Raw genomic sequence first — 103,950 nt, 5'->3', positions numbered from 1 at the left:
GACTAAATCATAGCTTAGGTTTGACACGTCTTGCCCTGAGGATTTCATGAACCTGCACCCTCTTTTTTGTTGCTCTCCTCCTCCTCAGCAGAGAGAATGCCAGGGCTTTCCTCTGACAGTGTCAGAAAATGGGAAAGTTGGACGCAACTGCAGCCCACTAGAAACTTAAAGTCTGTTAAAGTTCAGACTGGTACTGTTCCAGACTGGCTGAGTGTTTTTTAACCGTGTGCAGCTGCAGAGGCGTCAGCTCTGGCACGCACCATTACAGCTGTCAAACCAGACATGTATGTGCCATGTGTTGGCTGCATCTATCTGCTGTCACAGTCCTGTCTTTCTTCATTAGTTTTGCCTCAATACATCTCCATAAAACTGATTTGACTCTGTATAGCTGGACTAGAAGTTTACTCAGACTGTGTTGATCTTGACAAACTGTATTCTACCAGTGTGGATCAGAGAGATTTATTTGTTTTTGAAGGTTAGAATACAAAGAAATTTTGCCTTGTGGCTTTCAGCAGGGTCATCAAGAAACACATTGCAGACATATTCTACCATTGTTTACACATAGCACAAAATGTAAGGTAATGTGTGTTTGGTAGACTTATTCTTTGTTGTAATGATGCTTCTGCGCAATAAATCTTATACCGTTGGAAAGCCTGTTTGTTTCTATCTCAAATGGTGCTACATTTGTAAGGAACATGCCTGTGTGGGATGAGCAGCAGATCTGAGTATGTGGGTTGCACCCATGAAAAATCTCTTCTGCCAGTGCCAAACAGCTTATTCTGCCATTCACTCTTGATCGGAGGTTTTGGATGATTGAAGTCTGAAGACAAATTGGCAAATTAACAATTTTTTCATCATTGCGGCTGTGTATGGAAGAACCACAGGCAGCCACAACAGCCTGGTCACACATCGCTCTGGGATGGCATCCCATTCTTCAACCAGCATTTCCTGCAAGTTAGCCAATATGGTTGTGTTGGCCACTCTGGCCATGTCCAAGCTGATCCCACAGCTGTTCAGTGGGGTTGAGGTCAGGACTTCTGGCAGGCCATTCCATCCTCTCCACTCCTAAAATCTGGGGATACTGATAAACCAAGGGAGGCAGGAGTCATCTTGGAGGATAGAACTCGGCCCCAGACTGTTAAGATATAGGACTGTCACTGGTAGCAGAATCTCATCTCGATATCTCACTGCACTGAGATTGCCTCCAATAATGACAAGCCTCATTTTCCAGTGAGGGAGAGTTCACCCCACACCATCACACTGCCTCCTCCCAAAAGGTGTTTCTTTATCGCTGCAGCGATTGGAATGGCATCTTCTCCACACTTTGACCATATATGATCCAGATATCATTGGCAGAATCTGGGCTCCTCACTGAACATAGACCAATTAGACACCTGACTGTCAGCACCCAGGGGTAACAGCTCAAAACAAGTCTCAATTTTTAATAGGCACAACCCACATACTCAGCTCTGCTGCTCATCCCACAAACGCATGTTCCTTATGAATGTGGCACCATTTGAAAGGGAAATAAACAGGCAATCCAATGGTACTCTATAACAGTGGTTCTCAACCTTGGGGGTTGCGAGACACTAAGAGGGGGTCTCCAGATTCCCTAAAAAGACTAAGAATATTTTTCAAATTCCACTGTTGCCACTTTACACCAATTATGCCAAATTTTAACCAGTTTTCATCATTTTTTACACAAATTTTAACACATTTTTACCATTTAACACCTATCTTTGCCATTTTAAACTCTTTTCACCACTTTTTTCTGCCTGTTTTTGCCACTTTTAAACCAATTCTTGCCACATAAGCCTAATGTTGCCTCAGTTGACCCATTATTGCCACTATTAACCCCATTTCACCACTTCTGACTATCTGATATGCCCATTTTTGCCAGTTTGACCAATTTCTGCCAATATCTGCCTATTTTTTCTTTCTCAGTTAGCACTATTTTGCCAGTTTATATTAATTTTTCTCACCATTTTACCAGATTTTCACCCATTTTTTCCAATTTAAAGCCTTTTCAGACACTTTTTAATTCCCTTTTACCACAATTTATGCCCATCTGTAGCCTATTTTTGCCTTTTCAGCCATTTTTTGCCATTCTTATATATTTTTTGCCACTTTTAACCCATTTCTGCTACATTTAAGATCCAGTTTCACCACCTTTTCCATTCTTTTTTGCCATCATTAACCCATTTTTTTCAAATTTTAACCCATTTTAATTCGTTTTTTTTTGTAACAAAATAGATTTACATTTTTAAGAAGGCTATATACTACACAAATGATATAGAAAGAGACTTGTTTTCTTAATAATAGTTTTTTTTTCAGGTTAAATATAAAATATGGATATCACAGCTTAACTTTACAATGATTTTACCATGGTTTTGTTGACCTCCATGGGCCCCCAGCTTGGCTAGGCCCCAGAAAGCTCTCCCTTTTATACCCCTTTATAGACAACCCCTGCTCTAAGATGCTAGTATATTACCAAAGGTTTATGCAAGTTGCAGAGCTAACTTCTGCTTAAACTTTGAATTGATGTTTGTTTCATGCTGAAGTTTCAGTTTTAAATAGCAGTGGCAACATGTCAGGTCAGGTCATTCTGATCTCTTTGTGTTTTCTTCGACAGATGTATTTATATCTAATTAACCAGAGGATAATATCCAGGCAACTGTGACTGTACTGACTCTATATATGGCCAAAGGATAAAGGATGATGTCTGAACTGAAATTTATCCCCGTATTGCCTTGATATTAACAGCTCAGCTTTCTTCTGAGTGCCTTGCCTGCAGACATTCCTGTCTCTCCCGTACATCTAGAGAAACCATCACACTGCTCTTTCCCCCTCTCAGCCTCACTTTGTCATGGCAATTATTCGTAAGACTACCATCAGATCACGAGGGAGCTGAAAATCTGTCGAACTGTGACAACTTACATGACAAATTCTCTCACACTAGCGCCTCGATCGATCACTCCATGAAGCAAATGTGAGTCTGAGTCGGCGAGTGAGACAAATGCAACACGTAGAATGCAGCGAGTTTGTCCTTATTGAGCGGCTGTTGAGTTGATATTTACAGAGCTCTGCTGTGTGAAACAGTTCATTAGTGTGATCGATCCCAAAGCAAACACTTCTCTGTCTTGATGTTTAATAAGCTGCTTTAGTGTGAAGCTGCTTTTATTGATATTCCTCTGCATTTCCTGGGTTTTATTTATCTTTCACATCCAGGGCTGTTCTCACTCAGATGAATCTTTCATTGATTTCAACCCTCCAAATTTCCTTTTTCTGAAAAGATCAAGAGAGGTGTGCTTTTAAAAAGTTTGTCTATTTAAAACCTTTATGACTTTAGAGGTCATGTAAACTCAGTATTGCCTATATAAAGCACGTCTTATAGGATCTACAGTTCATCTGTCTGTTCATTCATATGAATTCAGATTGGTTGGAAATAGTACACTTTTAGAATCTTACATGACTTCCTGAACAAATTATTGGTGGAAAAATAATCTGTAGATGGAAGTTTTGGCTCTCATCCAACTGTAGAGATATTTGCACCAACAACAGCCACCTGTCTGTGCTCCAACAGACTATTTTTCCTATTTCTGATTGCAAGAAGAGTTAATCTCCACCCTCCTATCACTGCTCACCTGAGCACATCAGCATTAGACACACAGTTTTGCCAGCGATATCCAAAAATGTGCTGAAGACAAGATTATAGTAAGACTGAGAGGACCAAGGACCGAAAGACTGACTTTCGTCTACATGCTGCTGAGTGGCTGTTGCCATGCACAAATCCAAATCTGTGCTTGTTCTCAGCCTTGCAGTCAGCTGATCGATAGCTGACTGCTGACTGGTAGCATCCAAGGCGTCCCCAAATGCCTGGATCTTTGTTTTGGCCCAGGACACGTGCATTCCCAACACTTCAGCCTCCTTAATCAGCCCATTTATACCCATAGTTGTCTCTTTAAAACACACACACTCTTGCCACTTTAAATCCAGTTTTACCAACTTTCAAATCCCATTTAACCACCTTGTCTTCCCATTTTTGCCACTTTGTCAAGTTGCATGCCACTTTGTATGCCAAATTCTGCCACATTTTGCCATATTTTGTCATTTTTAGCAATTTTTGTCACTTTTTACCCCTTTTTACCACTTCCAATGCCCATGTTTGCCTCTTAAACCCCTTTTGACTTTTTTTGTTCCATTTGTAAGCCATTCTCTCCATTTTATTTGCCTGTATAATTGATTTTCTAAACTTTGTACACCGATTTTCACCAGTTTTTACCTCATTTTATAACTTATGATCCACTTTTCCATTTTTAACCCACTCTCATCTCTTTGTACACCCATTTTTTGCCACTTTTTACCCTTTTTTGCTAATTTTCTGCCCATTTCCCCTTATTTAAGCCCTTTTTACCACTTTGTACAACCATCCTTTGTCTCTATAGACACATTTTGCCACATTTAAACACATCTTGCCACTTTTTAAACCCTTTTCTGCCTAAATATGATACTTTTCATCTCTTTTCACCACTTTGTATGCAAATTTTGGCCAGTTTTTTAAATCAATTTTTGCCACTTTTAAATCATTTTTTTGGCCAATTTTTCCATCAATTTCTCAACCTTTAACCCTTTATTACCAGTTTGTACACTCATTGTTGCCTCTATAAACGCATTTTGCCACTTTTTTTCTTTCTTTCTTTTTTAATTTTTTTTTCTAATGTTTTAATCCAGTTTAACCCCCTTTCTTGCCCACTTTTACCACTTTTTTGGCCTGCATATGCCACTTTAACTCCTTTCAAACCACTATGTTGGCTGTCTTTTTATTTTCCCATATTTCATCCATTTTGCATCCCTTAACGCGTTTTTGTCACTTCTGGCCCATTTTTGCCACTTGTTGCCCATTTTTAACCACTACTGAAATCTTTTCCCCAACTCTTTAACCCTTTTGCCACTTTTTAATCCATTTTTTTTTTTTTTTTGTTGCCATTTTTCTATCCATTTCCTCATATTACCACCTTATCTCTTCTTCATACTCTCATGGTTGCCTCTATAAACACATTTTGCCACTTTCAACCCATTTTTGCCAATATGTCAATATGTCAATTTTTGCCACTTTTTAAAATCATTTTTGGCCATTTTTTCTACCCATTTCCCTACTTTTACCCCCTTATCTCCACTTTATACGCCCATGGTTGCCTTTATAAACACATTTTGCCAATGTTATAATCCAATGTAACCATCTTTCTTGCCCACTCTTGCCACCTGAAGGCCATTTGCCGCTTTTTACCCCATTTCTGCCATGTTGTTTGCCCACATATGATGCTATTATTCCTTCTTCACCATATGGTTGCAAATTTTTGCCATTTTTCATCCATTTTTGCATCTTTTAACCCATTTTTGCCACTTTTCTTCCCACTTTTCCTTTTTGTCACAAACATTTAACTCTTTTCCTTTGCAGGTGACTTAGTTTCTAAATGGTTTAGTTAAATGTGGCCATCACATTGTTAATAATTACTGGAGAAAGGTAATTCTGTTTTTAGAAAAGTGGTTTACATTTTGAAAAAGGCATACATACATTCAAAAATATTTGTTGCTTTGGCAAGTGCTGTTATTGTTCAGGAAAAAATGAAAAATGGCCATCATAGCTCCACTATGGACCGTGATTTTACTGACCTCCATGGGCCCTAGAAGGCTCTCCCCTTTAACCCCCCTTTTTGGGCAAACTTGTGCTTATTTAAGAAAATATAGCTTCTTAAAACCAAAGTTAATTGTATCATCAGTCAGTACACTCCAGGTTTACTTTAATAATATAGGGTTTTAATGATGTGTTGTGGACATGCAGTATGAATTTTCTTTATGATACAAATGAATATATGTACTAAATATTTCCATCTATGTCAACATTTATTTTTTTACACAGATGAAAAAGCAACACCTTATTACCAGCTTTCACTGTTTCCTGTTAGCAGCAGACCTGCATATTTCAGCTTCAACAGCCGTTTTCCTAATTTTTCATCATGATTGGCCCACAGGCCCCAGCGACTTACTACAGCCTCACAGAGCAGCTCCTCATAAAGCCCTGATCAATTACTCAGAGCAGAACCTGATTTCAGTCTCATTTCCTTTCCTCATTCTTCACAGCTTCACAATGACTGTAGATGAAGGGAGCGCCATCTGTGCACCTTTTACCCCAGCAGAAAGAGAAAAAAGAACGCTGTGTGTCATTGAGGCACTTGTTTCTCTGGAAATCTTCTCGCCACTGAAATCAATTTGCTTTCATCAGGACTAATGACACTTAGTTAGGGCTCCAATTTCCAAGTAGGCCATTCAGGGAGCTGTTTACTGTGGATGGAGGAACTTGGTGAAAACACTTCAGAATCCATATGCTTGATAGACTTCAGGAAAGGATCACACCCAGTGTCTGATTAGTATGATAGTTGTGTACCTTAATTTTGCACATGGCCCTTTTTACTTTCTCTTTTATGCAACAGTGATATTTCAATTTTCCCCCAGCTATAGTAAAAAAGTTTGATTTAACCAACTATGTTGATTAACAAAGATGTAAAACCCCTAAAACAAAGTGTAAATGTGCAGGAATAATGATGTATTTCCACTCTCTTGTCTCATCTCCATACTACTCACTACTTAAGATTTCTCAGTTGGGATTGCTTCTTCTTTGCTAAAACCTCTGATGGGGCTCCAAGTGAGCAGAGCTGACGCTCTAATGTGACCTCGCAATCTCAGTGGGGTTGGGGTTGAGGTCAGGGCTCTGTGGGGCCAGTCAAGTTCTTCCTGTTGTTCCTAAACGCTTCAACTTTCCAACAATATCACTTACAGTTGACTGTGGAATATCCAGGGATGAAATTTCGTAAGATAATTTGGCTAAATCAAATTTACGTACATTATTTTGTAGTGCTGGACCACACCATTTGGACATTTTTAAGAGAGGGGCCCCCCAGAATTGTATTTTACTCTATTTGATACAAATTTCAGTCTGTTGACCGATTCATTTAATTATTTTTAATACAATAATGACACTATTTATTAAGAAAAATTAAATAAAAACACACTTTTGATTGTAGGCATATGGAAGCCCATTTCCGCCACTTAAAAAAGAAGAATGTGGAAGTAAGGAAATAAAAAAAAGAAATCCAAAGTCATGATTGCAAGATTAAAATTTAAAATGATGAGATAAAAAATCCTAATTAAAAGATACAAAGTCAAAATTATGAGATAAAAAGTCATTTAGGCAGTTATAACTTTTTAATGTCATAATTTTGACTTTTTAACTCATTATCTTGACTTTTTATCTCATTATAACTTTTCCCCTCTGATTCTGACTTATCATTTCATAATTATGACTTTTGATCTCATAATCATGACTTTTTTTATCTTATAATTATGACCTTTTATTTCATAATTATGACTTAGAAGATTTTTTTCAAGAATGGCTGTGCTTTCACATTTTTTTGCTTTTTATTTGACCCAAATGGGCTTCCATACAGGCGTCTCAAGGGCCCCTCCCTGCTGTGGGACCGGGGAATCAGTACCCTTTTTCCCGCCTGTGCTACGCCCATGCATAGTAGTGTCTCATTTGCAACAGAAACATGGAATGCCTAACGCGAGCAAACATCCGTACTACAGTTTAAACAGTGGCCCTGATTACTGGTGACTGTTAGAAACAGGGCGTGTCTATTGGTGTAGTCTGAGAAGCATGTGTGGACACTTGAATGAAAACTAAGGGAGAATCTATCAATCCTTTGCATGTTTTAAAATCACTGCCTGTGTAAGAAGAAAGGCCTCTTTCACTCTCCTGATGTTTAGCACAGAAACAGCCGACCCACGATGCACCAAGACAAATAAAATCAGCTCTACTTTCACTCGTTGCATCTCGGGGTTGGTAACCACTCTATTGTCATTTTCAAGGTCTGGACCCACAGTTCACGAGGACCTTAGCAGGAGAGGGGCTGTGGCCAATTGATGTTCAATCTGACGCAACTCAGACGCTACAGCACCCTGGTTGTGTCTGTCCTCCACGCACACTTTGATCCAGGAGTTCAAAGTTAAGACATACATGTCTTTTGTGAAGGAAAAAAGCTGTTCCACCTCATATCAACAAAGCCACTGCAGGGCGGCTGTTTCTTGTCTCGCATGGTCAACTACATCAGTCGTTTTTGGTAGCCTCAAACGCCTCGATACAGTGTTATCTGCATTAGTGTGGAGCACAGAAACCAAAGGCCACCTGGTAGAGACAGCAACCTCGTCGTGAGCTCTATTTTTATAACTTTAAGGTGTCAGTGTGAAAGACGGGAAAAGAGAAAGGAGAAACACACCCCAGAAAAAAGGTGACCACCTGGATTTAACTAAGCAAATAGGTAAGAGCCTCCCATTGGATAATTACTGCATGGATGATTATGTTTCAGCTGGCAACAAGTTATTTAACCCTAACCATGTCAGAAGACACATCTTGTGGTCATGGAAAAGATGTTAAGCTGTTTCAGAAGGGTCAAATTATTGCCGTACATCAAGCAAAGAAAACATCTGAGGCCAGCCACACACTGCAGGATTTTAAGCTTGATTTGGGGCATATCCTGAGATGAACCTCGTCCCGAACGGCCGTTTGCCTGAATAATCCTCGTGTGTGGTGTCAACACGATTGTTTTACTGCTCCAAATTGTGTCGAAGCCTCCAAAATCCTGAATTGTAACTATCAAACATTTGATATTTACGATTCCAGGTCGTAGTGCCTCTGACGCAGTACCCACAACAACCAATGAGAGCGAGGAGACGGGGTAGTGTCACAGATGGATCATACGTTATTTCACCTCTCACAACCATAAACACGGCTTTAACTTAATTCCAGTCTGGATTTCATCCTGAGTCTTTCCCATGTTTTATGATTTTGCTCACCTGTAACACATGCCAGGGCAGCCTGACAGACAGACCTCTGTGATTGTTTGTTTTTTTCTGAAGTCACGTGATGACCGAGGTCGCTGGCAGGTCAGCAGGTGTGTGGTTTCCAGTGATCTGACAGTCTAGCGTGTGTGTTCAGAGGATTAAAGATGAAAAATCATTTGAAATTGTCCTCATATCTGTGGTCTCCCACAGTTTTAAAATCATTTCAGATTTAAAAATCGTGTGTGTGGCCAGCCTAAGGAGATTTCTGAAACCACTGAAATTAGGTTGAGAACCAACCGACGCATTATTAGAAACTGGAAGGATAGTAGGGAACCATCATCTTTTAGGAAGAAATGTGGTTGGAAAAATATTTTGAATGATCGTAATCTGCCATCATTAAATGTTTGGTGAGATCAAACCGTAAAATAATAACAGTAGAACTCAGTTGAACTGACGGCTATGTTTAATAGTGGAAGTAAGAGCATTTCCACCCGCACAGTGTGAAGGGAACTAAAGAGATTGGGACTCAGCAACTGTATAGCCTTAAGAAAACCACTTATCAGTGAGGCTAATTGGAAAAAAGGCTTCAGTCTGCTAGGGAGCATAAAGATTTGACTCTGGAGCAATGGAAGAAGGTCATGTGGTCTGATGAATCCAGATTCACTCTGTTCCAGATTGATGGATGCATCAGGTTAAAGAAGAGATGCAGATGAAGTGATGCGCTCATCATGCGTAGTGCCTACTGTACAAGCCTGTGGGGGCAGTGCAATGATCTGTGGTTGGTCAGGTCTAGGTTCAGCAACGTTAAATGCCCTCAGAATGAGGTCAGCTGACTTCCTGAATGTACTGAATGACTAGGTTATTTCATCAATGGATTTTTTTGTCTTTCCTGATTGCCAAAAAGCACTATTTTGGTCTCATCAGACCAAAGAACTCCCACATGCTTTTTTGGTGACAACAGTTGTTTGATGCTTTGTGTGTTCTTTTGTCTTCATGGTGTAATGGTAGCCAGGAATACTGATTAACCAGTGACTGGACCTTCCAGACACAAGTGTATTTATATTAGAGTCACTTTAGACACATTCACTGCACTAAGGTGATCCTCATTTCACTATTAGGAGACTACTAGCACCAGTTAGCTGGGCCTCTGTTAAATTAGGTAAGTCATTTTAACGGAGGTGAGGTTTTATGCTCTCACCTATTTTACATTACATATTTTCATTTAATTTACATTACTCTGTAGAAATCTGTTTTCATATCCTTGACATTACAGTTTTTTTGGTCATAAAGCCAAATTATGTAGACCACGATTGATTTATAAAATCGATTCAAACATCCAAAAGGATATGTTTATCTACACTGTATGTAGCTTTTTTGAGAATATGTCAACTACATCCACTCTTTGTTTTCTGGTGTTTTGTTATCTTTGGGCTTCTTTTAATAGTTGCATCATCCAAGATCATGTATTTCTTTCATCTCTGAGATGTAAGGGCTGATTTCCTCTGACAGCCTCTGTGATATTATATCATACTGACTGTTGTAAAAAAACAATGTACTTTTTAGTGCAATACCACGGCTGCGTTATTGAATCTCCTGTCTTGTATTGCTGTGAATTTCTCTTGTTTTCCACACTCTTTCCCATATTTATGTCATCTTTATCTAATGGGCTTTTATTCTTACTTTAAAGGAGTTTTCTGTTTTTCCAGGTCATGCAGCAGACCTGTTACTCTAAGACAGAGGTTCTCAACCTTTTCAGCCTGCGACCCTCAAAATAAAGGCGCCGGAGACCGGGGACCCCCACTGTCCCTGAAGGTGGTTGGACACAGCCATGTACATTCAAAAATAGCGGTGTGCAGACAAGACTGTCCATAAGGGGGGATAAAGGGGGAGGTTTCTAGGACCCAGCCAAACTGGGGGCCCATGGAGATCAGCAAAACCATGGTCCATTGTAAAGTTAAGCTGAGATAACCATGTTTTATATTTGACCTGAATAATAACCACTCTTATTAAAGCAACAAATGTCTTCATTCATTTAGCCTGCTTTAGATGAAAAAATCTGTTGTTAAATACTTAATTAAAATGGGTTAAAAATGGCTAAAATTGGTTGATAATGGCAAAAACGGTGAAAGGTGGAGAAATTGGATTTCTAAAAACATAAATGGGTTAAAAGTGGCTAAAATTAGATAAAAGTGGCAAAAATTCACAAACAAGTGTGTTAGAGTGGAAAAAAAGGGCAGAAAAAGTGGTAAAAGGGGTTTGAGAAGTGGCTGAAATGGCTTTAAATACCCCCCAAAATGATGGAAAAATGATGGAATGGGATGAAAACTGGATATAAACTGGCCAAAAAATGGGTTAACTGTGGTTAGAATGGGCAAAAAGAGATGTAAAAAGGAGTTGATAGAGGCACTAATGGGATGACGGATGTAAAAGTAGGCAGAAAGTGGCAAAAATTGGTGTAGAAGTGGCAAAAACAGGAAGGAAAAATTGATGGAAAGGGTTTAAAATAGACAAAAATGGGTTAGGTAAAAATAGGTAAAAAATTGGTGTAAAGTGGGAACAGTGTAATTAAAAAATGTTCTTAGTTTTTTAAGGCATCTGGAGACCCCCTCTCCCTGTCTCGTGACCCCCAATGGGGTCCCGACCCCAAGGTTGAGAACCACTGCTCTAAGATCTGTAAAACTGGCTATTTCTATATCCCAGTCTTAATGTATAACTGCTGCCAGAGGGCAGACAATTTACAACACATGGAGGAAACTGCCAAGTTTTATGTTTCTCCACAGCAAATATTTAAGAGCTCTTGTGTTGGCTCCACAGAACGATGAAAAAGCTTTCAGAAAGAGTAGAAAATGCACCATTTCTGTAGGCTCTGTCACATATTCTTGATATTTTTTCTAACTTTACATTTCTATCCTTCTGTAAAAGAAAGGCAGAAGCCTTTTAAAAGAACATTTTGAAGGAAACTAGGTTGTAGTACTTTCTTCCCCGTCCTTTCCTCAGCTCAAGGGGGCTTTGATTCCCCCGAGCGGAGCAGAGATGGTGTTCCCTCCACAACACTTGAAACCACTGAGCCCACCAGGACGCCTGCTGTAAACCAGTAATAACCGAGCGAGATAAGGAGCAGTCAGCCAGATCAATAGTTGAGCACATCCCGGGCTAATCAAAGCCTTCACCCCACAGGAGAGACTGAAACAGAATATGTTTGTCTCTCTGGGTAAACCAGGTGTCAGAAAGGCTGGATTATGAAAGCAGCTGCAACCAAACCCTTTTGTCACTGCGTAGGCAGGAAAAAGCTACCAGAGAAGATGTTTTTAAAAGCAGTATGATCAATTTATGTTGGTCTTTTGATATAGTAGAGATGCATCAAAAATAAAAAGGAGCAACATGAATCAAACATTTTGGAGGACGCATTCACTTATTTTCATGTCTGGGAACATTTGGCAGAAAATTCCTCCTGAACTACTGCAGGTAATCCAGTTGCTTTGCAAATCTTTTATTTGGATTTTTAGACTTTCACAAACGTTCAGTAAAAGGAAATAATAGATGAGAGGGTAGAAATATGTTTGCTCCTCTTCTTCATATACACCATCTTCCTCCTCATGTTACTCCCCTTGCCATCCCTCACAGGAACACTTAGAGCCATTTCTTTCCCTGCCACCCACCTCTTCTGCACGTCTTCTGTTCCAAGTGTTAAATCTGCATTGAGACTGGTGTACTGAATATTTTATATCATTTCCTACCTTACGTTGTTGGTGTGGGGGAGGGGGAAAGCAATAGCAGCTAATCTGATAAGGTCTATCAACTGTGTAAAGTTAGGTTAGGATTAGGGTCGTTTCCCAAATAATTAGGGTTTGGGCTGTTAGGGTTGTTGGGGGAGTTACAGTTATTTTCCACAAATTTTTGGTTAAGCCCCAAAACACATTTTTGTTGAAAAAACAAACAAACAAACAAATGATGGTAAAAACATAGAGTTGGAGGAGTTAGGGATATTTTCTTTATACTTAGGGTTTGGAATTAGGCTTTGGGATTAGGGCTCTTTCACGAATTATAGAGGTTTAGGAATTGGTCCCTTAGGATAAGGGTTATCTTCAGAAAGTAGAATCAAGGCTAGAGTTGGAGGAGATAGGGTTCTTTTCCAAACACATAGGGATAGGGATTAGGGTTTTGGGATAAAGGCTGTTTCACAAATCAACAGGGTTTAGGGATTTGGCTCTTGGAGTTAGAGTTGTTGTCAAATAGTTAGAATCAAGGCTAGGGTTAGGGGAGTTAGGGATATTTTCTTTATACTTAGGTTTAGGGATAAGGGTTTCAGGATTAGGGCTGTTTCATGAATTATAGAGGTTTAGGAATTGGTCCCTTAGGGTAAGGGTTATCTTCAGAAAGTAGAATCAACGCTAGGGTTAGAGGAGTTAGGGTTATTTTCTAAACATATAGGGATTAGGGTTTAGGGTTTTGGAATACGGGCTGCTTTACAAAGAAAAAGGGTTTTGGGCTTTGGTTCTTGGAGTTAGAGTTGTTGTCAAATAGCTAGAATCAAGGCTAGAGTTAGGGGAGTTAGGGTTATTTTCTAAACAAATAGGGATAGGGATTAGGGTTTCAGGATTAGCGTTGTTTCACGAATAATAAGGGTTTAGGAATTTGTCCCTTAGGGTAAGGGTTATCTTCAAAAAATTAGAATCAGTGCTAGAGTTGGAGGAGATAGGGTTATGATCCAAATATTTAGGGTTAGGGATTATGGTGGTTTCATGAATATTGAGGGTTCAGGAATGGATAGTTGGAGTTAAAAGTTTTTGTCAAAAAATTAGAATCAAGGCAGGGTTAGGGTAGTTAGAGTTATTTTCCACACATGCAGCTTTAAGGTTTTGGGATTAGGGCTGTTTCAAAAATAAAAGGGTTTAGGAATTGTACTCTTGGAGTTCAAGTTGTTGTCAAAAAATAGAATCAAGGCTAGGGTTAAGGGTTGTGATTCTGGGTAAATTATTAAGATTCGGGCTTTGAGGTTGACAACTAGCAAATTTTCCTTCCTGGAAAAAAAAGGTCTATGGTTTAGGCTGGTGGGTGTGTTTACATTATTTTTATTACAATAAAAGGACAAGGATATAGTTGGACAGGAAATTGTTACTTTCAAAGTTACTAGGATTAAGGATCAAAGTTTTAGGATAAGGGCTCTTTACCAACTTATTTGGGTTTGGGCTGTTTGTGTTGTTGCCAAAAGTAGATTAAGTCATTTTTTTTAAACAAATAATAAGAATCAGAGGTTAGGGGTTTAGGGTTAGGGTTAATTAGGGTTAGACTGCTAGAGTTAGTATTGTTATCAGAAATAGATCAAATCAAGGCAAGAGTAGGGGGAGTTAGGTTTTCCCCCTGAAAAATATTAGGGTTAGGGATTTAGGATAGGGGCTGTTTCCCAAATAATAAGGGTTTAGGGATTGGTAGAATTAAGGCCAGAATTGGGGAGTTAGGGTTATTTTTCAAATATTTAGTGTTCAGGTAAGGGGGTTTTAGGATAAGGGTTGCTTTGGGTTATGGTTTAAATGATCAGGGTTTAGGTCCTTGAGGTTAGGATTGTTAAAAAATAATAACGATCAAAGCGCGAGTTGGGGAGTTGGGGTAATTTCCCAAATACTTAGGGTTAGAGGATAAGGCTAGGTAGGATTAGGGTTGTTTCCCAAATCATGAGCGTTTATGGTTTAGGCTGTTTGGGTTGGAGTTGTCAGATTTTTGGAGTTAAAGCTGGAATTTGGGGCGGGTTCAGCTATTTTCTAATTAAATAAAAGGGGTGGGGGATGTCATGGGAAAGAATCAGCCATTTACAATCATAAACAAAAAGGTTTTATCAAAGTGCTAAAATAGTTGGTCCACGAGGCAGCATAATTAGACATTCAGCATATCAGAAAATCTCAACCTTGAGAGGAAATGTTTGACAGAATGTCATCTTATGTTTGACACAACAAGCAGAACTGGGCATAGTCTGCTTAGAAATGCAGCTGGTTCACTCTGGAACTGGCATGGCTGTTTGAGCAGCATTAGAGAGCTGGGTCTATGTCTGACAATGACGTTAACAAGGGCTGGGCTCAAAACACACTTATGTGCTGGATCAGGCTAGAGATCATACTGACATTCTGGATCTGTAGTTTCTAAATTAACCTAATGGGACAGAGAAACATGTGAAAAGCATTCATACTCTGCTGAAAACGAGTACACATCAATATGATAAATACAATAAATAAACTACTGTGACCTTATTTTGGCAGGGTGGGTTTGTTTTGAATGAATGGTAGGGGAAACAGTGTAATGAGCACTAGGACAAACTGGCATCACGAGGCAGGAGACGGGGATTACATACACAGACAATCAGGGATAACGAGGCACAGGTGTGAGTAATCGGGGCAGGGCTGACACAGAAGGTGGGAAACATGAGGAGCAGGGACCTCATTACATTACTGTACACATCTTTGCATCCTCGCTCCTCCACTGACCCGGAAATAGTTCATCTGCCATGATGAAGGATTTTTCTAGTCATATGGAGGAGGCAAGGATGGAGGAGAGAGGAGGCTTTTGGAGGAATCACCAGTGTTTCCTCCATGGAAGTGTTTAGACCAAAGACGCGACGTGATTGGTTTAGTGGTTGCTCTGATAGCAGCCTCCAGCTTGACTGTATTGTTGGATTTTTTCCCCAGAGATTCTCTAGGGCAGGGGAGTCAAACTCAATCACAGCAGGGGCCAGATTCTGGATTTAGGTCTAACCTGAGAGCCTAACAGGATCAACATTTAACCATAACAGTCAACCTTATTTTCACCAGTAATGAAATTCAATAGAATATGTAAAAACAGCACTGATGATAAATCATTTGGTGATTCAGAAAAGTGAGCATGAAGTGCAAAAATCAGGGAAGTGCAGTCATACATGTGGACTTTTATGTGATTATGCAGCAATTCAAAGTCCGGTTCATTGTTCTTGTATTGATGGTTATGGTTACTGTTATTGTCCATGGAGGGGGGGTGGCAGAGAGGGGAGGGGGGCAGTGTTCAGCAGCCTCACGGCCGTAGGATACAGGCAGTAGATCAGTCTGGCTGTTCTTGCCTGTATGGACCTGTACCTTCTCCCTGAGGGCAGCAGGTGGAACAGATGATGAGCAGGGTGGTGCCGGTCACGCAGGATGTTGTGCACTCTCCTCCGACAGCGGGTGGTGTAGATGGTGCTGATCTCTGGGAGAGTTGTCCCAATGGTTTTCCCTGCTGCTTTTACCACCCGCTGGAGCGCCTACTGATGGGCCTTAGTGCAGCTGGAGAACCACACTAAAGAAACCATAGGTCAGAACACTGCTGATGGCACAGCTGTAAAAGTTCATCATCATCATCCTCAGTTTCCTCAGGTGCTGTTGGGCCTTCCCCACAGCTGTGGCAGTGTGGGTGCCCCAGAACAGGTCCTCGGTCACAGTAACCCCCAAGAACTTGAAGTTTGTCACCCTCTTTACCACCTCAGTGCCGATAGAGAGAGGTCTGTGGGTGTTATGTCCTTTTTTGTCCACAATGATCTCCTTGGTCTTCTTGATGTTCAGGACCAGGTTATTGCTGTGACACCATGACGCCAGATGTTGTACCTCATTCCTATAGTCCATCTCATTGTTGCTGGTGATGAGTCCGAGCACTGTGGTGTCGTCTGTGAATTTGACAGTGAGATTGGAGGAGGAAGAAGCAGAGCAGTCATGTGTGAACAGAGTGTAGAGCAGGGGGCTCAGCGCACATCCCTGGGGGGCCCCGGTGTTGATGGAAAGAGTAGAGGAGGTGAGCTTGTCCGCTCTAACACTCTGTGGTCCGGTCAAAATATGAGATCAAATTTTAAAACATGACTTTAAAAGTCAAAATTTTTGACTTAAAATTTTAAATTGTGAGTCTGATAGGTCAAAATATGGGATGACAACTGTTCAACTCATGCACAACACTGCGCTCATCAAAGTCCCTTCTCCCTCACTCGCCAATCAAAATCAAGAGAAACCGATCCGACTCGTCTTATTTCAAGGGCAAAGCTTTCCAGTTTACAGCTGCTGACTGTGTCAGGAAGGGTGTCAATAATTGTCCTCTGGAAATTTGCCAAGTCAGCGGTCTCCCCGTGATTGTGGTTGTGTGAACTGAACCAGAGAGAGAAAGCTCAGGAAACTTTTGCAAATTGGACTTTTCCACAATATTCTTTTATTTTGAGATTGCAGATTTTTGTGAGATGTAAGTTGTAATCATCAAGATTAAAACAAAACGGACAGGATAATTTAATCTCAAAGAACTGTGGCCTCACTAAGAAAAAGTTTATTGATATGTAAAATAAAGAACGCTGCATGGAAGCATTTTGGATCTAAAGGATTGTAAATGCAGTCAAGTCCCCAAAGTGTTAATTTTAGTGTCATAAAACCCCAAAAATCTGAAGTTTCGGGCTTTTTTAGCTCAAACTTTGAAAGTATTGCCATGAAAAATTACAGGGCAGATTGTTTTCCTGTGCTTGAACAAGCAGAATACTGACAGAGGAAATAACGGTTAGAAAGTGACTGAAGATTCACTGGAGTGCAGTAAGTTATCCTCCATCAGCAAAAGAAGAGTGTCAAACATCCATTCTGTTAATTAGAAGTCTGAATGAGCCATTAGCACATAATTGAGGCCATGAATAGAGGTTTAATGAATGGAAAATTGTCAGTCATTACCACACCCTAATCAGTCATTTATTCCATAATAAGACGCAGCTCTTGATTGTGCAGTGCATCAGGAAATATGGCGGGCTTGGCTGACGGAGGCATGACAAACTCTGACTGATCAAATCTGCATATTCAGGTTGTTAACAGTACAACACTAAAAGCATGTCCCTGATTGTTTCCTCGACTTTTTAATATAGCGAGGTGTATATCTGGGAGCAACCACAGACTCACACTGTTTACCAGCAACCAGCTTTACTGGAGCAACTGGAGGTTAATTGCAAAGCTCAGGGGCACCTTACTGGTAGGTGCTGAGGTAGTGGGGGCCATTACTCATTCTGCACTGAGGCTCCCCCACAAGGTGTAGAGATTAAAATGAGCAGATTTCATCACAGAGGGGTGCCAAGCTAACCTTTAGGCTGCATTCAGGCTGATTAACTGAAATCAGCCGTGTCAGAGAAATACTCCTGATATCACACCTACATGCTAATAATCCACCAGTCAGCTGAAGCACCGTGTAATGAGAGAGCTGTGTCAGCTATCAGACGTTGCAATGAAATTATAACTGTTTGTATTTTAAAAACTTCTTTGTTTAGAATGCAGAGGAAACCGAAAAGCAAAGCTGGCTGCCTGTTTGGGATGTGGAGAATCAAATGCTCCAGCATGATGAGCTGACAGACTAACTTTAACCTCCTGAGACCCTTTTTTAAGGGCGCCTTGTGACATTTGGACTTTCCTTCAACACAAGTCCTGTCATCGGAATTTAAAAGATAATTTCCATTAAAGTTGAAGATATTTGCTTGGTTTGTTCGTAGAACTCCCTTTTAAATATTCAGGAATTTTCTTGAAAATTTTTGAGAACATATTTGTTTATTTGGAGAGTGCTTTAAAATTTGTAGGTTCTATCGTGGGAAATTAGGGAATGTGTTTGAGCACTTTGGTTGGAAATTCAAGTAGGAAATTTCATTTGAAATTCCAGTAATTTTTTTTATCCAAATCTGAGGGAATCTGTTTAAATGTTTTTTTTTTTTTAATTTGGGGAGGATATGTTTGGAAATGTTCCATTATTTTCCAGGGTATTTTGGGGGGAATTTATTTGTAAATTTTGGGGAATTTGATAAGAAATTTTTGGCAATTTCTTTCCAGATTTTTCTGTAGTTTCCAGTTCTTCGGGAATTTGTTTGTAAATTTTCCATTTTTCCTACAGATTCGGGGGGGAATTTTTTGTAATTTTGGGGGGAATTTGTTTGGAGGTATTTCCTTTGAAATTTTCCTGAATTTCATTAAATTCATGAAGGAATTTATTTGGATTTTTGGGGGAATATGTTTTGAAATTTTCCATCATTTTCGACAGAATTCTTGGAAAGGTATTTGTAGTTTTTTTGAAAATTTGATTGGAAAATTTGGTAGGGAATTCTTTTTTGGAAATATTTCTGAATTTATCGAATTCTTAGGGATCTGTTTTTTTTAAATTTTGGAAGAATATGTTTGGAAATTTTCCATAGAATTTCTGGGGAATTTATTTGTAAATATTTGGAAAATGTGATTTGAAATTTTTGTGGTTAAAAACTTTATGGAATTTTTGGCATATAACTATTGTTATATGTTAGAGAGAGTTCTAGACGGCCCTTCTTAGAAAAAAAGTGAATAATTTAGAATTATCTGTAGGAAGGATGGTTAAAGTTTTAGAATACCTGAGTAAAATAAGGCAAAATCCCCTCTAATTATTTTTTTCTTTTCTATCTTACTCCAATGAGATCAAATAGTGTCTATTAGTGAAATTTAACTAAATAAAAGTCCTGATGAATACAGGTTGTTAAGCAATGTCTCCATCAGTAAAACACCAGAAAAGATATGGACTGAAAAAAAGAGTTTCACAGTAAAATGCTTTTTTAGATAATCATCAGAAATTCTTTGTTATTTTCTCCATCTGTTATTGGAGCAGCGGCGGCTCTCAGTTGTTTTTTATGATGACCTACTCTGTATAATCAAGCTTAAGGACACCCACACAAATGTCATTTACTGCTCCTCTAACCACATAAAGTACAGCACACCTGACTTTGTTCTAGTCCCGCTCAGTTCCCGTCTGCTTCAAAGGCATCGTTAGATTAAAGAGAGCCCGGATACCTGGCTTTTTCATCTGCAGCACCACCACGCTCAGCTGTAGGAATCTGAATGAGACAGATCTAGATGAGAAGGATGTTTGAGGAGGAGGCACGACATATGAAGACGACATATTCTTACTAATGTTCACAGCTGCATCCTGCTGTGAGGATTGATTTAGACTGGAGGGTGAAGTTTCCTACAAACATGAACACTAACACTAATTACTCCGTGAACAAAATCCCCCATGTCTCTCATTGAGTTTCTGCACCTTCACTCTTTAGCTCTATTTTTAATATCAAAATCAATGCATGCTACCTGGACTGAACTCTTCAGTCATAAACAGATGCTCTCTTTTTACCTCAGGTGGTTTTGTTTTGCTCTTTGAAGTTTAGATTTTCTTCATACGCTCCATCTCAGATGGTATTTAAAAGTCGTATCCTTTAAAATATTTATTGATATTTTCTAAATTTCCTTGCACAAACATGCTAGATAGCCTAGCATAAAGTCCAGAAATAACCATTCAGAGTTTTTTAAAAATCGTTTCATTTACAACCCAGATTCCATAATAGTTGGGACGCTGTGTATTATTCACAATACAATAAAATCATCTTATCAGATGTTGAAACTAAGGCATATCACCATTTCATGAGAAATATTAGTTCATTTTGATTTTGGTGGCAGCAACACACCTCAAAAGAGAAAGGACAGAGTGACAAAATCCTGGGAAAGTAAGTGGTACTAATGAAAAACAGATGGAGGAGTGTTTTACAACTAATTAGGTACACAGGCAACAGATCTGAGCAGAGGTTCACCAGTAAACTAACAAACTGCTGCTTAAAAAGGCAGAAAAAATTTGCATAAATCTTCCTCATTGTGAAATTGCAAAGACTATGAATAACCCACCATCTACAGTACATAATATCATTCAAAGATTCAGAGAATCTGGAAAATCTTTAAATACAAAGGAACAAGGCTTGAGGTCAATACTGGATGCTTGTGATCTTCCCTCAGGTGTCACTGCATTAAAAACAGTCATGATTCTGTAGTGGAAATCACTGCGTGGGCTCAGGAAATAATTGTCTGTCAAAACTGAGTCGTTTTTAGGTTGTTATAAGTCCCAGTTAAAATTTTAAAACCAAACACAAAATATGCAAAAGTGTAAAACAACCCAATTGAAACCCAATAGATTGAAAGAGACCGGAACCCCCCCACCCCATAAATAAGTCAGCTTTTTCCCAAACAACTCCACAAAAAGCTTTTAAGGCTCCTTTTTTCAGTTTATTGATTTTGGTTGTTCAAATCCTCCCTTGACTTCAGTTCAGTCTAAAAAAACTAAAGAAAAAAGTTCATTCAGTTAGTTCATGCAATTAGTTAGAAAAAAATACCAAAACTGATTTATTGGCGATCACAGAGCTCACACCAGTCAGTCAAACAAACTAGTCGTCTGTCAGCCAGTCAGCAGCAGCAGCAGTGTTAATTTCATCCACTAAAACTATGACTAAAAATGTTCGTCAACAGCTTTTTTTCCATGACAAAAACTAGACCAAGACTAACAGAAATATATCTATGATGACTAAAACTGACAAAAACTAAGTTTATTTTTCATCAAGATGACTGAAATTAAACTAAAATGTAATTTAGTTTTCGTCGGACATTCAAAATCCACTGTGGGTAAATCTGTCAAAAAAAACAATGCATCTGTATCTATTCTTCCTCTCAGCTGTAGAGAGCAGCGACCCCAGGTTTATCAGAGTGCAGAGAACACACTACCATGACTTGGTACCAGATTTAGGCAAGAAAATAAATGCTTGGATTAAAACGTTAAGACAAAGATGTGAGGACTTTTTATGGACCAAAATTAGACTAAAATGTTTTGAGTTTTTACTAAAACTAGACTAAAACTAAAAAGGACAGAAATGACTAAAATGTGACTAAAACTAAAAGACATTTCATCTAATGACTAAAACTAAGACTAAAATTATAAAATAGCTGCCAAAATTAACACTGTGCAGCAGGCAGCATCCCATCCAGACACTAGCTGGGTTTCCATTACGGTTTTTCACAAAATAAAAGCCATATTTCTTAAATTCCAATTAAGTACAATTGCTCTTTGAATGCGTTTCCATTGAAGGGAGTTTTGGGCGTAGGCCTTGCGATTCTTGTAAAATCTCATCTCACGTGAATCCGCTGCAGGGAAGCTTGACGCTCAAAACCTGTTGAGTGTTGGTACGGTTTTGGTTACATCTACGGTGGTTGCCTTGATAATTTTGAACAAAAGATGAAGGTAACGGATGATAGTTCAGAGGTAAAGTCCGCATGTATGGCAAAAGCCACGTATAAGGGTACAAGTATGATGTTAAGAAAAATCTCATCTCTTCTTCTGTCTTGTACCATGCCATGTTGTCTTGGAGTGACAGATCATGTGACACCGCACGTCACATCCCGTGACTTGTAAATGCGGAAAAAGTGTTTCCATTACACGCCTGAAAAACCTCCTCATGAAAGCGTAAAGACTTTTTAGCGATATTTTAGGGTTTTTTTTTTTCGAAATTCAGGTGTTTCTGTTACCAGTTTTGTATTGTGCTATTTCGATTTTGCACATTTCCAAGTGTAATGAAAACCCAGCTAATGTCTTTCTCAGTGACGGCCTTGAGTATTTCAGCAAGCTTTACAGTAGAAGAGTCCCGGTGCTGAACTGGCCTCCCAGCAGTCCAGACCCTTTCACCGAAAGAAAACATTCAGCACATTATAAAATGACAAGGAAACCCAGGGCTGTTGAATCCTGGGAGAGCATTCCTCTTCCATGTCTCCTGCAGGATGCTCCACAATGGTTTGTAGGCCCCGTCCCTACTTTTTTGAGAATTTGCTGCCGTCAGATTCAAAATGAGCTAATATTTTTCATGAAATGTTTCAATGAATGTTTGAACATCTGATATGGTTTTTATGTTCTGTTGTAAATAAGGATTTTTAAAAAATCACTACATTGTGGTTTTGTTTTCATATTTACACGTTTTGTTCAGTAATGTGAGTAAATATAATTCATTATTTTCCACCCCTGTTTTCATGTGATGATGAGTACATTTTATTGATTTGGAAATCCAGGTTTATTTGAATGCAAGACCTGCAAAAGAAGCCCGTGTAACAGATCAATATTCAAATACATTCAGTTATCTTTCTAATGCACATTTTTATTAATGATTCATAATTCTGCTCTGTGTGTGGGGAATTATCCTCCGTTCCTGCATCGTTTCCATCACATGGATGTAACTGGATGGATATTATACATCCACCCCCATGTGCACAGGCACATTGTCAGTCAAGTCGTCCCAGTATGAATACATGAATAGTGTCAGCTGTGTAAATGACTGTAGCATTCAAATGCTTTATGACTTATGGAAGTGTGAATATGGAGATCTGAAAGCTACAGAAATCAAGATTTTCCAGGTGCAGCAATCACTGCCGTTCCAATAATCCTCCCATGTGTTCAATTAGCAGTCATTACTATATAATCACTGACAAATAGGCTGCCTGTTTTTAGAGTTTCGGGGCTTGCACAGCAAGTTGGCAGCACTTTTTAGGATTTTTCTTGCGGTTTCAGATCAACAGCCAGCCCGCCTCCTCTCATCCTCCGCTGTTTGTGTGTTTGTGTGTCAGGCAGCAGATCAAATGTGTTGTTCTCTGCAGGAAACAAGATATTCTCTTCAAAAAGGGTACATTTTTAGTTTAGAGCAGGGGGGATGCTAGTGTGTTGCTGTGGTGCTGCTCAAACTGAACATGTAAACAGCTGGCCCCAGCATGCATAATGCATGGTGGAGGAGATAGAGACGTCCCTCGCTGCGAATTGAGACGCATTCAGACTGAATCAGAAAAAACTTTGGAGCACTGTTTTTGACTCTAAACAGGGGGTGAAGATGACAGAATTATTGTGAAGCTTAGATTGAATTTGAGCAGTAAATTCTTGTTTTTTAAAAAAAGGTAACCAGGAGGTCACAGAAATACTAATGCTGTATTTGCATTTACAAAAAACAAAAAACAAAAAAACAAAAAACAGCTGTGGAGAATTATAATGAGACCTTTTTTTCTTGTATTTTCTTAAACTCTCATGCTTTCAGAATTTCATGACCCTTTTGGAGACAAATTTAAAGGAAATCTAAAAAAAGTGTGGGGTGTTTTCTAAAAATCTTTCACTTTAAACCCAGTTGTAAAACCAGAAGTCATCAGGATGCATTCTTAAGGCTGGAGTGACCACACCTTAAAACCTCCAAACAGGGACACCTCAAATAACTGCTTAGTCTTGCGTACCCATGCTATAATGGGACTTTTCACCACCATGGAAAGTGTCTCAGCCAATGTTTCGCTGAGATCAACCATATCTTAAAGAAATGTAAACATAGGATTGAATAATTTATTAAATTCTACCATTTCCAGCCTATACCCACGATTGGTGTTTGCTAGTTTTAATACAGCTGAATCAGGAAGTGCTTTTCCATCATGCTCAGTACACCAGCCCTGCCATGTTAAAGTCTCTGTAAAGTGATTTAAAAATTCTCTGTTTAGAGTTTGTTGTATGGAAGGCAACTGTGTTATGAACCACCAGACCAAATTTCATCTAAAAATTTGTAAAAATTAAGCCTCAAAATCATGAAAAATGAGGCAGTAAAATCTGCTCCAGGACGGTGTGGGCGTGTCTGTTGAATGAGCTGAAGCCACGCCCACTCAGGAGAAATACCATCCTCTCAACTTAAAAAAAAATGCCTCTGATCAGAGATCAGCTGCCTTGCTGTGCCAGAGCTGAGAGACAGAAGTTGGGGATTAAATTGACTGTTTTCTGGCACAAATCTTTCCGTTATGACACTTTTAATGACCCATAGACCACTGTGGGTGATAGACTTGGGAAATATAACTCACAATGATCAAAAACACTAACCTGACACTCCAGATGTATTTGTTTCACAAATCCATCTGGTAAACCTCCCATAGACAGCATTTGGGAAAGGACGGAGCCTTTGAAAAGAAACTTGGAGGGTGATTGGATGAACGTTCTGTCTGTCACACCTTTACGGGCCAATCAGAGCAACAAAACACATGACGTAGCCGCTACCGAGGAGTAAACTCCATAGAGAACTGCATAATGCGAACCATGGCGACTGTAGACATGTCAGTACCTGACTTTTGTGGTTTTTGAAAAGAAAAAATTCAACGATGTTCTTTGTTCTTCTTTTGATGAAGAAATGTCAACAAGTTCTGATGAAACTGACACTTTAGCAGCATCCACGCTAATCTCCTCGGCCACAATCATACTGGCCTCTTGTCGCTGCTTGCTTACATCACGACTCTGCCCCTCGACGCTGATTGGTCCTGTCATTTTCTAACTGGGCCCAAACTGATCAGATGGGAGCTTTGCAAGCTGGATTCGCCAGTAAGAAACACAGAAACGGGCAAATCCATTTGCTTTGCAAGGTTACAAAAACACAGCATATAGCAGGCTGTTAACCCTTACATACTGTTCGGGTCAAATTTGACCCGTTTTGACATTTGACAGCAGTAAAAATACCCTTAACGTCATTCTTTTAGCCTGAAATTTGATGACTTTTCCTGAAGTGACCCAAAATACATATAAATAAAAGTATTTTATTATTTCATATTTTTGTATAGGTGCTACACATTTTTGCACACTGAGGCTGTTACGGGTCAAATTTGACCCGTATGTATTCAAATGAATTTTAGATCTACCAGTGTGGTCAAATAAAGGAAAATTGTGGTTTTACAGAATCTTGAAACTGTGAGAATGTACATGTCATGTTTGTGTGCATTTTATATATGGAAGAGGTGACAGAGTTCAAGGGGGCCTCACCACTGTCACGAGAACTGTGTTCCCAAAACATTTGCCCAGGTTCCCACAGAGACAGACACCTGCTGGTCTTTGAAGGGGCAGGGGGAATCCCAAATATTGAAATAGTAAAGAAAAGTAACAGTAATAGAATAGTAACAACATAGGAGTGATCATATATGGTGCATAAAGGGAACAGAAGTCATCCAGAGGTCAGACGGTGCCTTCACATAGACACAAGATGTGCACCTGCAAGCACCTGCACCTGCAATGTAATAAAATAATGTGCAAAGTAACAAATTGGAATCTGTTTGGGTTGGGAGGGAGGTAGTGGGGGTCACAACATTATAAAGGTATTTATGAGCTGCCATTTCAGTGACAGACATCATGGCAGCAAGAGTGAATGTCCAACAGGCGGCATCAGTAAGGGCAGTGCAGCAATCTGAGCCTGGCCCTGATCAAGAAGCAAACGTGAGGGAACAGAAAAGAAGGAGATGCAGCTTCTGCCCTGTAAAAAAGACTGTGAAACAGGGACAACCTGCTGCAAATGTGGGAAACACATGTGCAAGATGCACACACACAGAAAGTCTCCCAGCTCTGCTTTGAATGCAGAGACTAGTTCACAATAACCACTTTATATCTTTTGATATAGCATTGAGGACAGTGTTCAGTGGTTATATTATGAAGTCCAAAAGTTTTAAAATGTTCATGTAATTTTCAGGGTCAATAAAATATATTCAAATCATTACGGCTTCTATATTTTGTATTTCTTACATATATGTATATATATATATATATATATATGACATTATACTGTGTAATAGGTATTTTACACCAAAAATGAGTGGTGTAAAACTTAAAAAATATACTTTCCGTGCTCTTTGAAATATTTATGAAGGATTAATCTTTCATTTTTTAAAGTGGCATAAGCTATTTAAACATTCTGAATAGGTTTGTATTTAAAAACTGGTGGAAATAATTGCTACAAGGGAATTCTTGGTCCGGGTCAAAATTGACCCGGACTGTACTGTGAAGGTACAGGATATGAACAGTATGTAAGGGTTAAACCCGCTATAAACATGCTATCTTGATGGGTAATTCCTGCTCAAGACCTTAGATGTCATAGGCTCAGATTTTTGCCCTGCTCAAATTAAACTGAGCCAGAAAAGAGGTGAACAACTTTCTAAAGGTTGAAATAAAAAAATTCAGTCACATGTAGATCTCAGTGTTTTCACATGTTTAAAGAAACCTTTTTCTAACATATGTGCTAAGACACTAAGTTTGGATTTCACTTTGCAGGGACTTTGGTGTTCCTCCACACAGAAAGCAACTTCTCTAACTGGGTGGGTAACTTCACTCATGGTGCAAAAGTCTTAACACCCAAAGGCATTCTGGGAAAACCTTGCAGATTAAGAGATGATTGTCAAACAATTTGATTTGAATACAAAAAATACTCGAAGTGATCTAGAACTGTTCTATCAACCAGGGGCATAGCACAGGGGGGAAAAGAGGTACTAATTACCTGGGCCCACAGTACAGAGGGGCCCTTGAGAAGCCTGCAATGAAAAGTGTATTTTTATGTAATTTTTCTTGATAATTAGTGTCATTATTGAATCAAAAATGACAAAATAAATTGGACAACAAATTGAAATTTCTACCAAATAGAGTAAAATAAATACTTGGGGGCCTCTGCTCCTCCCCTAAAAATGTCCAAATGGTTTAGTCCAAAATTCATAAATAAATTATAATAAATAATAAATAAATTCAGTTTAACCATAGTAAAAATATTGCTCATAAATAGAAAAATTACGCTTCAAAAATACATTAAAATGCATATATATTTGTAAAAAATTATGCAACATTTGTTGCTTGGCTAGCCAGTTAAGGTGAGGAATGTGTGATATTCTTTCAGGGGGCCCAAAATCCCTGGCTACACCCCTGCTGTCAACTGTAAGAATCAGGACTATAATTCCATATCTAAGTACATATATTTGAAAACTATGTCACTGCAGTCCCTAATGGTGTAATGGCCAGTTGGTCGAATACTTTCGCCCCCATAGTGTATCTTCTACCACTTACCCTTGGTTTGGTCACAGTGGCAGCAGGCCTGGCAAATCAGCCGAATCAAATCAGACTTAGCCAATCACTCCAGCAACATTTTAGAGGTCCTGGGGGATTCTGGGGCATTCCCAGGCCAGATGGGATAGATAATCCCTCCAGCACGTTTTGGGTCTGCTCAGTGTCTCTTCCCAGTTGGACATGCCTGTAAAGCCTCCAAAGGAAGGCAACCTGATGGGATGCTTGATCAACCTCAATTGGCTGATTTCAATGCAAAGAAGCAGTTGTTCTACTTTCATCACCAAAGTCACCAGGATGCAACTTCATGGCTTTATGTACCAAATTACACGCCATAAGTTTTTGCAACTCTTGTATTTTGTGAAAAAAATAAGGTCATGAAGTGAAACAAGTGAGAACGTTCTTTTACGGTTGTTTTATTACAAATATCACCGTCAACAAATACTGAACCGAAGGCCTCTTCAATGGACTTTACAGTGAAAAAGCAGCAGGTTTTAGTTAAAAGGCTGCAGTATGATACATTTCTTCAACAGTGCCTTGTGTTGGCTTTTCAAGGCCAGCCACTTAATGTGAAACATTTACCAGACAGACAAAAATAAACAGTCAGTTGTAAAAATCAATTTACAATAAATAGAAATAACATTAAACAATATAAATATGACTCTATATCACATTTAAACATAATTCACACATTCATGGTTGGTAGTACAGGTTCAACCAGTGGTTAAATTTAAATTCAGAACCAGTCACTTAGGTCAGAGTTTGAAGGTTGTCAGAAGTTGTATGTTGAGGTAAAGCTGTTTCAGAAAAGCCCTCCCAAGTCACAAATAATAAGACGTTCTATGACAATATTTCAATGTGGTTATCTTTTACAAATGTCACATGGGATCTCAATTTTTGTGTCCATCTGGCATAAAATGCAGACAATCAAGTAGTGTCTCGTCTGACCTCAGTGACACAAACATAAATAAGAATTGCAGTAACAGATTTACAGTACATTGACATTCAGTGTAAAACCCCTTTAAAAAGTCACTTAGTTAACAAACCGTGAAAAATATCAGATTTTCCCTTGCTATAAAAAAATGCCACCTTCAACGAGGCAAGTGAATTCGCTTCATATGCAATGAAACAAAAGAGTGGAGAGTATAGAGAGACAATAGGTTGTATAAAAAGGGGTCCCATCAACGCTGGTAATGGCCCTATGCAGCAGCAGCAGTAAATGCATGTATACGAAAAGGAAAAGGCATAATATGCAACATTTTTAACATTAATAGTAGATGTGAAATACATCCAGACTGAGAAAAATGTTAAGTAATTAGTTCCTTAAAAAAAGAGATGTCAGACTCTTTCTGGGTTTGTTGTTCTCAGCTCTGTGTTCACACCTATACGATAACGCTGCTTTTTTTCATTCTGAGGCTCAACGTGTTTTCTACAGTGCCTTCAAAAAGTATTCATAGAAGGGTAAAACACCCTTTGGGTCAATATTGTTTGGATTTACTGACTGAAAACAGACAAAAAAACCCTCTTTAATGCCAAAATAAAACATATTCCTACAAGGAAATGTCAATTGCAATGTAAAATAATGTCAGGTGGATTGCTCCAGCCAAATTATTGATTGGATTGAGGTCTGGGTTTTGACCCAGCCACTCCAGAACATTCATTTTGGTGTCTTTAAACCCTTTCTGTGTAGCTTTGGGTCACTGCCTTGCTGAAAAATAAATCTTCTCCCAAGCTGTGGTTCTCTTACCTGACTGACTAGACCAAATAAGATTATCTTCCAGGATTTTCCTATATTCATTTTACCCTCTCATGGCTTCCAGGACTTGCTGCTAAGAAGCATCCCCACAGCATGATGCTGCCATTGCTGATCTTCACAGTTGGAATGATGTGTCTGTGGTGATGTGCAGTGTTTGGTGTTTTCCATAGCCATCATAGTCAGATGGCCAAAAAGCATCATTTTGGTCTCATCTGGCCAAAGAACTTTCTTCCACTTAGCCACGGAGTCTCCCATGTGTCTTTTGGTGAACTCTTGTCTAGATGTAACCTGGGTTTTCTTCAACAGTGGCTTTCTCTTTCTCTTTGTTTTGACTTTGACATTAAATCAATAAAAGGGCAAATATCCATGGGAGTGAAAACTTTTTATAGGCACTGTACACTGTACAAGGTCAGGGGAACTGAATATACTTGAGGGCTGCATATCTGAATGAACACCAGTCCTACAAACTGGACCCAGTTGGACTACTGACAAAGGAATGGAAGGGGTGTACTGAGGGACAATCGTGTGATGGCCAAAAAAAAGCTTTGTGTTGGTCTGAGTCGCATATCATCCCTTTAAAGTGTTGTTTTTTTGTATGAATCACAATCGAACCAAAATGCTACCAAAGTCAACTGCTGTAAAAAGCCAGTGCATTTTCAGAAAGCCAGTGTAAAAACAGTGAAAAGACATGTCTTAAATGGCTGAGGTCTTGTCAAGAAAGAGTAAAAGACCTATTGAGACATTCTTAAAGTGAAAGTTACAAAGTTGCCTCAGCAATGCTACAAAAGTCCTGACACTTATTGTACATAATACAGTGGTTCCTTAAACGCAGGCCACCTAGTATTTAAGTGTTCAGTACCCTAAAGCCTGCAGTTCTTTATGTATCCCCTACACAGTTGTGACGGACAGAAAGGCGTTATGGACTTTGGAGCCCTCTGGAACTCTCGCCCCATGGCTCATCAGCTCCTGGATGGTCATCCAGTTGTCCAGGATCTTTTTGTTCCTTTTCTTCATCATCTTCTTGTGACTCAGCTCCAAGATGTTGATCTCCTTCCTGCCTTCAGCTCCACTGGCTGGCCCCTCTTTTAGACACTCAAGGCGGCTCTTTTGCATGAACTCCCTCCTCTTCCTCTGCTCTCTTGCCCTTGCCAAGTGCTGTTTCCTCTCCTCTTTGCTCCAGTAGCGCCCCATCTTCATTTCACTCATTGCATCATCGTCTGTGGTCATGCCTCCGCTCCTTTCCTCTCTGATTCTTAGTGCTCGCTCCCTCAGGATGCGGTCACGGGCAGGCCTACGGGCCACGTAACGTGTGCCGTCGGCACGCACTTTGACCTTCCACTCCAGACGGGGTTCCCCAGGGCGCCCTCCTCGGTGCACTGGATCTCTGCAGACACTGAGCAGACTCAGCTGACTTTGGGAATACTCCAGGGATGAGTTGTGTAAAAGCTGCATGTAACTCTGTAAGATGGAGAACATTGTTAGAACAGATTTGTTCCCTATGGTCTCTCGGTCGTAAGTAAATCAGTAAAAGGTTCATACACCTCTTGATGACTGCACCTACCTGAAGTTGCCTGGATCCTCCCTGGCTTGGGTAAGGTGTTGTCTGATATGCAGAACCATAGGGAAGCCCTCGTCTGGAATCTTTGCTCCTACCTTTCTTCTCGCATCTCTCATCGTCTGCAGGCAGGGCAGGGTCCGACTCCGATCGGGAAGGGTTACTCTGGTCTGGGCTGCTTGAGATAACAGGCCCTGGGTCTACTGGTCGGCCACGACTGGGTGTACCTTGGGGCTTGGGGATAGGGATGGGACTGGATTGTGTGGAAGAAGCCAATCTGAGGTTTTTCTGGTTGGTGATGCTGATGTGTCTCTGCAGAGACTGATCAGGAGATCTCTCCATACCAAGTGGGGTCGACCTTGCACTTTCTGCCGTGTTGTATGCACTGGAGCTGTCCTTCTCTCGGATCTTATCACTGTCCGATCTCTCTGGGTATTCATGGATGTCGGCTAACCTCCCGTGTCGCTTGTGTCCATCTTTGGGGCTCCTTCCTGGTGAGGAAGGAGATTGCGATGGATCCATCTGGTGACTCTGACGGAGCTGATGCGCCTGCATGATACTTTGGCACTCAAGCTCAATGCTACGCAGTTCTTCGTTCAGCATCCTCAACTCCTGCTCTACTCCTTTCCCTTCTTCTAGATCATCTACATCATCTGCATCCCCTGCTGCTTGCTCAGTGAGACTACACTCTATACTGTGTCGGATGGAGTACACCCCACACTCGCCTCCATTGCGGATTTGACACTTCAGCTCCAGAAGTTGTTGGAAGCGATTCTCCAGCCCTAGAATCCCACTTCCACCATTGCGAATACTGAGTACACCTTCACGGCCTTGGCCTTTGGATGTTGTCCTAAGACTCTGGGGGTCTTGCATTACAACAGTTTCTTGTTTTGTGTGTGGATGCTCCGCCCGCCATCGTTCCCTCAAGCAATGGGCTGGGCTTCTCCTGTGGATTCTAGCTAGAAGAGGTTGATGCTCTGGACTGTCAGTACTGCGTCCAAAACCGCTGTCTTTGTCTTGATTGTTGGAGGAACAGGTAGCTGTGTCTGTCGTCTCTTCTTCAATCTGATGCTGCTGACAGAAAGAAAGGGAAACACTTTCATTATTGCCAGGCATTATACAGAAAAAAAAACATACTCAGTTGTATCCTGTATCCTGGAGCCCAAGAGTTGCAGTACTGATACCAGTGAAGATGATGAACTTGAAAAATGTCCAAAATGCTGTATCTGAATTTGTAACCATGCTGCCAATGCATGGGTCTGTCCAAAAGTCAAATGGTTTTAGCTCAATTAATGTGTTTATTTACAGAGCAACACTACAGTTCTGGTGCAGAGATAGGGTCAAGCCTGGCTCAGGGCACAGTCCCACCAGAGCTGTTTGATTCACTTTAAACAAACTGTGGTCCGTTTTCCCAGATAGTCCTGTTCATTTGGAGTGGTGTGAAAGCTCAAATGAACTCTGGTGTGGACAAAACAAGTGGACTCTGGTCCACTTGAAACAGGGGGTCTCGGTTCACTTCCAAATGAACCCTGGTCCGGTTCGTTTGAGATGTAAAGAAAAGTGGACCAACTTGTGAACCAAAGGCAGGAAGTGGCATAAAGCGTAATGATATATGGATTTATATGTGATTTAATACACTCATACATATGTCAGTACCTCGCTTGGCGTCTGTGTAGCCATAGCAACACGTCGTACTCGGTGCTGGTTAATTTGTCTCATGTAAAGAACGACATGCTGGACAGCTCACCACTCAGCTCATGATGCCCAAATGCAAGAGCAGAAACCCCAAGATGGTGTAAATTTGGTGTTTTTTTATTGTTTATGTGGAAGAAAAGACCGACAGAAGGAGATGGATTACCGGTTTCATCTTCTTCTACGCATTCTTTTCTTCTCGGTCACCTTTTGTTTGTGATGACAGCTCACCTAATGGGTCGTCCAGGATGCCCCACAACCACAACTCCACAAGACTAGCATGTCAAAATTTCTTTCATCGTCTTCCAGTTCGACATCCTGTTATCAACAACTTGCATCCTGATGCCTACCAACGGGCGAGCATTTGCTCTTTGTATCATCATTTACTAGAGTGACATTAAACAGGTCCCCTCACTTTCTCCCCCTGGGTATTTATGCACAAATACAGTGAAGCTGCATGTATTGGCGAGGTTAACTGGGCAAATTTTCTTGACATGTTAAATTAATATTTCAAGTTCTACTGAAAGACCACTAGAATCACACAGAAAGCTTCTGTTGTAGCTGTGGTTAACGACCCATGAACTTGCACACAGTTGTGGAGACAGTGGTGTCGTCAGCATACAAAAGCAGTCGGGATCACAATTGCAGTGTGGCCAGGCTGGCGGTCAAGACAGGTCAAGAATTTAGTAGTGTAGTCTGACATAGTCCAATCCTGAAGGACCCAAACAATTATGTAGTCTGGGGCGGCCAAAGTCAAAGCTAGCCAAATATCTTAACAAGGATTTTCACTGTTAAAATGAAGGAATGATGCCTAAATCTGTGTACTTTGGTAAACAGATAAGAAAAATGGTTTAGGAAAACGTTTTTCAAAGGGGACATATTATGCAAAAATCACTTTTTCAGGCTTTTCTGACAAAAATATCTGCCCCTGGCCTGTCCACAATCCCCTCAAATACCAGAAAAATCCATTCCCTCCCCCCTCTCTTTCTCCACCTTTCAGAAAATGTGTGCTGAAACAAGCAGTTCTCAGATTTTACCCTCATGACCTCACATGGGGAGTTAGCCCCGCCCCCAGGTTTGGTTGGCCCTCCCTGCTTAGAAGAAAGTTCCACCCTCCTCTCCCAATCTTCCTCTCAGCTGCCAGCTGAGATGCTGGATAGCTCAGTGGGTTACCCTGCTGTCTTTGCTCTGTGATCATTACCTGAGAGGGGTGTGGTCAGGGGCGGAGTCAGACAGCTCAGTAAAATTTAAAGCCATGGACACAGAAACTGCTCGTTCTAAGCAGAGCTGAAACAGAGGGCTTTTTAGACATGCAAAAATCCAATACTAGAGTGTTTTTTCAGCAACAAACCCTTAGGGATGTTTTGAGGACCTCTGAGAACAATATAAACTTGTCTTAAAGGGGTAAAAATATGTCCCCTTTAAAGCCTGCAAACATTGTTGACAGTTTTAGGTTGAAAATGCTGATTGTAACTCCAGGGGTACTTCTGAAAGTCGTGCGTGAATTTTGGCAAGATGGTGCAGGCTATATAGATCAGATCTCCTTCCTCCTTTAGCTACTGCTTTATTTAAGCCTCCCCTTGATTTCCATCCCCTGTGACTCTTTAACTCAAAGTTTCTGTCTCTTGTTTTGACATGTATCTCCTAGCTTACACTCTCACCTCGTCTCCCCTGTCAAACTCCTGCTCCCTCTGCTTCCTCCTCTCCTCCAGGATCTCCATCTTCAACTCCTCCACAAGCTGCTGTTGCTCATCATCCAGCCAAACCTCCTCCAGCTGAAATCACAACATCTCATCAGAAACCTCTCTCTCTGCAATCGAGTGTGCGCAGAAACTTGAACCAATCTTTCTGACAGTTTGGAGGAAAGGAAAAGGCACTTAGCAGGCAGCTGTTGCTATTTGACATGACATAAATTGTCAGGATAGGGCCAGGAGGTTGTGCACGTATGCGAGTGTTTACCTGAATTTCTGGCCTTGTCACCAGGAGTGTGATGCTCCGTGCTTCTTCGCTTGACAGCAAGGCAACAGCTTTCTCTCTGTTTTGCACTTCGCAGCCATTTATCTGGGCATCAAAGAAAGGTGTTGGCGTTAAAGAAGTCCCAAACACACACTCAAGACAGAATCACCTCTAATTTAGCCCTCATCATCTTCAATTATCGGGACATGAAAGCATAATACATCCAACCATTGTTTCCATCTTCAGAAGAATAATCGCACTGACATTCTTCCTTATACTCTTTCCACCCATCTATCTCTATTTCTATTTGTTTGTTTATGACACTTTACTTTCTCCATATGTCTCCTCTACCTCCTTTCTGCCATCAGGTCTTTAAACGCCTCGCTCTCTGCAGATAGGCAAAGGTAGGCTGCACGCTTGGCGAGGGGAGTCAATTGCAAGCTCGTAGTCCGACCTCACTAGACTCCGCTCTCGCCGCGCATCCAGACACACAATTAACTGTTCTTTGACAGGTGGCGTTCATCTTTTCCTCACTAGAGTAATGGGGCTGTCAGAAGAAGATAATAGGGCCAGGAGTACAGCCGGCCCTGCTGCCCACAATCACTCACACAACTGGGACACTGAAACACTGGAGAGGATGGGAGTACTCCCCAGTGATGTAGGATAAACAGTGAATATGGAGGGGCGGTGATGTTGGTACAGTGGTGTTCAGGCTGGAGGCTGCCTTTTAAGATATGATATCCTATCAGAAGAACTTAAATTATGTCCTGGTTGAAGTTTTTATCAGGACAGTTCAAAAGTGTAAGTCTGAATTTTCTGCAGAGACAGCTTAGAACATATTTTTATTAGAACAAGCAAGGCCTCTTGCAAAATGGCCAAACTTTTACAGCTTTAACACAATTCTAATGTAGTTAGATGAAACACAAGTATGCTTGCAGTGACTGTCAGATTCATTTCTGCAAATTTATGAGAAAAAAACAACACTTTGGACTTATTTGGCACCTATTTTAGATGTACTGTCAAGCTACAATCACAGATATTTCAGTCAAACACTTGGCTGCATTCCCACCAAGTTGTCCAGTTAAATTCACGTTTATTTATTTCTTATTTAACCTTTATTTAACCACTTTATAATGTTTTGTCTCATTCGTTAAAAACAGTGAGAAAGACAGCAAAAAAACTGATTACTACCATTTTGGCACCCCTCTGTTGATGTACGAAGCATGCCTATCCAACCCTAAAGGGTAGAGTTGACACACTGAAACTCTCTGATTGGTCAAAAGAATCACCACTTCCTGTAAACCCTAAAAAAATAACACAAATAACACTAGGCACTACAATCTAATTTTCAACTTAACTCCACCAGTTAGTCAAACAATTAAAAGTAATAAAATTTAGGGTTTTAATATTATACCAGACTGCCGGATTCACGTGGAGTCAAAACAACAGGGGGAATAAGATTCCTGGAAAAATCACACCAAATTTTCATCTTAAGCTGGAACATCATTTCTAAAACCTTCAAAAATTTTGGTAGCAAACTTGACAATTTATTTTTATTTTTGTTTTATTCATTTTATTTTAATTGAACCATTTGTTTTAACACAAATAGTTCCATTCAAAATATTTTTAATAAAGACACAAAGGCAGACTGTTTTGCTTTTAGTGCATTTTCAGTGCATTTATATTCTATTTCAGAGCAATAAAGTGCAACTAATTTGAATTATTGTGTCAGTTCTTTAATATTACATTTCCAAGCTCCAAAGTCAGAAGAGCGACTCCCTACTTTGGGAAATTGGGACCAAGTAAGAGCACATGAATGCAGCGTCAGACCCCATGGGTGAGTTCGCATAATGAGACGGAGCGAGACAGAGACAGAGAAGAGCGCTGGAGATGATATAGTGCAGAGTGTAGCCGCTACTAAGGACTTTAATTTCCCTGGTAAAACGAGGTGATTAAATATACATATGCTTGGCCAGACTGGGGGAACCAGCAGCTAGGGTATCCTCTTAAGAAGGGGTCTACATTCGTAGGCTTGGCTGATATAAAAGAAAAACAGACTTTGGTTTGGAATGACTGAATTGTAAGGGAGGAATTTTGAAAGTGCAATATGTAAAATTTTTGATTGACTGATTAAAAAACTGTGTGTTTTCTTGTAGTGGTGGCTGCCATAATAGAGTCTTCAGGACAGAAACACAATGTGTGTCATTTCTATGAAAATGAAGCTGCTACTGGAAGCTGCTGTTCTGTTGCTGTATCACAATCATGTTTTGTTTGACCCTGTAACTCTGGAACCCCACTGGACATTCCCAGGTCAAGTAAAGACATGCTGTTTATCTTCACCCACCTCTGCAGCCAAGATGTATCTAAGTGGGGTAGACACTACAATACAGTCATGCTACTTTTCAGCCTGATTCCCACCTTCTGACTAAAGTCAGCAAAGACCAGATGGTTGTAAAGAGTCTCCTGTGGTGTGACTTGTGTTCAGAATGATTTTTACCTCCCTGATCCACGTAAGGATGAAAGGCCCTGGCCCAAGAGAGTCACCAATAATTGTTTGGATATTTACTGATGCTACAACTCTGCAGTGTTCATTTTTGAGATTTAGCCTTTAGACAAAAATATTCTTCATTTTAGTCACATTTTAGTCCTGTTCACCCTTTAGAGTTTTACTCTAGTTCAGTTAGGAACTGAACACCACCATTAAAACGACAGTAGCAGTCACACTGACGTTTTAGGACACTGTTTTCTGAGCTCATCCCAAAAAAAAATTATTCATCTTTATTCAGATTGTGCAAATAAATCATTTTTTTTTTTGTTTGTTTTTTTTTGCTCACAGATGGTTTAGAAAACCAAGACCCAGCCTTGTATAAGTCAGTTAGAAATCTTCTGAAGTACTAAGTCTTAAGTTTCAGTTTCATTTCAAGCAGCGTATTTCTGTCTGCTGCGTCGGGAAGCAGAAAGAGGAGGGGGCGAGGGAGGAAAGAGGTAGAAGTAAAAGAGCTGATTTATCTGATTGCTTCACGCTCTGATTATTTTGGAAGAGTGGGTTCCAGGAGAGTCAACGGTAAATCAAAACAATTACAAACAAGTTTTACAAAAAACAGCGAGGACAAGTCAGAAGGAAAAATGGTTTCATTCTTCATCAAGACAACGCCCCAGCTCACACTGTAAAGCAGGTTCTGGCCCGAAAACAAATCCCCGTTCACCTGATCTAGCACTGTGTGACTTTTCACTTTTTCCTAAGATCAAATCTGGGCCCAAAGTTTCAAGTCTGAGTCAGAAGTTAAGAAAAGAATAACAGGTTCTGAGACAACTGTCTGAAGAGGACTGACAGCACTGCTTTGATCAGTGAAGACCTGAATGTAGGGGTGTGTTAATGCAGAAGAGCGGTATGTTGAAGGAGAGACACTGAAACATTTTTATATTCAATAAAACCGTCTCATTTTTTAATAGCCATACCTTGTATTTTGAAAATCATGTATATAAAAAGTTGGGAATAAAAGGTTGCGAGTGATCTCAGAATGCCTTGTGAGAAGCTTTTAATGTCTTTTTGCCATCTTTTGTTGAGGTTTTGACTAAGTCCCTCTTCATACTTTTCATTGAGGAGTTAAACACGGTTGGAAGCCATGTGTGGTTTTAGTGTTGTAGTACTCTAGAACGGTCTTGGTCTTTAGACCAAGTACTGACTATCTTGGTCTTGTCTCGGACTCGAGAGCATTTTTACTCAGTCTTGCCGCTCTTTCACAACCTTTTTCTGCCCATTATTGCTATCTTTAACCCATATTTGCCCCTTCTTAACTGCTTTTCACTGTTTTTACTGCCAGTTTCATCCCATTTTTGCTGGTTTTAACCAATTTTTTCTCTTTTTTTACTGCTTTTCACAATTGTTACAGCCCATTTTGCCCATTTTAACCGATTTTTGGCATTTTTAACCCTTTTTGTCAATCAAACCAATTTTATCACCAATTTGTTTGTCTCTTTAAGCCTATTTTATCACTTTTAATCCATTTTGTCAACCTTCACCACTTATTTCTGTCCCTTTTCGCCACTTTTAACCCATATTTGCCACTTTTTAACAGCTTTTGACCAATTTTTATGACCCTTTTTAACCCATTTTTGAACATTAAACCCATTTATGCAAAATTTAGCCACTTTCACCCCTTACTCCTGCCATTTTTAGCTGCTTTTAACCCATTTTTACCTTTTTTTAATTGCTTTTCACACTTGTTACTGCCAATTATGCCATTTTTAACCCTTTTTGTCACTTTAACCGTTTTTGTTTGTCCCTCTAAGCCTATTTTAGAACTTTTAACTAAATTTTGCCACTCTTTCACAACTTATTTGCCACTTTTTAACTGCTTTTCACCATTTTAGTGACCATTTTGCCCGTTTTAACCTTTTTTTTTTTCAATTTTAGCCCCTTTATGCCAGATTTAGCCACTTTTCACCTCTTATTCCTGCTGCTTTTGACCAATTTTTGCCCATTTTTGCCTTTTTTCTGAAATTACTTTATTATTTTTCCTTTAAAGCTATTCCAATTCCTTTCTTCTTGAGTGGTTACTATTCAGATGTAAAATGTGGTTATTTTGGTTGGGCTCGGTCTCAAACTGGCTGGACTATGGATTTTTTCATCAAGAATTAGTATTAATGTGATGATAAGGAGAAGCACTTGCTAAAGCAACATAAAGCTACACCTGCAAAAACTCGGACACCAGTCCATCTTATTTCTCGTCAGAAATACCTCTGAACACTTACTTTAGGCCTCATTCACCTGACAAATCTAGATAAACATCTTATTTTCAGATATTTATAACAATCCCGGACTGGTCAGTGGCTTTTAAACACATACATGGGTTTATTTTTTACAAGTTAGTCAAACAAATTTGTTAAGATTTGAGATGTTTGCATTTTGAGTTGGAGACACCTTGGTTTTATCTGTCAAATGTATTAAAAAGAAAACTAAAGTTAAAGAAAGAATGCTCTTTAACTGTTCAACCTTGTCATGGTTTTTTAAAATTGATTTTTATAGTCTTGGTCTCGGTGCACTCTGGTCTCAGGCAAATCTTGGTCTCGATTAGTGTGGTCTTGAGTACAGCGCTATGTGGTTCATGATATAACACTGTGTGAGATATTTTGGACACTGAGATGAGAATACACACCTGTAAAATCCGATCTCCTTCTTTGATGCGTCCGTCTCGTGCTGCTATGCTGTTCGGCTCAACCTGCATGAAATAAAAACATGAAAATCAATGTTGACAGCCAGTCACTACGGATCTGTTTCCTCCAAAAGAAACGCCACTGATGCTCCACTCTCAGCGATACTCTCTGATCTCTGCTGTCAAAATAAAAGCCTGGTTTTTCATGGAGATTCAACGCTTATTTTCTCCCTGGGAGTCTTGTATTTTTTACATTACGGGTGCCTTTTAAAGACTTCCTGTAGAAACATGTGAGTGACACTGACTGGGGTAACATGTAAGTCCTTGACATCACAAAAGAGCATTATAGTCTCAGCATGAGGGTAAAAGCAGAAGAGACAGAGGAGGAAAAAACCTGAGTGTTGGTGCTTTTTTTCACTGAACGAATCAACACCTCACGTCTTATGAAAATGCATCCCGGTGGATGTGCATCAATGCTGCAAGCCTCTCAGTAATCATTTCAAACACTTTGTTGTTCTTACAGCGAAGATCAAAACTCAAAGCTGCGTGTGGAAAACAAAAAAAAGAAGCTGAAATGGAGAAAATAAATCATGCTCTTCCAACAGTCGCACAAATACTTTGCATCTATACATTTTAATGAGGGTGAAATTAGCATTTTTATCCTTTTACGTACTAAAATAGATGCGCTTCCACCTTCTGTTGAGGTGCAGCAGGTGCTTTTGTTGTTTTGTGGTTTTGTATTAACATTCAGAGTTATCATTCAAGACAGAACAACCAGATAAATACTTGTCAAGTCGTTTCAAATATCGTAAAAGGGGCTAAATGCACGGCAGATGTGTTCATGTACATTCTCACAGCAGCTGTCTAATCCTCATAACAGCTCTCTCTTTTTGTTCATAATGGGATTGAAAATGCACCTGCTGTCATGTTTAAAATACCTCTAATTCACTCAGCCTGTAGCGCCAAAGCTCCCATAATTCCATCCTCCATTCAGCTTTGTCTCTGAAAATGAAATTATTTGTTTAGTTTTAGAAAAGGAAGTGTTGCTGAATTTTAAAAAGGGAACTCTGTATTATACCCCGTCTTTGTTTTATGTGTTTGGTATTCAGATGGAGTAGAGGAAATAGGATAATGTGTCATTTAACATGCAGTGTGATGGGGGAGTGAAGGTTGTCGCTCACAGCTAATTAAAACCTTCAATTAAAGCACGTAAAAGGAGGAGGAATGAGAATGACAGGAACGGGAATCGCATTTCAAACCCGACTTCCTCTTTGGCCATGTGTGGCTCGCTCCGAGGCTGATATTTAAATGGAGAACATTTTTCTCTCTCCGTCTCTAATTCAGTTCATCTTCCTCTCTGCGTCAGGATGTAAAGGTGGGAATTCAAATGCCAGTTTTTAATAACTTCCAATGAGAAAGGGATGTTATCATGGGATTCTGATTTAAGGAAACATGCTGCTGCTTCCATATCAGACCTCATCAGGGCTCCAACGCTTCTCCACTGCACATCATTGTATTTAACAGGTGAGTAAATAGGCATGTGCGCAGGGGCCACTGTATGCCCTACAGAATTCAGGTTGGGGTTTACTTTTATAAGCCCTCCTGGGCCGGCTGCTGAGAAGCATCCCCACAGCATGATGCTGCCACCTCAGTACTTCACAGTGATGATGGTGTGTTTGTGGTGATGTGCAGTGTTTAGTGTCTTCTCTGACGGCCAAAAAAGCACCGTTCAGGTCTCATCAGACCAAAAAACTTTCTTCTACTTGACCATGGAGTCTCCCACTTGCCTTTTGGCCAACTTTGGTCCAGATACTGTATAATCTGAGTTTTCTTCAACAGTGGCGTTCTCTTTGCGACTCTTTCACTAGTCTCCTTCTTGCCTGGTCATTCAGTTTGTGAGGATGACCTGACCTAGTCAGATTTACACGATTTATGATCGTTTTAACTGAACTCCAGGGGATGTTCAGTGCCTTGGATTTTTTTTCTATCCATCCCCTGACTGATACTTTTCAATAACCTTTTCTCTGAGTTGTCTGGAGTGTTCTTTTGTCTTTATGGTGTAATGGTAGCCGTGAATACTGGACGTTCCAGACACAGGTGATCCCCATTTCTCTAACTGTGAGACTACTAGCACCAATTGTCTGGACCTTGGCTGTAAAGTCGATCTGGTTAGAGGTCAGAGGTCAAAGCTGTAGTTGTGCCACCACAGTCAAAAAGATATAAAGATATAAAAAGATATTAAGACACTCAGTCTGTAATCTGATCAGATTTTTGAACTACTGAGGCGACATAATTGTACACATAAAGGCTAAATGTCCCATAACTGGATGACTGAATGGATGTCTTTTCTTACCTGGCTAACATAGATGCCGGTGTCCTCCTCATCATCCGTTCTGTAGCACAGCGTCAGGCCGAGCTTCTCCTGGCTGTTCTGTCTACACAGCTCCACTTCCTGTTCGACACAAACACATTAAAAACATTTAACTCACTTTCAGATTTGATGTATTTCTACACTTCTGCAAACATATAATTCATTTGTCCACTGCACTGATCGGCTAAAATGACAGGACCCACAGTAGATGAGGTCCAACTTGATTTTTATGCTCTATATTAGCATGTCTAATCACTGAGGGAGCCTGTTTGCTGCTCTGTTTTCATGAGTAGTGAGTTTGCTTTAGGCTACGATGATCTATTTAATATTCGACTTCTGTGCAATAACCAGGCAACCTCAAACACACGCAGAATGAAAATGTGGAATTGTGTAGTTATTCTACAGTCCGTTCTAGCTCTGGCTCTAACTTTCAGTTTAATAAATATAAAATGATCAGTGAGGGTGTATTTTCGAGTAGGATATGAAGAAGAAAAATCAGCTAAAGGCAATGAGAAAAACTTTTAGGCTACACATCTACAGTATCTTTATACTGGTTTAACACAATGCTACTGCTACTTACAAAAAAGTCAAGACAAATGATTTCAACAAGGATGCATTTTAGCCAAAATTTCCGTATTATTTTCCTAGCATGTCCAACACATCACAACTCACAAGACAAAAAACAAACTTTTTTATTAAACTGAGGCCAGCACAACAAGCAGAGCCCTTCTTTGACAGTATTGCATTTTAGCAAATTACTTGTTTACAACAAAAACTCAAGGAGGGAAAATTAGCATGTATTCAGCTTGAAGTAGCATCTCTTTTTTTAGAACAAAACCTCTGGTGTCTACCAACTCTTCAGTCGTTAGTTTTAGCTGCCACTAAATGCTGTACTGTGTTCACGAGGTAGCAGCTAACATTATCTTTCATTTATGTCTGAGAAGCATACATGGGGTTTATCACAGCTTATCAAGTAGCTGCCTGTGGTAGCAGGAAATGGAAAGCAGAGGATGAAACACAAAGGAAATGATTAGCCATAAATGGAATTAGCTAAAAGTATGCTAACTCTCTTAAAGACTGAAGGGAACTGCTGCAAAATTAAGTACTCCATTTACATGTGCAACTTTGAAAACTGTACTTTATACCAATGGTTCTCAACGTTGGTCCAGAGACACTGAGAGGGGTCTGAAGATGCCTTAAAGAAACTAGGAATATTTAAATACTTTACACCAATTTTGCCAGATTTCAGCCCGTCGTCATCACATTTTTCCACCAATTTTGCCAACTGTAACACATTTTTACCACTTAAAACCCATTTTTTTTTCCATTTTAAACCCTTTCCGCCACTTTTTTCTGCCTGTTTTTTCAAATCTTGCCACTCTTTGCCTGTTATTGGCTCTGTTGACCCATTTTTACCACTATCAACACCATTTTACCACTTTTTACACCACATTTCACAATTTAATATGCCCATTTTTGCCAGTTTAGCCCATTTTGGCCTATTCCTGCCTTAGCTTATCCTTTTTTTTTTTTTGCCAGTTTATATCAAACCTCCTCCCGGTGGATGTATTGGTTAACATCCATGCCAACGTAAATGGAAGTATGTGAGCAGTGACGGTAACATCATTTGATAAGGACGTATACATTTTCGTACGTAAAGGGAGTATAAATGGGCCTTCAGAGTATCAAATCAGGTGCTGTTTAAGCACCGGGAACCTTTTAAAAATATTGGTTTAGCACTGGTAACCAGTCAGAGATAACTAAACGATGTAGTCAGGTATGGAAGCATAAACTTGTTTGACACTTTGCTACGCCCACCTTGACCCTGAGCTGCTCCGGCCTCCTAATGGCCATCGTCCAAACCTACGCCAGGCCCATGCCCCCATCTCTCCAGATATCCTTCCAGCTGACCCCAGTGCCTGGTCCAACCCAACAGGTCACAGGCATTCAGTATATGGTGACTGGACCAGGCCTGAGTAAGCACTCCAGGTGTCTGTAGAAGCGTTGCTCCTGCCCCTGTATCCATCTGACCCTCCCCAAACCCACTTTTCTTAGCTTTTCAGTATAAGACACACCGCCAAAGGGAAGTCGTCACAAAGGAGTCTCCGGCTATCAGTCAACGTCCAGGTCTCAGAAGAGTATAGTAAGACCCAGAGGGCCAAGGACTGAAAGAGTCCTTGCCAGGTGAACCCACTGCTTCATGCAAGGCCAAGTCTGCAGTTGATTTCAGGGACAAGGACTTTAATCTATAATCATAGCTTGACTTAAATGTGCATGTAAACGAACTAACTGATTGAAGCTACTCTAGTTACCAGCTTAGCTCACCCAGAGCGCAGGGCAACACAGCCTGTGTAATATATAATTATAAAAGGTAAAAACAATCAAGAAAATCATTAACATAGCTCCAGCATGTGGTCTGAACATCAGTGAAATAAAAGCTTGTTGCTATCAAATCAAAACCAGCATGTGGCTCATACAGGCCAGCCTTTGATGACTATATTGATGATATTTCATTGGTTAGTTGCATCCCAAAGGAACCGTCTCTAAATTTAGCCTTAACTTGCTGCTGGCTCTTTGATTTCTGCTGTGAATAAAGGTAATCACATAAAGATAACTGCGGGGGTAATCTTTATTAACCTCATACTGACAAATTAATTTCAGTGCTTTGTTGACAATAAGAAAGGAGAGGAATGGGGGGTTACCTGACCACCACAACCCTTTTTTTTTTTGCTGTCATGGGAAACCCCGATTGCAGAGATTGACAGGGGAAGTAATTAATTTCTGTGGCATTCAACCTCCTGTGCAGACAGCCCTGACCTTCAAAGGTTGGAGTGTATTAGGAGTTTATATCACTCTGCATGGTTTTGACTACCCATACTCCTCTGTAGTTAAGCAGGGGGATCAAATGGCTCTGACACCTTAGCAATGGGTTGTGTCTTTTGTTAAAATGGATTAAAAGAGTCTATTGTCTTGGATATAAAGCTCCAGATGGGTAGAACCATGGGTGGAAAAACTAAAGAAAGGCTTGAGTGGTCATAATTGGATGCCAATATGTGCTACGGGGAGCTTAATCATGGCACAGCAGTGGCATCAACATTAATTTCACAGGGGTTCTAATGCATAATGACAATATAAAGAATCTATCTCCTTAATTTTAGATATTGCATCCCAGTTTTCAGTGTGAGAGATCACATTTACCACATGCTACCACATAGGACAATAAATGGCACTCTAGCACATTAGACATCTGTTGGTAACACTTCAGTCTAACAGGCACTCATCCATTATTTCATGTTTCATTGAAAAGAAATAACCGCATTTACAACCGCGCTTATTCCATAATTGTTTTCACATTTGCAGATGATGGTGTAATTTCCACGTCCCTATTTTATAGCCTCTATCTTTAAGGTGCACTGATGATTATTCAGCCAGAAAAGTATACTAATGATTCTAAATGACAGGTGTCTCATTGTGCTATTTTTTCCATCTGCTAAAAGCCAGTTAGCTACATTGTATGTACCCTAACCTCTACATGAAGCCCTTGGTGGCAGCAGGATGGCGACAAACACCCAGATTACACAGTTAGGGTCATCTCTAAGTGGAATCTAAAGCAGCTGTGGACTAAGTGGTGGACCTCACAGGCCTTGGGCCACATACCTGTGCCACTGGCTCACCCTAAATGACAAAGATTTTCCTGATACAAACCCAATTCCAAAAAAGCTGGAGCGCTGTGTAAAATGTAAACACAACAGAATGCAATGATTTGCAAATCAAATAAACCCATACTTTAGTCAAAATAAAACATAAAACAACATATCACATCTGGAAAGTTAGTAGACCAGTTGCACAGGATTTGGTAGGGGAATGTTGTCCCATTCTTGTCTGACGTAGGATGCTAGCTGCTTAACTGTCCTAGGTTTTCTTTGCAGGGTTTTTCATTTTTTAATGTGGCAAGTGATCTAAGGTTAGGGTTAGCTCACAGGGTCAGGATTTCTGTTGCAGCTATAATTGTTGATCTTTGACCCCCTGATGAGTGAACTCGCGCACAGTCCCGTAGACAGTGTTGACGATTTTCAACGCATAGTCTGGCGTGGTGCTGTCATGAAAAACCAAAAACACTGTGTAATCTGAACCAGACTCAAATATTGAAAATCATCAAGTATCAGTAAAATCAGAAGTCATCTAAACATTTGTAGTGCACTTATTTCATTTTCAATCCATAACAAGTTCCTTTGTCTGTGGTCACGTTTGTGTTATAGTCTTTAATGTACCTATAAAAGCAGGTCTGTATCCAAACAGGAAGTCATTTACCCTTTGTTTGAGACAAAAAAAATCCCTCCTAAAATTACACAAAAAAACAGTTTAAAATGCAAAATAGTGTAATTTTGAAATGTGATCTTAAAAAAGGGTGCCATTAATCATGATTAACTACAGAAATTCTGAAATTTCTTGCGATTAAAAAGTTAAATTTTTTGACATCCCTAACGTTAACATGTCTCTAGGCGAGGTGTAACTATGAAAATGAATATCTGCAGTGTTAATTTTGACAGCTATTATGGAATATAGTCTTACTCTTTTGATTACATGTCTTTAAGTTTCAGTCACATTTTAGTCATTTCTACCATTTCATTTTAGTCTAATTTTTGTCGACGAAAACTCCAAATTATTTCAGTCTAGTTTTAGTCCCTAAAAAGTCTTCACATTTTAGTCTTTACTTTTAGTCCAAGCAATTATTTTTTCACCTAAATCTGGTATCAAATAGCGTTAGTGTGTTCTATGCACTCTCCCAACCCTGGGGTCCCTGCTTTCTACAGCTGAGAGGTACAAGAGATACAGTGCATTGTTTTTTCACGGATTTACCCACTGTGGAGAAATAATGGATTCTTAATGTCCGGCAAAAACTAAATAACATTTTCGTCTAGTTTCAGTCATCTTGACGAAAACTAAACTTACTTTCTGTCAGTTTTAGTCATCACAGATCTTTCTTGGCTAGTCTTAGTCTAGTTTTTGTCATGGAAAAAAAGGCTGTCAATGGACATGTTTTGTCATAGTTTTAGTCGATAAATTAATACTGATCTGCTCTGACTTTTGGTGCAAGATCTTCCATAAATCATACATTTTTATTTACTGCATGCTTCTACCTCAGTTATCCGCCAATGCATCGTCTCAATATTTCTACCTTAATATAATTTGCTTGATATGAAGACACTTTGGAGCTGTTGAGGGTTTTGGACCCTTCTGTTGGGTACAGCAATCCTCAATAGGGACGTTCCTGGTAAATCATTATCTATTTTGATGCTTTTTTATTCACTCTTGGGCCCTTATTTACATTGAAAATACATGTCTTAAACACAGAAAGTAATTTTTGATGCACACCTGGTGCCTCATCTGGTGGCGTCTTTGTTATCAGTTATTTTGGGAGTTTTTGGTTCATGAGATGAGGCAGGATATCCTCACTTGCTGTGTATTGATTGTGAACATTTTCCATGAAAAACATTTTCCATCTAGTGTTGTACATTACATACATTTTTTTCCTACAACACAGCAGTTTGCTGAGTTTCTCGCTGCTTAATCAAAAAAGCTTGAACACCGCGTCTTTCAGCTTGTTTGCACAAACAGAGCTCAATAAGAATATTTGTTCTTGTAGCTCTCCTAGCATACTAATCATGTTTTTAGTGTTTTTGTTTTTGAGTATTTTCTTTTTAAAGAAATTCAGCCTTTGATGTTTGGCAGCATCGACCATCCATAATTAAGATGTGTTTATTTAGACTAATTTGGCAATCAGCTATCTGGCTAATTTCTTCTGCTGCTACTTCATTAATGGGACCCAAACTGAGCATTCATTAAAATCAGCCATTATTAATTCATTTAAACACTGCTTTGCCTTTAAAGTAGAAATTAATATCCAAAGGGGGTTGCAACTGATCAGAAATGGAAATAAAATGGATTAACTGTAAACTTACCCCCAGATGCTTTGTATGGTTAAAACCGTCATTTATCACCTCTGCTGTCTGCTCCTCTGCCTTTTTATGAACTGGTAAATGTGTAACAGGAATGATATGACAGCAGGAGTACCCATGTGGACAATCAGATGGAAGTGAAGCTAACCCTGTCAGAAGTAATGTTCCTGGGAAAGGAAGTCCGATTTTGATTTATCCAAGAGGAAAAGCCATTCGTGTTTCAGTTAGACACACATGGACGGACAGAGGTAAGTGAGGACGGCTGATTTGGTGCGTCTACGTCTGTCAGGTAGGGGTGGGGGTCGACAGCATGTGTGTTAGCTTTGTAAAGCCGACCTTGTTCTCATACCACTTCTATTAAAGCACAAGCCCCTCACTTCCACCCCCCCCTCCCCTCCCCACTTACACCGCACACTGGAGACTCTTTCATCCAGATGACGCTGTAAGGTAAGGCCACAGCTGGCAGCAGAGGAATCCTAATGACCCACAATGCAGTTCATTGAACCAGGAAGTGCTTATTAAACCAGGGGGGTGACTGCCAGTAGCAAACGTCAGCCATCACTGTCACCTAGAATGACCTGGGGGTCCACTGTCTGAGTGGGATGATGCATCTGTTATAGTGGAGACACTTGTGAGCAGAAAACATTGACTGTATGAGTTAAATGTGAATTTCTTACAAAGGGGAAAAGAAATATAAACTATCAGTAAATTTGAAGGTAGAGTTTAACACTCCTCAGATTTATGCCTGATTTTAACCAGGGATGGGCAACTTTGGTTAGGGAGAGGGCAACATTATTTTTATTCTTATCGCCATGGAGATCGATTGGAGGAAATTGTGGGAAATTCTCAATTTAACAGTTAGCATTAGTCATAAACTGACAAAAAGAACAAATATAGCTTTCATCATACAAATGCAAACACTCTATATGAACAAAAGTATTTGGCCACACCAGTCCACTGTTGATTTTGGGTGTTGCAATCAGATCTGTTGTAACAGGTGCATAAAGTCAAACATGTAAGTGATATTATTAGGAAGTGGAAGCATTAAGGAACAACAGCAACTCAGCCACAAAGCAGAGGACCATGCAAAATCACAGCAAAGGATGGAAGCACACTGTCACTGGACTGTGGAGCTGTGGTTCTGAGGCATGACGAATCATGCTTCTCAGTTTGGTGAGTCTGGGTTTGGTGGATGCTGGGAAAACGTTGCCTGTCTGACTGCACTGTGCCAACTGTGAAGTTTGGTGGAGGAGGGATAATGGTATGGAGCTGTTTTTCAGGGTTTGGACAAGGCCCCTTATCTCCAGTGAAGGCCAGCCTTAAAAGGAACCCTGCATGATCAGACAAGTTCATCTTGTTGGATCATTCATGTATATTGAACTAAAAAAACTCATTAGATATCTGTATTTTGAGTCATTTGAGTTTAGAAACTCAACTGGAGGACGCCATGTTTTGGTCCGCACTGTCACTGTGACGCCACTTAGCTGCGATGCTCCACGCTGTTCCCATGCAGTAACCGCTGTCTCAGACTGGCAGACAGTGTTAGGGCTGTATCTCAGAGACGCTGCACATCTCACGCACAGAGAAATTTAAAATTTGAGATCTCTTCTATTTTGTCCTTGCACCACGAGTGGTTACTGGTCAAACTAGACAGGAAAATGATATATACAGAGCCATATTTACCTAGTTGTGGCAAATATGTACATCCAAATCAGTAGAATATGTTTGAAATATGTTTCTTGATGAACCAGATGAGGGCCACGAGCTAAAAGGCATCTCTTTAATAAGGCTGTTCCCCAAACTTCTACTATTTATGAAGGATTCTGTTCACACATGGTTCAAAATGATGCAGGTAAAGATAAACACAGTACGATAACACTTCAGGTTTGTGCTTTTCAAAATAAAAGCCCACTTTAGCCTTTCTTTGGAGAAACTCCCTTCGTATGTACATATGTCCCTTCCATTATAAACTGAATCCTGTCACTTGTAGGGAGGTTTATTGAGGTAAAACTTAGGAGGAATGACAAAGCTTTGACAGCAGGGGGACAAAGCTAACACACAGCAAACTCATGCCTGGTATGAAACATACTGCCAGTCTGGGACACCAGTTACTGCATAGGAATGGTGAGGAGGGATACGGCTAAGTGACATCACAGTACCAGCGTGGACAAAAACATGGCGGCCTCCTGGTGAGTTTATGAGCTCCAATTTACTGAAAAAGCAGATATCTAGAGAGGTTTTGTTGTTCTATATACATATGAGAGATACAAATATCTATCCAACAAGGTGAACTTGTCTGATCATGCAGGGTTTCTCTTAATGCTTCAGCACACCAAGACATTTTGGACGATGCTATGCTTCCAACTGTATTGCAACAGTTTGGGGAAGTTTCTATTCCAACATGACTGTAAGTCAGTGCACAAAGAAAGACTATAAAGACAAGGTTTGATGAGTTTAGTGTTGAAGAACTTGCCTAGCCTGCAGAGTCCTGACCTTAACCCCATGGAGCACCTTTGGGATGAACTGGAACAGAGATTGTGAGCCAGGCCTGACCTCATAGATGCTCTGAATGGGCACCGAGGGCCATTATGACTGCAAAGGTTGGGCCACCTTCATATTAAAGTGCATGTATGCTAACATTAGCATTCATGCAAAGATCTGTTGTTCCAAAGTTTACTTTAAAAATACGATGCATATTTGATATTTATGTTTGTCTTATTGAGAATGTTTTTGATTATGATAGGAAGGTACACATCTAGAAGAAAAGGTTCTACGTGACCACATTTTTAGTCCAAGTCCATTAATTTTCACACTGCATCTGCCTACTTAAAACCAGGCTTGAAGCTATATTAAGGTGAGGAGACTGATTAAATTAATACCACAGATGGCATATCTTCACTAGCCACAGCTTAATGCTCAGACCGACCTTGTTGATCAGCTGAAGGCCAGCATTCTCTGCTTACCCAAACCTTGGAATTACTATTTAACCCTTATTTTGTTTTGTTGAGGATGGAGCACCACTGAGCGCCGTCTTTTATAACATCCTCACAATATCTATTCAGCATGATGAGACTGACTGAAAGGGACACAAACAAATCTGAAGGACGGAGCTTAATGAAAGAGAAACTACTGGCCTGTGAATGAAACACTGGTAATTCAACAGGGAGGCCATTTGGAGGTTGTTTTTTTCTTTTGGTACCATTATATTAAGAATAGCTTAATCCAGGGACTATGCTTTTCCACACAAAACCCTCTATACAAGGAACAGTGTGGACAGGTTTTCTTTAGCAGACTGATGAGTATTAGGCATCGGGTCTAGCCTTGGGTTATTTTATGAGCTTGCATATTGCAGACACGAAAGTGGCTTCAGGGTAAACTGTATTAATGGGAAAGGTTAAACTTTTCAGTTAGACAACAGCCTGAAGGTTCAAAATTTGCATCTGTGTTGCTCCATAGCTGCCGTGTCTGCAGCTCAGACTCTGGTTTGATATAAAGTTCCAGCTCATATCCTTCATCGACCAAAAGAATACTCTGCATTTTAAATCAGCTACCAGTCATTTGAGGACATGCTGTCTAGCTCAATCTTCACCTCCACCTGTGGAGGGGCTGAAGTGTAAGAGACTCCTTCATTCCTGTAGAATGGTATTTCATTAGCGAATTCTTTCAGGAGATTTGAACATATCCCCTCCTAACCAGACAATGAAAAGTTAAACAAAACTTCATATTAGTCCAGTAATAAAGTCAAGCTTCTTCTTAATGCCAGACCAAGGAGAGAATAATGCACTTTACTGTTGCAAAACAGTATTTGGCATCCACTCATAGAGCAGAAAGAAGCAGACCAGTACCTCATACTCGTATTCTTCAGTCCTCTCCACCTCTGCCGGGGTATTGGACAGGTACTCTGGACATTCATAATACTCATGCTCCATGGTGTGGATGGAATGACAGCTAGGAGGACAAAAGGAAAAAATAGTTATTCTCTTATATGCAGATGACTTGATATTGTCATATCTAATATCAGTAAACCTTTATTCATACTCAAGAGATCATTTAGGGGCCAACCTTTATGTAAATGATGTCGAGGCAATTTACAGAAGCAATTAAATGCACAGAATGTAAATTCCTGTCAGGGGACTCTCAATGAAGACAATAAAAAAAGATGATGAGAAGAGATGGGACTCCCATCTCTCAGTATCATTTCTTTATTAATGCTTTGAGTTACCCACAGAACTCTGTCGAACTATGGAGGCCATTTTTAACAGTGTTTTTCTCTCAAATGAAATTCAGCCATGAAACCAAAACAGCTTCACGTTCACCATTATCACCACGGCTGTGTTTGCTGTGCTTCCTTCTTCAGTCAGCTTTCTCCCTGATTGGCTATTGTTCCACAGGTGTAACCCCAGTTGATGCTTTTCATAGTTTTGAAAATGCATCGTTTCAATTGTACACCAAATTCCCACTCTACCTTTGCAAAGTAACCTAAAAATTAAACTTCAGACAACAGGGTGGATCATGAATATAAAATGATAAAGACACTTTTAGCACAGCTAAATTAACAAAAAAAAAAGTAAATTATAAAGAATTTTTAAGGTCAAATGTGATAATTTTTTTTCCATATGCTGCAAAAAAAAGTTGGCATTTTAAATTAAAATATTTATTTAAAATACCATACAATAGTGCATACAGCTGGCTGCTAAACAAACATTCTTGGGAAGCAGCCCCCCTGGACCCTCCTTTGTTTGGGCTCAGCACCAGACATGTAACAGGTCTGACCTTGCCCCTGGTTTAGGGTGCTAAGGATTTATCACGAGATCAAGCTCGACTGCATCACTCTAATCTGGGCCTTTTCACCCCTGATATTACGCCCTGAGACTGCTGGTGGTTTTTGGGCCCTTGGGACTTCCAGGGCAAGACCAGGGGCTCATAGCAACTCTACAACCTGACTGAATAGTGCTCTAGGACCCTAGTCTGTGCTTAATCACAACATCCACCCTTACTCCACCAAAAAGGTGGATTGTTTTCCCATGCCCTCCGTAAAATGCAAGGACATCCAGAGCATGACTAGGGTTGTGTTGGTTCCTGCCTGATGGTGCTTTCATGCACCTTCCTGACTATTAAATGCCTCAATTCTTCTGCCTCAGTTTTGGCCCAAACATGCCTTAAAGTTCTGCACAGTACTTTATCAAAATTTCTCTGAGTTTAATAACTGCTGGAAATAGTTGAGGTAATGTAATTACTCAACAAACAAATACATATTTTATTGGAGTAGTCATTCTTTCAAGAATAAGTAAACCCCAAGACCACTTCATAGCTGAAGGTTTATGTATCCCACCCACTTTTCTCCATTACTGTTAACTAGTAACAGCTCAAATTCACAGCTTCACCAATCAGAGATGTTGCTGTGCACTCTAAGGTTGTAGGTTATGCCCAACATAAACATATATCTTCATTTAATTAAAAATTAAAACGGTAATTTGATAAAAGCAGGAGAAAGCGTACATTCCCTGGGTTAAGACAAGACCAATCCATCTGAGCCAGTTCTGCGACGCACTGGATGATGCAGTGCTGTTGACAGATTATTTGAATAAACCATGCTGTTCTTAAAATGTGATCAGTGACATAGGAACTTGTGTCTTCTACATTAGTGGTTATCAACCGGTCAAGAGTGAGGAACCACCAAAACTATCTTATCAAAGAATCGCACCCTAAAATTTTACATTTTTTAATTTTAACTGTGTTTTTGACTAAAAACGGGGCACTTTGGACTGGAGATGGAACATAAAATCTTACAAAATAAAAACATGGAGGCATGTCCTTCAAAATAAAAGCACATTAAAGACTTTTATAACATATTTTTTTCCAGGCACACTTCTGCAACCCAGTCCAAATGGCTAATTTGGCTAATAATTAGATCTAAAAAGCAGCAGAGACTGAAGACTGATGACTGAGACTGATAAGGGACAGTAGGAAGGAAGGAGTGGCTCATCCCCTCATCCTACCAGGATCCTGCATGATGTTCTAAAGGCTTTTTAGATTCAAGCACCTCAGCTGAAACTCTGGGGTTTAGTTATTTTTGAAACTAAACCCCAGAGTTCCAGTGTGAAAGTTCTACATATTGTACCTTTAAAAGACAGAATGAGAGATTGGCTTAAGGCCATTAGAGTGAACTCAACTGCACAATTAAATATTGATAAAACAGGTGAATAAGATAGATCCTTAAATGTTCTGAAATTGTAAAATTAGTCAAATAATTAGGTTAAAAAACTTGAGAAGGTGCAAATCATATCAGAGCCAAATACAAAAGTTCATTAAAGTTTATAAGGCTTCATTGCTGCACAACTCTCAACAAGCAACGCAGTCATCAACCATCCGCCTCATTAACGCCATGACCTCTGTGAACTGTCACCATGATAACCGCCTCTCCATGATCATTGACCAAGACTGGCAGATTTGTAGTTTTATAGGACAAATTGATTTCATCAGCTCAGCCCAGCAAAGCCCTATAAATAGGCACGGGACAGAGAGAGTGCCAGAAAGCCCGCTCTATCAGCCCATTGGCTTTTAATCGCCCAGCAAAAGCTCCCATTAAAGAAAATGGATGAAGCACACAGAAGCAATTATTGCAGGCAGGTTTGGCTCTGCATAATGATATCACAGGGACAAAGTACTTAGCTGTGCTGGGGGCTTCCAACTGCTTCATAACTACTTTGAAATGAAGAAGAACAAAGGAGGGATGAATTACATCTTTGGTTTTGATTAAAAATACAGGATCTGATATTTTACCAGTTCATTCCATGTTAGTTTTCACTATAAACAGGCCTGCCAACAGAGTTAACTGGGCCCCTGAAAACCCAGCAAATGGGCCCTCCCCAGATGTGATTTATTGATGATATCAGTAGCATTGGTGCTAGCGTCCTGGCTAACAGCTACTTCATTTTTGAGCTGAAAAATATGTTGAGTGATCTGAAGTTTAACTTACTTATTCATGCCAATTTTAGACCCCTTTTTATCACTTTTGTTCCCATTCTTGCTTTTTATTGCCACTTTTAACCCACTTTTGGCACTTTTTAACCACTTTTAACCCTTTTTCCATGCCTATTTGTGTCTGTCTTAGCCTATTTTGCCACAGTTATCCCATTTTTGTCTCTCTTAACACATTTTTGCCCCCTTCAAGCCATTTTTGCCACTTAACTGTTCCTCACCCATTTTTGGGCCGTTTTTGTCTTGCTTATCCCATTTTTGCAGCTATTACATACTGTTGCTTTAAACCCATTTCTGCTATTTTGTGCCTTTGTTGGTCACTTAAACATTTTAAATCTGTTTTTCAACCCCTTTTTCCCCTTTATATAATATTTGTACTGCTGTTATCCAGTTTCTGCCACTTTTAACCAGCTTTTGCCACTTTAAACCACTCTTCACCATTTTTGCCCTTTTTTTAATTTGCTTGTCTTAATTTTGCTGCTGCCACATATTTATCATTTTGAACCAATATCTGCCATTGCTATACTTAAAGTTGCTCTTTGAACCAATTTTTGTCAAATTTTAGCCTCTTTTCATCATTTTTCTGCTCATTTTTTCCTTTTTTTGTCTTTAATATTATTTTGGCTGCTGTTATTCCAATTTTATTGCCATTTTTAAACCATATTTCCCTTCTTTGTTAATCCAGTTATTGGTAATTTTTTACCACTGATTTATATTTCGTTTGGCCTTTTAACCTATTTGTTCTACTGTAATTCCATTTTTATCCCACTAATAACCCATTTTGGCCACTCTTTAACCACTTTTCACCACTCTTTTTTCAGCCAATTTTGTAACCCATTTTTGGGTTTTACTTTTTAGTTATATTTTTGCCTCTGTTATCCTGGTGTTGCCATTTTTAACCCATATTTGCCAATGTTTAACCACTTTTCACCATTTTTTAGCGAGTTTTTTACTGTGTGTGACCAACTTTTGTCACTTTTTCTTTATACGATATGATTTCTTTATATTTTTGCTTCTGTTATCCAAATTTTGCCCTTTTTAACCCATATTTGCCACTATTCAACCAGTTTTCACCATTTTTCTGTCTGTATTTTCCAGTTTTTGCCTTCAAGTCTATTCTACATCACATTTTTTGGCACTATTACTTGGCTGTTTTTTCAGCCATTTTTGCCACTTTTTTGCCTTTTATCCTATTTGTGCTGCTGTAATCACATTTTTGCCACTACTAACCTTTTAATGGCCCTCTTAAACCACTTTTCACCACTTTTTTTTGCCAAATTTGACACATGTAACCCATTTTTGTCACTCTTTTGCCTTTTTATAACATGTTTGCTGTTGCTACCCCATTTTTGCCACTTTTAATTCAAATTTGTCCCTTTTTAACTGCTTTTCACCATTTTTTTCCCTTCCACCTGTTGTTACCCATTTCTGCCTTTTTTAGTCTATTTGTGTGACTGTTTTCCCATTTTTTTGCCACTATTAACCATTTGTTCCACTCTATAACCACTTTTCACCTCTTTTTTTTTTTCCCACTTTTGCCAATTTTCTTTTTTGTGCTTCTTTCTATAATGGTAACATCAAGTTTCCCTTTAAGTTATTTAAGTTCTTTCTACTTTATTCTCTTGCATCCTTATGTTTTGTCCACATTTTGTTTAAATGACGGCCAACATTACTTTTCAAATGGTTTCAGTTATTTTTGATAAGAGTGATTGTTATTTAGATTAAATATAAGATATGGATATCACAGATTAACTTGATCATAGTCTATGATGTTGGTGACCTCTATGGGCCCCCCTAATTGGCAGGGCCCCAGAAAGCTCCCCCCTTTTATCCCCACTTATGGGCCGCCTTGGCTGTTATCTCACCTGTCAGACAAAAGAAAGGGGCAGATGTCAGGGACGGGTGGAGTCGCAGGCCGGAGCTTGGCCAGCGCCATAATGTGCTCAAAAGTGATGTCTGTCTGCGTGCAAACATCCACCACACAAACATCCTCCGCCGTCCCGCTGTGGTTGTGTGCGACAGCAGCTGTTGCTCTGGTTGGGGTCCGCCGCAGAACTTGGACGACAATGGGGTCTCGCCTGATGGCCTCCACCACCGCGTCATCGTGGTCGACTTTGGAGAAGTCTCGAGCATTCACCTGGAGGAAGAAAAGCACCAGGATAAGACGCTTAAATGGAGATGCAAATATTTCTTATTTTGACATCTGAATTCTTTTATCAATGACAGCACATACTGCTGATGAGAAGGTAGAGAGCAGGGAGTAAGAGGAGACCTTACCTACTCATTTAACATTAAATTGCCTTTTTATAAACCCTCATTTATCCAAGGACAATCCGGCAGGCATGCATGCTCTTTTCAATAACAACCTGTTTCACATTCACACTCGGCAGCCTCTCGGTACCTTCACACATCTCCAAGAACAGCTTCCGCCAAGTTAAGTGCTTTTATAAAGGGCACTTTGGCTGTAATTCTTGATGGAGGCAGCATATTACACATTCTCCCTTTGTTTTTACCTTCACAATACACTCTCCCCAGCAGGTTCAGGCATTTTTAATGCTGACCAGCTATTCATAAAATGTGCTTCTTTAACCTAAAGGCTACTGCAACGTTCACAGAGGCTGAATAATGTGCCAGATTGCAGCTTTTGCTGTTGGAGAGAAACTCCTTAACAAGCTAGTTTTATCTCATTCTGTTTTGCACCAGTGATTTTTAAATCAATCTAAATCAAATGCATTATTTACATCGCATTCCCTACCATTACCCCCATTAGACTCTGAATTATAACAACACTGATTCAAGCAAATGGCAAAGTAAGGAGGTAGAGCACACTCCTCTGGGAACAACAATTCTAGAAAGAAGCAGCCTCTTAATTTGCAAGATATGAAAAGGTTGTCCCTCATGGGAGTCGACAGAGAAGAGATATACTGACAGCTGTCAGTGTGAGAACATTCAGTCCTACAATGTGCATTTCTTCTGTTGAACCCAATTAGTTTAACCTTTGTGTAGAAAAGCAGCGCTTAAGCTCATTTTTAGCTGGCTACATCCTGAAACAATCATTTGCATTGATTTTTTTGATGCCTGAGAGAACAGTGGTGTTAGTAAAGGGCTCAAAGTGTGGACATACATGTCAGAAGTCAGCATTATTATTGAGAGAACTAGAACTAATGCCTGGAGGTTAGATGTTTCTGCAAGGTATACACTTGAAACACAATAAAAGTACAGAGGGAGGGTCAAGAGGAAGGCTAGGATGGTTTCTGTGGTTATTAGAAGAGATCACATAAGTGGTTGTGTCCACACTCTATACACAGAGGCTGCTGTCCTTGGATCAGATTCACAGATTCAGTCCGTAGCTCCTTTCACACAAAACATTCCCCGATCTCTGTCTATCCTTTTCCTACTCTATTTACTGTCCTAGCTGAGTAAGAGTCAAAAAGTCCCAAAATCTTGATAAAGGAATCATATAAGCCTGCAAAAAAAACACACGGTTAAATGGCCTTGACCTTTGACATTAATTGTGAAAATAAAACCAGATCATCCTTGAATCAGAGAGGACTGTTAAGCAAAGTTTCATGAAAATTCCTTTACATGCCCTTGGAATAAGTGCCAAACATGAGCCCCATGACCTGTGGCTACCATATAGAGATCTACAGCCAAATAACCTAATGAGCATCTTTTTTTGAAGCCGGAGTACCCGCATGCAAAGGCCCTGACTAGGAAGCAAAGCACGTACCTCACAAGCTAAAGAATAATATGATAGCCAATTCCCTTGACTTTTAACCTGCAAAATTGAATCAAGTCATTTTTGACTCAGGGTGGACATTCATGCAGAGCTTGAAGATAATGCCTTTAAAGCGTGCTTGAGATATTGTGTTCATAAACAACAGAACAGTAACCTGACATGCCAGATGGATGTGTTTCACACATCCATCTGGAAAACCTTCCATAGACTGTGTTTGGAAGGAGCTTTTGAAAAAAACCTGGAAAGTGATTTGATGAATGTGCTTTGTGTCAACTCTCAGACCAATCAGGGCAACAAAACAGGTGACATAGGCGCTACCAAGGAGTAAACTCCATAGAGAATTGCATAACGCAAACCATGGCAACTGTAGACATGTCAGTACATGACTTTTGTTGTTTTTGAAAAGAAAACAACTCACTGCTGTTCTTTTTTCTTCTTTTAACAAAGAAATGTCGTCAAGTTCTGGTAAAACTGACGCTAGCATCCACGCTTATCTCTTCCGCCATAATTGCACAGGTCTCTTGCTGCTGCTTGCTTATGTTACGACTCCGCCCTACCGGAAAGTACTGGCCCTCGACGCCGATTGGTCCTGTCACTATAACCGGGCCCAAACGGTTCAGATGGGAGCTTTACAAAATGGATTCGCCAGTGAGAAACATGTAAATGGGTGTATCCATCTGCGTTGCAAGGTTAACAGAACAGAGTTTCGGCTAGACTTTTTTGTCTCTTGGCAAATGATGAACAGTCCTCAAGAACACAGAGACAACCAAGCCCAAGTTCTTGTTACCTATGTTTAACACATAAACAACTTAGCTGTGCTTAGCTTCCCATTAACATCTTTGGCCCTAAGTTAGCCTGTTAGCTCATTAGCTTAGCTGCTAACAACAGCCAAATTATATCCTCAACTGACAACAACAATAAATCATCCCTACAAATAACTTACCAGTGCTCCTTTGACTAGACATCACATTAAAACTCCACATTATAAATGAGTCTTCCAATCATTTGGCCAATATCCGTTGTTACTGGTGAACTCAACTGTAACCTCTGGTAAAACTGTGAGACCCAACCAACCCAAAGAGAGACAAAAGCATTCACTGTGGATAGTTGAGTCCAGTCCCAGCACCACATACATGAACTCACCCAGTTACTGAGGAGTAACGTGCTCTTGCCATTGGCCCCAAGCGGTCCATACTTTTCTGCACAACATGAGTCTGTGTTTACCACAGTTCCTCTTTGTCAGAGTGGTCAGAGAATCTCCTGGAAAATACCAACAGTACAGACAAGCTGAAGGCTGCTATCAAGACAAAAAAGAAGGTAGAAACATGAGTTGCAACTATTGGATACATATTTTCCATATAGAAGGGTGTAGCAGCAGCAAAACAGACATTGCAAGGGTTGCAGTAGTCTTCACCTCAGTTCAGTCCCATCCACAGCTACAGTGGCAATTAACCTACAGCTGCATCAAACTGTGACCTTTCTTTTTATGACAGGATTTTTCTTGCTTCATAAAAGTCATCCTCCAAACACATGAACTTTATTCCATCCTCCAGCTTCAACCTTTGAGCCTCTCAGGAAAAGCCTACAGAAAGTTACACAACATTTCAAAGTTGTAATGAGATCCAGATGGACACATTAATCTCCAATCAGAGGGAATGCTTTAGAAGGCGGGGAAGTGATTGCAACGGGTACACCTGCCAGCATGTTTACCTGCTGTTGTTCCTCTATTCAATCTGCCTGTTGATGAGCTAACTGGGGGCTGATTAATAGCCAGCAGATGTGACAAAGACTGGGGATAATGGCTCAGAACGGGCAGCTTTAGAGTGTGTATGTTTAGCACATCTTATACACTGACTTCACAAGGCATTATGGGGTGATTACACCACAAATGAGGGGATAAAGAGGAGCAGACAAATGGAAAAATGCCACAGAATAACAAACTGTATTCACATTTTATAACCATATATCCCTTGAATTAAACAATTGTTCACCGTTTTGCATTTGTGTCCATTTTTAGGCCACTTTTTGTGCTGAAGGTGCAAAACGGCAGGTCTGATATTGTCTTCTTGCACATAAAGCATGTCTTCATGCTGTAATATGACACATGCATGGCTTTGTTTATGTGAAGCGTGTGCGTGAGGCAAGAAGGATATGATTTCCCCATGCCATTGTTGCAGATGAAGCTGATATCAAAAATTCTACCATTTTTGATTGGTCTGTGTGGCAGTATTAGCTTTCAAAGTAAACAAATGTTCATAATAGATAAAGACACTTAGATGTTAACTGACAACTGTGCTAGAGTTATGATGCCACGTTTAGGATAATGGCAATCAATGTGGCTTTTTATTTATGTGCAATCTGGAGCCATTCTACCATAGATCATGACTATTAAAAATTGATAAAAGCTGAATTATATGAGCAATTTGGTTGCTGAAGAGGGCTTTTGAAGCCAATCTGTGACAGTTGCCATGCCTGTGTCCACACAGCAAAGTCGCCAGGGGTTAAATTAATGCTGAAAGTGCTATATCTAACACTACAAAAGTGTGCATGTGGCCATTCACACTTTTTAATGTTATCTTTTTAACATTGAAATACAGTCATTCTGACACTGTATACAGCAAAGTCATCTGTTAATTTAACTCCCATATTGTTAAAATTTGCACTTTCACAGTGTTAAGCACTTTTCACACTTAATAAAGATTGTCATTTTGCAATGATGGAGCAAAGAGATGGATGAAAAGCTAGAGTAGGACGTGAGGGGAAAGTCTGAACACCACCATTTAATATAGGCAGGAAGTGACCGACTCAGCGGATAACTTCACTTATGGTGCAAAAGTGTACAATGCAACAATAATTCACAAAAAACATGGGCAAAGAAATCTCAGCGGTGTTCACTATGCAACAGACAACTTATAATCCTACCTAAACACATCTAAAAACTAAGGATGTTCCCGAGCATCTACTTCCCTATTCGGCTAAACGCTAATTGACATTTTGTTTAACGACTAGTCTAAAGAGAAGAAAACCCCCAGAAAACAGTCAAATTCCTCACAGGGTCATTGTGTCAGCGGGTGTGATGTTAGCCTGATATATACTCTCTATAGCCACTGCTGAGCTTCTCATATTTACATCTGGTGAAGTGCCAGAGAGGAAGGCAGAGGCCATTAACTGAAGCTTCTGCGGCCTCTAGTGGAGGGAGGTTCTTTACGGTTAAAAAGAGCATTATAGGCCAGGATTTCAAACCTGTGTTCTTAAAAAAAAGGATGGGTAATTAGTTCAACTGACTAGTAAATCCCGCGCTGGCTTATTTGATAAACAATTTTAAACGTTTTACTGATTAACTGTGCGCATCCCTACTATAAACATCTAAATGTTACCTGCCTGACTGCATTGTGCCAACTGTGAAGTTTGGTGGAGGAGGGATAATGGTATGGAGCTGTTTTTTCAGGGTTTAGGCCCCTTATCTCCTGTGAAGGCCAATCTCGATGCTTCAGCATACCAAACCATTTTGGACAATGCCATGCTTACAACTGTGTGGCAACAGTTTGGGGAAGGCCCTTTTCTGTTCCAGCATGACTTTATTACTATAAAGACATGGTTTGATGAGTTCAGTGTGGACGAACTGGACTGACCCACATAGAACCCTGACCTTAACCCCATCCAGCATCTTTGGGATAAAGTAGAACAGAGATTGCGACCCAGGCCTTCTCATCCAACATCAACAGCTGTGTTTCCATTACAGTTTCTTGCAAAGTAAAAGAGATTTTTCTAAAATTTTGACTAAATACAATTACGCTTCGATGTGTGTTTTGGGCTTGAGCCTCGTAATTCTCATGAAATCTCATCTCACAAGACTCCGTTGCAAGAAAGATGGACTCTCAAAACCTGTTATGTATAAGGTTATAAGTATGATAATCACATCAGAGCATTTAAAGCACAGGACATCAAACAATAGAAAAACAGAAAATGCTAAAGTGCACTGAATTTGTAAAGACAACATGCCGTGCCAGGACAAAAACATCATTAGTAGAAACAACCTTTAACAAATGTCACTAACACAACATCCATTAACAAAGATTTTTTATTCCCATGTCACTAGTGCACCCTCCTTCTGTGTCCTTTTTTTTTACAAATATTATTATACTAATATTTGTTACTCCTTAACAAAAGGCTGCACAGCCATGTGGATTCTATTGTGCCATAGCATCCCCCCTGTCTGTTTATATGTGGGTGTACTGGAGCCATACCTGCAGGTGTGATATCTCTGAGTCGTGCAGGTGTGCAAATTCCATCAATATCAAACAGTAATTCCATTTTGATTACAAGTTCCCTTGCTCATTACTCCACTGCGCTCCTGTGCCCATACTGACAGAGAGACAATATCAACTCATTACATCATCTGATCTAACCCCGGAAGCTCCAAGAGAACACTAAAAATAGTCGGCACCTCACTGGATTCCATAGGGACGGTTGTAATAAACCAACAAGGCTGCACAGCCTTCATATACCTCTCAAGTTAAAGGTTATCTTTGCCAATAAAAACGGCTCCCAGTAGCCCCACACCAAAGCTTCTCGTCTGTCCAAACACTCATCCTAAAGGTCAAGGTTCAAAGTGGTGTGTTAGAGTTTGTGAAAAGAAAATTTACTGTAGCAACATGTGTGTGTTTTCAATGAGTGCACTATGTCATCATCGATCTGCAGCCATGCTGAAAATGCCACATTTACTTGTTATAGGTCCTTATCTGTGCTGGTACTACTCCCTGACATTAGATCATTTTTATCGCTGTTGTTCTAAAAGTGAAAAGATCAAAATGATACAAATGATGTGATGTCATATTTTATGTTGCAATGTTATATCCTACAATATGGTAAGACGTGATATAATACGATACCATACAGTATGATTAGATATGATATAATGTGATATGAAACATTATGATACAGTTGAAAGTTGACTAGGGGTACAATCGGATTTGATACACTCAGATACAAAATGATATAAAGTGATACAATCTGATGTGATCAGATATATCATACAACATGATATAATACGTTAAAATTCGAAATGTTATGATAGGAAATTATACAAAACAATACAATACAGTAGGATACGATAGGGTACGATATATTATGACACAGTATGACCTGATGCAATCCAATCCATACTAAATGATATAAAGTGATACAATCTGATATTATAACGTATGTCATACAAAATGATGAAATAAATTCAGATTGAATACCACAAGGTCTAAAATTAAAGGAAACGATATGATCAAATATGATATTATGCAATACAATATAAAATATGACATGACATGATACCATACAGTATAAGATACAATGTAATATGATACCTTATGATACAATTTGTCAAGATGCATTAAGATGCAATTCGATATAATACAACATGAAACCATACAATGCAATACTGTACGACACAATAGGGTACAATAAGGTAAAACAATAGGGAAAAATACAACACTACACGTTAAGATACTGTCAAATAAAATAGTACACAGTAAGGTACGAAACAAGACGATATGAGGCTACTATTAGACATGAGACGATACGATATGATAGGATACGATACAAAATGAGACGATACGATAGGTTCAAATACGATACTGCACAATAAGGTATAATATGATACTACACAATAGGAAAAAATACAACACTAGCCGTTACGATAGGGTCAAATACAATACAACACAGTAAGGTAAGATACGTGATGATATGATAGGCTAGGATAAGAGACAAGACGGTACGATATGAGATGAGATGATACGACAGGGTACGATACAAGACGAGACAATAGGATCAAATACGACACCACACAGTAGGGTACAACACAATACTACACAATAGGGTACAATACGTTAAGACACAATAGGGAAAAATACTAAATGATATGATAGGGTTAAATTCGATATGACACAATAAGGTTAGATACAAGACGATACGGAATATGATATGGAATGTGAATGTGATAAGGAACGCTAGGGAATAATACGATACAACACGATAGGTTATGATAGAGACGGTATGATATGATACGACAAGCTAGGGTACGATATGATATAATACGGTAGGGTGCAATATGAGATGATAGGGTACAATAGGATATAACGTCATACAAGCTGATGTAATAAGACAGGATATGATGTCATATGACACCATACAATATGTTCTGATTTGACATGATGTGATACAATATTGTAAAAAAATAATGCAGTCATACAGTCTGATATGATCAAATATCAGGCAATATGATACCATGCATTCTGATTCAATACAATACGATACAATCAGATGTGATATAATGGATTGATTATATGATACAATAGATATGTTGTGATGTGGTTAGATATGATAGAATATGTGGCGCTGCAAATCAGCACCAGACACTGCAATAGGATACATTATGACACATGCTATATAATACAATGTGAAACAATAGTTTAATACAATTTAATATAATGCAACATGATTTGATACAGTATGATCTGATGAATACACAAGATATGATACAATGCAAGACAGTATGATTTGTTGTGATGTTTTGTACAATACCATACATAGGACATGACATTATATAAAAACAATACGTCACGATAGGCTTCCTTATAATACAACACAACGTAAACATTTTATCTGCCTTTGGGAAGACTGAAATGATGAAAACATCTAGCTGCCCTTACATGCTAGGTGGAAAAAAAACCCAATGTTGGCTTATATAACAAAGATTTATAGAGGGGTAATGAAAACTGTAGGTAGTTTTACCTTTGTGAATATTTGCTTCAGTTAAACTAGCAGTTTAATTACACTAATGCTTTTTACTACACTTTACTTTCAGCTATGTATTGCCTCAATACTATGTAATTTTGTGACCTAATCTTAACCACAAGACACATTTTGGCTTCTGAGTGCTGTGATATTTGTCTCCCTGACTTAACCGTACATGTCTTTTAAGGTCATGTAACAGTGAGTCTCTGGGACAAGCTATTAATGAAACATTTTGCTGCCTGCGATGCACCAATTACACACATGATTGACTATGAGGGGGTTTCTGGCAGACCGTGGTGTGGAAATAACCATTACATGTGCTGCGATGGGGTTGAAAGTAGCTCAGTGAAAGCCAATCGGTGTCAGGCCCCAAGGCCTCCAATATGCTGGGATACGAGGGCACATGTCAACCCTTAAATGTGTCAACGGATGTAATCAGTTGGCCTCTAAGAAGGCTAAACGTTGTTTCCACTTTTGAATACAAACAGGAGCGATAAGGGAGGCCCGGAGATAAGAGTTTGTTCGTGTGTATTTGTGAGGCTGTACATGTGGATGGATGTGTTTGCTGCCTGGAGATAAGAGCGTGATGGAAACCACTCAACGTCTCAGCTAAATCTGACAGATATGGTGTCATTGTGAGCAAATGGAAGCAGACGCACAAAAGCCACAAACACATGTGAAGCATTGCATCAGCTCCAGAGAGAGCTAAAACAGCTATACAATCTGGTTGTTTGCATTAGCTGAATAATGCCAATACTTCAGACCGAAAAGGCCAACAATAGACGAGGAAACAATAAGCTGCAGCTCTAGACCCCCCCCCTATTCAAACTGACCTCGTCTGCCCCTGAGGAAACAAAGCACTCCAAACCAGCAGCAAGATATCTCCCATAATCCTCCAGATCAGGATTTTGTGAACTTCAGCTCAATACAAGTAAAATTAGCTTTCATTCATGGAAATTGACATGGAGAGGAAGAGCAGGTGGCACATTCAAATAATCTGTCAAATCTCATTTCTCTTCAGCGTATTGAGCAGATTCAAGAGCCTGCTCTCATATGACAAGGGCTCAATGTCATAAATGTCTCATTTCAATAATAGAAGTCCCTGACATGCAATATCACCTACTGGAGCAATGGAAAAGGAGACGATGGATTCATAAATTTGAGTGGCAGGCTGTGCAACTGGTTGACCATGCTCGGTCAGCTGAATCAAACTGACCCTTGACTCCTGCTGGATGAGGATGCCACAGTGCTATTGATGTATCTGTGACAAGCCTCAGGGTAAGCCAGCAAAACAGGAACAAGGCAGTCAAAATAAACCTTTTTCTTTTAATAATTTCAACCGTGTATTTCCAGAACAATGTACGACTATCAGCTAGGTTGAAAATTCTTTAAAAAATACTCCTGGTCCAGTACTGTCTCAGAAAATGTAAAGGCAAACAAAGGCAGCTACTTTGCAAGCAGCCTCATAGGTTTCTGCCAGGGGTGTCCAAACTATGGCCCGGGGACCATAAACATGGCCCGCAGCCCTTCTTTGATTGGCCCGCCAAAAATTCTTTAAATTAAATGAAATATGGCCCTAAACAGAGCATGAAGCTTGTGCTAGACTGTATTATTCTTCTTGGTTTCAGCACAAGGCAATGCTACCATACTAAGACTGTAAACATTTTGACACATTTTTGTGCAGTTTTTTAACACTATAAATAGTAAACATATTGGCAACCAAAATAATAAAGATTATAAAGATAACAAAATAAAGATAATCATAAAGATAATAAAGATATCTTGATTTATAACACCCTAATGGATCACAGCAGCAAATAGCAGCACCAGTGATGTTCCAGGGGCGGAGCCAGTGGTAGCCAGAGGCGACCAGGGCCCCCTGAAATCTGATTGGCCTCCCAAAATCCTTAAAAATGATTGGTTATTTGATTTGTCAGCCATCAGGTAGCCATTTAAGTATACCCAATCACTGAGCATATCATTAGCTTTACTTACTTTTATATCAAGGTGAGGAAGATGAAAGTGGCCCCCTCATCTTTATATAGTCCTGTATGTGGCCCCCATGATAAAAGTTTGGATATCCCTGGTTTTTGCTATGTAGTGTTGCAGTAATTATGTATTTTTGTTGTTAGCACCCATGCAGTGCTAACCCAGATGTTAGTGTTGCATGGATGCAATCAGCATGAAAATAAGCTCTGGGGCAAAATTATTAGAAAAGTTCTGTTTTGCTCATTAAACTAATCTTGAAAAACAAATGCTACTTTTTATAATTTCTGAAATATAAACTCAACTGGCAAAAGAAACAAGTTTTAAACACCATGGTCAACATGATCGACATTTAAATCAGGGCTGTGCATGGTTGACGGGCTAACAAGTTCAATTCTGGTATTAGCCAAATATTAGCTGACCCAAGATTTACGGGTTGGTTAAACAAATTATCCATCATTGAAATCCAGGTCAAATGCTCTTTCAAAACTGTAATAAAGCCTTTTGCCACCAGTAGATTTAGTTAATGGCCTCTACCACCAGCTCACCGCCAGTAGTAACCATGGGATAATTAGAAGTTATTATCTTGTAGGAACAGTGTGGTATGGCAGTATTACGAATTAGAAAATGGAAATAGAGCTGCATATAGACTGTTGAGGGTTATATTCATTTATGTCTACTCAAAAGAGGTGATGAGTAGCCCCATTTTACATATTAACCTTCTAAGACAAATGAAGGCTGGCAAACCTAGCGGCTAACTTTAGCCACTCTCTACTGAGTTTACCAGCCTATATAATACACCCACTTTCAATGATCGTGTGATGAATTTGAGTGTTTTCTGGGCCTTTTCTACTTAGATAAATTGCTTGAACCATTTAAATGTGAGTTTTGCCAATAAAGAAAATACTCGCCTGGAAACATCACTGGCTAAAATCTTTGCCAGACGCCTTATTTCAGACATCTAACTGAAACTGTATTCAATAATCCTATATGCTTTGGGAAAATTGAATTGAAACATTCTAATGCAGCAAGCATAGCTCACTTAGCTCCATTAGCTGTGTAAGCTACTTAGCTAACAAAGCTACTTAGCTAAAGCTAAGCTTACAAAGCAGCTTTGTAAGCTACATATCTATGTTATTTATGTAGCTATGATAGCTTTAGCAACATTTGCAAAGCTCACTTCCTAAAGTTATCTTAGCTGTAGATAATGTAGTGAACATAGCTATGTAGACAATGTAGCTTAAGCTAAGCTTACAAAGTGGCTATGTAAGCTACATATTAATGTCATCTACATGATTATGTTAGCTTTAGGTAAATTTGTTAAAGCTCACATTGCTAAAGCTAACTTAGCAATAGATAATGTAGATATGTAGCTTACATAGCTTACATAGGTAAAGCTAAGCTCACAAAGCAGCTATGGTATGTCATGTATGTATGGTATGTCATCTACGTAGTTTTGTTAGCTTCAGCTACATTTGCTAAAGCTCACATTGCTAAAGCTGACTTAGCTATAGATAATGTAGCTAACATAGCTATGTAGATGATTTAGCTAAAGCTAAGCTTACAATGCAGGTATGTAAGCTATGTATCTATGTTATCTTCTTAGCTAAGTTAGCTTTTGGTAAGTTTGCTAAAGTTCACGTTGCTAATTTACAACAACATAAAACCTAAAAGTTTTGAGTTTAAAAAATCTGACTCTCTGAAGATAAACAGTTCCCTGGAAATAACAACTTACTGTACATCTTTAAGATTTATACACCAAGTCCTGCAATAACTTCAGTGACAACTGTGGGCTTATTTGGTACTACAGATCTTTTAATGTCTTGCCACTCTCAGTTCATTTTCAATCACCAGCTTTGCTTTTGTATTGCAGAGGCATCAGCCCTTTGCAACAACCTCACACAGGTAAAGCCTGTTTTATGCTTGGCGCACCCGCGATTTTCGTCTGGCTGTGCACATACCCAAAATTTGTACAGACGCGGACATCAAAATGGCATTAAACACGCCACAGACGTGATTCTTGAAGACTGCCCCCTAGCTTTTAGGAGAATATCAGTTTGCGGCAAAGAGGAAGCTGGCGCTAGGTATAAATGCACCAGACATTTCCGAATCATGACTCCGCATTAGTTTTTGTCCGTGTGACCGTCTACGCACAAAGCATAAAAAGCATAACCAAGCCTTAAGCTGTTGCAAAAGAAAAGGAGTGGCAAAGGCTCTCGTGCCTCGTTATTACTATTCCTGTTCTATTCCAATCCAAAATGCTGACGATGTCTTGGACTTAAACTGCAATAACGTTGTTGGATCTGAGGTGACTCCCGGTTTCAGCCTAAGGCCTTTTTCTCTGTTCTATTTCTGAAATGTTTCTTAGTCTGTAATGTTTTCAGTGTGGATATTTCATGAATGTAACTGCCAGACTTTGTATTGGCAAATCACGGCACTTCCTTTCTGAAATATACAGCGTCTCAGATGAACAGTCTGTGAAAGTGGCCGTTGGAAATAAATGGTCTGCAGCCAGACCCCTCTCTACATCTCTCTACGTTAGCAGGTTTGTACAATTCAAGAATTTAAAGTTACTCAAAAAAATGTAACTGTCAAGTTTTTGTCAATCTTCAGACTTTGTAAGCATTCATAATGTGAAAAACAAGCTAACTGTGGTCCTACCTTTCATTTTTTTCTGCAATTACACCACCCACCATTTCAAAGAACATAGAAAATCCTCTATATTTGAGTAAGATGTGACAGAGAGGGAATAAAATGTATAATTTAGTGCATTTATATCCAGTTTCAAGCTGAGTGTAATGACTGCTGTTATGCATCGATCTGATTTATTTAGACATATATCCAGCCTGGTAAGACTTTCAGACTATGTGAGTCCTACTCAGCAGCAGTCTACTCATTTACTGTTTGGTCATCATTTAACAACAGAGTAACTCAGAATGAAGATCAGTGCCCCGTTTTTGCTTGTGGCCATCCATTTCAGTCAGACACAAACCTGTAATTTAGGTAACTACCACACTTTGTAGGGAGAAACTTTGGAGAAAGGGCTATTATTCTCTGTCATTACAGTAATTTGATGCAGGCTGTCTTGAATGTTGAGCTCACTCATCGCATTTGGAGGGAGTCAAATGCTAAAATCTGACCTCAGGCCTCCTAACTGTGCTGTTTCTCATATTTAAACGATTCACTTCACAAGGAAAAAAATCTTACACTCCACTTTAAAAGTGCATCACAAAGTTGGCGAGTTCTCACCCCTAGTTTGCATTTTCAGCCAGATTTCCCCCCCATCAGCAGTGCATTGTAATGCTGTTTAACATTTCTGTATCACACCAATTAATCAAAGTGACAAGGTATTTAATGAGAGGCAATTAGAGTGTTAACAAAAATGCAAATCATATGGAGAGAGCGTGCAGAAGGGAGGGGTGTAGGAGATGTGAGTTCAGTGGAGTTGGCAGCTGTGCGTGTTTGTGTGCGTGTTTGATAAGCTATGGTTCAAGGAGATTTCACTCAGTGCAAATTTTAAGACCCTTATCCACCAAATAGAGTTCGACATTTCCTGTATTTACGAGCTCATCTGCACCCATGATTGCATCCTTGTCTACATCTGTGTACAAGTAGTAATGAGTGTCCTTCACAATTTTTTTCATGTATATGCACGCCTGCAAAACATGCAAAAACATCCAATTAGTTCTGCATGGAGGACGACCGCATGACAACCAGCAACATGGATTAAATAGCTGCTGTCGGGGAGGATGTTAAGTAGCCCGCACAGGTTAATCCCTCCTACATCACACAGGATCTGTATGCAGGTAGATTAGACTGTGTTTTCTCTCGGAATCACTCCTCACTGTGCTGGCATGCTTTAGCCTTTAGATGTGCGCTTCAGAGGGAGTGTTCGCGGTTAAAAATGTATGAGCAGAGGAGATGTGTGCTTCAAATGTCTCACAGCAACAAAAGAGAGCGGAGCATCCCACGTGTCCCTGCTCAATAATACCTGCGAAAAGTAACAGGCTGCTGCTGCACCGTGCTTCAACTGGTTATCCAGCATCCGTGAGCCATGTGCACTGCTCAAGTGTCCTTCACTGAGATTGACTTTGCTGCTACAGCTGATCAAACACAGCGGCTGCCCTATAAAGAGCTAGGGAAAGAGATTATTTCCTACATTTTCCAGAATTACTTCAGACAATCCTCAGAAAAGCAGGAGTGCATTTTGCCATCACTGGGGAGCATGAAACTCTCCAACATAAAATTTTCTTTGACACTTTACCTCACAATGTCCAATTGAAATACATGTATTTATGTGGAGTTCCCCCCCCTTTTGTAGCTATAGCCTCACTCTTTCAAAAGATTTCGGAGTGTTTCTGTGAGAAATGTCCCCATTTATTCTGTAGGGCATTTAAGATAAAGAAATAAAGAAATAAGAAATAAGAACCCCAATATCGACATTTAAATGTGATGCCCTGCCACCCAAAAAGAAAGGCATGAAATATGTTTTGAGATCTGTGTGATTAATGTGCACTCGCTTTATTTCAGCTGAGCATGAATGTCTTGAATTGTTGTGCTGTCTGGAGTGATGTCTCTGTTTGCATTTTCCTACCAAGGAACCAATCATACTGACTTACATGGAACCCAATTCCATGAAGCTCCCACCGCAGTTTTCGTGCTTACAGTAATACCAGTGGAAGTTCAGAGCTCTATGGAATCAGAAGCGTGTTTGTGACTCTCATGCACCATGCTCCTTAGCAGTCGTGACCCCGCTCTCTCATGCTATGTGGTCTCTTACTTGGTGGCTGGGTTGCTGTTGTTCCTAAATGCTTCCACTTTCTATTAACACATACAAATCTCTCCATGCCCTGGCTCCTCAGTACCTTTCTGATCTCCTCCATCCATACACGCCATCCCCCCATCTTCGGTCTTCAGACACTGGCCTACTTTCCATTTCCACAACCAAACTCTGAACTTATGGAGACAGAGCCTTCAGTGCTGCAGCCTCTGGAACACTCTGTCTGCAAACATCCGTAGTGCTCCATCTTTGGAAATGTTCAAAAAACGTCTCAAGCACCACCTGTTCACCACAGCCTACAGTCTTCACTAAACCACCCCTTACACTCATCCTACCCCTCACATAGTTAGTCCATGTCTTATGTGTTCTTGTTAAGCAACCTTGGGTTTCTTCTGATATATTCAAGATATTATCATTTATTATTAACAGGGATGACATTTCATGAACTGTTTTTGCAAAGTTGCATCTATCACAATACCAAGTTTGAAGTGTGCATTCTGTAAAAAAGATTTGAAGCCTACCCTGGTGTAGTCTGTATCTAAAGTATGTCCAACCAAGAGGGGAAGGGGGGTGTCTTCTTCATCCTCTTAACCTGTTAGCAACTGCCAATTTAACATCTCCTTTGTTTGAAAGTGAGGGTGATAAACATCAGGGCTGAAATCGTCATCAGGCACACAGTAAGAATTTCAAAATAAAAGCATAGCTTAAAGAAGACAGTGTTGATCGCTGCTTTGACTTTTTTCAATCTGACTATAGATGTCAAACATCTGTAGTTAAACATCTATTGTCAGACCACACTATTCGAGACCAAGACTTGCCTGAGGCCAGAGTGCACCGAGATCAAGACAAGACCAAGACTTTTGGGGGTCGAGACTGAGACTGAGCCTGAGACAAGACCAAGACCATAAAAATCATTTTTAAAACCCATAACAATGTTGAACCGTTAAAGAGCATTCCCTCTTTAATTTAAGTTTTCTTTTTAATAATTTGACAGATAAAAACAAGGTATCTGCAACTCTTTCAAAGCACAGCATAATTTGTTCAACGAATTTCTTGTAAAAAATAAACCCTTGTATGTATTTAAAAGCCACTGACAAGTCCAGAATTATTTGAAATATCTGAAAATGAGACGTTTATTTAGATCTGAATGAGGCCTAAAGTAAATATTCAGAGGTATTTCTGACTAGAAATAAGATGGTCTGATGTCTGAGTTTTTGCAGGTTTAGCTATTTGTTGTTTTAGTGAGTGCTTCTCCTTATAATCACATTAATGGAGTTGAAGAATAGTAGATCAGTGCTGATCTTGACCAGTCTTGATGGAAATCCTAAGTCCAGCCAGTCTGAAACCGAGACAAGACCTAGTAAAAATGCTCTTGAGTTCAAGACAAGATCAGGACATTCAAAATGTGGTCTTGGATGACCGTTTTGGAGTACTACAACACTACCAAATTGATGTATTGATCCACATCAATGGATCATTACACCCATACTGGCTTGATGACAGCCAAGTACTGACAAACATAGCTTGTCATTAGCTTATTTTTATGTATGGTCTCTTGACTTTTCTTACTTGTTTTGATAAAACTGAATCTTAAATTGTGTCTAAAAACGGACCTTTCTCTATAGCTGTGACATTCACAATTTAGCATGTGTGTAGAACAAGTGTGGAAACCTTACAAGAAACAACGTGGCTATTCACGGGTGATCTTTACTGGTTGTATGTCTCGTTCTCTGTTCTTTGGATAGCTTGTAGTTTTTTAGTGCATTCGTCATTGTCTGTCTCTGTAGGTGTTTCTCCTTTACGTCTGTCATTGTCAGTCCTTTTCATTTAGATTCAGTGTAAAAAGACTATACCGTCAAAGCGCTCTGAAAACAGACACAACATCCTTTTCTGTTTCTACCTATGTCTTCTTTGTGTTCGCCTCGAGGGTTTTCTCGTCTCTTGCTCTTCACGTGTCTCTTTCCCCACCCCAGCGAGTTACGGCACCAGAGGTGGAAGCGCACGCTGAGACATCAGAGACTGTTGACTTGTGACTGTCATTCCAAGCAGCCATTTCTGATGTAAGTGGAGGGAAATCAAAGGTTATCATGAGCAAGTGAACGCATTAAGAACCATCTCATTTCCTGCTCTTAGTAGCACTTTCATATGCAGCGTGGGCTTCCTTTCAATTAAGGTTCATGAATATAGAGTCTTACCCGTGATAAAACCTTGGGGTGAAACATGATTTGACTTATATTTTGCTTTTACAGAATACCAGTTTCTTTAATTCCCGTAACAACAACTAATGGTGGTTTCTAAAGTGTGCTTCTACAAGCAAATGAAGTCAAATTCAGTCTGCGGTATTTATCAGCCTCACTAGCATACAGTGGCTGTTTTTCCAGAGTTCTGGTGCTGTTTCCTGGAAGTAATATGCATTATATGAAGAACAGTAACCGTCTCAGCCCAACACTAATAAAATTATTTACATTTATAAACCAAATTTAATTTTTGAGGAAAAATCTAGCTGTGTTCACAAAAACAGTTGTTAGAAGGCAACTAATGATACCTATGGTGTGCAGCAACACTCTTACAGCACTATTTTGTGGTTAAACAGAAACAATGTGATAAACATTAGCCTGCTAGCTAATGTTTAATTTACTAAGAAGTGGGGAATGCCAACATTAGCTGCATCTGTACACTGATTGGTGGTAAAATTATTTGAAATTGCTTGAATTCTACTTAGATGCCACTCTATACTAGCAGTGAAATGACAGAGATAAATGTAAAGACTAGACAAGCTGATGTAATGTCAGCAGGAACAGTGAATGCTAATGTTAGCTGCCGCTAATTGGTAAATGTGGTTTGTTTGAATTCTGGCCCCATTTCCCTCTGGATTTTTACTGTTGTTAGACTTCGAGAGTCTAACAATGGGAACCATTTAAATGGTATTAATAAACAAATAAAGTGTGAATTACAAAGCTCAGTAATGTTTGGCCCTCCAAATTTTTATCTCATACTTTTGTGATCTAACCTTACAAAGCAGATGGATTTGCCAGACTCTATTTTTTCCATCAGGCAAATCCATCTTGAAAAGCTCCAATCTACAATGTTTTCGCTGAACAGAGAATTGTTAAATCCAATCAGCGTAATCTGAGGAGAACAAGTTGTTAGCTATGGGCGGAGTTTAGTTGTACTCAAAGTCGTTTACAATGGCTGCCTCCAGTGTGGTGAATAGAGCTAGCATAGCGTCAGTTTGACCAGAACTTGACCAAGTTTTTGCATTAAATAATAACTACCTTACACATCCCAACATCAGAAATGGTGAATTATCCCTTTAAATGTGTAGTGGACTACAGAGCACTAAAAATGCTAATGCTAAATAGCAAAAGGTCATTTTATATTTGTCAGGAAGTGCTGATTGCTAACATTAGCTGTTGTTAATTTTACCGGTTGTTTATGACAAAACTAACTTCTGGGTGAGCTTCATTCTTATTTTTCACAGTTTTTAACTAATAAACCAGAGGGCACTAAAAGGCATTTCTCAATGAGGAAAACCCAAAGAGGGTAAGGGTAACACACACCACAAACCAAAGACAACACAAGGGGGGTTAGGGTTAGGCCCCCAAACCCTAAAAGTTAAGGTAAGGGTTACACACAACAAACTTAATAAAAACCCAAAGAGGGTTAGGGTTAGGCACCTGAACCCTAAAAGTTGGAGTAAATGTAACACACCATGAAGTACAAAAAAAAAGGAAAAAATAAGAAAAAAAGAAAGGGGGCTTAGGGTTAGGCACTTGAACCGAGAAAGGGTTAGGATAGGGGGAGGGGAGAAAACTTAAAATAACACACCACAAACTATGGAATTACCCAACAAGTGTTAATACATCACTTCCTGCCCCGTAGTCCGGGTCTTAAAGAAAAGATGCTAACATAAGCTTTTATATTACCTGAGCTTATTTAAAAAATGTGTTGATTGAATTTAAGATTATTGTCCATTAAAATAATCTGAAATCATCATAATTTTCAATGTTGTAAAGGATACAGAAACAGTTAAAATATCATTATAATTGAAAAGGCTTTATTTGCTTCCATACAGCTAAAATTTACATAGGAAAAGTGGCAAAAATCAAATATCACCACTTATTGTGTTAATAGGTACAGTAGTTAAATTGTAGATTTCAGGCTAATGTTAAACAGTTGGTTAAATAAGATAAAATTAGATGTTGCAGGGTGTCTGGAAGTATTAAAATGGTATTGAGATTCTCTTTATTCATGACTCCACATCACATAGCAGCACACTTCCACTGTTTTAGCTTCTCATTAAAGAAAAATGGCCGCTGTGTCAATTAGATAAACTGAATAAATACCCATTATCAAAAGTCAAGAGGTTTTCTTCACACCGCCTATTTTTATCCACAATCAGACCAACATGTATGGTAGCCTGTTAGCTTTCTCTGCTTTCTCTCATAAAATGAGTAATGCCCTCTGCCTGGTGGGCTCATACATCACGGCGGGGCCGATGCGTCTGTGTTTAACTAATAGGCGACGTGTCCTCAAGCAGCCACGTTTGGCACGGGTTATGACAAACTGCATCAACAAGACATTCATTACCCTCAACATCCTAGCAACCAAATCACAATTACCACGGATCCACGAGTGAGCATCCAGCCCCGCTGACACGCTCTTATTCCTCACACAACACGCCGCCAATGCATAAATTAGCCTGCTTTTGTCACGTCGTAGGGGGGGTGTTGGGTTGAAAATTAGCGTGGTTTGTTTTGATGAGACTGGGTGCAGTGAAGTCGAATGACTGCAAAACTTCTGACAAATCAATTGAAGTCACTTTCATTTCCACTCTGCGTGCGGCGGATCATATGAATGTTTGCGCGTCTGTTTGTGTGTCGTTTTTTACGCATGTTTGCTTGTGTCTATGTGCATTCATGCAGACACTTGTCTTGACTGACTAATGTACTTGGCCTGTGCAGCACCAGGACTCTATTGTTGCACCGTGTCCTCCCCACAGTCATTAGATCGCCATTAATCTCTCATCTGCCATTAAAACAACAGCCAGTGAGCCGGGCTGAACAATACAGCGACCCCGTCCTCCAGCCCCTTGACACATACTAGCAATGAGTTTGAATTAGGCTCTCGGGGGTCACCGATTAGACCCACATAATTCATCCAGACGGCTGGGTTCACAAAGAGGTTATGTGTTACTCCTCTAAAAGGGAAAACTGAGCCTGATACATCCTCCATCCAAGCATGTGTCTTATTCTCACATATTTATCTCTAACAACAGCAGCCACTTCACCCAGGAGAATTCTGAATCCTGACCTGCCTTGGCATGAACTTTATTCACAGAGAAACTCCGCCATTCACAATCTACTTCAGCACAGTTACCTGTCAGCTCAAGAGAAGCGCATTCACATCATTTTGTCTTGTCGGTCTGATTGGCCCGTCATGAATGTGATAGACGGAGCGCTCATCCAAACACTTTCCAAGATTTTTTTGAAAGTACTGTCCCAAATGTCAGGTAATAAAAAGAGAATAATAGGAAACAAACACTTTATTTAATCCCACTGAGGCTTAGATTACCAATGAAGTGTGTGAAAAACAATGCAACTGTTAATCACTTACAGCACTCATATAAAAACATTAAGTTTCATTATGTTTATTTAAAGTCAACAAAGAAACATTTTCTCAAAGAGCTGATAGAAACATATGTAGAAGCATGTGCACTACCCTCGCTAATTCTTGTTTGAATCAGTTTTTAGTAGCTTGACAGTTCTGCGGGGAAAAAACTGAATTCTGAGATTAAGGTCAGAATTCTGAAAAGAAATCAGACTGGTGACATTTTTTTTAGATTTCCTCTCAAAATAAAAAAAAAAAGTCAAAAAAAAAAAAACAATCAGATTTCTGACTTCTTTTGTCATAATTTGAGAAAACGGCAGTCTTAAAAATGTCAGTATCCTCTCCCATTAATTAAAGCAAAACACTAAAAGATATATCTTTTTCATTGGTGTAATGAGTGAATAGGCTAAAAGCTCCTCTTTAACAGCTTTTCACCCTCATTTTTTCTTAAACATGCTTATGAAGGAAATCAGTGAATGCGTATGCATTTCCTTTTCCATTTTTTTTAATGCAAAATTGAAGAGTGATTTGGGACTAAAAGATGGCCTTTTTGTACTCCAAGAGCCTGATCTCTGGCTCCCAATTGTCCAAACAGTTTCCTTTTTCCAATTTTGTTGTTTATTAAACAAGAAAAATCCAAAATAGTAACAAATAAGGAGTCACTTTGGGACTGAAAGATGGCCTCTCAGTACTCCAAGAGCCGGTTATGTTTCATGAATGACAGGAGCTGGCTCCCAATTAAGAAACTGTTTCCTTTTTCATTTTTGTTGAGATTTAATAGACATAAAAAAGCCAAAACAGTACAAATGAACAGTCCTTTGGGACTGAGGATGGCCTCTCATTACTTCATGAGCTGGTTCTATTATATGAATGACAGGAGCTGGCTCCCAAATGTGAAACAGTTTCCTTTTTCATTTTTGTTGATATTTAATAGACGTACATAATCCAAAATGGTATTAAATGAAGAGTCTTTTGGGACTGAAAGATGGCCTCTCATTGCTCCAAGAGCCAGTTCTATTACACGAATGAAAGGAGCTGGCTCCCAATTGTTAAATGTTTTCCATTTCCATTTTTGTTGACATTAAATAGATATTAAAAAAACCCCAACAAAATTGCTATCAAATGAAGAGTCCTTTGGAACTTAAAGATGGGGTCAAGTCAAGTCAAGTCAAGAGCTGGCTCTATGGTATGAATGATGGAAACTGGCTCCCAGTTTTTGAAAATGTTTCCAGTTTCCATTTTTGCTTTCAAGAGAACAAACAAAATTTGCACCAAATGAAGGGAGCTGTTTCTGACTCGAAAACTGCTCCTCAGTACTTCAAGAGCCGGTTCTGACCCCCCCCCCCACACCCCACACCCACACACACACCCACCCACCCCCACACACACACACACACAAATATCATGTATTTCTTTAAATACCCTGGCATACAGTATCACCCTACTAGGAGATCAACTTTGTAGTTGCCTTTGTCTTTCTTATGTCTTTATGAGCAAGATGAGAGTGGCTAATAATAGATCGACTTCATTTTATACCATTTTGGATAGTTGATTAAAAAAAAATAAGCACTTCTGGATTGAGAATATTCATCATCATATAATCTGTTTCTGTCTTTGAATATCTAGAATAGAACATCTAAAATTCTCTAAGGACTGTGTTCATTTACATTTATAATACCATAAGTCAGCAGGTCAATGATTCTACATTTAAAATGGAAAACTTAAAGCAGGATTCATATTTAATGAATGAATGTCTTTCTATGAACCTTTGTTATTCACATGGGCTCAGATTTTGGTTAAAGGCAAAAAAACATCCAGCCCTGGATTCAGGGGCATAATTAGCAAAGTATGCTAAAGCCTGAAAAGTGAAAACATTTTACTTCAGAGCGGGGAAATAAAAGATTTATGTGCTGCTTTTTGCATAAAATTAAGTTGTTTTTCCTAGAAGCCTTAACATTTTTCCCTCCACCCTCCAAATCTGTGCCCTTTTTTTAAAATTTAAAGTGATGCATGTTTATGCTCACTGGAAGCACCTAGCACATTAACATTATTCATAACGGGAAGCTTCCTCTGTCGCCTTTTGGTGGAGAAGAAAAACGACTTCACACCCCGCTAAGTCTAAAGGAGTGAGAGGAACTCATCCTGTGATGAAAAATACCTTCATCCTTAAGCGCTGCTGGTTGGTTGGTTTACAGAAAGAGACGGTGCAATTTAGCCTTCATTCCTACTGCTTCAATCAAGACTTCACAGTTTCAGGAAGCTGAGTGTAAGACTGCAGTATGACTGAGTGAATGGGTGATCACATCTGCCACAACATAAAATCAGTCAGATGATGATTAGTGAGTGCTTATGGGTAATTTTCAGAGCGTATCACAGATTGACTCTTTAAATCAACCGTTACTTTCTGGAAATGAGGTCATGAGTCTCAGTTGTGTTAGTCCCCAAATAAGAAAAGACTAAAGAATTTTGCATTAACAATACTTTCAAGAAGTCAGATCTGTTTTCTGTATGATTTTAAAGAAAATTATTCAACCCTAAAAATTCAGACAGTTTGGATAGATTAGGCTAAACTTCTTAAAGAATTCACCGCCTTTTTTAACTTCAATAATTCAGTTTTTTCAGTCATGTCTTGGTGTTAAAGTCCTGCAGATTTTCAGATCAAAAAGATTCTTTCTTAAGTGTTTCCAAGGGGTCTGGTCCAGTTTGGTACAGAGCAATATTACTTGTGTTTCCACTGTCAGAAGTTGGGAAAGTTACCAGAATAATTGATCTGATAACTGATCTGATCGATTCATAATTTTTGGCCCCCTCTTTTTGGGTCCCAAGCATGTCTACCCTGCCCTAAAAGATGGAGTTGGACACACTGCAGTCGAATGACTGGTCAAAAGAATCATCACTTCGTGTGACAGCAGTAGAGCTAGACAAACAAAAAAATGCTGTTTTCTAATGAGGTTGGTGGCACTTCTTTGATAGCTTTTCCCCCTCTTTTCTTCATAAACATGCTTATAAAGGAAACATTAAATTAATCTTTAGCAAATAAACCTTGTGGTGTGGACCTGAATGACCTAAAACCTCAATAAAAACTCCTTTAAAGACAAGTTGAGAGCAGTAGTGATGTGTCTTTCACAAAACAGGCCAGCTGTAAGAGCCAGCTCCATTATATACAGGAAGCTGGCTCCCTATTGTGAAACTGTTTCCTTCTCCATCTTTGGTGTTGTTAAATTGACAAAAGCATAACTGGTACCAAATGAGGAGTCATTTGGGACTGAAATGGGACCTCTAGCATTCCAAGAGCTAGCTCTATTATGTGAATGACAGGAGCTGGCTCCCAATTGTGAAACAGTTTCCTTTCTTCCATTTTGCTGTTGTAAAAGCCATAACAAAAGCCAAATAAAGAGTCCTTTGGGCTGAGAGCCAGCTTCATTATATAAATGACAGGAGCTGGCTCCTGTTTGGGAGATGGTTCCCTTTCATTTATTTTTATATAAAATAGAGTGCCAAAATGGTATCAAATGAAGAGTCATTGGAGACTGAAATAGGGCCTCTTATTGTACTCCAAGAGCTGGCTCTATTATGTGAATGACAGGAGCTGGCTTCTGTTTAGGAGATGGTTCCCTTTTCTTTTTTTTGTTGTTTAATATAAATTAGAAAGCCAGGATGGTATCAAATGAAGAGTCGTTTGGGACTGAAACAGAAGCTCTTATGGTACTCCAAGCACTGGCTTTATTATGTGAAAGACAGGAGCTTGCTCCCAATTGTGAAACAGTTTCCTTTCTTCCATTTTGTTGTTGTAATAGACATAAAAAAGCCAAAATGGTACCAAATAAAGAGTCCTTTGGACTAAGAGCCAGCTTCATTATATGACTGATAGGAGCTGGCTCCTGTTTGGGAGGTGGTTCCCTTTCCTTTCCTTTTTTGTTGTTTAATAGAAATTAGAGAGCCAAAATAGTATGAAAAGAAGAGTTGTTTTGGACTGGAATAGGGCCTCTTCTAGTACTCCCAGAGCTGGCTCTATTATGTGAATGACAGGAGCTGGCTCCTGTTTGGGAGATGGTTAAATTAGAGAGCCAAAATGGTATCAAATGAAGAGTCATTGAGGACTGAAATAGTACTCCAAGAGCTGGCTCTATTATGTGAATGACAGGAGTGGCTTCTGTTTTGGAGATGGTTCCCTTTCCTTTTTTGTTATTGTTTAATATACATTAGAAAGCCAGGATGGTATCAAATGAAGAGTTTTTTGGGACTAAATGATGGTTTCATAAAGTTGTGCCAGACGATCCAGATCTCTGAAGAGGACAGGAATTCCCATCACTTCGAGCGAGGCTGGATGGACATTAGCTGTTGAAATGATTAGGGGCTACAAAGCCATACTGCTTGGTGGACACAGACCATTGGATACATGTTCTCTTTTCCTTAAGACCTGAATATCACCATCACGAATGCAATTGTCATCAACATAATCATCTTTAGCACCAAACATCCAAGTGTGGGGTTGTACACAAAGAACTTGGTCTAGAACGTTCTCAGAAGTAAACAGGGGCTGTGCAGGACCAAATGTGGGTGGGCTACTCATTCTACCTCTGGGGACTCCAGAGGAGATAAGTCTAGCTTCATGAATAGGTGTTCCTGAAGGAGCTGGGTCTCTGGCTTTTTCTTCTACAGATTGAATGGAGTTTGGTCATTCATTCGACCACCAGGAAACAACAGAGGAGTCGAGTCTGGCCATATTGTAATGGGAGTACCATTCACTTCACCGATAGACAGTAGCAGGTAAAAGGGAATGCAGATCTGGATGAGGGTTTTCAGGAGGACAGAGTCGTACTCTTCTTGAACGATTCTTGCAAAAGTAATCCTTGTCTCCCTGTGCAACCTAGAGCTGGTGCTGTAACAATCTAAGGATTAACTAATTTATGCATCTTATAAACCTAGAAATCTTTAAATAAACCAAAGACAATTTCAAACTCTCTAGACGCAGATTCCTCTTCAATTATTGCTCTGGATTAGACTTGAATTGGATTTGTTGTGATCTCTGCATTCCTGAATTCCCCCAAACCTAGCGAGATCGAATACAACTGCACAGATGAAAAATTGAATGGATTTCCTCAAACATTCAGCATACGGCAACAAAGACCCTGCCGCTGTGCTTCCATTTCCCTCCATCCTGAGGGCATTTCCCATATCAACACAAGGCTTATGGTTACACCCCACACTAGACACAATAACCCCCCCTCCCAACACTACCACCACCAGTAGCAGCCCACTGTACAGATGGTTTAGTGTCATTCTATCCGCAACTGTACTCAATGCCAGGCGCTGAGTGGGCCCTAATGACTCCAAAACCCAAGTTGGTTAAGTTGGAATTAGACACCAGTGCTGTTCTGTAACCTAATCTCCTTTTAGACCACCTGGACCAAGCATCCAACCAGAGGGTTCGAAACCACCTTGGCACAACAGTTGATGAGTTTTGAGCATTTAGCATCAAGCTAACGGCCTTTTTGAGCCTGGGCAGTAAATGTGGCGATGAATTTATCAGCATCATCTCTGACATTGCAGAAAACCGACTGATAATGTGTCGCTTTATTCCTCGAATTAGTGCCAAAAATGAGAATTTATGATTGTAAATTCTTGGCACACATAAAAAGAAGCACAGAAAAGGTGGTTGTTTCCTTTTCAACCACAGCAGATTTGTTTTCAAATGAGAACAGCACCTTTGCTGCCAAAAACATCCTCTGAAGTTCTGGCTTAGAGAAATTTTATGCAAATTTAAAGGCTTTTATGTCTAAAAAGTTGTGTTTTAGCAATTTTCCCCAGCAACTGCAAAATATCCAGGGGGATTTTTGTGTGTATGTGTGCAGTTTTGCACCATCAACATATCCATAACAGCTCCAGATGGTTGGTCCTTACATCTGTCTAACCTGACGAAACAAAGCCTGCAGCGTGCGGCCATGAGGGCTATTATTGGGTTATTCTGGCACAAGGTTGCCTTCAAACCATATTACAGTCACAGGCTGACAATGCACACTGAGACCAGACAACATTAGCGGCTTTATTCGACACATGAAAGACAGAAAGTGCCTGTTTTCTTCCCGTGAAAATCCCGTGACATTCTGAGGGCGGGGTCACGCCAAATGAGTCAGGAAGACAGACGGTGACAAACAGGAGGGAAAGACAGACAGGAGCAGCGGCATGGAACGGGAAGGAAAGAGTGTTTGTCGGCTGATAAGTGGCAGGAGGAAGAGGAGGAAGGTGAGACTTTGTGTTAAGGAAAATAGAGGGATTTAAAGGATTTATTGATTGAATATGTCATCTTCTTGCTCTGGTTTTCTCCCATCATGCTTTACCTCTCCTCTATCTCTCCTTTTTCCTGATTTTCCAACCTCCTATCATCTTGGCCAGGCCACTTTGCCATTTGGCGAGTATGGTAATGAGCCACAGGCTGATAACAACTGATAAGTCCTCTTGTCGGGTGCTAAAAGCATGAATGACATTTTTACGCAGTCGTAAAAAAGGGAAAACAAGCCATAAAGCTGATGAATGGACAGACCTTGTGTGAACGTACACAGTATGTGCAAATAGGCATCTCCTAACGCTGCCAGTGGAGTTGTGTAAATGCCTTCTTTGCCTCGTCTGGAAAGGAGGCAGGAGGAGGGGGTGAGGAGTGTCACACTGCCCACAAAAAGAGCTTTCATCCTGGGCTTATCAGAGCCAACGCAGGGGGAGATCGCTGGCCAGTGAAGCGAGGCTGCGACTGTTGGTTCCTCCCCTTCACACCCGGACTGGTATTCCCCCTGACTTTGTGATCTACCGTACACACACGACACTCCGTTAAGTGGAAAAAATAAGTGCCGGTCCTCCCCTTAATCACCTGGTGTCAGAGTGTCACAATCACAAAAATCACACCTTTGTAATTTTTCATCTGAACTGCATTACATGATATAGATTAAGCTATCTCTATTCCTAGAAGCAATTATAAAATAAAGATGATTCTAAGTCAAATCCACATCAACAATATGTCACACATGTGCTTTAATTAAAGATATAATATGTATAATTTCTGCACTGAAATATCAATATTGACTTCAAAAGTGACCTTTCCTATGTAACATCTATTTTTTAATTGGAAGTCTTACATTAACTCAAATATTTCCTAAGTTTTCAAAGAGGACAAAGAAGTTCTCAAATTTTAGAACTGTAACAGGTGTGGCGGCCGCCATAGGTCACCCAAACTCACCTCCTTAAAGTGCGTTTCTCCTAAACTGACATGCCTGAAAAATTGTTTAATGTGTCCTTTGCATGGGCATGAAAGTTGACTGGATGAATGTTTTATTTGTCCTATTACTGGCGAATCAGAGCAACAAAATACAGTGAGGTAGCAGGCGTGCACAGTTTCGGCAGGCCGACGTAACTTGTTGGTGGATAAAACTCATGCCAAGGCCTGTCAGAACAGTTGCAAAAATATCTTCCCTGCCAAGAGAAGCTTTCAGTTTTACTCTTTGTTCTTACAAAGAAATGAGGTCCAGATCTGACAAAGTTGCCGCTAGAACTACATCCAAGCTAATCGCTAGACTGGCAGCAACCACTGCTATTGCTTTCCATTAACAAAACCCCCAGCAGCTACTGCCTCTTTCTCCTCAAGTGATGCTGATTAGTACGGTCAACTTTCAGACCCGGGACAGTCCATTCAAACTGGAGCTTTGCAAGATGGCTCAAACCTGGAATCTGGTTTTCAAGGATATATTACGCCCTCATTATGAGAAATTTTCTACCCCTGCCAGCCTTGGGTTGCGGCAATCCTTAGCCTTCATGCCTAAAACTTCTGCACATGACTATATATATCAAGGTTAAGGTGATGCCTGGGGCCCAACATACTCAAGGGGACCCACCATGAGTCTGGAACATTTTTAATGAAGCCACAAAGTAAATCAACTACAAGACTGTCTACCTTTCCGCTCTGCTCTTGGCTCTGCTTGACTCAGCATCTCTTTTGGCGTCATTACAATAAAAGAAGGTTCTTGGCACATGATTCTATGTCACAGTGGAGAAGTCCAGATGGGGGCAAGAAATAATTTCTGCAAAGGTTTGTGCTGTTAATGGCTATGCCAATCAGTCAAACTCTGGAAAAAAAAAACTGTCCTAAGCTTCTTTTTTGTCAAGAAAGAATTTATTATGAAAAAAAGGTGGCAGACATGGATTAGAAGCCTCCTTCTTAAGACTACAAGCGATGTCAGATATTGCTCACGTAAGGTCTGCAAGCAGGTTGGTTTCATTCAGTGCAGTTTGTCTTGGTTTGGCACCATACTTTGATTTCCATACAGCCTTGCACATTGTGATGAGGGATCTGTCTCTTTTCAGAAGATCTGGATCATTTGGCTCAGCTCAGTAATAACAGCCAGTCGATTGGTTCCACACAGCTCTTCATTTGGGTTTTTGAATGTGTATCAAAAAAATCAACAAAAAAGAAGGAAATGAAACTGGTACTCAAACATAGTACAAGACTATTGTGTCTCTTCTTCTGACCAGACATGTAGCTGGTCTACAAGACTGAGTAATATGTGATACTGATCACTTCGAGGGCAGGTAAACATGTTAACATGAGGGAAAAATCACTATTTTGTAAAGTGTACGGTAGGGCTTGTACCTAATGTATATTTTATAATAATTGTAGTGTGCAGAGCTTTAGTGTGCTAACTCACCTATGCCACTATTGATTATTAAGTTCTTCACTTCCTGCCCCTCATCTGACACTCACACATCATCATGATCAGCAGATCTATTGGTATTAGCATTAGCTTAAATGGCTGGTTACTAATTTATAAATATGAAGGTACTCTCTCATATTGATTTAAAAGGATTTTCCGATCACTTCCAGATCATGTCCATTTTTTATTGGGTGTTACCTTTGTGTGGGCCTGTCCTCCAGAGACAGATGCTGTGCCACATGTCCAGCCTGTTAGACAGCATGAAGGGGGCCAGACAGACACCCCTTCACCCCGCCACCACCTATGGTGTCCACGGAGCGACACACGGAGCAGAGGAAGCTGTGGTCAGACCCACACAGCCGTCACATCCATATGGCCACCTCAGACATGGAGCTTTGTCCACATAAGGAAAGGACATTTTTCGCTATCATTGGGAGGATTGAGGCTTTATCTTGCCTGATGGAGAGGTGTTGAAGTAGAAAATAAAGCTTTAGAAGCAGTTATCTGGAAACTACAGCAAAACACAGCGGGGTCACCTGTATTATCTTCTCTCCACTTGTCCTGTTTGCTTTTCTCTCTGTCCATCTCACTCTCTCTGAGAGGATTTTGAGCTTTTTCTGACACTATCGACTGACATGACCTTTCCATTTCCTCGTGCATTTTTTGGCTGAACAAGTTGTCTTCCTGTCTGTGTGGTTCATTGGCTTTGACCTTTCCACCTGTGAGTGTAATCCCTCTTGACAAGTCTCTCTTGTGAACACACAGAGAGAAATAAGACCACGCTGTGTAAAAGAAAAGTTTAACAACCGAGCTTTTCAAACCTTAAGGTTCAAAATAATTCTCCTAAAAGTGTTAATGTAGCATTATGGAAATGATCTCTGCAGCCGTACACACATCATCTGGTGTCTTCCATCATGGTTATAGTTGCTCGTTGGAGCACAGCATGGCGATAATGCCGAATGATTTAGAGGTGCATATGGCCTCGTCGACGGCACTGCGGGTTGCACGTCTTCTGGTTGCCCGCCAAAAGAGAAAGCACATGAAATGGATGATTTTTCAGCATCGGGTTTAGACCTTATCTTGGTGTTACTGTATGTGTTTTATTGGTGCTACAAATATAACCTGAGGTACACTTTCGTCATACATTTTACCATTTTAATGCATTTTGGCTGGGCGTATGACTACCGTGTCTAACATGAATCAGTGCTAGACATCATATACAATGTGATGGTTTGATAGAGTGTTTTTATTAATAATGATTTCCCATTTTACACAAGGCATCATTTGCATGTGATGCACTGCAAAAATTATGCTTTTTAGCCTGTTTTGACCTAAAATTGACTAAATTATGGAAGGCTTTTTTTAACTGTCTATAGGGGTCATACAGTCTATCTTCCTTCAAGGACGCTCAAAGAGCCACTATCTTCAAACACAGGCCGAATACTCTTGTGGCTAAAGTTGGCTTCACACGTTAGGATTTTAAAATCATAACTAATTTTTTCAGAGTGAGAGACCCCAACCATGACTACAATTTATCACTGATTTTACAGTTTTATTGGTATAGTGTGTGGTGTAGAATGACAGAATCAACACAGCACACTCACTACCAGATTGTGTTCAAGGACTACCAGAGTCTTGGCCTGGTCCCAACACTCAAGACGTCAAATCTTGCACTGTCAAACCTGACCTTAGAGAGAAGAAGCTAAAATGGTTCGCTGTTAGCTGCATGCTAAGTCCACTGCATTTGTAATTGTCCTGCTCTTCTCCTTTTTCAGCTTGTCTGTGGTTTATTTTCCAGTACATGTGGGTAAAAACTTGTATTGTTGCAACAAATCAGCAAGTTGCTCTTTTCATCCATCTAACTTTATGCTTCACGTTTATTATCATTGCCATTGGCTGTTCTTGTTTTACATCCTACTTCACTCAGCTTGCTTCCTGTTTATCTATTGCTCTGTTCAATGCTGCATGATTGGGCAAGGTAATCTTTCTGGGGCCCATGGAGGTCAATAAAATCATGGTCCATTGTAAAGTTAAAGTTGGTATCCATATTTTCTATTTAATCTGAAAAATGACCACTCTTGTCAAAGAAAAAAGTATCGTTTTTTATTCAGTTGCACAGTAAATAGCCTTGTTAAAAATGTAAATCTCCTTTTGTTAATAAAACAGAGTTTAAATGGGTTGAAAATGGCTAAAATGGGGTAATAATGGCATATAATGGTGGACAAAGTGGTGAAATTTGATTTTAAAAGTAGCAGAAATGGGTAAGAAGTGGCAAAAATTAGATGAAAGAGGCAAACAATAAACAAAAAAATGGCAAATATGGGTTGAAGTGGCAAAAACAGGCATAAATAGTGGTAAAATGGGATTAAAAAGTGGCTGAAATGGCTTTCAATTGGCTATAAGGGTGGAAATTTGATGAAAATGAGATGAAAAAGGATATAAACTGGCAAAAAGGGTTAACTCAGACAGACAAAAATTTTCTAACAAAAAAATAATATTTTTTTGGAAGGCAACTTGCGACCCTCTTTCAGCGTCTCAGGACCCCCCCGTCTTTAGGAACCACTGGCCTAAAGTAGGGGGAAATCCTTTTGAGGACCCAGCTGTGTGGGAGGCCATAAATGTTGGCAAAAACACAGTCCATTAAAAAAACAAAAGCTATCACAATCAATTTTTTAGCCTAAATATTTGCCATTATTATAAAAGAATTAAATGTTCACACTTTATTTATTGTTGTTTTAGTCAAATGTAGCCTGTCCCAAAATGCTGACCCCTTTCCCCTGACACAGAATGAGGCTTTTTGCTAATGCTAATTATGTGAACAGGCCCATTGAACCAAAGCATGTGGCTAGCAATGCCAGACTTCACTGGAGGTATACCAGAAAAGAAAGAATAGGAAAGCAACCTGACACGGCAGATAGACTGTTTCACATATCCATTGCATAGGATTAATCTCACATCCATCTGGGCAACAGCCCATAGAGTTCTGTCCATCACAGCCATTACTTCATTCAGTGCCAATCAGAGCAATGAAGGCTATGATGGAGGGGGCAAGCACAGCTCTGGAACTTGACACAGTAACTATCGTTGTTGATTATAAGCTCGGAGTAAAAACATCTGCCATGAAAAGCTTTCAGTGCAATTCTTTGCTCTACTTTTAATAAAGAAATGTGGTCCAGTTTGGAAAAAACTGTATCTACATTCAAGCAAACTGCTGCCCTAGTCACCATTGTTTACTGGCTTGCAGTACAACTAAACCACGATCTGGATCTGCCTGATGACGGGTATGGAATCTAGCCAATCCATTAGCTTTAGCTAGGAGACTAACGTTGCAACCCTTCTGATCCAGAATGCATGCACTGATATTATAAATCATATCTGGGGAGGGCCCATTCATTGAGCTGCTCAGGGGCCCTGTTATTTCTGGGGGCGGTCCTGGTCTTGAAGCATCAGTATTGACTACAAGACCAAAGTTTGGATCCTGCAAAATCAAGTCAAGTTTGTGCTTGTATGGTTTTGGTTGGAAGACTTATGCATGGGTTTTCAATATGAATGCCAAGATTGAAATGGTATGTAATATGCTTGGATCAAATCCCTTGGACGAGGGATATTATGAAAACACCATCTAGTATCTACACTCATCAATGACCCCAACCTGTCCAAACTGCATCCAGCATGCTTTTGTTTGATTCAAGCCTCTGTCATTTGGGAATTCTTCCTTTAACAACAGTGGAACACCAAGAAAGCTATCCAGGGAGGATCTACATATAAAAATCAATGCTATTGTATACAGTAGATTTAAGGTGTCAGGCATTGTTGTGTTGCAATAAAATGTTGCATTCAGGACAAAATAAAAGGACAAAATACATTGCTGCTCCGAGGCGCTGGAGGGCCAGAGGCTGAGGAGACAATTTAACACAGCCACAAGGAAAATACATGGACTAGCAATCACTACAGCCAGGAAGGAGCCCCGGGGTGTGACTGCACACACACAAAATCACAAATGAAATGTTGAATGTAAATAGTCTGATGAGAGTCATAAATCTCTGTGTGGCCACTGGGCAGCTGGGGTCGGTCACTCCTGTCACAACAGTGCAGCTGTGTGAACAGAGATAGGCTCCGTGGTGGTGCTGGTGGTGTTTGGGAGACGCTGAGGCGGGCCTGCAGGCTCAGAAAGTGAAATTGGCGCCTGAAACGCTCCGTTACTTTTTCAAAATGCTGAACAGGTTGGTTCTAAACACTATCTATCTATTTAGGCAGGGGAAATTACAACCCTGACTCTAAATAGCTGCCATCCATTCTGAAAGTGTCACTTCCCCAACGATGCGAGGCATTTAACATTTTTTAAATGAATAATTTTCAATACCACCAGGAACACAACAGACAATGCTTCTGTGTTAAAAATGGTTCTACAGGCTTGGTGACAAAATATCCACTAGCAAGGCTAGAGGGGGGACTACTGTCGCTGGTAGGGATGTCCCAATCAAGGTGAGTATATGCAAAGCTCTTATCCCAGTCTTCATAATGTCAGAGATTTGTTGAACACAGCTGCAAGATATCCGTGCCATGCATTAATGTTGTTGGGCGTTGTGTCCATATGCATATGAAAATTTTGATTAAACAGAGTACAGATGGTGTTTTCTGACCACCAGTCATCTGATCTCATATTATTGATTTATAATTAAATGAAATTTAAATGAGAGTTTAGCCGAATGGGGAAATAAACCCCTGGGAATATCCTTACCACAACAGTGTTTGTCATTCCTGATGTGAAAACTCAGGCCTGATGTTTGACAAAGAGCAGCTATTTTGTACTCGGCCCAAAACCTGGCTGAATTTGCGTAGTCTAATCTGGCCTTTAGCTACAAAGCTAGTGTAGCTTAAGGTCACCAAGCAGCTATCTGAGCTTCCTAGGTGGTTCCTAGGTTCCAATGTGAGCTTTAGAAGAAGTAGCTAAAGCTAACACAACTACGTAGAAAATGTAGCTACACAGCCAACATAGTTAAACCCACAAATTCCCCACAAAGCGCTACATAGCTAAATAAGCTTGAGCAATGTGAGCTTTAGGAGATGTGGGTAAAGCTAACATAGCTAAGCAAATTTGTGAGCTTAGCTTAAGCTATGTTAGCTATGTTATCTATTTAGCTATGTTAGCTACATAGCTAAAATAGCCTGAGCTAAGCTCACAAAGCAGCTTTGTGGCTTAAAAAAGCTTTAGGAACATGAGCTTTAGCAAACAAAGTTAAAGCTTCAGTGGCTATGTAGCTAAATAAGCTTGAGCAATGTGTTAGAGGATAGCTATAGTTAAAGTTAACATAGCTACATAGATAACATAGCTACATAGCTAACATAGCCAAAGCTAAGCTCACAAAGCTGCTATATAGCTAGCTTAATAAGCTTAAGCAATGTGAGATTTGGAAGATGTAGTTAAGGTTAACACAGCTACATAGATAACATAGTTAAGGATAAGCTCACAAAGCGGCCTCATAGATAAATAAGCTTGAGCAAAATGAGCTTTAGAAGATGTAGTTAAAGCTAATGTAGCTATGTAGATAACAGCGCTACATAGCTAACATAGTTAAAACTAATCTCACAAAGCAGCTATCTATGTAACTAAATAAACTTAGTGAGTGAGCTTCAGTAAAAGCAGTTAAAGCTTCAGTGGCTATGTAGCTAAATAAGCTTGAGCAATGTGAGCGTTAGAGGATATAGTTAAAGTTAACATAGCTACATAGATAACATAGTTACATAGCTAACATAGCCAAAGCTAAGCTCACAAAGCTGCTATGTAGCTAGTTTAATAAACTTAAGCAATGTGGGATTTGGAAGATGTAGTTAAGGTCAACATAGCTACATAGATAACATAGCTAAGGCTAGGCTCACAAAGCAGCCTCATAGATAAATTAGCTTGAGCAACATGAGCTTTAGAAAATATAGTTAAAGCTAACATTGCTATGTAGATAAAATAGCTACATAGCTTACATAGCAAACACTAATCTCACAAAGTAGCTATGTAACTAATAAGCTTTAGTGAGTGAGCTTTAGCAAAGGTAGTTAAATATCAGTGGCTAAGTTGCTAGCATAGCAATTCAGCTAATGTAGCTAAAGGTCACAGGGTGGCTACATAATCTATGTTGGTATGTTTTCTACATAGCTAGGTTATTTCAGCTAAAGGTCACATTGCTAAAGCTAACTCAGCTACATTGGCTTATGTAGTACCATGTGTATATAGCTGGCATAGCTATGGTGGCTTTAGCTAAAGCTAGTGAAGATAAAGCGAGCCCCAGATTAGACTCTTGATCATTCTCTACTTTGTTAACGGCAGGTTTCTTACTCTTTAATGTTTGCAATGTGGTAATTTCATGAATGTTAACGGGCAGACATAATTTCTATGAATAAAGCTGATTTTTTTTTAAATATCCAAAACCTTGCACCAGCAATAATTACAGCTCTTCCTTTGTTCTTTGCTAATCTAAAAAAAATTGTGTTTTTCCAGCAGCAAAAATGAATTGATTTCCTGTTTAAAATGCTAATATATAACACTGCTCAATGAAGCCAAATATAAAGCTAAACAAAAAGTATCAGGTGCATAAACCTGTGTACTTGCTGATACCAGTACCCATATTTTCAGCAGCATCGGATGTATTTCCGATACTGGTATCATAATTGGAACAACTCCAGTTATAGCCAGTAAACACCAGGCCAAGACTGGTCAATCCTAAAAGCAGCCGAAGATTCACTTCTTAGTCTCTGAGCTTTGGTGTTAATTTCATCAGCACTGGCAAAGATAAGTCAGCAGGGCAAAGATGTTGATTTGAATAAAAATGGTTAGTCTGACTTTACCAAAGCAATATGAAAAAAACTGAAATGACTGAGCACATAAATTCACCTTGGAATTATTGATTTAACTACAAAATATTTCCACTACCATAAAGTCTAGCATTAAAGTAGCCATAGGACTATTATTATGACATTTATCATGTCATCAACTGACTTATGAAGGGGCAGAGATGCCTGTTTGATCAGTGGATGGTAAAAATGGTAAACAAAAGCAGCTGTGGAAGTCATTAACTGTCATTTTTCAAATGTCTCAATAGTTTAACTATCAGCGTGGTAAAAACACAAGAGTAAGACACAAAAAGAATAAATCACCATAGTATTAGGAGACAAAGAGAGGCTGTTATATCCCTGCTTAACCATCGGTATCAGCATCCTTTGGTTTTACTCCTCTATAATGAGAGGGTGGTACCGTTGTGTAGCACTGCTGGAAGTGAAGCAGAACAAAAACACTTTAAAAATCTGACTGTTTGCCAAAGTGCAATAAGAGAAAGAAGGCAGAGGGGAGCAGAGACTAATGAAGGTTATGTAGAATGAGAATTTATGAAACGGAGAAGGAGCTCAAATGAGTCTTGAGTGATAAAGGAGAGAAAGAGACGGCGGGATTGTCGGAGAGTCTCTCCGGATTTGCAGAATCCCCTCAGCCACCAGTTTGGGGACAAAGTCACGCTGACACACTTACTGCCTGGTGAGCTCACTTTCTCTCCCTCTCCCACTCTTTCTCTCTTTTTTTCCACTCCGGTAATGAGAACTGTAGGTGTTCGCTGACTGTCAGATACACACCACAGAGCATTTAACAGTGAGCTCACACTCACACACTCACAATATTCTTGGACGCCTGCCACAGTCGTAGGACACCTAGTGTGGTGAAGAAATGGGAGCAAAGCATAAGGTTCATTTTTATCTCAGCTCCTGCCAACTTCTATGCAAATATCAGGCTTCATAAAACACTCACAGCTCTGAACGTGCTCGGCAAAAACAAGATTTCCTGAGCTATAGCTGCTTTCTGTCTTATTCCTTTAGTCTAGTCGTCTTTAATATTAACCAGAAACATGTACAGAATTTATTAAAGCCAGCAGTGTCATAACTTAGACTTTCACTCTCAAAGGAAAGTCAAAGCCCATGCCTAGAGCTGTCTGACAAGAGCATTACTACTGTCAATGTGCTGGAGCTTTAGCTGTTAGCTTTGTTAGCAAGTAAGGTTAATGGTATGGTAAGAAAGCTGTAAGCATGAAAATCGTCCAAGTACCACTGGTTTCCTAATGCCATTTTGGTTTGCATGTTAACAAGACTGTCTGAAAGGCATGTCTCACATGAATCTAGAGCACTGGTTCCTGACCTGGGGTCTGGGTCCCCCTTGGAGGGGACGCCAAAGATCTCAGGGGCGTGAGGCTTTATTTGCTCTAAAGCTGTCAAACAAGATTTGCACATATTGACTAAAACCATGATAAAACAGCTGTGAAGTAGATTACATAAATGACTTTTGGCAGGAAAAACACACAAAAACAAATGTTTTTTTTTTTTTGAAAAATACAGAGTTTTATCAAAAACTTCAAATTGTTGTTGATTTTTGACATGTAGGAGAGGCTCCAAGGAAAAAAAGTAAGGAAAGGAAAGTAAGGATCTAGAAAATAAGAGGCTCGTCTGTTTTTTCTGCAAAGACAGATAGAAAAATGCGAAATAGAGAGCCACATTTACCCTTTTGTAGCAGATATGCAGCCTATCAGCTTTCCTGAATTAAAAGAAACATCTTTATAGAGTCAGGAATGGACTTTGAATCTCTTTTGTAATAATCCAGGTCAATAAATTTCATGACTTGGGTATTTAACAATTATTAAAACTATTGCATTTATGGCCATTTTAAAGGTAGATTCCCTACAGTTCCATATGATAAGATACACTATATTGCCAAAAGTATTCACTCACCCACCCAAATAATTGAAATCAGATGTTCCAATCACTTCCATGGTCACAGGTGGTTAAAATCAAGCACCTAGGCATGCAGACTGTGTCTACAAACATTTGTGAAAGAATGGGTCGCTCTCAGGAGCTCAGTGAATTCCTGTGTGGTACTGTGATAGGATGCCACCTGTGCAACAAGTCCAGTCGTGAAATTTTCATTGCTCCTAAATATTCCACAGTCAACTGTCAGTGGTATTATAAAAAAGTGGAAACGACTAGGAATGATAGCAGCTCAGCCAGGAAGTGGTAGGCCACGTAAAGTGACAGAGTGGGGTCAGCGGATGCTGAGGTGCATAGTGCGCAGAGGTCGCCAACTTTCTGCACAGTCAATCGCTAAAAACCTCTAAACTTCATGTGGCCTTCAGATTAGCTCAAGAACAGTGAGTAGAGAGCTTCATGGAATGGGTTTCAATGGCCAAGCAGCTGCATCCACTTCACTTCTGTGGAGTGGCGAATCGCGGTTCTCCATCTGGCAATCTGATGGATGAGTCTGGGTTTGGTGGTTGCCAGGAGAACGTTGCTTGTCTGACTGCATTGTGCCAAGTGTAAAGTTTGGTGGAGGGGGGATTATGGTGTGGGCTTGTTTTCCATGAGCTGGGCTTGGCCCCTTAGTTCCAGTGAAAGGAACTCTGAATGCATACCAAGAGATTTTGGACAATTCCATGCTCCCAACTTTGTGGGAACAGTTTGGGGATGGCCCCTTCCTGTTCCAACATGACTGTGCACCAGTGCACAAAGCAAGGTCCATAAAGACATGGATGAGAGAGTTTGGTGTGGATCAACTTGACTGGACTGCACAGAGTCCTGACCTTAACCCAGTAGAACACCTTTGGGATGAATTAGAGCGGAGACTGAGAGCTAGGCCTTCTCGTCCAACATCAGTGTGTGACCTCACAAATGCACTTCGCAGAGAATGGTCAAAAATTCCCATAAACACACTCTGAAACCTTGTGAAGAGCCTTCCCAGAAGAGTTGAAGCTCAGAGGTGATTGGTCAGTCACATTCATTACAGGCCTATCAGAGCAACAAGACAAATGAGGTACTACACATGTACAGCTGCGGTAGTAACCTGAGCTCAACAGTCTAACCATGTCTTAGTTTCCGAATGATGGAGCTTACTGGTGTATAAAACTCGTGCCAAGGCCCATTGAGAAGAAGTTGAAAAAAAAGATCTTTGCTCTTGTTTTAATAAAGAAATGTGGTCCAGTTCTGATAAAACTGCTGCTATAATCGCTACACCAGTAGCAGCCATTGTATATACCGGCTTCTAGTACAACTAAAACCCACCTGATTGGTCAGATCCGTTTTCACACTGGGCATTATCATTCCAGATTAAAACTTTACAAGGTGGATCTGATAACAGACGTGGAATCTGGACAATCAATCTGCTTTGCGAGGTTATGGAGAGGCACTGATTGTAACAATCAGGGCTGAAACAAACAGTGATGTGCTTATCCAGTGCTGATACTGATACCAATGTTTTTTTCCTTACTTCTTTCAGTGTAAGACTCCCATTTTTCCAATGTTTAACCATGAAAACATGTCAGAGTTTGTCCAGCAGGCTGCACCATTTCCCCAGTAGTTCATCTCTTCTCTTAACTTGCTGCTAAGTCTGCTAAATGCCAACATAAATTTGATATAACATAGCTTCTACACATCTACTGACATCTGTTTATGGTCCACTTTATTTGCTGATGGTTGCTGTGCATCCCTGCAACAGACTTTTAATTTTCTTTGTGTTAAATCAAACATTTCCCACTGAGGGCCTTATAATGAAATATATAAGGATAATGGGGCCTCTTTCATCCTAGGATATTAACATTAGTACCAATGTAATGTATTTTAAGATATGCTTAGTGACTGAGCATGCTTAAATGACTTGTTAATAACTTACAAGGCAATTAGCTAATCATTTTAAGAATTCTGAGGAGGCCAGTCAGACCTCAGAGGGCTCTGGTCAGCTCTGGCCTTCACTGGCTCCGCCCCCAAGATCGCTATTGATAAATCTTTGCCATTATGGTTGCCAGTGTGTTTACTATTTACAGTTTTGTTTCAGTGTAGTTCTAAAAAGCCACATTAATTAATTCTTCTTGTCAAAATGTTTGTTTACAGAACTAGCATGGTAGTCCTGCCCACCAAAACTATAACGTACAATACAATCAAGCACAAGCTTGATTTTCTAATGTGGGCTGTATTCAGTTTATTTTGGGAATTTACTGTGGGCCAAAAAAAAAAAAAAAAAAAGACCTTGGGCCATAGTTTGGACACGCCTGTCTTACATAAAAGCTTCCATTTCTATCGTATTTAAAACTCAATTAAAAAGCCAGAATGGTACCAAACATAGAGCCCTATAGGAGCTGAAAGGCTGGCTCCTATTAAGAGCTATGATTCCCATCATTACAAGCAAGGCTGATCGGTTATAAATGAAGCTGTGCTTTTTGCTTACTGGTGAACTTCTGCAGCCAGGGCCAGTACTTGAAGCAACCACACTACCAGTCCAGCTTAATTAAAGACATCCCAGACCACTTCCACATGCAGTCTAAGCTATGCAGGAGCTGCAGTATCGCATTGGGGAGCATCCACACCTGGCGTTTATTAAGACTAACACTCGGTATCTGAAATGGAAGTTAATTCATGTTAATGCAAAGTCCAAACAGGGTCTCTGTGCTTAGTATAGCTAACTGCTTGATTGCTACAATTTTACTGTAGTGATATCAACCTTCCTGCAAGACTTTCATTAAGTAAATGACTGTCTCAATATGACTATTTTCTTGGAAAAATTACATATGCCATTTAAATAAACCCTGCTTTTACCTTTTTTTATGCCTTTCGCAAGATATGTAAGGTTAATTTGCTTGGTTTGTTAACAAACACTACTTGCTCCTTTGTTTAAGCGAGTTTCTCTCAACAGTACAAAGCAGACATGACCTCCCAGGGCTTTCTTTAACTGACATGGTTAATTTTCTTGCTCTCCACCCTGGCATCCACCATCTCATTAAAGCACCAGGCGTTTAATATAATGAGCTTGAGCCTGCAGTGCTGTGAATAAAGTGAATAAAAGGATCTAGCTGCGATGATGAAGGTAGGGCCGTGATAACATTATACAGCCAAGAAAACATGCAGTTGTTCCATTTACATTAAATAACTGACAACAACTTTAACATGGTTGTGACTGGATCAGCATCTTTAAGCATTTCTTTGCATAATGTTGATTTTGTGTACAGTTAAAGCACCACCAAAGTGCTCATTCTCATGACACTGTATCCAGCGTCTGTAACAGTGGAAGGCTCTAAATGATGAATGAACCTTGCTGCTGCTTGGCTTGTATTCACTGGTACTGTACTTCACAACACAGAAGATCCAACTCACGTGTTTCACAAACACCTCCACATACAAACATATCAATGCTGGAAAAAACATTCACTATGCTTTACATATATTCCTAGCACTTTACTGTAAATTCAAGGTTGTTTAACTAATTCACCATGTTAAAATACAGTGTGGTAGTATCTGCTCCATACTTGATATCTTACTTTTAGCACATTTGTCACACTTAAATGTGCCAGATCATCAAACAAATTCCAATATTAGGCAAAGATAACTATAGTAAATACAAAATGCAGGCTTTAAATAATTGGTTGCAAAGCCATTTCTAAAGTTTTGAGATGCGAACGAACCATGGTGAGCACCATTATCCACAAATGGAGAAAACTTGGAACATTGTTGAACCTTCCCAGGAGTGGCCAGCCTACAACATTACTCTGAACGAGCTAATTGACAACTCATGGAGGTCAAAAAAGGACCCAGAACAACATCTAAAGACCTACACTCTAGCAAACCATGGTGGGAGACATTATCCACAAATGTAGAAAACTTGGAGCATTGTTCAACCATCCCAGGGGTGGCCAGCATACAAAATGACTCACATCAAGCGAATCAACAACTGATCCAGCAGGTCACAAATGAATCCAGAACAACATCCATAGGCCTGCATTCCAGGGAACCATAGAGAGAGCCATTACCCACAGTTGTAGAAAACTTGGAGCATTGTTGACCCTTTCCAGGGGTGGCCAGCATACCAAATGACTCACATTAACAACTGATTCAGGAGGTCCCAAATGAAACCAGAGCAACATATACAGGCCTGCATTCCAGGGAACCATAGTGAGAGCCATTACCCACAAATGGAGAAAGTGTTGTTGAACTCTTAGCTGGGTGGCCAGCTTACCAAAATGACTCCAAGAGTGCATCAAGGAGTCATCCAGGAGGTCCCAAAAGAACTCAGAACAACATTTAAAGACCTGCACCCCAGGCCAACCTTGGTGAGAGCCATTACCCACACAAGGAGAATACTTGGAACATTGTTGAACCTTCCCAAGGATGGCAAGCCTACAACATTACTCCAATTAAGCAAATCAACAACTCATCCAGGAGCTTAAAAATGGATCCTGAACAACATTAAAGACCTGCACTCTAGGGAACAATAATGAGAGCCTTTACCAACAAATGAAGAAAACTTGGAACATGGTTGAAACTTTCCCAGGAGTGACCAGCCTATCAACGACTCATCCAGGAGGTCACATAAGAACCCAGAGCAACATTTAAAGACCTGCACCCCAAGCTAACCTTTGCGAGAACCATAACCCACACAAGAAGAAAACTTGGAGCATTGTTGAACCCTTCCAGGAGTGGCCAACCAACCAAAATTACACTGAGGGTGCATCGACGACTCATCGAGGAGGTCTCAAAAGAACCCAGAACAGCATTTAAAGGGCTGGGTAGGTTTGGATGGCTTTTTCCCTTAACAAAAAAAAAATCATCATTTAAAAACTGAATTTTGTATTTACTCAGGTTATCTTTGTCCCATATTAGAATTTTTTCTGATGATCTGTAACATTTAGGTGACAAATATGCCAAAAATAAGAAACCAGAAAGGGGGCAAATTTATCCCAGTTCTGTTTTACTCATGGACCTTAAAATTCTCTAAAAGAGTTGACATGGTTTCCTCTATACCATAAAGATTGGCATTTCTCACTCTCTTTTTAAAAACATCACGCTAATTCTCACTTCCTACCTAATCAACACATTCCAGCCAAGCCCACAAGATGGCAAGTTATACATTCACAGAATTTCACTGCTTAAATATGATAATTCATGGAGATAATAATGAGGTCGTGAGGCTTTTGGCAGTGATATGATGGGGAAAAGCTATTTTACATGCAGAAATGTTATGAATATGAGGACGAAAGTTCATGAAACACTATGTTTTCAAAAAGCACGTTAAGCATGACAGCACAAGTGTGAAAACTGTCATATCAGGTCAAAGTAAGAGGGGGAAAAAGTCCAGTTCTGACAAACAACAGAGGAGCACAAAAAGCAGAACACATTTGCTGCTTGTTCTTTGAACTGTGTTGCTTCTAGACAGTCGCAGGCAGAGGAGATGTGATGAATTCCCCCGGAGCCAACGCGGGAAAAAGAGCTGAACTTGTTCTCACATCTCCTGCTGCTGAAGAGAAATAACTAGCTGCTCTCACTTTGATGGAATACACACATACACTAACACGCTGGCTCTCTGCCTGTCTGCTTGAGAGTAAGTCAGTCTTCCTTACGTTCTATCCTCCACTCACTTCTGGTTTTAATCTACCTGTGTCTTCTTTAACCTAATGAGACCTGAGCTTTTGTTTGGAGTGCTTTTTTAGTTACTCCTACCTATATGGGACTAGAAGGACCTGATAAGTTTAAAAGCTCAGCCATGTCTGTGAACAGGAAGTAGTTTTGACCAAAAATGATGTCCATTAATCTCTTGAAGGTCTTGTTACTGCAGAAAATATACACAGGATTGGGTGTAGAGCACCTGTTTTGGCTCTTCGTCAGCCTGTTGGTCAGTTGTTGAGTGTTTTCAGTCAGTAAGAAATAGTGTGACTCATTGAGAGAGGGATGGACCACAAGGACTTGTTAAGGCCAAGCAAGAACAAAATTTCCACTAAAAGTTGGAAATTTCCAAATTCTCACAAATTCCCCTAAATTTCAAAGAAATGAGTCCTGTGAAAGTTCTTAACTATATTTTTAAATTATCCCATAAATAGTACCCCCGAATTTCCTCAAATATTCCCCAAATGTTTCAGTGAAACTTAATCATAAAGCCAAAATGTACTAAAAAAAAGTAAAACTTTAAGCCCCCCCAAATTGTCTGTATAAAACATGTACAAATAAATATGTGGGAAAACATCTAAACTCCTTTTACAGTTTTAACAAATTCTTGAAAATTCCAAAGGACTCCTCACCTCCACCACATAACAAAACCTCCCAAAAACAACTTACAAATGAATTTCTAAATTAATACTCAAAAATAAAATCAGCCCCCCCCCCTTTTCCTCTAATAAAAAATACAATTAAATTCCCCCAAAAAACAATATATTTACCAAATTTCCATGAAAATGCCTGAAAAATTCCAAACAAATTCACAAAAATTCCCATAAAAATGTCCAGATTTTTTCAAAGAAAATTTCAACTGGAGCTTCCAGGAAAACTCTTCGATATATATATAAAAAAATCACCTAAAATTTCCATCCAAAAAAATAAATTCAAGCCAACATGAAATTTAATTCTACCCAAAATTCAAATCAAATTTCTCCAAATTACCAATGAATTCCCCAAATGTACTTGAATATTCCTGAAAAATCCAAACAAATTCACAAGAACTGCAAACAAATTTCCCAAATTCCCATGAAAATGCAAAGCATTCAAAGCAAATTCTCCCAAAAAAATTCTATGGAAATGTATCCCCAAGATTTCAAAGGACACATCTGACAAAATTCCCAATCAAAGCCCCCCAAATTTATAAATAATTCCTGAGTAAATACCTTAAAATTCAAAGCACCCCCCTATTCAAATCAAATCCCCCAAAATTATTAATAACTCTCCCAAATTTTCATGAAAATGCCTGAAAAATTCCTCCCAAAAAAATCCAAGCCCCCCCAACAAAAGAAAAATCAAATCAAATTCCTAAAAATTACCAACACATTTCAACTCTCAAATCAACTCTCCAAAGTATGACAACATATCACCAAACTTTCCATGAAAACACTTTAAAATTTCCAAGTCAAAATATTCAAACAAATTTCCCCAAACTGCTATGGAATTTTCTGAAAATTACATGGCAAATTTTACCAGAATTCCCAGCAAATGTCTTTAACTTTAATGGACATTCTGGACAATTATCTCATCTTATCTAATTCTGGCAGCAGAAATAATTACTGTTGTAAGAAAGGCAAATGTTCTCATAAGAGCATGCAGGGTCTCAGGAGGTTAAAATGACTCCAACTTTGCCAAACCTTCCTCACACTGACCTCCAGGAAATCTAATTATTTCCACTCCTACCATCATTATCCTGTGCTGTCATTAAGCCCCATCACCCCCCCTGTAAGTCTCACTTACCTGTGCGATCTCATACAGCAGTTTGTAGTGTTCCTCCCGTTTCTGCAAGGTGCACAAATTGCAGCCCATTCTAGTTGTCAGGGAAACAGTGCAGAGAGCCCGCTGGAGTGGGTGTGCAGTCTGTGGCGTGTGTGGGAGCTTCCCCCCGGGGCGAGACACACTCGGGCTCTTCTTCCTGGCGCTCCCCCACACCTCTTTCTCATCCGTGTATCCTCACAGATCCCCTCTGTCGCTGCAAGGTGCAGGAAACACACATGCAGAGTGTATCAGTTCACAGTTCCTTCAGTTTGGGAGTGGGTGTGTTTTATGGGGAGTGGATGAGTGTTTCCTTCTTTCCTGTCACTCCTTCCCTTGATTCTCACTTGCATGCCTACATACACTCTTCCTCTGATCCACTCACTGTTCTCCACCACCTCCTCTCCTCATGTGAGCGCGGAGCTCGTTTGCACACACTCTTTTGGCTCATGGAGACACACCTCCTCCTGTGGCAGGCTGGCTACACATGCCTGCTCCTACTCCGGCTCATGAATACACAGCTTCCCCATTGGCTGTTAAAGGGAAGGGGGCTGGGAGAAGAGGGAGGAGACTATGGCTTATCTTGGGCAGATTCAGTTTCTGGACACCAGTGTTGGTGCATGCAGGGTAAAAGGAACAACTGCTAAAACTTCAATAGGCTGGCTGCAGACCCAAGATCTCAGGAGACCCCTCTCAAAGACTGTTAATCTGAGATGCTACATCTGTTTACATGCTAAAACTGTCAAAACAGAATTAGACTTAACTTTAAGTTTGGTTAGGTTTGGTTAAAAGTTAAAAACCTGATCACAAAAAAATTAATAATTTCATAATAAACATTTTGTTTACATAAAAACATCATTCATGAAACCATTCTAATGTAGCTCATTAGCTGTGTAAGCTACATAGATAATGTGGTCAACATAGCTAAAGCTAAAGCTCACAAAGCTCATGAATATCTATACTAACGGAGCTACAAGGCTAACTTTAGCTACATAAACTAAATAGATAATGTAGCTATGTAGCTAAAGATAAAGCTCATGAATCTATTCTATCAAAACTGCAAGCTAAGTGAAATTATTTAAGCCAG

At 39.8% G+C, this 103,950-nt stretch overlaps 1 protein-coding gene across 1 annotated transcript; it reads right to left on the bottom strand.

The window, feature by feature from the left end:
• Positions 1-28,461: 28,461 nt before the first annotated feature.
• On the bottom strand, positions 28,462-102,917 carry pdzrn4 (PDZ domain containing ring finger 4). Its single transcript, XM_041780971.1, has 9 exons — positions 102,849-102,917; positions 56,881-57,152; positions 51,880-51,982; positions 42,057-42,155; positions 39,707-39,769; positions 34,551-34,652; positions 34,253-34,366; positions 30,906-31,970; positions 28,462-30,802 (listed from the first exon to the last, which is right to left on the bottom strand). The coding sequence occupies exons 1-9, from the start codon at positions 102,915-102,917 to the stop codon at positions 30,233-30,235; spliced, it is 2,457 nt and encodes an 818-aa protein (XP_041636905.1). The 3' UTR covers positions 28,462-30,232.
• Positions 102,918-103,950: the final 1,033 nt, after the last annotated feature.

Source organism: Cheilinus undulatus, linkage group 23, assembly GCF_018320785.1.
Source record: "Cheilinus undulatus linkage group 23, ASM1832078v1, whole genome shotgun sequence".
Classification (NCBI taxonomy): domain Eukaryota; kingdom Metazoa; phylum Chordata; class Actinopteri; order Labriformes; family Labridae; genus Cheilinus; species Cheilinus undulatus.
Note: the sequence above shows the minus strand (reverse complement) of the source record. Positions and strands in the feature narration are given on the sequence as shown.

What these genes read in the sequence shown, in the direction of transcription:
- pdzrn4 (XM_041780971.1), bottom strand. Translation starts at nt 102,917, where the DNA reads ATGGGCTGCAATTTGTGCACCTTGCAGAAACGGGAGGAACACTACAAA. An exon ending in CTGAAGAATACGAGTATGAG is followed by an intron (nt 42,156 to 51,879) that starts GTACTGGTCTGC and finishes TGTGTCGAACAG; the next exon opens with GAAGTGGAGCTGTGTAGACA. An exon ending in CCGGCATCTATGTTAGCCAG is followed by an intron (nt 39,770 to 42,056) that starts GTAAGAAAAGAC and finishes TATTTCATGCAG; the next exon opens with GTTGAGCCGAACAGCATAGC.